Source organism: Lycorma delicatula, chromosome 4 (genome assembly GCF_047948215.1).
Source record: "Lycorma delicatula isolate Av1 chromosome 4, ASM4794821v1, whole genome shotgun sequence".
Classification (NCBI taxonomy): domain Eukaryota; kingdom Metazoa; phylum Arthropoda; class Insecta; order Hemiptera; family Fulgoridae; genus Lycorma; species Lycorma delicatula.
The window spans coordinates 214,539,307-214,672,201 of NC_134458.1; the positions used below are offsets into that span (position 1 = coordinate 214,539,307).

The following is a 132,895-nucleotide window of genomic DNA, read 5'->3' on the forward strand; positions in this document are numbered from 1 at the left end:
AGAGATGGATCGACGTCCTGTATAGATCTTGCACTCATAAGCGGTTCGATAGCACCGAGGTACACCTTCCATGTTTTAGACGATTTGCATGGAAGCGATCATTCCCGGTGCAAATTGTAACTGATGTTACAAGAAAAATATACCCCATCTCTAAAAGATGGTTGTTTGATAAGGCAGATTCGACGATACTCCCTGAAACAACTGAAGTTATCGGAGACGATGTCGACGCAATAACAAATGCGATACTTGAGTCGGCATCGAGATTCATTCCCAAAACATCTGGGAAACTTACGAAGAAACCCGTTCCATGGTGGAACGATGAAATAAGTGCAGCTATAAAAAAAAGAAAAGAGCGTATAACGCCTTTAAGAAAAGTCCAACCACAGATAATCTTATTGCCTTTAAAAAATACAGAGCGTATGCAAAACATCTCATGATAGATTCTAAGAAACGATCCTGGCAGCAATACGTGTCATCCATTGACAGAACCACTACTGCATCAGATATTTGGAGGAAAGTGAAGGCGATTTGTGGGCGTAAAAATTTTTCTCCCATAACTAGCCTTCAAGATGAAGATGAAATTAAGGACACTCCAAACGAAATCGCAGTTATTATCCAATCACTTCGAGATTGATTGGATTGTTAGCCGTCAGCAAAACGGCTAACTACGAAGAGGATTTTCGGACAAAAAAAGAAGAACTTGAAGGTCTACTAAATTTCAGAACTGAGTATAATTACTCATATAATGTACCATTTAAAATGGAAGAATTCGTGAAAGCGTTGGAGAAAGCAGGCAACACAGCTGCTGGTCCGGATGAGATCCATTATAATATGATCAGGCAGCTGAATACCACTGCAAAACGCAGATTATTAGAACTGTATAATCAAATATGGCGGGATGGAATGTACCTGCAGCAGTGGAAAAAAGCAAATGTTGTTCCAGTACCGAAGAAAAATAAAAATTTAACAGATCCCAATAGCTACCGTCCTATTTCCTTGACGTGCGCTATGGGAAAAAACTCAAAAAAATGATTAATAATCGACTCGTTTGGGTTTTAGAAAAAGAAAACCTGATATCACCATATGAAGCAGGTTTTTGGCAATACCATTCTACCACCGATCAAATAATCAACTTAGAGAACATTATATATAACAGCTTTATTACAAGGAAACATTGTGTCGGAGTCTTCTTTGATCTTCAGAAGGCTTTCGATATGACCTGGCGACATGGAGTAATGCTCCAGATACATGAATGGGGCATTCGTGGCAATCTGCCAGTATTGCTCAGCAACTATATGAATGACCGTACCTTCCAAGTACGTGTCAACAATGAATATTCATCTGAAAGAATCTTGGAAAATGGCATACCACAGGGTTCGCCACTGAGTGGTACCTTGTTTACCATCACCATTAATAAAGTGATATTAGCCATTCCAGTATAAAAGTAACTGCCTTTACTAGGATTTGAACGCAGGAACTCTTGACTTCCAAATCAGCTGCAGCTGATTTGGGAAGTTGCGTTCACCACTAGACCAACCCAATGGGTTTAAAGATCCTACTTATATGTCTGTAACTGCACCTGATAATTCTCCTGTGCATACTCTTAATTAACAAATCTTTCCATTTTTGGTTAATTTATTGTTTTCTTTTCTTTTTATTGTTCTTTTATTTTAAAGTTTAGGTCCGAATTAATTTTGTTGACATGGCATACAAATTTATCAATTGCACGTAAATTTTTTGCATACCACAAAACTTTATGGACCTAATGAACTAAAGGAAAGTAAAATTTATAAACACACTAAATTTAACAAAAATAGCATATTGAATATAAAACACAAAATTGATTAATTATATTATTATCTTAAAGATGTTTTCTAAACATTCCAATGCTTGGGCCATAGTAATACCAACCACCTACAACTGATTTTTTTTATCAGCATCAGGAGCAATAAAAAATACAGAGCCATGCAAAAAATCAGCCATCCAAAAATCGCTTCTGGAGTACATTCCCACATTTTTAAAAACAAAGTTGTTTTTTAAACCATATTATCTTTCAAAAATTTAATGACATTTTGTTAGCTTAATCCAAGATGACAAGGTATTTTTAGTAATGCACAGGAGCAAGGGGGGCTCAAAAAATCTCCACACTTAAAATACCTCTTACCATGTGTTTATATTAATTAAGAAGTTTAATATTTACAGATTTGTTAAAAAGTATGAGTTTAATATTTATAGATTTGTTATAAAGTATGATTTATTTAATAAAACAAAACAATTTTCTAGATTATGTGATGAATACTAAATTAAAAATCTTAAAAAAATAATAATGTTCTTTTATCATCAGTAGATTTCAAACATTTCTACTAAACTATTCGATTACTTTTTTTTATTCAAAACAAATGTTTGATATTTCTTAATAGTTTCCACATACATATCCATTACACTCTGCATAAACAATAGTTATTTTACTCAATTTGTTCTGTTTTTCTTTCCTTGAAGAAGCTTCACTACAACAGGTATGGCATCGACCTTTCCACAACTCAGTTATTTTCTGTTTGGAAGTTGTTGTTGTTGAATGCATATCCTAAAATGCATTCTATTGCTGTGATTATTGGATTTGTACTCCAAAAATACTCTTTGATCATTCTATCACAGTAGGTTTGATAAGGTATAATTCAAGTTCTGATAAAGATTGTTTTTCTATTTGTCTTACTTTTATTCCATTCTGGATAGTTCTGAATGAACAGTGAAAAAGCATTTATATATACAACATAAATTAGGAACATAAAAACAGAAAATGGCCACCTTGGAGTACTCCTTTTGTTGGGTACCCCTTTGGTATTTGATCGATTGAATACACAGCACCTTTTGTAGAATTGTAAAAGAGGGTTATATTAGATTCCATTTTTCCTTCATTAGACACATTATATTGCGTAGACAAGAAGTTGAAGTACTTTTTAGGCTTTTCTTATAAAAGCCTAAAAAGTACTTCTTGACTATAAAATCAGCCGTAAAACTGATTTGTATGACTATAAATCACAGGAGGTTTATAAGATTCTGGATCTATGAATGTAAACATACTTAAATGCAATGGCTGGTTCCCAGTTTCTTTTAACTCCTTTGGTATGGACTTCCTGTTTGACTGCAAGGTTCCTTCCACTGTTAGATCATGTTCTTTGTAAAGCTACATAAAACAGATTAGTAATTACATTCCTCCCTGACTTTGTAATATAAGTATCCAGACAGTTTATGATTGATATTGTGTCAGCAGGTATACCCAGTCTTTTTCCACAATAGATATCCATTTTCAGTACAATCTGTTAACAGTCTAATTAGAATACCATTCAGTTTTTTTAAAAATTACTTTAAACGGACATCGACCTCTGAACAACATTTCATTGTTAGCTGTATTTTCTGTTGGTGTGTAATGTTTGGAAAGATCGTTACCGAAAATTTCAGAGTTCCCTTACTGGAGTAAATTTGTCATTCTGTTGCCTAATTTTTCTTGTTTGTTAATCATCAAATCACGTAATTGTGAGCTAACCACAGAATCTATTACAACTTATAGGAGTGATATATGCTGCTCTTCTGAATTCATTTGACCACAAGTCATGATATCTAAGTTATTATCATTATATGCTCTTAATAAAATAAGTATTTTTAAAAAGCCAAGCATTTAAATTTCACAAAACTGCCTCTTCATTCGAATGTTTCACAATAAAAGAAAGTTTTCTGGAAAAAATCTCAAAAAAAAAATCATAAATAGTAGTTACTATATCAGTATCCTTCAAATCTGGTTTTTCACAAAATATATTTTCTATGATTCTATGAGTAACCCTCTCTAACTTTATGAGCTAAACATTCTCGAATTTCATTACCTGATTTCACTATATAATTCCCATGGTTATTTTCTGGAACTGAATCTAATTCTTGTTCATCTTCAACACTAGGATCTACTAAACCATCAGCATGAACTTCGTCAATATCATTAGCAAAGTCTTCTGTTTCACTTGAATTGCACAACTCATCCACATCAATATTGTCAATTTCTAAATGTAATATTCTTTCTATATCATGATAGAAATATATTCACTCATTTTCAAGAAAATGAAGCAACCACTACCCAAAACTCAAATAATAAAACTAGCCCTGTACAGAAATATCATCAACTACACACACACTGACCTATCAGCTGATTGGATATAAAAAGGCATGCTAATTCATGATAACAAAATATACTCTCATTTGGAAAAAAACAAAATAAAAATTTTAATGTTTGTAACACCTATCCCTTCATGTTACAAGAAAAATACATTTTATTTTATACAATATTTTCTTTTTAACAATAATGAGATGGGTTCCTTGTCGAACCAAGGGAAGGTTAAGAAGTATCCAATATCTAATTTTTGCTACGAAAACAAAAAACCTTAGAAATCTGAACGTGATTTTTCAAAAAACATAGAAGGTACCTTTAATGACAGAAATTAATCTTTTCTTATTTTTTTACTGTACAGCATTTATTAGCACAACATTTTTCTAAACTGTGGACATTTTCTGACTCCCCTTGATCAATCTAGGGTTAATGTATGAATTTATTGGTTAGTAATACACTCTTATACTTACAAGAGGATAGGAAAGGGCAGTACCTCCTAAAACTCTTGGCTTAGCAGTATATCTCCAGTGTTGCTTAGCTTCATGTAGTTATTAGTACATGTAAATCTCTCCAGTGTGTACTGGAGAGGTTTTGACAGTAAACAGGCTGTTCTACTATGGGTAGACATTGAGTTATTTAAAAATAATATACAACATTTATCTTGATTTCTGCTTTTTTTGTTTGTTAAGCTTATACCACAATTTAGTTTATAATATTCAGTCACAGGCCAATTATTTCTGGGTACTGAAAATAACTGTTGATTCATCTTAGGTCAAAACTAATATATGTATTCAAATCCATACAGTAGTAATGCATATTTAATTGGTTTTGAACCTGGATTCAACAACATTATGTGAAAGACTGTGGGCTATGACATTGATCACCCTATCACCCAGCAGCAGATCAATAAATATAACAAGCTATTGATGTTATTCTGTAGAAGATTAAGAATCTTGATATTTTTATTTTGTCTTGAAATTATTTTTTACTAATTTTTATAAATGATTATAGAAATCGAGTACTTACTTATGCTGGGCCTTACGATAACGATAGGAAGCCCTTTACCATATTTATTAAAAACACTTTCAGCAACCCTCTTGGTATATATGTATGTATTAGGACAATTCTCTAAAAACTGAAAAAGCAAGAGTAGTTTTTGATTAATACATTTTTAAACAGATTCCATTAGGAGATCTGAATAGTAAAAATTGGAAAGGAAATACCAACCACATAAGAAAGTATATTAATTTACCCTAATTTAAAAACTAAACAGTAAATTTTATCTAAAGCCTACATATGTCAGGTGCATTTAAGCACTTTTGTATTTGATACAGTATTTACTTTATTGAAATTGCTGGTTGTAATTAACAATCATGAAGTATTCATATGAGTACTGCTTCTGTAATACCATGTTTCCTTTTTAAAATGATGATTCTGAGGAAAGTAATGTTCTAGCCTGAACATAATTGAGTGAAATCAGGTTTTTCTCCCATTTTAACTTTTAGAATTCTTAATAACAACATATTTATTACTTAAAACAACCTCATAAAGTAGAAGAGTACTTATAGAGTACTTATATTCAGGTAAGCTACTTTCCTGGTTTTGCTTTAGTCCCCCAACAGAAGGGGTGCAGATTCTACAAAGATCAGATATGCCACTCATTTATGAAGTACATGGAAGAAGAAACAGATTAACTGATTGATTAATTTATTTATTGTTTTCTATAACTAGCAGTTAAAAAAAAATTGCAATGTACATATGAAATGCAGAAAGTAGAATAAGCAATTACAAAACAATAACACAATAAATGAAATAATGAATTAATAAAAACATTAAATAACAAGATTAATAGCACACTGAAAAATGAATAACTTAATAAAATAATTAAATATATAATTTAAATATTACACATAGAATCAGAGTATTGAATTATATATTTTAAGACCACGAAAAGAAGCAAAAAATTTTTTTTTTTAAATAGCAGACATATTAGACTTTTGCTATTGATGACTGTGTACATACTTGTCATAGTTTAACAAAAAGCCTCATAGTTAATAAAGAGACTATTGGAATATAGTTATAACAAGCAGAATATTTCAAATATGTAAAGCAATAACTAAAAATTTAACTATTAAATGATATGAATTACAACAATTTGCTTTACAAAACAAAACTTATAGGCTAACACAGACATGAGAAACTTCCTTTGTTTCTCAAGTTTTAACTGTATTAAGTATTTAATGTTGTACATAACATTTGATGTCAAATACTGAATATCTGAAAGCCATCAGCAGCATCCTCCAGCCCTAGAGTTAGATTAGATTATAAAGCAATAATCAAAGTTAAGAACAACAAATTTCATGTTACGAGTTACATAAAGATAGACTGAAATAAATCATTTTCATCATTTAAATTAGCACATGGCTGCATAAAACACTATCACATGTGTATGTAACCTCAACAGACCACCTCAAGAACTCGTCAAAACAAATTCCAAGAATAATATTGTCTGTTCTTCAATCTACAACCATTCATGGAAACATACAGCAGAAGATATGAAATGTTGGTGTTACCAAGGAGCTGAGAGTAGCCTATCAATACATGTTTTGTTTTATCCATGTTTAATGATAAATGATTGAATTCAGCCCTAGCAGCTAAAGAAGCAGTTTCTTATTAATAAGAGATATTATTTAAGCAAAAATTTTCAGATAACAAAAATGTGATAAGCCGCATGGAGAAGAACAAAGGCCATATTAACTATAATTATATTATACTACATAAATACTGCCACAGAAAAATTATGTTTTTTTATTTCATTTAAATTCTGAGTATTACGAAGAATATAGTAAATGCTTTAAAATAATATTAGGAGAAAGTCATATGTCACTCATCCATTAGTTACACAGTTATCATTTTAAAAAAAATTGTATTTGTACTAAGGTGTAGCTGCATTCCATATTGATACTTATAAAAGAATTTAAACATACATCTATACCTTTAACAATATAACTAAACATATTTAATATGCTTGTATGTGAATGAGTCACCTTCATTCAGTTATAGAATAAAATGTTTATTTGATTAGCAGCGATGTTAAATAAAATTAAACATAATTAATACCAAGTATTATGGATTAGTTTAAGTACGTAGATATGACACGCACCGATGTTAAAACTATTGTGTAAAAGTTTCTTACTAAAAGTAAAAATTTGTTTTAAAAAATTATTTCATTGTTATAAGATTTACTTGGGTGTAAGTTGATCCAGCTGCTGATCATCAAGGTATTCAGTTTAAGTGATTAATTTGTCATCAATGATTGTTTCATAAACTTTTTCTTCAATTTTATTTAAATGGCAGTTTGAGAAAGCTGTAGATATATGTACAAATGCCTGGAACAGAAAAATTAATTATGTTTATAAATCTCTATTTATTTGCAGTTATTGTGTTAAATTTGAAATAAAATTAGATTAAAATAAAAAAATAACTATCCTTGAACAATTAACAACCTCATGCACACCAATGTCAAGTGCAGATTTTAGGCTATTTGGCAGTTCTGTCTAGTGTTATAATTATGACTAGAAGTCGTGTTTGACTACATGCCTGGCATTATAGGATTTTTGGTGTGATCGTAAATTTAATAGCAATCGGTGATGTTGCACAATACTTTTATCATAAAAATTTCTAGTTCAAAAGTACTGACTGGTTAATTTATAAATACTACTAAATAGTTAATGTATCATTGACAAGATCTAACATGTCTGAGGTCATATGACATCACAAGCAACAATATGTTGGGTGCTGTTGACGGGTATTGTGAGTTGCATCAGGAATGAATAAAATGGTGCTATAGGAGCAATATCGGATTCAATGTGTTGCATGATTGTTTCGATGGGCCTAGGCCTGTCAGAGGATACCTACCTTTCTCTAAACTGTTTATGGATACAGCTTCTGAATGAAGTGATGGCGAATGCTGTGTACACATTAGCTTACAACTTCATCAACAACAACCTTTAAGAGGATAAACTTACTGAGCGGTGTAGAAACAACAGTATTGAAAAAAGCTATAAGCCTACTATTTCAATACAGTTCAATCTCTTGACAAAATTTACACCAAAATTTAATGTTGAAATATAGAAATACAAAAGCCTTACTCATGATAAAACAGATGATCTCATTTCTGATCGTTATAGGTGAAGACATCAAAATTTTGCCTGTTGATTCGATTAAAAAGACATGCCACATTATATTTTGACTGTACTAAATGTAAAACAGGTTTTGTACCGAAAATGAATGTTATGTTAGAGAAGGTAGACAAAGTACTTTGTAGCATCCTCATTCCATTGGAGAAGACTCATTCCATGGTGTTACGGTTGCCAGTTTACCCCTTCCATACCTAGCTTTGAGGGTTTTACCGGAGGTCATCTTCATTACCTCAGCAACAGACATCTTCTACCAGTCTCGATTGCCTCAGTCAGAATGCCACGAATGACATTCCCATCGGTGTGCTACACTAGCCTAGTTAGTCATACAAATACTTTCATAGTATTAAGTAAGACCGTCCCAATTGAGCTGGTAACTAACACTACACCTACCCAAAAATGGGAAAAAGCAATTACCACATGCAACACCAAGCAAGACACTAAAGCAACGAACTATAAAATAACTTTTGATTTGTTATTTTAAAACATAACTTGAAATTCATAAAAATATGCAATAAAATAATAATTATTAAATTAACACCAAAAAAATTTATATAAATAAATCATAAATATGTAAATAAACTTAAACACAAAAACATAAAATGAAATCAACAACTATCTAAACACTATAAAACTAACAAAAACATAAACACAAACCCAAACATAACCATTACATATAAAACAGGAATACAAAATAATAACAGTACTAAATTAATAAGGGAAACTAACAAATACCAGAACATTAAAAAATCAACTATCTAAATATGAACTATCTATTTATCTATTTGACTGCTAAGAAAGTCCCACGCACATTTGTACGCAGGACATTCTTCTGACCTACAGTTGTGTCTAGCCGGCTTCTTTACACGAGAACAATTTATACACACAGGTGGACCCCCTTCTTTTTTGACCAAACAATCTATATTACGATGCTCTTCCTTACTGTAGTAGGAGCAGAGCTCCTTTTCTTTGCATGATTTGGCTACAAGCCCTACCTTAAACACTGAAACCTTTATGTAATTAACATTGGGTCATAACCATTACCATTATGTAATGGTTACATAACCATTATTTTGTAATTTAACCAATGGGTCACCTTTATGTAATCTTTTACCCTACATGGTCAAAAGTCTATGAACAAATATCCATTTTCTACAAAAGCTTTCTGCAACTCCTTTTTGCATTCAATAATTTAGTGCACTTCACTGCTATCTTTTCTTCCAGTCCGAAATACTATTTTACAAAGCTTATTAAATTTCTCTAATGCATATTTAATGTTTTGAACTAAAATGGCATCAATAAAACCCTCCTCAAAAATTCCGGGGAACATCATAAAGTATCATGTGTGGTCGCAAAAGCTTGTTAACAATAGTCTTGATGGGATACTGACGTATCTCCTCATTTTACCGAATGCTATTTTCTGTCTTACTATCATTTGTGACTATTCGTTCACCTTTAAGATTATCTGTAAAACTTATCTTTAATTCCTGCTTGCTGGCATCCAACTTCTTTATAACTTCATCCTTGAAGGCCTCTGGAGTAATACCAACAGGCTTTTCTATCGAGACCTTTTGTTTTGACACAACAGTGGTATGAACGTCTAAATAAACTTCTTGGTCATAGTCGGCAAATCAGATTTTGCTCTCTCAGCCATCAGAGGGGTATGTAGAGGCCCTAAAGCCTTCTAAATACCTCTGGAGTCTATCATTTCACTTAACAGTTAAATAAAAGTCAAAACCTTAATTGTAACTTTTTGCAGACTTTGCAGTGAAAAGTGCAACGTATTGTATGACGTATATGAAGGTGTGTGTTTTTTTAAAATCAGACGGGTAGTTTTTATTATATAAACCTTCAAACTTTATAATGCTTTAAAACTTATATAACAAACTGCTTTAAAACTTTATAATGTATGTTATTTCTGCGTTGATAGTAGATTCCTATTTTTGGTAGATTAATGTAAAGGCATCGTAATCAAGGTAACGATTTATTTGAAATAAAATGAGAAGTTAGTAATTTTTTGATCAACCTCGATAGTTGCCGGCATCCGTGGCACAAGTGGTAGCGGTTCGGCCTTTCATTTGGAGATCCCGGTCAGGTATGGCATTTTCACACACGCTACAAATCATGCATCTCATCCTCTGAAGCAATGCCTAATGGTAGACGGGGTTAACAAAAAACCTCGATAGTTAATCTTATGTTTTTCTTAGATTAAATGAGATTTTTAAAAATATTTTAAATGTTCTTTACGCGATAAAAAGTATTTATTTTTTAGCTTCTTATTACACTGCCTGTAAGATAACTTAAGTAGTTATAAATGTATAAGTAGTTGTTTATAAATGTGATAATATAATTTTAAAAATGCAGACATACTGCATGTTTAAAAACATTTAACTAGGAAATTATATTTAAAATTTTTGAATATTTTATTTATATGAAAAAATAATCTTCAAGTTTTCTCTTCCAATTTTTTTTTTTCGAGTAGGTCCCCTACATTTTTTTTCATTGTCTCCTCACACCCACAATTCTCTTCCATTATATTTTTCTTCCGATTCCTTTCTCAACCACTCATGTATTTTGAATTTTTTGTCCTTCCTTTTTCGTTAAATGTAGAACTTTCTTGTAATATATTTTCTCTCATTCTATCAACGTAGTTCTTTCTATATCTCAATTCTTTCCATCAGAAATTACATTTCCGGTTGTTTTCCTCGTTCTAATGAATAAATAACATAAATGTAAACGTGGCATATATTTACACGGCATTTTTTATGTTTATTATTATTTATTTAGCGTATGGCACTAAAACATAACACCAATTACAGTCAAAATTAAAAACAAGATTTAACAAACTAATAATACGCTATCGATTCTGCCCAAGTCGCCATCAAGAAATCTTCAGGATTCCCTTCATAAGCTGTCCTAGGGCAAACTTCTGTGATGTCTCTGATAGCTTGATTTTCACCACACTCACAAAGGGCGTCGGTGTTTTACCCCATTTATGCAGGAAATAGGCGCACCTACCGTGCTGAGTCCGTATTCTGTTTAGCGTTGACCATGTCTTACGTGGCAAGTTAAAATCCGGCGGCCTTTGAGTAATACATGGGATTTGGTTATTCTGCTTTGCGGTCCATTCTCGACACCAGGCGTCAGTTAGGTCAAATCCGTCCTCTTTGGCAGCAATTGCTGTTTTGATAGGTGGCTTTCTAGACCGAAGGCGACTACGAATGGCATCCTCAATGTCTTCACGTATTGGCAGGTGTCGATTGTCCATAATCTTCTTGTATTCTCTTACAAGAGCGTTCATACGGCGCAGGTTCGGGGGTGGTGTGTGGTTCAATACCGGGAGCCATTCCACGGGAGTAGACCTGATAACCCCGGCAATCATTCTCATAGTGTCACTAAGTTGAGTATCAATTCTATGAACATAAGGGCTGTTAAGACACACTGGCGCACAATATTCAGCAGTCGAGAAGACCAGGCTCAGAGCCGATGTGCGCAAAGTGGAAGCCGATGCTCCCCACGTCGTTCCACAAAGTATGATGTTTCTCGCTCTCAATTTCCCTGTAGTTTTCATTAGGTGCTCCTTAAATGAAAGCGTTCTATCAAGTGTCACGCCTTGGTATTTCGGTGTCTTATTTTTTCTTTTTTTTTTGGAGGGCGAAAAACGTCCGTACGTTATCATCGCCCGGATTTTTTTTAATTAAAAAAATAAATAAATAAAAGTAATTAAAAGTAGTACGTAAAACTAAAACTTAAAATAATAAAAATAAAAGCAAAACAATTAAAGTCCGAGATGGGTGTAAAAGGCCCATTCTCGGATAAGAAAAGCACAAAAATGATACATAAAAGCTAAAAAAAATAAAACACAAACATAAAACCTTAAACTAGGTTAAAACTAAAATAAAGAAATTAAATAAAACTTAAAACTAAGTTAAAAAAAGAAAACTAATATCACAGACCGAGTCATTAAAACATAGAAGCTAAAATAATAAATAAAAAAACTATATAAAAAATAAAATTTAACAGATTCGGATAGGAAGTGCAAAAGGCTCCCTACCCGGATAACAAAATCAAACCTATTAAAAACTTTTCTAGAATAAGAAATATACCCGACAATATTACATTTTTTGGGTTAACCCTTTTCTACGCAGAAAAAGAAACATCCGGGTTAATACTTCAAATAATACATCTGATGTCAATTACACAAACTACTTCTAATTATTAAGTCAGTGTTATTTTAGACCATTTTTAATTCTTCATTGAATCTTTTAACTTACAAACTTTCTAAGGTTGAGTAATTTTATTGTTAAGGACCTTTTATTAATGCACGAATGAATTTTAACTTTTTTAATTATTTATCCTAATTTTATTGACTTCAAAAGTGTTTTTTCTTCTGAACTTTGTTTATTGTTATTTAATATATCTATCTATTAATTTTTAAAGTAGGATAATGTCTGAAGATCCATAAATCACAGTTCTAAAATCTAAAGAGCGTAGTCATTGGTTTCCCTTATTTTTACTGCGTAAAACAAAAAAGTACTGGATAAAAATTGTATTACTATAACTTCAGCTGAAACTCCAGTGAATAACAACAATATGCTGTCACTGATAAAATCTAAACGTGCCTAACGGTTTAAAAGTTTATTTATTTGAATTAAAATCTTCTGTTACATTTTAATTCAATTCAGTTCACTAAAATAAAAATTTAGACAATATATTTACATTATAATTTTTTTTTCGTTTTCACGCGTAGTTTATAAATTTAATAATACATCATTTTATTATACTTGTTATTTTATTTTATACGTAGATAAGCACTTATTGCTTATATAAAAAAATCATTGAATCTTTTTGGTTGTAAGCCTTTAATTGGGAAAAAAATTTAAAACGGTAATTGTATAGTATTTGGTAACCATGTTCAATTTTTTTCATACTTTTATATATATATATATTTATAACGTATATAACATTTAAAGGCGGGGGTATACATATAACGTTTAAAGGCGAGGTCTCAATATCTATTGGAATTGCTCGAGAAAGAAAAATGAAGAGTTGCGTATGCCATTTAGAATTTGGGAACTTTCTCGAAAATCCAACAATTCCTCAAACAAAATCTGTGGCGTGGAACGTGAAAACATCATCACAATTAGACAAACCGCGATACGTTACTGGGGGTTTTCAAACCGATAGGATAAATAAAGCTACAAGGGACGCGCCAGAATTTGATTCATTGAACTTAATAATTATTTAATATATCGAAAATCCTTGAAAAAATACGTCCGCATACGGCATCACTTTAACCTTTAATCCCTTGACAAAATTTATTGTTCTTTGTTGTAATTTTTGGGGTCATTTCAAACCCGTGTTTTACTATGTATTTTACAGTGAATGCACTTTTTCAGCGTAAAAATTTAACGAAAAACAGGAAGTAATTGTGGAAGGGTGGTCTCCCTTTAATTTTCCAGCTTTCTGATGAAGGAGTCAAGGTCGAATTGATGGCGTATGTGGACATATTATACTACTGCTACAATCTTCGCTGATGCAGCTTTGAAACCCCGGGTCAAAGAAATATTTTCATCTTCTGATAAGAATTTAATCCTTCACCCTTTTTTTTATTTACATCAGGCAGAAAACCGATTACATAAATATTTAAATAATTTTGTTGAAAAAATTAAGTTTTTTATACGTAGCGCTGATAGACCTATGCTCTACATAATTTTTGTGATTACGCATATTCATTAACTCAGCCATTTTACAACGCGCAGCACTTGATTCTACTTTTCAGGTTGATCTGAGGTAGCATTAAGATTTCTGTAGTAATTATTAGAAGAAAAAAGAAGCTTTTTATTCACTTCATTTAAGTATTTACAGATACTAAAAAATATTTATGTATATTTTACAGAAAATACTCTTCAGGCCGATAAATACTCCGAACGTTGTAAACGCAAAAAAAATTTAATTTTTTTTCACAAGAAGCGAATTTTTTTACTAAAAAACGGACGAGAAAAAGTAAATATTTTTTTTTTTATTCACTTCACCCATTAAGCGTAATAAATTCCAACATACACACTTATGTAAGGGATTTTCCCGGAATCGATATTCTGTTGAATCAGAAAAATAAATGTTTCTAAACGGGTCAGGTTTAGAACGATAGTAATTCTTTTCCAGTATTATTATGCTTTTCATTGCAATTTTCATCTCAACCACTTCTTTTGCAACCAATTTAACTAAAATTCAAGATCACAACTACATAACCCACCAACCAGATATTTTTTTTAAATTTAAATTTGAATTTATATTTAAATTTTTCTCAGAAATTACGTTTTTATCACGAATATTAAAAGCATGGAGCGCCCTTCATTGTATTACATACAAAATTATGAATGAAATGATTATTACTTTCAAATTTCTGTGAAATTTGAATGGAATTCTGCATAATTTGAATGTTTTTATTAAAATGCTTCCTGAGGATGTAAAACAAAACTTTTATAAGACTAGTGTAATTTTTTACCTTTTATTTTGGTGTTTACAAAGTGTGTATCAATGCTCAAGGGGATTACTTTGAAGGAGACAGTGGACATTATAAGTTATGGTAAGCTATTTTATTTTTATGGTAAAATTCCCCGAACTTTTGGGTAGCACCTCGTATAAGATATTCTCGCATAGTAACGTCAACAGAACTAATGAGCGAGATGACATGCTTAACTCTTTTTTTTTCTGTTTAGCCTCTGGTAATTACTGTTCAGATAATACTTCAGACGATGATATGTATGAGTGTAGTCTTCTACAGTCTCAGTTCGATCATTCCTGAGATGTATGGTTAATTGAAATCCAACTACCAAAGAACACCGGTATCCACGATCAAATCCGTGTAAAAATAACTAACTTTACTAGAACTAGAACACTGGAACTCTCGACTTCCAAATCAGCTGATTTGGGAAAACGCGTTCACCACTAGACCAGCCCAGTGGGTAACATGCTTTACTCTACCTGGTCTTTACTGTTCTTTAATTAGTATAATTGAAATTAAAAAAAAAAAATTAATTACATATTGTAAATCAGAAAAAAAACTGTTCACCACAAGTTGGAAGAAGTAACTCCTACTTTCAAATTTCTGTGAAATTTGAATGGAATTCTGCATAATTTGAATGTTTTTATTAAAATGGTTCCTGAGCATCTAAAACAAAACTTTTATAAGACTAGTGTAATTTTTTGACCTTTTATGTTGGTGTTTACAAAGTGTGTTTAGTGCCAAAATTTTATTTTTCATCAAATGACTGGTAAAAATTTTAAATTAAGATATTACTAAAATTTTGATTGTTTAAATTGATGTTCCTAGTTTTATAATAAGTTCATTTATCATGTTTTATTAATTTATGTTATGTTCAAGTGTACTCCTGTAAAAAACAGGAATAGATAAAGAAAATAATAGGATAGGCAATGTAGTACTTGGAAAATTTGAAGAAATGCCTCTAAAGCAAGGCCAGTTTCTGAAAATAAAGTCATACAGTTTCATACAGTTTGGCTGGTAGAATATGTCCCCAGTTTAGAGTTCTTAATGGATTCCAACTAGAAGACAATTGCAGGAGCAACAAGAGGAGAATGATTACCACTTTAGGAAGATAAAGAAATTTTGACTAAGAAACAGTGACAATTATTTCCATTAAAAGTACAAAATTCATTTGTAATACCAGTATTAATTATCTTAAAAGAATATTGGGATTTAAAGCATGAATTAAATAAAAACAAAAATAATATTGTTTTATCAATTCTTCTTCATCCCAAAAGTTTTGATGCATAATAAATAAATTTCAGTATGTGCACATTTTGCTCAGTAAATACCTGGTCATATTCATTTTCTGCCATTCACAATGTAACATATCTATTATGCGTGTAATTGCTTCCTTAATTCTTTTCTTAGTGATTCAGGACTTGGAATATTTACTAGTTAACAATATTATTAATGTAGCCTCACAAGAAAAAATTACAATGGAAGTTCAGGACTTGGAAGCCATGGTATTGGTATTCTCCGCTTATGTATCTACAAATTTTTTATTTAAAACCTGGTTGACTACAAATGTATTAAAATGGTACATTTCCATACATTATTCTGTTGAAAATAAATCTGATGCACATTTTTGAGTTTATCTGGTTGAGAAAAGCAACAGTCATTTGACATATCAAGGGGATTTCCCATTAGCATTTCCACTTGATTTCAATTCTATATTTGAACTAGGCATTAGTGGCTAAGTATGGAGTGCAAGTGGTTCTACATGTTATATTTCTGTGTACAGAATGTTTTAATTCCTGATCTGGAGATTCACGCCACAGATGGATTGTAATTTAGTGTCATTAGGTTTAACTAGTGCTTGACAATACATTTTTGCTATGTCTGAAGCAATGACATAGTTATGAATTCTAAATCTAAGTATAATTGAGAATAGATCCTGTTGGACAACAGGTTTGTCAAAGACAACTTACATTTTAGTCATTAGACTTGTGGTCTTAAAGACTGGTTGGTGAGGTAAGTAATATATGTCTGATTCAATAGTTAATAAATCGTCAGAATTGAGTGATGACATGTGACCTAAATTTAAGCATTCTTGCATAAAGGCAGAATATTTCCTTTTATGATTAGAATTGTTGTATAACCTTCATCCCAGATATAAGAACCTATATTTAGCATTGATGAATGAATCTCCTAGCCACCGTTTATCAGATTTCTGTGGTAAAGATACAATTAATCTGCCTTGATTGTTTCTAGTGGTATTTAGTTGAAAATGTGTTTCACATGTAGAAGTTTCATTAACTAAAACATCAGATTCAATTTCATTGATTTTCCAAAAATTTTCAATTATAGTCGAAAGATTTGTGTTATGTGTAAGAACGGATGTAACAGTTTTCTTATGTTTAATTGGGAGACAATCACTAAGAATATATCCTAGATTAGCCTCTTGAATAATAGGATATCTTGTTTCAAATAAATTTACAAGATAAAATAAGATCGAAATAAAATTGGGCTCCAATTAAAATATCGATATTATTTGATATATTAAATTTACGGTGTGCAAAGAATAAGTTTTGAGGTAAATTAAGATAGAAAATTTCAAATGTATGTAGTGGAAGGTTATCAGTTAAGTCTGACAAAACAGCACAGTGCACCTTATATGAAAAGTTTTTGTATCATGAGTGCAGTGTAAGTACTATGCTATAATCAGAATTAGAGGTATTATTTATACCTGAAATAATACTTAAACTTAATAAGGAAGGAGGATTTGCATAAGTTCTTATTTGCAAGCAAACTTATATGTGCAAAAATTTTATTGACTGCCTGAATCTAACAAGATTCTACATAAATGAGTATGACATGTTATTTACATTACATACATCAGTAGACAGAATTACATTTTTGTTTGATTGTGAACAATCATTATTTCTAAACTTATCATTGTTTAATTTAAAATCTTAAGTTTATCAGTATGAACGAGTATATTGTGTCTTTTTTGACAGAAATTACATAAGTTACTTGAGTAACATTGATTGATATAATGACTTTTATGAAAGCATGTGCGACAAAAATTATTATGTTCTATAAAGGCTCTTCATTCATCACTAGATAAGTTAAAAACTCTTTACAAGATTATAATTGATGATTCAAGTTATAAAATAAACAATGTTTAAAGTTAGATCTCAAATAACAGCTGACATTATGTTGTTTATGAATCTTGTTAGTGTTTGAAATAAAATATTTGCGATAAGATTTGAATGCATTGTTGTAATGTCGTCCCTTAACATTATTTCCAGTATTGAATTGTAAGTCTGTAGTAACTAAGTTGATATTTTCAAGAATATGTCGTCTGATTTCAAGAAATTCTAAGTTTGGACAGCCTTGCTTGATAACTTTTCCTTCCATAATCTGGCAGTATTATAATCCAGCCTTGCTGTTAAAAACTGAATCACCATAAAAAAGTTGATTCTCTGTTTATATAGTTTATCTTTAAAATATGTTCAGCATTAAAATATGCAATCTAATGCAATTTTATAGTTTTCATTGGTTATTGGAAAATCTTTAATAATAGCTAAAGTATCATCCCCGTAGAGACGAGTCTAAGTAATGTAATATTTGAAGATTTGTTAAATCCTTTCAAGTGTGGATTAAGTTGTTAAAGAAATGATGCCATTCAAGAATGTCACCTTTAAACAACTGTAAATTAATATGCTGTAGTTGAAAATTTTTTTTTAATTGTTGTGTCTACAGGAAATTCTTGATTAGTTGCCCTGTGATTACTATTTATTAAATGTTGCAACTTACATTCTCTTTTACATAAATTTTCTTCGACCTGTACTCTATCTAAAGACAAACTATAGTCATCAAAGTCCATTTCTAATTGTGTTTGAATGGAATCATATTTTCTATGCAAATCAAGAAGATTTCTTAACTTAACCTGCAGAGCATAACTGTCACCTTGTGATGTGTCAAATTTATCTGGAAATGTCCCAATTCACGTAATGGAGGCCTTAATTGACTTTGTTTCATCAATTGTTCTTTATCTATAATAATTTAACTTATTAATATGGTCAAAAAACAACAAATTAAATTAACATTACATTAAATTGATAATGGTTTTAATGTAAATTATTACAAACCAAATTACATTGTAGCAAAAGAAAACTCCATAATTCATATCTAACATCATCTAATAATTAAGTATTGTTATTGACAAAACTGCCTCTATGAATCATGAGAACTTGCCGGTGGTGAGGGAGCTTGAGTGCTCAGTGATACAGAGTAGCTGAACTGAAGGTGCAACCATATCGGAGGTGTATCTGTTGAGAGCCAGACTAAGGAATGATTCCTGAAAGAGGGCAGCAGCTCTTTCAGTAGTTGTTAAGGGGGTAGGTCAGGACGACTTAAATGGCCATATCAACATCACTCAGACCTCTGAGTACTGTGCAGCTGAAAGCAATGGAAAACTACAGCTGCTTTTTTCCAAGAAAATGTAGTTCTCTGCATTTTCATATAGCAATGATGGAGGCGCCTTCCTTGGTAAAATATTCCGGAGGTAAACTAGTCCCTTGTTCGGATCTCCGGGTGGGGACTACTAAGGAAGGGGTCACCAGAAAATTAAAAAATAACATTCTATGAGTAGGAGCGTGGAATGTTAGATGTCTAAAAAAGGTTGGTAGGTTAGAAAATTTAAAGAGAGGAATGGATAGGATAAATGTAGATGTAGTAGGAGGATTAGCAAGCTTCGGTGGGAAGAGGAAAGTGACTTTTGGTCAGATGATTTTAGAATAATTAACTCAGCTTCAAATAATGGGGAGGGAGGAGTAGGTTTCGTAATGAACAAGAAGATAGGGAAGAATTACAGTATTTCAAAATGTGTAGCGATAGAATCATTTTAATAAGGATAAAATCGAAACCTAAACCGACAACGATTGTTAACGTCTATATGCCTACAAGTGCCCATGATGATGATGAGGTAGAGTGTGTATACGAAGAAATTGACGGAGCAATTAAACACATAAAAGGAGATGAAAATTTAATAATAGTTGGAGATTGGAATGCAAGCATTGGAAAAGGCAAGGAACAAAATATAGTAGGTGAATATGGGCTGGGCAGAAGGAATGAAAGAGGGGACTGACAGAGTTTTGCACAAAGTATAATTTAGTAGTTGCCAATACCCAGTTTAAAAATCATAATAGAAGAATATACACATGGAAAAAGCCAGGTGATGCTGCAGATAGATTATGTCATGGTTAAGCAAAGATTTAGAAATCAACTCATCAACTCTAAAACTTACCCTGGAGCAGATATTGATAGCGACCATAATTTAGTGATAATGAAATGTAGATTGGAGTTTAGAAACCTGAAGAAAAGGTGTCAGATGAATCGGTGGAATTTAGAGAAGCTTGATGAAGAGAAGGTAAAGAAGATTTTTGAGGAGGGCATCGCAAGAGGTCCGAGTAAAAAAGATAAAGTAGAAAAATACTAAAAAGTAAATTCTTAAATCAGCAGAAGCAAACTTAGGCAGAACAAAGAGAACTGGTAGAAAACCTTGGATTTCAGACAATATGTTGCAGCTGATGGATGAATGTAGAAAATAAATATAAGAATGCTAGTAATAAAGAAAGTAAAAGGAACTATCGACAATTAAGAAATACTATAAACAGGAAGTGCAAACTAGTGAAAGAAGAGTGGATTAAAGAAAAGTGTTCAGAAGTGGAAAGAGAAATGAACATTGGTAAAATAGATGGAGCATACAGGAAAGTTAAGGAAAATTTTGGGGTCACTTTATATTATATCATCTTTTAACCAATTTATTACATTTGAATTTTATTATGTTAAATCTATACAAAGTTTGTTTAAGTGTACAATTATTTTTAGATTAATGCTTATAATTTTGTCGATCTAGAACTTAGTTTTAATGTGTTTTAATTAATAATTTAGCGAAATATACAATTAATGAAATAGAATAATATTTAATATTAGCTGGGGTTCAGTAAATAAGAAGAACATGACAGTAGCTTGTTTAAATTGATTAAGAAGAAAAATAGTAATTGAATCTTAATAGAAACATATAAAATTGTATATGTTAGATTAAAAACATATATTAAAAAAATAAAATATAGAGAGGTATGTTTACTATATCAGTCATAAAAATAGAACAAGTTATCCAGCTGAAATTACAATCTGTACCCAATTACAGAATTATTGTTATTGATGTTATAATTTGAAAATATTTTAAAATTTATCTATGAAAACTTAAATTAAATGCATTACTTCCTTAATCTAATATCCAACTTCAACTAATATCCAAATAATCTATCCAGCTAAAACACTACTTGCTTTTTAATTATATTTTCAATGCTGATTTTTTTTTTATTATATGTATTTTCATGAGGGTAAGGGAATTAATTTTGATTTTAATTTATGATCAGAATAATTAGATTTCTGATTATTTATATTTATGTACTTGTAAATGTTCCTGAAAGTATTTTTTTGAAATTCCAATGTAGAATTTTTTATATGTTTGCTTTAGCAAATCTGTTCTGTAAACTTCTGCTTTGTTATAAATATTATTATTATTCAATTTCTTATTGATTATTTTTTTTATATAGTGTTTTTATTGTTTTAAAGGAGATTATGTAATTACTTGTTTGAATTTTTTAAAATATTAAAGTGTTTATATTATTTAATAGGATATAAAACAATTCTCTCTCTCTCTCTCTCTTTTAAATTGTAAAATATTTATTTTATTACTATAAATTGAATTTTTTTAATTCATTAATGTTCTTTACATTATAACTATTTTCAGTTGTATGGATATTTGTAAAATTCTTAACTATTATGTCTAATGTATTGTAAAAATACTTCTGACACTAAGCTAATTGAAGGTGAGCCCATTACTAAACCTTCTTTATTTTACACTTCATGCAAAATAATTTTTATTTGCAAAGTTTTAATAATAATTCACTTCACTAATTGATCTTTTTTATATTACTTTTGGTTTATACAGCCTTGTACTGGAATTTCTACATATATATTTTTAATATCATAGGAAAAATCAAAACGTTATTATGATCAATTTTTATTTGTTTTAATTTTTTGGCTGATTCAATTCTATTTTTAAAATGCATTTTTAATTTTTAATTTTCTTTTAAAAAATTAAACGGAAGTTAAAAAATTTTATACTAAGGATCATTCGTATAATTTACTAAAGGTCAAATAGGAAAGTTACATTAAAAATTTTTTAAATTTAGGGAATATAACAATTGATGGAGCACTGTTTTTATAATTAACTTTGAGTTAAATTTTATTTTTCTACATAGACCTTTGAAATGTCTGAATCAATTCATTTTGGTAAAGTGTTAAATGAAAGCTGTATTAGATAGATAAAAAAAAATTAATACAGTATGATGATCCCATGAGCACCAAACGAAATTACAGTTAATGAGAGAAACAGGTATAGAATACACACAACAGTTATTTTTTCGTTCTTTATATTCAGTTTGTCTATCAAGCCATTTTTAATGGCTTGATACCATTGTATACCTAATGTTCTTCTGCATTCATTTTTGTATTTTTATCAAGGTGCAATCAATTGAATTTTCCAGTCACATTTCATGGGAACAGGTTATTCTGGGTAAAGTGTTTTGAAGACTTACCCATATTTTAAGTGGAAATATTAAAAGATAACTGGTGTGCTTGTAAATAATGTTGATGGTAATACTAATGCAGAAAGATTATTTTTGGCACTAATTAAACTGTTCACAAACGATTATAACAAAAAATTCTGTTTTGTAATTTATTTTGATGTTATTGATTCAGTTTTGTTCTGTAGCTCAATTTTTTAAATTCAGTACTAATTACTAATATTTTATTCCCTTCTCTGAATTTATAAATGCGTAACAACATTTTCCAATTTATTTCAAATCTATTTTTTTTTTGTAATCACTTTTTATTCATAGTATGATGGTGAGTTAAAGAACTTAAAATGATTTAGTATACATTTAAATATACAAAAACCATTTCTTCTTTCAAAACATGAAATGTAACATACACTAAAATAGTAGGCTAATTAGTTTATTCAAGTACATACCTAAGTAAATTAGTATCCAATGTAGCCATAACTTGACAAATGATTTCCATAACATCAACATCAATAAGATTATTAATAAATTTTAATAGCTTAGATTTATTGTTTGTTGTTTTTAGGTGAAGGATATGTTTAATAATACCTTGTAAGGCATAAATCTGGAATAAAAGTAATTAATTAAAATTAGAATGAAAAAATGATGTATTATTTTTCTTATATGAAATAATAAAAATAAATAAAAAGCTAAGCAAATTTCATTCTTGCAGCAGAATATAATTCTGCTGAGAAATTAATTATTAATAAAATTAATTTCTCTATTAACTGCCTTGTTTTTTCTTCTGCATTTAGTGCTTTAACTGAGATATCAGCTTCATTAACATAACAGTCACCAACATTAAATTATCAATTGAACTAGATCATTGATTAAGCATGTTAACAGATTAATTTATAACATGTTATAATTCTTTAAAAAAGTACATAGTTTTCATAAAAATATTAAATATACATTAGAAATAGAAGTAAATAACATGTTTCAGTTTTTAGTTATCGGTATAAAGAAGGACAAAAATAATTTAAGATGGTGTGTATATTTGACAACCAATATTACCAGTGACAACAATTAATAATAAATCAATTCACCCATGTACCACCAAAAGTATGGTTAATATATTCATAAATTATGTAGAAGTTATTACTGAATTAAATAAATAGCAACTGAAAATGGTTTAAATGTAAAGGATGTTAATAAATTTAAAAATAATAACATAAATAAATTTACAATTTAAAAGAAAGAGAAAATGTTTTATGTCCTAAATTATACACATACAAGTATTTAAAAAAAAACAAAAAAACATGTAAGTAATTATAAAACATATAATAACCTTAAAACAAACAATAAAAAATAAAATAATTAGGAGGAGCAGGAATTTATAAAAGATAATAAAGAGCAAACAAAGTAAAAAATTCTATGCTGGAATGACTAACAGATTAAAAAAAAAAGTTGTCAAATATTGCATGAATTTCCCATATATACCAATCAAGTCATATCTTATACAGATTTTTTATTATAAAACTAGAAAACAGTTTCTGAATTCTTAAAAATTTTGGACCCCTGTGTCAGCTGTTGTTATTATTGTATTGTCAACTCTGCAGTAATAATTTTTGAAATAATTTACTGTATTTCTGTCATTAATAAAAAAATTATCTAAGTCATTTTTATTTTACATTTGTTGTGTAATTTCCATTTTTTTTAACAGTAAATTTTGTTTTTACAAATTTTTCACATCACAAAAAAAAATAATTTGGTTTTTGTTTACATTAAATAAGTACTTTTCTGACAAATGTAGTAATGCACTGTTTATAAATAAAATTCTAATTTTTCTAACTTTTCTTTAATTCTGCCCTTTAATTAACGTCCTAAAATTTCAGTACGACCTCATTTCACAGGGGTAGCTGAATTCTGAGCACAATCTTTCAGTAACCATAACTTGCAAATGAATTATTTTAAGACATGTTTTATGAACTTTTTCCCCTATTTTCATGAGTAAATAGGTTATGAGAGTCCTGGAAGAACTTTATAATACACTCTGTATATGCAATACAGGTAACAAATTTTCCAAAATTCATTTTATCACGATATCCCCCACCCCAGGAAGAATTCTGAAAATAAGTAAATAAACATGATCAATGACCATATATAGAAATATTTGGGCTAAATTTGAAGAAAATTGGTTCAGACAATCCTGAGGTATAAGGCCAAAATCAGTGTGACATGCATATGTACGTATATTTTTTTGGTCTAAATGAACTAGTTGGATCGTAAAACTTAAAGATTTTATAACAGTGCTACATCTCTTCTTCAGTCAGTACAAAAAGAAATAAATAAAAAAGAAATTGATTTTAGTAACTGGTGGTGGTTTTTTTAAAGCCAGTTTTCTGTCTTTACAGTAATAAATAACAATCTCAAACAGGTAGTACATTGTATGAAATCATCAAATTCATTAAATTGAAGGCGAGAATATTATTTTACTTATACACTGAAATTAATCTAATTCAGCAGAGATTTTGGGGCCTATGGATCTAGTAATCTTGAATAGATTATTGAATTTATAACCCAAACTGATAAATTTCATACACTGAAATAAAAAATAAAGTATGAAATATTTAATAAAATATTAAAGAATGTTGAAATTACATGTTTGAAACTACTTAATAAATAAGTTACATGGATATCAGAATTTAAAGATTTTTTAAACTAAATATCATCTACATTATTAAGGGTCCATAAAATATATGTTATACAACAGTGCCTATGCTAAATGTTTCGATTATAAAAACCCAGGTATGATATTTGTACTACTAATAAGAAATAAATAATAAAAATAATTACCTTATATTTTGCATTACTTCTTAGTAACCCTTCTTTAAGTACTTTCAGTGATTTATCTTGATATGTTTTAATGGAATGATGTAAAAATTTTTTATTCTTTAACATTTTGTCAAGATTAAACTGTTGTTTAACTGACAATTTAGATAATGTTACAGACATTTTTTTGAATCTGTAAATTAGGCTTCAAATTAGAATAGAAATGTTTCAGTGAATGAAATAAAGTAATATTAATTCATTTATTAGAGGCAAAAATTTGTATAAAAAGTTGTTTTAAGGTATAAAAGTTTGTAATCCTGTTTGAACTGGACACAAAGACTTAATAAATAAAATGTTAAGTTCCATTGAAAATTTATACATTACACAGAATTCCATGAAACACAATATCATTGCTATTCTGAGAGCATAGTTTATTATACAAATGTAATATAGTAATGTTCAGAAACATTTACTCATCTTGATGGCAGATGCAGACAAATAAATAAACAAAACTGCAAACCAAAATAGACCCCAATAAAATTAATAGTATTAGTATCTGTAAAAAAGGAATATTGATTTATGGCAATTACAAAACAATAAAATGTATTTCAACAATTTCACCTGCTATTACTGCACAACTTGATATTATTATAAATTTTTGCGACTTAATAAACTCGTAGTAAATTATTTCAATCGAAAAATTAATTTCCAGTTTATAATCTGAATGTATCTTTGTTAGATATGCACTTTTACAGTAAGATAAACTTATATCTTGAATTATTCTGGTCGTTAAAAGTTTATGAAAATTTATTTGAAAGACATTCACCGTCACAATATCTTAACTACAGTCACTTGAAAACAATTATTTTACTATTCAAAATTGGAAAAAAAAGTTCTAAAACATTTATACAATCATATGCGAAAAACCAGTATCATATTTTTGTAGTTAATCAGTACTTTTTCTGTAGTTGATTGAATAAAATTAAAAAGAAAAAAATCATAGAATACAAACACTATGGATAAGTATTTTAAATAATTTGAATACTTAAAGATATAGTACATCAATCTTTAAACTCCTTTCACTGTTGGTTTACCTTTAAAAATCGTACTGAATACTTATTCGGGTATTAATAACGAAACCTATCTCTTCCGCGTTCTGACAATCATTAGACGGCTAGAAATCTATACATAGCGCTTTCTTCTGGAAAATTAAGCAAACAAAAATTAACTCGCAATTTCCATTTCAATCAGTTTGGTAGAGTTAGTTTTCTTCCTGGAAATTTGAAACGATAATTTATTTTGCATGATTGATGCGATGCCATTTACAGATAATAAAACACAAATATTAACTGATCGGTAAACAATCTTCTTGAAAAAATAAAGTAGAAAATAAAGTTTTTAAGTGATCTTTTAAATAAGGTTGAAAAGAGTTTCTGGAATTTTTAATCAAATTAGCTAATATGTATTAGTCAACTAGGGAAGTTATTGTCAAGTAACGATAATTAACAGAGTTAAGCGAATTTAAAACTGTAGTAATAATGTTAAGGAAATTAGTGACGATAAGTAGCATATTCTTAAGTTAACAATTTTTCATTTTAGGTGTATGGAAAAGAGAAAATTTGTTTCGTTTTAGCATAAATCTGTTTCGTTTTAAATTATATTTAAGCTAGGAAATTATAATGCATATAAAAGTAAATAAAGTGAAGATCAGCATGATTAAAATATCGTCATTATTTAATGATGTTTTTACGTTTATAAAATGAAAAAAAAAAATCACCACTTATTATTTAAATTACTAGAGTTATGTCGAGTTCAATTTTTTCTGTGTACTTCTGATTTTCATTATTTTATAAAAGTTAAATCGATATTTAACATCTAAATAGTCAAGAAACATTTTTTGCTGTTGCATCACTGTTAACGGCAGTTCGTGTTTAAACTTTTGTTTAGTTTTACTGTAGGTTATTTAACTTGAATTTTTATAAAAATGGAAACACCGTTACGTTGTAAGAACAATCCAAACGTGGGTAAAAATGAAAGTTATGCACCATTTGATGCTCCAGAAACTCCTTTTCTGAGGAGATTAGGTTATGGAACCGGTAAGTGTAGCTTAACCCAACAATACGTTGTTTTTACCAACTAATCGTATCCATTCATCAAAAAAAATTAGTTCTTTGAAGTGATATTTTAGTTTTAAAATATTCAATTTAAGATTTCTATGCCATTTTTCATTTGCTGTTTATGAATATTTCTAATGCTGTTTTTAAATTAAATGTTTCTAAAGTTGTACCTCTTATATGTTTCAATGAGTTAGGAATTTGCTTTCAACAATTCTATTGAGATTTATGGGTCAATTCATTTGAAGTAAACCAAGGGTGATTGCTTGATCCATTAAAAAAAAACTGAAACTTACCCACTTGTTTCCTACATGTCTCAGGACCATAAAACTGTTTTATTTTCTATTTAAGTAGTTTACCTGTGGTGGCCATTTTTGTGCGCACACCTATTTTTGTGATCATAAGGGTTTATGGAAAAAAATCATAACTAAAAAACTATTGGTCCTGTACAAATTAAAAAAAACAATTTTTTCATATTTTCTCAAGGTAAACGATTAGTCTAGTGGTTTATTTACCTGTCTATCTTCTATGAGAAAATTACCAATAAAGTTGAACATGAAAAAAGGTGAAATTTCACTTTTGGTAATTTTTTCTCAAGAGGCAGGGATTGCATACAGTTTGAATTATATTTTTATATGTTAGTAGTTTTACCATAAAAAATATTAATGGTGATATACTTACCCCTAAATTTATATGAATTTTTGAAAACTAATTTTTTTAAATTTATTTTGGCTTCAAGTAATTCTGATAGGGGTTGGTGATAAAAATCTCAAATTTGCACATCTTACAATGTTTTTGTAGATGTTTATGGCAAATAAAAAAGTTTCTTGTGTATTATACTAATAAAAAAGTTATAACCTCTCAAAAATCATGAAAAAGCTGTTAAAAGTAATGCCATTTTGACTAGCTAAATAAGTGCTCCAAGGGGGTTAATTTAAAAATATCTCTGTTGCATTTATCTTACTATTGTTGCCTTTACTATTGTTGTTTTATGTTTTATTAAATACTTAATTTTCTTCAATTTAAATAGACTGAAGGTTCTATTCTTGGAATACTTCAGTATTTATTTTGTTTTATTTTTATTTATTCTTTATTGCCTATCTACTTATTATTATTACTTTTTATTAATGAATACTGATCATTTAATGATTCTGTTATGTATGTATGAAATAAAAAAATATTTATTTATTTTTAATCATTATCTTTTGTGACTGTGAAAAAACATAAACTTAGAAAGGTTATTAAAAATTTTAATTATTTAAGTGTAAATTTTAGTATGTAATTTATTATGAGGTAAGGCAGTACTATTAGAATTTTAAAATAGTATATAATGTACTCAATATTATCCTAATGTATTTTTATATATATTCATAAAAATCACCAAAACATAAAAAAAGGGAAAGAATAATTTATTAAAATATAAAATCCTATGATGTTATTCAGTTTTAGGTATGAAAATATAGTAAATCCAGATTAATCATATAAAAAAATTATGTTTTAGCCTTGTATTAAGACAATTGTAATAGAAATGATAGATATTGTTGGCTGGTATTAATACTGATGGTGTATGATCTTGCATCATTTAAAAACCCAAACAGCCATGCATGCTTTTTTTAATAATATTTTGTTATCTTTGTAAATTTTGACACAGCTGTGTAAAATTTCTGATTTTTATCTATGACATGATAAAATTGTTACCTGTATACAGATTATTTTCATTTAAACTCAGCTAATGCTGGTATTGATTACATGATTTAATGGGTGATACAGCTGTAGCAGCTTATGGTAGTATTTCTAAATTCCTTTAGTTAAGTGAACATAAATGTCAACTAAGACTTGCTACTTTTTTTTTTATGAAAAGGAAAGATGCGTGTATTTTAGATTGTGTATTTTACATTTAGTAATATTAGTTCAATTTAACAAAAAATACAATTAATATATGACTATTACAGTTTCCTCGTCCTTTGTATTTTCTTTTTACAAATTAATTAAACTACATTTGATTTATACATTTGTTTTATATATGAGTATACAGTTGGAGAAAAAGGGATTGAACAAAAGTTATTTAGGGATTGAACAATGATTCGTACATTCATCATTTCAAGTATTTAAAATATTAATTAATAGTCCCAGGATCTTTTTTATTGCAACAATATCTATAAATTAGTACTTCTGTATTGTTTATACTAAACATAAATAATTTAATAACCTAACCTGACTCAAATAATAATGTATAATAAATAAAATAATGAATAAAATAGATAATGTGTAATTTAGATGAGTATTTCATGTTTAATGACTGTAATAAGAATAAAAATATTCCTCTGAATTACAACCTCTTTTTCACGAAATACTGAGGGTCGGAATTTAATTTCTGAATAGCCCTTGTATTTATCTAATATGCCTGGAAATGACATGAATGTACTTAGGTTATTTTGACTTTAAGAAGCATTCCTTAGAATGAAAGTTAGCACAGACTCTTATCTAGTAATGTTTTGTAACTTCCTTTGTAAGTAAATTTTTTTAAAAACTTAAAAAAAATTTAATCTTATCTCATTATTATTAAGTGTTAAATCAATTTCAAATGGAAGGCTATAGCATTATAAAATTACAAAACTATTTTACATAATACACCTAATTTTATTCTACGTTTATGTACGGTTATTCATTCAAGTATTTTAATGACATTATTGGACATAAAATCATAATTTTGCTAATTTCATTCCTGAAAATATTTTTTTCTGTTGGTTCATTTAGATAGCTTCTAAGTTTAATAATGATTTAAAAAAAAATTAAATGTAACTTGTTTAAAATTTAATTTACATCATTATTCTGTCTTTGATTTGCTTTACGAATGAATTTCCATTATTAGTAAAAATCTTACAGATACAATGACAATTAAAAATATGAAAAGTAGACAAAATAAATCGCAGAACCAAGTTGTATTTAAAAACATAAATAATAAAAATGGTTTGGTGTTATTATTTAGCATATACCATTTTGATAATTTAGAGTCTTTACAAATGATATCAAACATTATGTTCAAAATTTGTGTTTACCTTTATGACTACTGTAATTTCTACAAAATTAAGTAATTGTTTTTTAACCATTAGTGCTTCATTATTTATGTGTGAATGATGACAATAATTTCTCTGGTTGTTCATTCACATTAAAAAAAGTATATCTCGGTTGTTAAATAAAAAATAATTTTTTATTGTAGGAATGTAAGATTGTAAAATTACTGTACGTAAAAGGAATTTATGTAAAGTAGTTATTTTTTTAAGGGGGGAAAAAGGATTTTTTTTTAATGGTAACAATGCTATGTAATTCTGCATTTGAAGTTTTTAATCATTTAATTCTGAAAATAAAGTAATACTTCAAAAGTTTTATATATTGATTGGTGACCTTATATTTTTGAATTTTAGTTATCTAATATAAACCTTTAATATTGATATTAAGCAGATATCCCCCATTATATCTGAAAATTCAAGATTATGCAAGTTATGCAAGAATGGTTTTGATTTAATTTACTAAGGTGGGATTTAATAAATTGTTGGTAAGTGGAAATTTAATTTATACAAGAATGATTTTTCTTATCTAAATTAATAATTTTAACATTTTGTACTATATTTTGTATATATATATGTATAAAACATTTATTTATCTATTATTAATCTTATTTAGTCGTATTATAAATAACTTTTATAATGTTTATTTTATTAGAAATTAACAAATAATATTTTGCCTTATTTAAATAATTATTAAAATAAAATATAGATGTAAATTAGTGTAATGTAATTGTCTATTGTTTGTTTGTATATAAATACTATTATTAATAAAATATATGTAGCTGATATTTTAGATTATGCATTATTGTAGGGTACAGTGGTTTATAATATATATGTATAACATTATTATTACAGCACCTTCTGTAAACATTGTAAATAGTGGAATATTTAAAAAAATATATAAAATCTGTCAATTATTACAAATTATATTTGAAGTATAAAGTTTATTATTTATGGATTATTGAAAAACCTGTAACACTATATTTTTTCAAAATCTGGAAAGCCAAGGCGGCCTACTGTTCTTTTGTGGGATGAAGACTGCAGGTATAAACTAAAGGACCGGCACAGGGCTTTATGTCATTTCAATTGAAGACCTACGACTGGAATTTCTCTGTGCCTTCCACAATGCCAGGACTGTTTGCCGTTGAGTGTTTTGGTGTGCTATACAAAAATATTGGCTGAATTATCTCGATTACATTTCTCAAACACCATCAACTGTTGTATGGGGAAAAATTGAGATTGTATGTAGATCACGACAATCTCTACAGCTGATTGGATTGGAAAACAACGGCATCCTCATAACAACAACAATGGATGTGATGAGCAGATTTGGAAACATGTTTATGCTTCACTTAAATCATAATATTGTCATGAGTTATCAGGTATGTTGCAGGTAGAATATGTGCCATTTGTTATCGGAAAATTGCAAATGGAATTAAAGATCCAATTTTCTTTTGATGAGCTAAGGTATGCCTTGAACAATTCCTGTGACACTTCCCCTGGAAATGATAATATCACTTAGTATGTTATCTCACCTCCCGGATACTGCATTACAACATCTTTTGTACGTCTATGATAGAATATTTTACCGTCTAAAATTAGGGCATTTCTCTCAAGGAACCAGAGAAATGCCCTAATTGCCCCCAAGCAATGGGGTTTCCGCCGAGGTAGTCTATTGATCACGTAGTTTCTCGTCAATCTGTCATTCCAAACATCTTTCTTTTCTGCCAACACCTCGTTGCTGTATTTTTCGATTTGCAAAAGGTATATTACACGGTTTGAAGGAGAGAAATCCTAAATAAACTTGATGAATGCGGTATACATGGGAATCTCCTTGCATTTAATGGACCAACTACTTCCTAAATAGTTGGTCCATTCAAGTTGGAACGATGCTATCTGAAAAGTTTACACTAGAAAACTGAATACCACAGGAAAGTGTCCTAAGTATTATTTTGTTTGCCAAAGCAATAAATAGTATAACAAACTGCATGCGAAAACCTGTTGTGTGTACTTTGTATATGATTTTTTTCTATTTACGTAACATCTAGAACTTTAGCTACTCGTGAGAGACTGCTTCAAAACACAGTAACTCGCTTAGAATCGTGGTGTAAATCGACTAGACACACATTTTTCCCGGAAAAATTGAAATGCATTTGCTTTTCCTGGTTGAGGGAATACGTTGACAGTCAACTGTTTTTATATAGTGAACCAGTTGAACCATGCACGCAGGTTTGATTTCTTGGATTATGGTTTGTCAAACGACTGACATGGGCAACAGATTTAAAGAAGCTAGACATGCTGAGAGTTCTATTCAATACTCATTGGGGAGCTGATCGTGTGTGGATGTTGCACTTCTACTGACCACTTAGACTTCGGCTGTCTGGTGTATTTGTCGGCATGGGCCACTGCTCTGGTTGCTAGGAAACATTGTTGATTTATATTCTTTTCTTTTTGGTTCAAAAATTAATTACATAATTTTGACAGTATTCACTTGTTTGTATATATTGTAAAAATTCTTGTTAGTATTTTTAAATTAGTAAATATGGAAACTGATGGGGATAATTTGGAACCTCCAGTTCCATTTACTGGGCGCACAAGAGCACAAGCAAAAATAAAAGCATCAGAATTAGTATTTGCCGTAATTTGTAATTTAAAAGAGACCAAAGGATCAACACGTAAAGAAATTATTGATTATATAGTACAAGAGTACAATTGCAATAGTGATCAGTTGAAAAGATCAATTAATACTGCACTGAAAAGAGGTGTGGAGTGTTAAGACTTGAAAATGGCCGTTTTTTACTGCAACCAAATGACCATGAGAATCTAAGTATGGTTGCAAGAGCAAGAGGTTGTGGTAGAAAAAGGAGACGAATAGGCTGTTCAAGAAAATGTAGATCTAGGTCACGCCGTAGAAGGTCAAGATCACGATGTAGATCAAGGTGCAGAAGACGATCTTGCAAACGAAGATGATGTAGGTGTAAACGCAGGCGTAGCTGTAAAAGACGTTATAGATGTAGGAGAGGTCGTCGTCGTCAGATTGATGACAGTAAATAAATTGGTATTGGTTTCAATTTTGTGTTTGTGGGTAATATTCCAAAAAAATTGTTATATTTGTGATTATTGTTGTATATTTATATATACAAATATAATATTTGTATATTATTTATTAGTATACATTTTTGTATTATGTTTATTGTATACTACAATAAACATTTCTCTAAATTCATATTTTGTTTTTAATTTTGTTTAGGAAAATTTTATGATTATATAACTTTAATTAAGGTAAGCAAAAAATCGATCCAATTAGTATTAAAAAAAAAATCAAATTGAGAACAATTACTTGGGTCATTTTTCTTGAAGCAAGAGATTATTCTAACTTTCTTGAATATTTCATGACTGCCTCTGTTCAGGTTGAAAGAATTTTGTTGGAAGCTTCTATAAAGAAATAATGAATTAACTGCTAATTAGAATTGTTTCATAGAATACAAGGTCTTGTGGTTAATTGTATTTTTACGATTTGACTGCTGCATACATTTTAACATCAGCATGTAATAAATAGACTATTCAGTCTGAGACATAGGAAGTTAAGCAAAAAATCCTACCTTCCTGTTTATCTACCTGTTTTATAATTAAAATAACTTATTTTTTTAATTTTGTATACACTACCTCACCATTTATTCATGTAACTTTGTTGAACAAAGCTGTTCTTTACTTTTGTTGCATTTCTAATGTGATAATCAAATTAGTCATTCAAACAGAACATTCTTTTAAAAAAAGTTGCCATATGACAGTGGATCTTAAAGGCAATTTTGCATCAGCAAATCAAGGGAAATCATATATTTCCTGAACTGCTATCCTCTGTGTTGAAATAATAACTGTAACACCATCCTGTTGGAAGCAGATAAAAGTACTTGTCTCCATTCACAAGGTGCTACCCAAAAGTTTGGGGAATTTGAATTTCACGTGCGAACCATTGCTGGTACGACCTGCTGCCGCTAGATGTGGCTAACAGTACTCTTTGTGAATCAGTGTTCCAACAGCTGTAACGGTGAGAGACTGGATTGTTGACTTTCGTGCGATTGTGTAATGTCGTGTTTTACTGCCTCACCGGAGTTCTAAATGGCAGATTTTAAACAGCAAAGAACCTGCATCAAATTTTGCTTCATGCTTAAAAATACTGGTGCAGAAACCCATCGCATGCTTGTGGAAGCATTTGGTGACAATGCTATGAGTAAAAGTAAAACTTTTTTGTGGTACAAACGATTCGAAGGTGGACGAACGACTGTCGATGACGATGGGCGTTCAGGAAGACCATCAACAAGTGCAACTCCGGAAAACATCAGGAAAGTGCGAGAGGCTATTGTTGCAGATCGTAGACTAACAATCCATGATGTTTGTGCAATCGTACAAATGTCATATGGGTCCATGCGTTACATGGACATCTTGTCGCACAATTTGAACATTAGATGCATTTTTGCAAAATTCGTACCGAGACTGTAGAACAGCGACCAGAAACAAAATCGCGTAGCTGTCTGTAGTGAATTGAAAAATTCAGCAAGAGATGACCCTAACTTCATCTCCAACATCATAACTGGTGATGAGACATGTGTGTACAGTTATGACCCTGAAACTAAGCAGCAGTCATCGCCGTTGAAGTCGCCAAGTTCACCGCGGCCATAAAAGCACGCCAACTTCGCAGCAACATGAAGTCCATGATGATTGTTTTTTTGACATCAAAGGCATTATCCATAAGCAATTTTTTCCTCTTGGTAAAACTGTCATGGGATGTTCTATTGTGAAGTTTTGAAGCGTTTACATGAAAGCATTAGGTGCAAACATTCAGATCTGTTGGGTAACTACAGCTGTGTTCTGCACCATGACAACGCGCCCTACGTCGCTAGCCGTTCGGAATTTCTTGGCTTCTAAAAAGACGGTAGTGATTCCCCACCAACCCTATTCGCCTGACCTAGCCCTGTACGACTTTTTTCTCTTTACGAAAATAAAATTTCAATTGAAAGGCCATTATTTTAACACAAATGAGGAGATTCTAGAAGAAACTCAGAACGTGCTTCGAACACTTACACCTGCAAAACTTCCAGGGATGCATGGAATCATGGGAAAAACGCTGGGATACTGTATCAATGCTCAAGGGGATTACTTTGAAGGAGACAGTGGACATTATAATTTATGGTAAGCTATTTTATTTTTATGGTAAAATTCCCTGAACTTTTGGGTAGCACCTCGTATAAGATGTTCTCGCATAGTAACGTCAACAGAATTAATGAGCGAGATAACATGCTTAACTCTTTTTTTTTTTCTGTTTAGCCTCTGGTAATTACTTTTCAGATAATACTTCAGACGATGATATGTATGAGTGTAGTCTTCTACCGTCTCAGTTCGATCATTCCTGAGATGTATGGTTAATTGAAATCCAATTACCAAAGAACACCGGTATCCACGATCAAATCCGTGTAAAAATAACTAACTTTACTAGAACTAGAACACTGGAACTCTCGACTTCCAAATCAGCTGATTTGGGAAAACGCGTTCACCACTAGACCAGCCCAGTGGGTAACATGCTTTACTCTACCTGGTCTTTACTGTTCTTTAATTAGTATAATTGAAATTAAAAAAAAAAAATTAATTACATATTGTAAATCAGAAAAAAAACTGTTCACCACAAGTTGGAAGAAGTAACTCCTACTTTCAAATTTCTGTGAAATTTGAATGGAATTCTGCATAATTTGAATGTTTTTATTAAAATGGTTCCTGAGCATCTAAAACAAAACTTTTATAAGACTAGTGTAATTTTTTGACCTTTTATGTTGGTGTTTACAAAGTGTGTTTAGTGCCAAAATTTTATTTTTCATCAAATGACTGGTAAAAATTTTAAATTAAGATATTACTAAAATTTTGATTGTTTAAATTGATGTTCCTAGTTTTATAATAAGTTCATTTATCATGTTTTATTAATTTATGTTATGTTCAAGTGTACTCCTGTAAAAAACAGGAATAGATAAAGAAAATAATAGGATAGGCAATGTAGTACTTGGAAAATTTGAAGAAATGCCTCTAAAGCAAGGCCAGTTTCTGAAAATAAAGTCATACAGTTTCATACAGTTTGGCTGGTAGAATATGTCCCCAGTTTAGAGTTCTTAATGGATTCCAACTAGAAGACAATTGCAGGAGCAACAAGAGGAGAATGATTACCACTTTAGGAAGATAAAGAAATTTTGACTAAGAAACAGTGACAATTATTTCCATTAAAAGTACAAAATTCATTTGTAATACCAGTATTAATTATCTTAAAAGAATATTGGGATTTAAAGCATGAATTAAATAAAAACAAAAATAATATTGTTTTATCAATTCTTCTTCATCCCAAAAGTTTTGATGCATAATAAATAAATTTCAGTATGTGCACATTTTGCTCAGTAAATACCTGGTCATATTCATTTTCTGCCATTCACAATGTAACATATCTATTATGCGTGTAATTGCTTCCTTAATTCTTTTCTTAGTGATTCAGGACTTGGAATATTTACTAGTTAACAATATTATTAATGTAGCCTCACAAGAAAAAATTACAATGGAAGTTCAGGACTTGGAAGCCATGGTATTGGTATTCTCCGCTTATGTATCTACAAATTTTTTATTTAAAACCTGGTTGACTACAAATGTATTAAAATGGTACATCTCCATACATTCTTTATATTACAAGTTTTATCATTTTTGGTTATTCTTTTTTTTATTTTTTAAATTATACTGGAGATATTTTTGTTAATCAAATTATATTACAGTAATTAAAACCATTGCAGAAATGAAAAACAAATTAACTTAAAACAATTAATTAGTGAAGTGGAAAGGCACGCTCCCTAGTTTTATAACCATTAGTTTGTGAAAGTAGGTGTTGAAATTTGAGTAAATTTTTTATATCAGAGAACTTAGTATAAAAATGCCCTTTTTCTGGTCTGTCTCTACAACTGAGTGAACCTACATTCATTGTAGTTTTGTCCTTATTTTCTAATGATAATACAATAATTATAAGTATTTTTGCTCCTGTATTGTTGCATATTTTATATTTTTCCCAAACTTTAATAAACCTCCTTCCCTTATATTATCAGACTGACATTTTAACCTGATGCTTAAACGTAATTATAAATTAATGTCACTGCTATTAAAGAATGACTTGATATACACTTTAAACAAAATATCTGTGTGTGCATTATAGCCCTTAAGCACACATCAAGAGGCTAATCAACTTTGAGGTTGTATAGCTCCATTATGTACAAAATACTTCTGGTGTGCATGCAAAGCCTTATCCCCTTTGTAATACTCAAGAAAATTTCAAGGCAATTGGCTGAAGTAATTTTTATTTATTTATAAACTAAAAATCTATTTATTAATAGGTACTTGCATTTTGTGATTAACATGACTTAAATTGCATCCGACATTAAAATAATTGCCAGCTGTTAACTGACAGAAATGAGAAAGTAATAGCCAATTGCTAGTTAATGGGGAAACACCAAACATCACTCTAAATATACACTGGTGAATTATTGTCTTGCATGATGTAATACATCTACCTATCTATCTTAAGTACAATATTTGGATAATGGAGTTCAAATATTCGCATTTTTATGCACATGCACAACATGTTCATGAATTGCTTATTAATACATCTATTAAGGTGAGAAGTAATTTTATCAATAAAAATTGTGTGCTTTAAAAATAACTTGCTTTAACCTTTTGGCTGTCAACCATTTTGGAGTGGGTTGTGTGTACTAAAGCTGTCAAGCATTGTTATCCTGGCATGAAGAGGTATTATTGAAACCATTGGGTATCAATTTTTAACTTTTTTATTTGCCATAAACATTTACAAAAACATTAAGATGTGCAAATTTGAGATTTTTATCACCAACCCCTATCAGAGTTACTTGATGCCAAAATTTGGATTTTTAAAAAAAAATTAGTTTTCAAAAATTCATGAAAATTTAGGGGTAGTATATCACCATTAATATTATTTATGGTAAAACAACTAACATATACCTACATATAAAAAAATAATTCAAACTGTGCATGCTATCCCTGCCTCTTGAAAAAAATTACCGAAAGTGAAATTTCACCTTTTTTCACGTTCAACTTTATTGGTAATTTGGTAATTGGTGCACTGTAACAAAAATGGCTGCTGCAGGTAAACTGTTTAAATAAAAGATTTAAAACAAATAATTTTAAGGTCCTGAAACATGTAAGAAACAAGTGGGTAGTTTCAATTTTTTTTAATCGGTCAAGCAACCAGTATATGTTTTTTTTGGAACACTTCAAATGGATTGACGTGAATGTAAACATATAAGGATGTAGTAGAAATTGAAATATTGACAAAAATAAGTTTTTGTATTCATTTCTGTTTTTATAGCTGTATGAACAGCTTTTAGTGCTAACTATGTTTGCAAAGAAAGCCAGAATAAAACTGATTGTCTGTCTTACTGCAATGTCTGTATATTCATACGCATGTACATATATAAATATGAAACAAAAAAAGTATTAATAAATAAATAATTATATCATTTGTTTATTATTTTTTTATTACAGGTGTTGGTGTTTATCATTTAGATAGGACATCTTTAGCTGGGAAATCACCGAAATCACCATGGGCAATTAAAAAAGTTCTTAGACAGCATAAAAATAGCAGGTTTGGAGAATTACTTAGTAATGAAGCAACACTTTTAAGAAAATTAAATCATCCAAATATTGTTGGTTTTCGTGGCTTTACTAAAACAGATGATGGTAGAGAAGTATTAGCTATGGAAGAATGTACAGTATCATTAGGTGATTTAATTGAAGAACATTACGATATGCAGTTAAAGCCATTTACCACCGATAAAATTTTTAAAGTTTTATATAATATTTCTAAAGCTTTAGATTATCTTCATAATGATGTTTTTATTATGCATGGTGATCTGAAATCTTTTAATATTCTTATTAAAGGTATGTATTTTTCATCATTTCATTTTATATTTAAATGGTTATTGTTATTTTATAAAGGCTATGGAATATTGCAAAAGCGATTTAAATAATACATTTGTAAAGAAATGTTTTGTCTTGATTTTTGTTTTTAGAGTTTATTCTGTTTTACAAATGGTTATAAATAAAATCAATTTAGTTCATTTTATTCAGTTTCAGTTCAATTGTACCTTAGACATTACTGTACTTGAAACAGTAAAATTGTTTAGGTATTTATATTCAGTTATTAATACATTCAGTTGTATTTAAACCTGAGTTATGAAGTTATGTACATTTTTTTATACTACAATAGAATGTTGATTATTTGAATTGACCTTTGCAAGGATGAATCCAATAATTTATAAATTACAAAAGGTTTACCATACATACTGGACATAGCATTTTGATGTTAAATGTATATCACACATAATAAAAAGTCAAATACAAGGGCAGTTTGGAAAGTAACCTCTGTTTGCTCACTACGTGGGAACGAGTGGAGGTAGCACTACTGTTTTTGTATAGATATGCACAGGAGGCCAGTCGGCATCCGGCATCCAGCCGTGGCAGTAGCAAGGTCATGTGATTGTTATGTGGCTTGTTAAAATGTGTGCTGCAATAGAAAATCCCACAAAGTTAGAAGTGTGCGCTGTTATAAGATTTCTCACGGCAAAACAATATTCACCGGGAACTTTGCGCTGTGTATGGACCACAGATTATGAGTGAAGGAGTTATACACGATTGTGTTCATTCATTCAAAAGTGGACAAAGAAAGGAGTGGCTGTCCATCTGTGGTCAGTCATGAATTGGTTCAAAAGATTGATGTCAAAGTGCATGAAAATCAATGTTTTATCATCTCGGAGCTTTCCAATGAATTCTCGCAAATTTTCAGGACTGTTTTGTTCAAGGTAGTGATGGAAAAGTTAGGCTACTGTAAGTAAGGAACAAACAAGAGATTTTTTTTGCAGCCGGAATTTCTAAGTTAGTGAAAAGGTACAATAAGTGCCTAAATTTAAATGGTAATTGTGTTGAAAAGTAGAGGAAAGATGTATATAATAAAATGTAGTTACTTACAACTGTGCTTTGTTTATAACCCAACGAAGGTTACTTTCCGAACGGCCCTCGTATAAAAATTAAATGTATTTAAGTAAAATTAAAAAGATACTTGGAACATACTACAATTGAATTAAAAAAACAGATGCATTAGTATATTATAAAAAAATCCATTGAAGAGGAATTTGTTAATAAAAGAATCAGAATTTATAAAAAATACCTGAAAGAAGATATTAAAGATTGAGGCTCTGTATTAGAAATTCATTCACAGAAAAAATGCTATTTACTCAGGTAATTTAGATTGCTCGGCATCCTGTGCATTTAAAATGAAGCTGGAGCCACCTGAAGTTAAAGAAAGGACAAATATTGGTCCAAGCGAGTATACATGAACTTTCATGCAATCTGAAGTTAGCAGAAGTGACAAAATTGGTGTCAGCTCTGAGTAGATGCCATATGTTAGAATGATTTGAATCTAATCGTTTTCCACTTTTATAAGTTACATTGCTAAATGAAAATATAAAATATATACAAGAATTCTAGACATATTATAATACAAAATTTTACCTCTCCAGTAGTCCAATTATTTCCAAATATAAATATAACTTACTCTGAAATCTCTTTTAGTGGACCGGTCAGGTATGGTCAAAGTCCTGTGTGTTTTCAATTGAAAATAAATCTAGTAACAATGTGGGTTACTTGGTTGATTCCATTTTTTCTATAAGGATCCCATTTAAATATGAGAATATTGTTTTTATCCTGTAACGAATTCTACAGGTTGAATTTAGTAAGATACAAAACACAATTAAGATTACTATTTAAAAACAAGTTGTGATATGTTTTGTCACTTTTATGTTATATTTTACATACTTTTATTGTTATATTTTATCACATCTTTTTTTTTGAGATCTAGAATATAAATGGTTTGCAAAAAAACATTAGCTCAGCATAAATATGTAGTAGTAACATGATCGAATGAAAGTTTAAGCTTGTCAGAATGTATTTTGATTTAATTTTTTTGCATAAGAGTGAATATTTACAAGCAAGTCATACTTGCTTGTAAATAATCTTTTTTGTAAAAAAAAAAGGAATGATAATTAATTTTGAAAATAAATTCTAAGACAAATCTTTGTTGTATTTACAAGAAATTCTTAGGTTTGTTAGTCTCTTAATATCCTTGTCGAACTGCGAACACGTGACAGTATTTATGTTTTTTAAATTGCCTATTGCAGATGTATGCATCCAGATAGTTGGACATCCAACTATGATCCCTAAGCATCTCAAGGATGAGACGCATGAGGTTGGTAATGTAAGCATGTGGAGATGTGAAACCCCATTGAGAAAAGTAATTAATGAAGAAGGATTACACAGGATCAGAATTAATTTATTGGAACATATTGGTCATATGGATAAAATATCATCTGGCTTTCTTACAAGAGTTTTAACAGAGACATGTGTGGAAGCACTGAATGCTAAGGTACCCTCAAGAAGCAGGTGTATTGGTGGTCAGAGTGTGTGGTGGAAGCAAGGGCAGGATGCATGAGAGCCCGCAAATATTTGCAAAGGGTGAACAGAAGGGGAGTGATAGAGGAGATTTGTCAAGCAAGTTTCGTAAAGGAGAAGAGAAAAATCTATAAACACAATAATTGACAGTAAACGGTTGAGATGGCAGGAACTATGTGATCAAATAGACAAGGACATCTGGGGTAACATCTTCAAAATAGTTAGTGATAAGGTTGGTAGGGCATTACCCGCACTGTCAAAAGAAATGTTGGGGAAGTGCATAGCTGTGCTCTTCTCCAGGCAAAGACTTAGAAATAATGTAGAACTGGCAGCGGTCAACATACCGTGGTTCTCCCATGAAGAATTGTTGTGTGCAGCAACCAGGCTAAGGAAAAAGAAGGGTCTGTGGTTAGATGGAGTCCTGGATTAGGTGTGGCAATACAAACTGTTCCTAGACAAATTGTACTGGAGGGAGTTATCCCCGAAGAGTGGAAAAGAGCAAAGCTGGTTTTACATAAAAAAAAAAAGGGTGATAAAAAAGAGGATGACCATCTAGTGGATGTTAAAATTTCAAAGGTTAAGCCTAATCTTATGCCTACAAGTACCTAACGTACTTATATATGCTAAGGGGGAAAGGAATTCTTCAGTGGACTAAAAAAATTTTTAATTAAAATTTTCTTTACTCTTTTTATAAAAAAAACTTCTATCATCACAGGTATGAATGTTATGTGGTGCTTTCTGTTTGAACTATCCTCTCACAAGATTGCTTACTAGGCAGAACAGCTGTGCTAAATTTATATAGATTTTGCACAAATGTAATTACTTGTTACATTTATTTGTTGTTATAATTAGGAGTGCTTCTGCCTGCCTACAATTATAGTTTAAAAAATAAACAATGAAGGAACAAAAATTCAATTATAGGTGGATTCCAGTGTGGAATTTAGAAAATGGAATTTAAAAAAAATACAATACTATATTAAAGTTTTAACATTTTTGTTATTACTAACATAATAATAATAATACTGATATGTAATAAAGCAAAACCAGTCGTGGGGAAAGGAATTTATCAGTAGAATAAACATTATCATTAAATTAAATAATAAACATTATCATTTAATCAGTTTGTTTTTAATTATCTTGTAATTGTTTTTGCTTTAATTCCCCCATATGTGATGGGTTTTTAAAGATAATTATATGCTATTAGTAATCATAGTTCTTATTTTATATGAACATTTAATTTTTTTTTAGGTTTACTGACTTGCTTGATTCATGTTTTACAGAGATGTAATGTTACTTTTTTTTGTCTTCAGTCACTTGACAGGTTTGATGCAGCTCTCCAAGATACCCTATCTAGTGTCAGTAGTTTCATTTTATATACCCCTTAATTCTATATCTCTAACAATTTGTTTTACATATTCCAAACATTGCCTACCTGCACAATTTTTTCAATCTACATGTCCCTCCAATATTAAAGTGACTATTCCAGGATGCCTTAATATATGGCCTATAAGTCTGTCTCTTCTTTTAACTACATTTTTCCAAATGCTGCTCTCTTCTTCAATTTGCCACAACACCTCTTCATTTGTCACTTTATCCACCCATCTGATTTTTAACGTTCTATAGCATCACATTTCAAAAGTTTCTAATCTTTTCTTCTCAGGTACTCCAATCGTCCAAGTTTCACTTCCATATAAAGCTACACTCTAAAACATATACTTTCAAAAATGTTTTCCTGATATTTAAATTAATTTTTGATGTAAGCAAATTATATTTCTGACTGAAAGCTTGTCTCGCCTGTGTTATGCGGCATTTTATATCAGTCCTGCTTCGTCCATCTTTAGTAATTCTATTTTCCAAATAACAAAAATCTTCTACCTCCGTAATCTTTTCTCCTAATTTTTATATTCAGTGGTCCAACTACGTTATTTCTACTACATTTCATTACTTTTGTTTTGTTCTTGTTTATTTTCATGCGATAGTTCTTGCGTAGGATTTCATCTATGCCGTTCATTGTTTCTTCTAAATCCTTTTTACTTTGGGCTAGAATTACTATATCATCAGCAAATCGTAGCATCTTTATCTTTTCACCTTGTACTGTTACTCCGAATCTAAATTGTTCTTTAACATCATTAACTGCTAGTTCCATGTAAAGATTAAAAAGAGTGTTACTTTATTGAACTTTAAAAAGTACCTGCCTGCTTAAGCTGGGCCTCCTACTTTTGAAATTTTAACTACAAGTGGTTATCTCTAAAGTAAAGACTGTTTCATTGCAAAAAGATTTATTCTGAAAACTCTATAAATAGTTTTTATTTCTCTTGAACTACTTACCTTATACCACTTCTCTGTATAATCACCACATGAATTAAGTCATTTATCATAGTGATACATCAGCTTCAATATACCCTCATTGTATTTTTCTACCACCAGTCCATTTAGCCACTGATTAACAGCAGTTTTAATTTCATCGTCACCTGCGAATTGCTTACTGCTCAAACATTTTTTGAGAGCTAAGTCTAGCTAAGCTAAGTCTGGACTATATGGTGGGTGATTGTAAATTTCCCATCCAAATGTTCTCAGTAAATTTCCCATCCAAATGTTCTCAGTAAATCACATGTTGGACCCGCAGTATGGGGATGTGCATTACCATGCAGCAGAATGACACCATCAGTCAGCCGCCCATGTCGCCAATTTTGAATGGTACACTGTAACTTACATAGTTTAGCAGTAGGCTTCTGCACTTATAGTTGTTCCACATGGCATGAAATCAATCAGCAGTATGCCAAACTGTTTCCAAAATACCGTGGCCATCAGTTTGTGTCTAAATGGCTGTGGCTTGACCTTTGTTGGTGATTGAGGATGAACGCCACTCGCTTGACTGCCGTTTTCTCTCTGGCGTGTAATATGAAATCCATGATTCATTGCCGGTAACCATTGAATTAAGGAACTCATCATCTTTTTCTGTGTAGTGCATCAAAAATTTCAGAGCAGATCCCATTCAGATTTTTTTGTGATGGTTCCATAAGATGTGCGGCACCCAACGTATACAAACCTTTCTGAAGCCTATATGGTTATGAACAATGTGACCAATAATAGCTCTTGAAACATCAGGAAAAAGAAGGACCAGGTCGAAAATCATTGAGTGACGATCTATTCTGATTTCATCATCAAAGCGTTTCAACAAGTCCTCAATGATTATCAAGTGCCTCCTCGAACGTTCTTCATCATGCACATTAATTCTGTTATTTCTAAACTTTTCACACCATTTTCAGATGTCTCTTTCATTCATTACATTATTACTGTACACAGCAACCAGTTGCCTGTGAATTTCAGCCGGCTTAATGTTTTGATGGTTTAAAAAACGCATGACTTCACATATTTTGCAGTCGGCGGCAACATCGATTTTCTTAGTCATTTTATAATGTAATAACTCATATGTAATCAAAGGTACTAGAGGGTGACAACTTACAGACAATGCAGTGTGTACATTACTAGCGTGGCCATGAATGACACAGATTCGTCAACCTTAAGGAGAGAAATTTCCCAGCGGTCTTTACTTTAGATATATTCCTTATATATAATTAAGTAATGGTATTTTAGGATATTAATAAGCATGACAATGAAATAATTAAATGTAATTTTTTTTTAGGTGATTTTAATGATGTTAAATTATGTGATTTTGGTGTAAGTATTAAAGTTGATAAAGATGGTAAAGCACTCTGTAAATATATCGGTACTGAATGTTGGTCTGCCCCTGAAGTATTATCAGATGGTATAGTCACTGTAAAAGCTGATGTATTCTCTTTTGGCCTGGTCATTTATGAAATGTTAGCATTACATCCACCTCATATTGACATGTTTTTAGAAGGAGAGGAAAATAATGGCTACGAAGATGAATCGTTAATGTTTTGTGGGGAAAATTATGGTAAGACATTTTCTGGTTTATAATACTGAAAAATTAAATTTGATTTTTATTATATTATTTTAATGTGATACAAAATCTAATTTATTTTTATAGATTTATATAAATAGGAAATGAGGAAACTGGTTCGGCAATGAAAAAGAAATCTCCAGGCCGTGAGCGAACCGTCCGTACACCACAGAATGATCAAGCTTTACAAGATGCTGTCACACGAAGTCCACATCGGTCAATCCGTCGTCTCTCAGCATCTTTACGATCGCATAGTTCAAGTGTTCGAAGAATGTTAGTAAAGGACTTGCAATACCATCCATACAAGTTGCAGATCGTCCAGGAACTGAAACCGAATGATGCAGTTGTGCGAGCACAATTCTGTAATGTAATGCTTCAGAAGATAAATGATAACGAAGAGTTTGTTCACGAACTGTGGATGTCAGACGAAGCGCATTTCCACCTCAGTGGATTTGTTAACAAGCAAAATTTCAGATACTGGGCGCAAGAAAATCCTACGCAGCTACACCAGCGTCCGTTGCACAGCCAGAAAGTGACCGTGTGGTGTGCTATGTCATCTTACGGTGTAATAGGCCCTTATTTTTTTGAGGATGACAACGGTCTTGCGATTACAGTAATGTCGGCTCGTTACATAGCCGTGCTTGAAACCTTTGTTTGGAACAACAAAAGAGATTTCCACAGATTTTTAACACAGCCTGGTTTCAACAAGACGGAGCAACGTCACATACTGCACGAATATAGATGGCAGCTGTACGCTGATTGTTTGGACAACGTGTCATTTCACGAAATGGAGACATTAGATGGCCTCCCAGATCGTCTGATCTCTCTCAACTTGCGATTACTTTTTGTGGAGTCACCTTAAAAAAAAGCACAGTGTTCCACAGTAGACCTGCTACAACGGAAGAACTGAAGGCAAAGATCTGAGAAGCAATTGCGGAAATTCCAGTTCAGATGTTACGTCAAACCATGAGCAATTTAACGAAGAGACTTAGTGATTTATTTCATGTAATTGTACAAATGTTGCTATTTTAGGATACATACATTTTAGTTTATTTTTTACAGATGACATCTTCCAGGTGACCTCCTCTTCCATGTAAACACTCACGAAGAAGAGGAGGTCACCTGGAAGATGTCATCTGTAAAAAATAAACTAAAATGTATGTATCCTAAAATGGCAACATTTGTACAATTACATGAAATAAAATTCGTTTTCTAAAAAAATTTTTCATTAACGTTATTTAATTTTTTTAATTTCCCGTTTCTTTGAATCACCTGTATATAAAACCATTTTTAATTTTATTCCAAAATTTTGCTCCAAAGAATTTCAATAATTTGAGTTTACTGTTGAAGCAGAAATAAAAGGAAAATTTTTTGCTCAGATTATTCTCTGAAATCATTCCATTTCTTTGTGGACATCCAATATTAACAAGATTATTTATAACTACACCAATAAAGCAAATTTAATATAAACTTAACAATTTTAATAAAATAAGGCTTTTCAAATTCACTGATTCATAATAAGTTAACTGGTAAGATAACTGATTTACATTACCATTGTTATATATAAAAAGCTGGTAAGTAGTTATGACCAAATAAATATTGGTTATAGATAAGTAATGTATTTAGATGTGTTACGTTTAAGTAATTACAGAAACGCTACTGATTATTTTTGCAACTGATCTTGGACTCTCTCATCAGATTTTGAGGTTTATCATTTGATTTTTTCCCTTTCTCTTAACAAAAACATATAAATATTAGTATTTATTTATTTAAGCATTTTCCCATTACTTATATTTTACATAAAATATTTAGCATTATAAAATTTTGATTAAATTACATTTAAGAGTTATCTACAAAATAAAATGCATTGAACATGAAAGAAAAAATAGGGAAAACTAATACATCAGAGTTTTATATTTCATAGAATAGAAAAACAACTATTGTGGCTCAATATCTTATAACAAACAATAAAAAACTGCAATATAACCAGTATTAAAAAGAATTTTGAAATAATATAAACAATAAAAATTCTTTTTAAGGGTTTGGTTTATAAGAATATTTATTTTAGTTTAAAACTGATCGTTCAAAAAGCCTCTCACCATGAATATTATATGTAATTTTTTATTTACTGATTTATAAAATTGTATTATGGTAATAACTTGATTAGTAATTATGTTATATTATTGAATTTACATCACTTAATTAGCTATTATTATGTAAATATTTTTTAAAGTTTGAAATTAGGGATAAATTATTTTTTTATAAACCAAATTTGCAAATAGTGTAGGTTCATTATAGAAAAAGAAAAATTGAAATAAAATGATGTTAAGGATCAAAAAATACCTTTCAATTAAAAAATAACAATGGGAGTTATTACAATTAACTTCTGTTCCAAAAAGTCTGTCTTATCACTGCAACACAAAGAAAGTTGAATTGTTAAGTTTTATATTCGTTTATGAAAGAGATTAATAGACAGAATTAAAAATTCTTTGGTAAGATTAACAAACTGTTTATTTCTAACATTTACTAACAGTAAGTTAAATTATAACAAATATTTTGATTTTTTATAATTTTTTTTACAGGAAAAAGACCAAAACTTAATTATACATCATTTGGAAAGGAATATGATTTAGTGTTAGAAATTTATAATGCATGCACCGAACAAGATCCTGATAAACGACCTTCAGCTAAAAATTTAATTAATAAATTAGAAAGTAAAAAAATGAAAAATGAAATGTAGAATTTTATATGTACACTTTTTCTTAATAATATTACCCTTTTCTTAACTGGTCTACATTTTCACAGTGCCATGAGGGTATGAAGCACCTGTGGCAAGTGTCTAATGTGCGCCTCCCCATAACCCAATAAAAATTAAAAATTTTAATGTAACAAGTTAAATTTTACTAAATGCAATATATTAAATACGATTAACCTCATCAAAATGAGTTGCCTGTATATACAATATCAAGTATTTGTATGAATAAATAATCTATAACCTAAATAACAAATTTTTATTCATATTCAGTGACTTTAAAATAAAATAAATACAAAACATTAGGTATATGTTAAAATAATATAATAAAAACATAAAACAGTTCAGCATATTTTATAAAGTAATTTTCTTGCTTTTTCATTTGCAAACACATCTATTATATCGTTATACTTTAATGTTTTGGCAATATCTTTTTCAATTGATATTACAGACATATTTGTTAATTGCTCTTGTCCAATAGAAGAACAAAGGAACAATTTTACAATTTTTAATTTGCTTAATGAGTGTTCGCAGGAATCTGTTTTTACAGACATTGTTATGAAAATCCTTAATGCTATGTCTAGATTTGGATATGTGTCTTGTAATGAGAATTTGTAATTTTTTTGCAAGATTTGAAAAGCATCCATATTCCCTAAATTTTCAAAAACTTCCATGCCTTTATATATGAAACTCTCAATTTCACATACAAATTCTGGGGCAACTAAGTCGCTGTTATATTTCAATGCTAGGTCTGTTGGACATCGTTTAATATCATCTAGCAGCATGATTTTTAAAACATGTCCATTTAAAAAACGGAAGTCATTTGCGATCTGCACAAATTTTCCAAAGTCAGTGTTCCTGGTTTATAAATGAATGATTTAAAAATATTATGGTAGTTTACTAACATATATTCAGTTTCAACATAATCAAAGAATCAACTGGATTATATTTAATTTATGTGTAATGATTTTGAAAATAACAAGTATTAAAATGAATAACAGATTGTGGATAAAATAAATAGAAGATTTATTTAAAATTTAATACTTTAACAATTGAACACATCAGAAAACAAGCTGAATCTCTAAATTTGAATAGAATTCTATGAGTGAGTAACTAGGGTCCTCATGCTGTTCCTAACATCCATAAGACTAACAATGCAATTTTTTTCTATGGTAGATACTTTAACTGGTGATGATGAGAACATACATATGATAACTGAATTGTTTCTTGATAAAAAACCATACACTTATGGTTTCCTATCAAGATACATCTTTATAATCTTTTTCCTCTTTTGAAGGAACAACCTTCTATATACGAGATGACAGTTTTACCATCTCCCTATAAATACTTTAAATGAATTCTTAGAATTTTAAAACTGTCTTTCCATCTGTTTTTTGATTGAGATATCTATGTAAAAATATTTAAGAGTATAATATCCTATCACAAAAGGATGCACTGGATTAAATAGCAAAACATTTGAGAAAATTATTTACTATAGTTTAAAATTTTGCTTGAAATGTTACAAAAATAATATAAAAAAAAGAGAAGAAAATATGAACAGCAGTTATGTTGAAATTCAGGTAAAAGAATTTAACCCACCGGGATTCCAAGAGTTGCTTTTTATAGGATCCCGCCCCTTCAGTTATTTAATTCTATAATTACATTAAAATAAATTGTTTTTAAAATTTGTGAATTTTTAACTTATCTATATACTGTGTTTTGATAGTCATTTATTATATATTTTTTGCCAAGATATTGTGTTTTAGAACATTTCAGAATTTTTTAAACATAAATAAAAAATAGAAAAAATCTGAAAAAAGTTTTTTAGTGTTATATACGAAAAATAATGTTTTATAGTGTTAATATATATATATATATATATATATATAGAGCATAAACAATTCTTTTGTTATTTTATTTGTCCATATTCCTCTCTGTAGTAATATCTCAAAGACAAAATTATAAAAACCATTTACCACCAAGAGTACAGAATTCAATAATGCTTCTTACCTTATGCTTATTATTTTTTCTAATAGCACTTTCGAGGTTTATCCTCATCAGTTAAATTTTTTATTCCACATCACAAATTAAATTCAAATCATTATAATTATAACATATAAAAATATGTAGTCATAAATATTAAAAAATATAAAATTAAAAATTTTTTTATTATGTGATTAGCCACACATACAATACATGTTACCTACACTACAGTAAACTGACTACAATTGACTGTGTACTAACTGTACTGTACTGTATGTGTGGCTAGCCACATAATAAAACATTTTTTAATTTTATAATCACATATTCTTATATGATATAATTTTAATGGCTTGAATTTAATGTGCAATTTGGAAGAAAAATTTTAACTGGTGATGAGGAAAAACCTTGAAAGTACTATTAGAAAAATATAATAAGCATAAAGTAAGAAGCATTATTGAATTCTGTACTTTTGATGATAAATGGTCTTTATACTTTGGCCTTTCATATATATATAATTTTATCTTTAAAATATTTTTTTATGTTGGACAATGAATTTCAAAAAAACTAGAACTTCTGTTAAATTAATGATAATTTTGTTCAGTGTAAAAATACAGTTGATTCACAGAGCTCTGGCAACAAATACAATGCCTGGACTGTTTCACATACTAAAGGCAAGTGACTACTCTAGTATCTATTGAAACAGGAATTTCAACCATAGGGTTGAAATTCTGATACTCTTCGTAATAATAGTTTTTATATCTCTAATGGATTTATGGAAGGTTTAAAATTATCCTACCAGGAAAACAGGTGGTGACTTGTTTTGTTTGTAAAAAAATACTAGAAAATGTTTTATTTGGGTTAAAAAATCCTATAAGTTCTTTTAGTGAACAAATGGTTGATAAGATATAATTCTTCAAATACTTCCTTTTTTGACACATTTGGCAGCTACTTTAAAGATAATTGAGGCATCTTGTTTTAAAGTAAATGGTTTAAAATAAACAACCAATTATATATAAAATAATTTTTATTTATGTTAAATATCTAAAAATACATTTCTATATTCTTTAAATTATTTAATAAATATTATATGGTAAGCAAAGTAATAACAATTATGCAGAAATTAATGATTAATTCTGTTATACCAACAAGGCAACATATAGTTAAGTAATCATATCTAATTAATTCACTATTTTAAATTTCACATAATTTCTTAAAGAAAAAAAATGATTGGCTAATAATACAATTTTAGAAATACAGTGAATCTCAGTTATAAAATTAAAATTTAAATTACAATTTTATGTATAATGTGATCAGGTAATATATCACATTTACATTAGGCAACATAACACAATAAGAGTAGAAGAATTTGTTCTAGAACTATACTGCAAATGACAAAAGAATGCCAAATATCTCATCAATATAATGAGAGTTATGCACTATTTTATTTATTTTTTACTATACAAAACATGCATTATAAAATTAGTTTATCTAAGATTTGGTTAATCATGAAACTAGAACCAATTTTTATCCATCTTTTATAAAATTGTCTTTGAGGTCATCCAATTCACAGCAGAGACAATAGTCCCTGCTTTTATTTTTTTTCAGTACCATTCCTTTTGGTAAAATGTGTTCACTAATTCAGAATTATACATTTATTTATTATTTATTTCATGAGTTATCTTTTTATTATTAATAAGGGAATAAAGAAAATTTCAAATTAATTTTAAACTGAAAATTTAAAAAACATTTCATACTTTTCATTAAATGTTTCAGTTATAATTTTTCCCTTCTTGTTGAAAAAAAAATATAAATGGATAATTTATATTAGCTTTTTTATAATGTCAAATTACATAAAATCAAAGTGTTGTATTAAAAGGAAACAAAGTAATGCATAAACACATTGAAGCCTACCAGCTTTGCTCTTCTAGCTCAGAATCTTTGGAAAATTTACAGTATATGAAGATGTTTGTAGAAAATTATCTATTAATCCTAATGTTACCATATTATAGTACCAGTCTTTCCATTTAATTTGCTATTAAAACAATTGTTTGAATCAGACTTTATTTACACACGCAGTCTCATTAATTTTAAACATACAAGAAAAATATAACATGTTATGCACTAATAATTTCAGAATTAGCTTTTAAACCTGGAAGAGTAATAAGAAATGCCCTAATACTTTAAAGTACAATGATTAGCAATGACGTTTGTAGGATTCTGATAGCAGATGGCAGTAGACATGTTACAAGGTCATATGTATGTGTTAACTGATAAGTTCTATCCTACATTGTAATCAATATAATTTGCATAATATGACTACATTCTGAATTGCTGAGCCATATACCTTGATATAAAATGACTAACACATTTTTACAGATACATATTTCATAAATTTTAATTGAACTATTATAAAATTGAAGTTTAGAAATTTCCTAAGAGGAAATTAAGTGGAATAACAGAACCTATACCTTAAATATAAAGGTAAATAGCTGAAAATTTATTTATTTTTATGTTTAATAACTGCACTTACCCGCCACAATTTTCTTTTTAATTTAAAAGCACAGTGGATCACAGAAAAATGATGTAAAGGTTTCATTTATCAGAAATGTTGGCATTCATAGATTATTAATAATGCTTTGTGTACTTCAAATTTTAGCAACTGAAAAATACCTTTAAATTATAAGTTCAAGAGATTTCCTGAAGTTGATACATATTTCTGTATCTCAAATGCACATTGTATGTCCTGTTACAACATAAGTTATCATAAAAAATGAATTTGTTTTTATTGGTTAAATTATTCAATGTATCAGACTATGGCAGATTAGTTTCATAATTTATCTTCTTGAAAAGATAAGGATGATTATTAGTAAAATATATATATATATATTTTTAAATTCTGAAGAATATCTTAAAAAATTGTTTCATAACCAATAACCTTAATCTTATGTTAATAAAATTAATTATTTTAATTATACATCTCTTAATTCAATGTTAACAAATATTTAAAATTATGCAAATTATTCCTTTAATGTATGTAAAAAATATCATACTATCTGTTTAATTATAAAAAGACATGAATAACATTAATTTAAACAAATTAAAAATTTTTATCGGTCATGCTGAATGACATGAGGATGAAAATTTGGTTTAAAATAATGAACAAAATTTTCATTCTTATGTGACCTTCTAACATCTGATAGATGTGACAAACATTTTAAACAAACAAATAATTTAAAATGATGCTTAATGAAAACACTTATTTCTGGTGTTTAATTGTTGTCTATTGCTCAAAGAACAGTAAAACAAGAGGATAATCATTTGCGCATGCAAGTACATGGAAACACATCAGGAGTACAAAATAATCTATTTCTTTTATTTTCACAACAAAATTCAATATTGAGACCTAGAGCAGAATTTTTTAAATTATGATAAGTGTATCAATGTTTTACCTGAAATTTTTACGATAGAGATACATTCATTAAAGTGAGTAAAATGGCTCTTTTTAAACTTTGAGAGATGGATGGATGGAGAAGAGGGTGGCCCTCCCTTTACAAAATTATGAGTTTTTCTGATAGTCAACTTCTTAAGCCTCTTGGGGGCAGATGCGGTATCTGTTTAGTTGGGAATATCCTATAGACTGTAATGTAGTCTTTAGTAGTGTGAATTTGGTATACATCCTACATCCCTAACAATTTGTTTTACATATTCCAAATGATGCCTGCCTGCACAATTTTTCCCATCTACCTGTCCCTCATCGCGTCAATAATCATATTGTTTACTACAAAAAATAAAGAAACTATATTATTCATAAATAAATATAATGATAAATTTATTATAAATTAAAATAGCAGTTAATAATCATAAATCATAAAATTTCATTAGTATAAGTAAAAAAAAAAAATCTATCTTAAATGTTAAATTATCAGTTTTAACAAGTCTAGAATAAAAGAGCCCAAATATTATGCATCATTGCTAAAATACATTAATTTTACAATACAATCTTTTAAATAAATAACTATAAAAAATGAATAGTATGTCTTAATAATGTACTTATGGAAATGAATTGCAATAAGCCAGTAAGATTATACTGTGAGAAAAACATTCATGATGGATGTTCAAGAAGTAATACCTGTTCAAATATGCTGTTATGAATATTTTAGAAGGGATACAAAGCCAAAATATAAATCTTGTATTAATTAATACCAACATAATGTTATTTTTCAATGCAGAAAGACAACACCTTAAACTGAGTATGCCTGTGTCAATTTACATCCAAGAGATAAATGAGGGACTCAGAAGCCAAAGTGATTAACTCCAATTTCAAAATAGTCACCAAATATGGATGCTTATTAATGTAGAAAATCTTTCTATTCAGTGGCTATACTGTTTAACTCCTTAATTGACTTGTTTGTTCACCTCCTTAATTGACTTGTTTGTTCACAGAGTGCAGCACACTTTTTTTGTCAGCTGAACATATTACAGAAATTTTCATATGTCAATCCGATTAACTCCAAACTAACCAGTCAAAGTGACTGATACAATATTGTGTTAATTACTTTTTAAGTCTGTTTCTTTTTAAGTTTCATGAAGGGAATGGTTTTAGTAAGATAATAAGTAATAATTTAGTAAGTTATTTTTGTTATTAATTTAAAACCGACAGCATTTTCACAGCTGAATTAATTCAGACAGTAGTGCTTTCTGTGGTGATATTGATGAATATCCAGACTTTGCAGTATCACCTGCTGTTTTGTTTGACCTACATGGTGTAGTTAATAATAGTGATAATAATGACTGTTCAGGCAATAATACTGAACATCAAAATAATGTTGGTGATATTAATGTGTTTAATGAAGATAACATTGGCCAGTCTATGGTTAATGAACAAAAGCAATCCAGTAGGGGGCCAGAAATCCTGAAAACTGGAAAGTAACAACAGAGTGAGTGGTGCACCTTATAAAAGTTGTTCTGCAAGAATTCATAGAGGTAAATTTTTCAAAGATATTCCATGCAACTGTAAAAAAAGATGCAATTTAAAAATTTCATCTGAACAGTTAAAAATGGCCTTTAGTTCATTTTATAAGTTTTTAGATCTTACTAAACAGAATATATTTTTGCGAGGTTCGTGTCAAAGTAAAAACTGCCAGGCGACGGCCATCATCAGGAAACATGCCTCCTAGAGAGAAATCATTTAAATTTTTTCTTCTCAGGAATGGTATGACACTATAGTTGGAGGTAAAAAACAGAAAAAGGAAAAACGTTTTATGCTGACTGAAATGCATTGTGAAACTTTTCTTTCCTCTAAGAATCTGGAAAGTTCTATTGTAAACTGAGACAGCTACAGACAGCAGTCATGTAAACTAGCTCAAAATCAGATTGATAAGACTGTTGAAAAAGAACCTATGACAATATCAATTAAGGAATGTTTTACAGAGTCTGTGCCATTTAAAAAAGTTAATATAATGAAATCTACTACAGAATGGCCATGAGAATCACTTGCTTCAATAGAGCAAAATTTACTATATCCTGAATTTGGACCAATTACAATACAAAAGAAAAAAGATATAATGTCGCTGTTGTGGTACCTACCATCTGAAAACCACCGATATTACAAAAATTTGGTTACAGCTTGCACAACTAGCAAACTTGATACTGATGATGATTCTACAGATAATGGTGATACGGTATAAAAACATTTGCTAATGAAGAAATTTGTTAGGAGCAAAAATAAGTTCTTATACACATTCATATCAAAAATGTTAATATTAATACTGTACAGTAAAAATAATAAAGTTGGGAAGTGAAACATTTTATAGTCACTTTGGCTTTTCACTGAATCATAACATTCTTCATTTGAGAAAGAGGTTAACTCCAACAAATGGGCAGAATTTTACTGTAGTTATGGTAAAATGCTAATGAAATTGTTTAAATTTAATATAAATAGCTTTTAATTTTTATATTATATATATTAATTAACTTATTACAGTAATAAAAGCAGTCTGTAATAATGAACATTTGGTTAACTTTAGTTCATGTTTCCTCAGTTCTGGATAATCTGGAGTTAATCACTGGCTTCTGACTGCCTCAAATTGCTTACATGAATTGTGGAACACCACACAATTCATTTTGTATGCGAAATGATTAAATGAAATCTCCAAAAATAGAATGAAATTAGAGCTAATAAACAGACATCAGGAAAGTGTCAGTAATGAGCTGATCATCCACATTTGAATAGATGATCAGTTCATTGCTACTGGACTGGACCAATGTCTTCTGAGATTGGCTCAATACACTGCTCATCAACAGTGAGTAATGATGTTTCTGAGAGGTATTATTAAATTTTTTTGAGCATGGGTCAACTACTAATGCTAATCATTAAAAAAATATTCAGATATCTTCATCAGGCACTCAAGAAAAAGCATCCAAACAAAATTCATCATGAACAGTTTACATGAAAATGTAAATTTCCATGTCACAGAAACTACTAATTCTCTTTTGAAATCATACAGGAAAACTGTGACCATCCACTCAATGTGCAGCTTTGAATTGCCTGAAAGAAATAAAAAATCTCAGAAAGTTCCTCAATTAAGTAATAAATGAGGAAATCTCAAAGGAGACTCAAGTTTGGAGTTCGATGATGCTTGATGACATATCTATAGGTCATTCTGAGCAGAATAAAAAAAAAATCAGCCTGATCCACCCGGCATAATTTTCAGATGGACTGGTAGTAGGTTTTCAGCTAAATTTTTTTTTAATATATAATTATCAAATATATGTTGCAAATCAAAAATGTGCACTTTCTGAGAGTCTCTCATAAATCATTGCTCATAGTTATTATGAATTTCACATAGGAGGTTATGTAAAATACTTGAATAAAATCAAATATGATCTTTACAGTAATAATACAGATATTCAACAAAACTATTCTATTAACATCTATCTTAGAACTAAGCTTCTTCATCTTCATTACTTCCACCTTTTTTTAATCATTACAAACATATTTTAAAGAAAGTAAACAAAAACAAATGAATGTTATTTAAAAGCGTTTGTTCTTAAATGCTAAAACACTGAGCAGTACATTTTTTTTTTATTAATGTTTATAACAGAAAGTGAACTGTAACTTCCAAAAGTTGAAAAAGCTATTTGCATAGGTTGAAAAATTATTTAAAAAAAAAATTATTGCCATCTCAAAATTTAAATGATTATATGATATACAATGAGCACCCATAAAACTAATAAGTTACCTATTTACACATATGTTCTATTTCACAAATAGCTTATTGATTAAATAAACAATTTTAGTAAGTTAAAAATAAAAAATTAGTACAGACAATTTTTGACTGTTTCTATATATAAAGTGGATGGGCTACAGAGTAATCTACTGCAATGCAGATAGGCTTTCTTTACCCCTTCCCTCTTTCTCAAGTTGTGTGAATCGACAGAACTCAAGCCCCTTAACAAACATATTTACCCCCTACAAACATATTTAACATTATTTACAAATATATTTAACTTTAACCCCTGCTGAAGGATCCCCTGATGTATCGATCAAAATTTTCTGAAAGACATCCCCTCTAATTTCTGATTGAGAATCCAAATTGGATTTCAAAGCCCAGAGGATGAATAGTCTGGATTTACCCGAACAAAATTGGTAGATTACTCAGCATATATACAATATAACACTATATTATGCAATAGTTATGGGCCCTATTAAATTACCAAGTAATATTAAATATTGATTACTTTTTTTTTACGTATAAAAATAAAAAATAAATTAAAGTACTATGACGCTGATTTAAAACTAAGATAAAGATCTGCTATTATTATTAAAATAAATATACTTAATGTTGTGACAAGGCAAATTAAGAGGTAGAGTTTTTTCTGAAACAAAGCAGAATAAAAAAAACTTATAAAAATAAGATGTTGAATAAATGATAAAATAAAATTACTTTTTAGTTTAGAAAAAGAAAGTAACAAAATATATTTGATACAAAATTCAATAAATTAAAATCAGTTACAGTATTCAGTAAAGCTGGATTTAAAATTCAAATGTCTCAATTTTTATTTCTAGTAAGTGTACAGCATTTTTCTACTGACAAAAAATTGAAAGGGTTTTAATTTATCAGTTTACGATCTGAGAACTGCAGAATAAGATACAGTCTTTTGTTGCTTGCAGAGGATTATTTAGAGATTGAAGGTTTAACTACCTGTTTTGCCCGAGTGATAAGAAAGAATTTCAAGGCAATAACAATGATTTTTTGAAACTCAGTATCTAATATGAGTTAACAAAATATAAAACAAACATGGTTTTATCTAATTTTATAAATATGTGATTAATTCATCAAATAAAACCTTAGTTTTGCATTCAAATTTTGCAGTGCCTGATTGTGATTTTTACCTTAAAATTTGGATAGAAGTAATGTTACCATTCCAAGCAAGATCCAAGCACTGGCTTTAAATATCTAAAGCATTCTCTAATTTTAAAGAAATCTTCAGTTTTAAGGAGTTGATATCAGGATGTAGATCTCCATTGTCCTTAAAGGCAGCCATCTCCTTGGTTTTAAATTTATTTTTCAGTAAAACAAAACCAAACCAAATCTTCTAGAGACATTTTTACACTCATCTGTTGTTGTTGGCAATTACATAAGTGAAGATTATTCTGTGCAACTAATTAAAAGTATTTAAATAGTTGTATCTGAGAGATGTAAAGAGTTAGGGTTTTCCTTCTTGTGTGAGTTAAGACTGTTAAAGGTATGATGATGGGTCCTTGATATTGCCTCCTGTGTTGTTTGATTCTAATCAAAAACAAGTCATGACCTAGTAATTTAAAAATGAACAACCAACTTTTACAATCACAATAAATCACTGTTACAATCACTACCTACAGGCTGTGATTCCAAAGTCACATCAATATCCACAGACATACAAAGTGCAGTTGTTTATTGAATATATTTATGTTCATGTATTTTAAATTATTCTATTAAATAAATAAGCAAGTTATATAAAAATAGAATACTTCTGGAATAAATATGATAAACATTACAGACAAATAAAAAAGTTTAGTTATAATGATTAACAATGATCAATAAGTAAGTTTATTTATGCGTTAATGCCTAGCTAACAACTGTATCACAAGGTTCTTAGTTATGAGATTATCACGAATGTAGTTGGAATCTGTAACTTTCACATGGGGATGAGAATTCAGAGCATAGCTTTTTTTTTTACAGCATAGCAATTCTTTTAGTTCTACAAGAAAATATTTGCACAGCTAGATATATGTTCTGATATATATGCTACATATGATATTATATCCTCTAAGAATTCACAGCATAGTTTTTTGCAAGATAGCAATTTTTTAGTTCTGTAAGGAAAATACTTATATATAGCTGGTTGTGGAACGGCTCGAGGAAAGCATTGATATGAGTTGTTTTCTAAATCGAGGCCAATATGGCTTCATGAAAGGGGTTGGCACCGAGGATTGCATGTTAAATGCTCTTACCGAGGTGGAAAGCGCCGACTGCAAATATGTTTTGGCTATTTTTATTGATATAGAGGCAGCATTTCCTTCCTTGTGTTGGAGTTCTGTCCTCTATGCTTTGGAACGCCGCAATGTTCCCAGAGCCCTGCAGGCCGTGGTAAGAGACTATTTGTCTAACCGTACGGCACTGTTTAAAGATGCGCACCTAGTTGTGGAAATATCCGTCACCAGGGGAAGCCCGCAGGGTTCCGTTCTCGGTCCCCTACTGTGGAACCTGGTGTTTGATGGATTTCTGGGGTTGACATTCCCAGAAGGGGTCATGGCCCAGGCTTTCGCCGATGACTGTCTCCTTTTAGTTCGTGGTAATTCACGACCGCAGCTAGAAAGTAGAGCGCAGGCGGCTTTGTCAACCGCCGAGGGCTGGATGGACATGCAAAATTTAAAGATTTCTGTGCCCAAGACGAAGTTTATGCTTCTGAAGGGTGCAGACAAATTATCAACCAGTCGAAACCCCCACATTAAATATAAAGGCTGTGTAATCAGCCGAGTAAGGGTTCATAAGTACCTAGGTGTTTTGTTTGATGATAAGTTGCTTTTTAGCAACCACATTAAGCAAGTTGCGGCAGACGCTGTCTCTGTGATGCACAAACTTAGAAGGATTGCTCGGAAAGACTACGGGCTGTCGGGTCGTCAAATGTACTTGGTGTACCGAGGTGTCTTCGAGAGTATGATCGCATACGCGGCACCAGTCAGGGCGCATAGGTTGGATAGAAATAGAGCACTGCTTCAAAATTTAAGGAGTGCCCAGCGCAGAGCCTTAATAGTATGCACTGGTGTTTTTAAAACAACCTCCTACCACCGTATTGGCTACCACCGTATTGGGAAAGGCTCTCCCAATCGATTTAGTGGTGAAAGTTCGAGCAGCCATGTGGAAGTTGCAAAGAGGTCGGGAAACCGAGGTATTTGGGATGCGGTTTCAAGCTGGGCTAGAACCGGAGCGGAACGACTATCACAATGCACCGGGTCCAAATTTCATTCAGTTGCCCATTTCCCGCCTGTGGAAGAGGCTATGGAGCCTCGCGATGGATGCATGGCACACCACGAATAAGGGAAGATCCCTGTATAGATTTATATAGGATCTGGGGGGATGGTATGCCTCGAATTCATTTTTAAGGGCGTCGGGTGCCCAAGTGCTCACCAACCATGTGAATTTGATGCAATATCTGTTTAGGTTTCGCCTAGCTCTGCGGGGAGGTCCAGTCGAACGAACATCTTATGTTCGACTGCCCTGCTCTTGGGGGGGCCAGAGACCGGGCCACCCTGGAACTTAGAGGTCAGGGGGAAAACTGGCCGCTCATAAACGGCGAGTCGATGTGGCGAGAGCCGAATTGTCAGACTGTATGGGGGTTCCTCGATGAGGTTGCGATGTTCAACCATCATCTTTAGATTTTAAATTTAAATGGGATTTATTGATTCCTTTAGCGGAGCTGTGGGAAGTCCTTATCCGAAATAATGGCTGGCCACCAGCCAGTAAAAGCTCCAAGCGCTTTAAATGGTGGACAGGCACTAGCTGGCTGACAGCGACCGAGGCGTGGCGGCTTAAATTGCCGTCTTTTTAACTTGTAAATTTTTTAGTTTTAATTTGTAACAAGGGGTGCGCCTCCCCGATCTAGTTTTAATTTGACAAGTGAGCGGTAGGGACACGTAAGCGGGTGCTATACGGCACCCAGCTTAACCACTCACGCAAGATAGGAGCTCACTAGGAGCATTAGGAATAACGAGGTCGCAAATCTGTTCTGAGGCACAGTAGCCGTTTTTTGGCACGGAACATTTGGTCTATGCTCTAGGGCGACCGAATGGGGTGGTGGCGGGAGAAATGCCAGCTAACCAATATATAGCTGGATATTATAAAAGCAGTAATAAATGCCAGTCTTTGTGATATTAGGTGCTGTAACTGAATGGTTGTTATGCAATCTAACACGATACACAAATCACTATCAAAACACGGTAATAATTTCCAAGCACAATAAGGCTTTAAAAAATAGTCTACGTAATTTTAAATAATATAAAACAATCATGGGTCCGGAAGTTTTTATTTCAGCTACTTTTGAAAGTTGAGAACCAATGAGAGGTTATGAAACATGCCAAACATAACATAGGATAATCATAGTTATATTTACTTACTTTCCTAGCTCTATTTTTATTTTCTTTAGCTTTACCAATCTCTGATGTTCCATTTTCGACTAGATCTGCACCTCTGCTAACATAATTTTCTATTCTGTCAATTACTTCTCCCTGAAAATAATCAAACAATTTTTTTTTTTGATTAGTAAATAAACTGAACCTAATACCTTTTGATATAAATGAAAATAATCTGAATTTTAATTGAAATACTTAAGTTATAAATAATCAATATAATATAAAAGTCAAGTTCCATTCATTTGATTATATTTCTCTGAAAATGGTTTCGGTCAAGTTTCTTAAAACTATTTGAGTGCAAGGATAATTCTTATATAAGATTTAACAGAATTTATTACTCATTAATATTTTGGAAAAAATAAATTAATTTTTCCTGGTCTGGATAATTAATGAATAATTTAAATAAAAATGAATGTTAATTCAGCCAATGAACTAAAAAATTATAAGAGGTTACACATCAACAAATTGAAATTCTAATATTTACCTGATTTTCAACAAGTGTGGCCATTTCTATAAACATATCATGTAGTTCAGTAATTGCCATTTCTATCTGTAATAACTCTTTATGCCTTTGTCTAGCATCTTGTAATTTTTGCCGAGCTTCCATTGTTTCTTGTAAGTACTTAAAAAAAATAAGTAAAATCATTAGGTAGACAACCATATAAGGTCTGTTTAGAAAATAACCAAACATATTTAATTACACAACAACAGAGATATTCAGTGGCAGCATTGTGTTCTGCATAACCTCCTCTGTAACCATATGTTCTTGGATTGTTGATATCTTGTTTACTTTTCGTGTTATTGTTGTTTGAGTGGAAGGTGTTTAAGTGTTGGTAGCGATTTTTGGGAGCAACAATGCAATATAAAATTTTGTGTGGAACTGGGGTAAACTTTCGCAGAAATGTTTCAACTTTTGAAACAAGCTTACAGAGATAATGCTGTGGGTCGTAAACAATGTTATAAATAGTTATCACGACTTAAAAGTGGTCTTCAGTCGATTGAAGATGACCATCAAACAGAAAGGCATTGAGACAAAAGTTCAATCGTCGCAAAGGATCTCCACGCTCCAAGAAAGCACATCAGTCTCGATCTCATGTCAAAGTGATGTTCTTTGTGTTTTTTAGATTTTAATGGAATTGTGCATTTTGAATTCTTGCCTCAAAGTGAAACCGTGAACCGTGCATACTACCAAGGTGTTTTAAAATGGTTACATGAAAAAATCTGCAAAAACAGACCAGAGTTGTGGTGAGACAACTCATGGTTCCTTCACCATGACAACGCGCTCGCACACTCAGCTTTGTCAGTTTTGTGCCAAAAATCAGATGACTGTCCTCCCTCAGCCTCCCTACTCACCAAATCTGGCTCCTTTCAATTTTTTTTATTTCCGAAATTAATATCACTAATGAAAGGATGCTGTTTTGAGACTATTGACCTTAAAGGCCATTTCAAGTGAAGCTATCCAGACTGCTTCACAAAGTGGAAACACCACTGGGAAAAGTTGTGAATAGGGGAGGGGGAGTACTTTGAAGGGGACAAGGACCAATATTCTGTAAAATTAATACTAAAGATTAAAAGAATACATTTTTGTTATTTTCTGAACAGACCTCAAATTGTATAACTAAAATTCCTATTTACCATATTTTAATAAGAAAATACAACTATTTTTATAACGTATCTTAAAATTACTGAAATGTATGTATGTATCAAATTTAAGAATCAAACTGACAAGAAAAATGATTCTGACATGGGTTTCAAGTGGAAACAAGAATGAATCAGTGTATATTCAAGTCTGTCTGTATGGTCACGTGTAAAAGTGTTACATGACTTACTTAAAAACGTTTATTAATATTGTATTTGTGAAATCACTGTAAAGAAAATTTTGGATGAAATGTCTAAATATAGTTGCCACAAAATTGAACACCGGTCAGAAAAGCGCCTGTTACATTAACAAAATTAACTGCCTTAATGTGGTTTGAAACGTATTTGTATTAAATAATTAAGGTAAAGTACGAAACTTTATATTAAAAAATGAATTAGTGCAATGAACTATAAGTGTAAAATAGATGAAGGATTTTTCAGTACTTATTTAACATTGTGTATTGAAAATAAACTGGTTGCCACAGCAACACAGAGCTCAGGCAGTAGCAATCATACCAAAATCTACAATGATGTTATAAATCCATCTGCTATCAATTTTATAAAATGTTGGTATAAAATAATAATTAATTAAACATGGAAACTTTATTACAGCTCCTGCCAAGTGTGAGATGTGTGGTATCAATAGTTTACTGTTATATTATTAGTTGCACAACTGAGATATCGGTTCAGAAAGTAGTGAACAAATATATATATATATATATATATTTATATAGAAAGAGGTAAGAAAAGACAACACTCAATCATGACTGATGAAAAAATTGTATGAATTATACTTACTGAAGCTAGCAAGTTCCACAAATGGTGAGTATTAAAACAACTAACTAATGAGCAAAAAGCTAAAAAAAACTACCAGTAGCTTTGATATTTCCTAAGCAATAAAGTAAAAAGAGATAAAGTTTGAGTAGAATTATATCAAATTTGTGAAAGTAGAGACAAAGAGACAATGCTTGCAAACTTTTACAAATTCAAGGAGGCAGTATTCAAACCCAAAATGTTGGCTACAACTCAAGGAAATTATTCTGACAGAATTCATGAGCCTAGGACTACTATATCAGAAATTTATTGAAAAAATTGAGGAAACTTAAGAGGTTTAGTCAAAACAAGTGGTCCAGTATGTTTTCTGCATGACAGTACATAGTCCCATTCACTCTCTCTTTATTTTTGTAGCATATGAAAAATGTCATGCTTGACCGTACAAAACCCAAGACTTCTAGATGAAAGGTCTAGATGCTATCACTCCACCGTGAAAATCACCACAGAAAAACTTTCAAGATACTGAGTTGCACAAAGACTATGAATACTTCAAGAGAGAAAGATTATTCCAAAGTGAAAAGTTAATTTTCGGCTAGCCAGCAGTCAATGAGGACTTTACATTGGGGTTTAATAGTCCATCGCCAGGGTAACCTGGCAATGGGATCTTTAACAAGCATTTTCAAGAACTGGCGCAATGTAATTATGTACACAGTACTTGAATATGAGTGGCAACTGGAAAAGCATTAATATTAGTGTATAAGTACATGAAAAATAAAATTTCTTTGCACTGTTTTTTTTTTTTTAACAAGCCAACTGGAAGTCAGTCTGTGAGCACACCTCATAGTTAACTTTTTTTACCATATTCTCCGTAAAAAATTTATTATTGCAACATGTTAGATATTCCCCAGGACCACTTTTAACTAGTTCTTTTAATATCGTACATGAAGATACATTTTTATAAAAATAAATACATAAAGTTTACAGTGCCTACAAATTCATATTTTATAGAATTTTGAGCAAGGTATGATTACTCTACCTGTGAAACATTTATTTACTAACACTGTATTGTTAGGCTATATTTTAACAAAATGTAATAGATTTGGTCTAAAAATTTGACAAATTTTGCCCTTTTAAAAAAAAGAGAAGTCTAAGAACCAAAATGAAATTTTACTGATAATTCAACATCTACTGTATTTAAGATTTCTGTATTACAATTTCAAAAATGACTCCATCTGTGAGTAAAAAATTTATTTATTTAACATCAGTAATAATGGACTGTGGTGATGTTATTATCATGTTTCAGGGAGTAGTGTTATGGAAATCAAATGGGTGAAATAATGATATAATGAAAAAGCCAGACACCTGCATTTTAATCAGTTCTTATAATCACTTCTTAATAAGAATGTATCATGACGTTCTCCTGGGACTTTCACAATCTGTTCTACTCATGAAAATAATGGAAAAAGTTCAATAAATACATGGGCTAAAATGCTTCATTTGTGAGTTACGGCTAGTGAAAGATTTTGCTCGGATTTTAGCTACCTCAGTGAAATGAGGTTGTACTGAGATTTTTAGGATTTTAATTATGGGGCAGAATTAGTGATTTCTTATGCTTTGACTTGAAAAATTGAATAAGATAAGTCCCAAAACCGTATCTGTAGTATTTTTAAGGAATCTGGGGTGAAAACAAATAAATTGGAGTACAAAACTCTGTTTTTTATATTTGACGTAAAATATCTTTGTTAAATAAGTAATAAATACATAAAACTTTTATAAACAAAACTTGTAAAAAATTTAATTCTAAACAAAATGGTACAATAGCAGTTGAATAAAACAAAGAAGTTAGAAAATTTCAAATTTTACTTAAAAATAGTACACTTTTCCATTATTTTCATGAGTAGAATAGGTTATGAAAGTCTCTGGAGATCTTCATAATACTTGTGTACATTAAACAGTTTAATTTGCAGTTTAAATGAATGCTTTTAGCATTCATTAATGGCTAAAGACTGTAGCAGTCGATGGTTATTAAAAATCAATTAAAAGAAAAAATCATACATTATACATTGTGAATGAATAATAATAAAAAGTATACTTACATTTCCAACAAATATGGATGTATTTTGTTTATCAAGCATTGCTTCAAGCTCCTCATTCGTAATATCTCTGTCCACTGGAACACATGCGAGAGTTCGCCGTGTAATACTTGATATTACTAGAAAGAGAGACAAGACGAGACGACACGAATGTTACGTGTTATCATCGAATGAAAACTAATGATATATTTTAAAAGAAAAATAGTTATTATTATTTATTTTTCGAAGTTAGGTTGTAAAAAAATCAGTTAAGTATTTAATTTTATTTGTTATGCAGAGATAAATAATTAATTTTATTAATTAAAAAGTACACTAATTTTAAAAATAGTTCATTAGAAAATATTTAAATAGTAAATTACTTAAAAAAAAGTATTTTAAATGTTTAGATGTAGCTGTAGTTAAAACACTATTATTGATGAAAAAGATTATATTTGATTTTTTTAAATTTATGGTTATAAACTTCAAAAGTAATTACATTTTTTTAAAATAAAAAACAATTTGTTAATAAAAAATTGTTTTTTTGGTAGAATGTTAAGTATAAATTACAAGAAGAAAGTTAAAACAATTGTACTAAGAAGAAATTTTCATATGTTAATATTATGTAAAAAATGAAATGATGGGTAAAAAAGATTTAATTTAATGATTAAGATGAAGTGAAAGAGTAAAACACAGAATAGAAAAAATCACAAATAAACATAAACATATTAAAATTACTCATTACATAATGAACTTAATATATAAATTAAATTAACAAAATTTATTTGCTGGAGAATATACGGATCAGTGAGAAGGTTTATAAATATCAATGAAGGATAGATTAAAAGAATTATATATGTTAATAATATAATATATTATATTAACAATGTAAGCTTTTTAAGTACAGTAAAGTAATAATATAAATTTAAATGAATCAACTTGTTACTAAAACAATCATTACGTACCAACCAAATGAAAACAAACTAAATGAAGTCACATTATTGTAAATTCTTACTAACAAGAGGGTAAGTCAAGTAAGCCTCATTCTTGTGTCATCTGTTCACAGCATCATATTACGCTGACAGCTCAATAACAATAATTTTCAATCTGTTTGCACTTAGTCATCACATGCATTCATATGGCTCACCCATTTAGGTAAATGAGTTGATAAACATAAACAGGGTTTATTTGATTATTCTTAATATGTATATTCCCAATTATATATGGTCAAACATCACACCATATTAATAGTAATTCAGAAGCATTAACGAAGCAAGAATAACTCAATTCTAGTATGAATTACAATGAAAAATTACATACACAGTGCAAAATCTTTGCAAGATTGTTCGTACATTGATAGGAGCACCAATGAAAATTTTTTACTTATATAGAGGAAATGTAAAAGAAAAAGTCATAAGTAAAGGAAAATTCTCATTTCCCTTTTTTTTTTTTAAGGAATCACGTCTTACAACGCTGACTGTTCTACTATAAATCATAATCTCATATATCTGCTCATTGGAAGTATTACCTTATTGTCAGCTGTTTGTGGTTGTGTTTAAAAGTCATTAAAAATCTTCTTGGTCTGATCGCACCAAGGGAGAAATACAACAAATTATATTTTCTCGATTCAGATGGAATGAAACCAGCTGATATTATAAGTAAAATCCAGCAGCAATATGAAGAGAGTTGAATGAGTGGAAGCAAGATCTGTGAATGAAGTGATCACTATAAAAAAAGGTAGCATTTTTCTCAGTGAACTAACACATCTACAGGAAAATTTATAATGATTATATTCTGGAATTTAAAAGTCAAGAATTTTTATTTTGTTCACACCTAAATGTGAATAGTGAAAAATTCTACGTGCTATTATGATCAATTACGAAAAAAATCAAGTCCAAAAGATGCAGTAAACTTTTAAAAGATGTGATTTTGTTTTAAGACAAATTCCAACCTCATAGGCCGATCCTTCACCTTCAAAATCTTGGTGTTAAGCTGCTGGACCACCATGTAGTCCTGACCTGGCTTATGGCAATTTTGATTGTTGTTTGAATTGTTATTCTTCTGAAAAAGATGTAATGGAAATGGTGAAAAATTGACTATGCTTCAGACTGAAAAGTTTTATCCAGTAAAGCTTTCAAAAGCTTATTAAAAGATGGACTAAATGCTAAAAGTAGAAGATTATGTTGAAAAATATACTATGAGACAACATAATGTGTATCATTATTTCATCCATTTAAGTGCAAATACAAATAATGTTTTTTTAAATTTTATTTTTGACTTAACATCATGTGATATTATATTCTTAACAATAACTAAATAATGAAAAAAAAAATCAAATGACTGTCCTGGTTCTTTCCCAAATATTAGAAAAATGATTAATAAAAGTATAATGCACTTATCACTAACAATACAGAATAAATACGTTTTTATATGAAAGATGACAAAATTTAGTGACAATTTAAGGATGACAATTTAGTTACTGATCATGACTGACAAGCATAGTTCCAAGAAATACAGATTATTTTGTTCAGATATGGACATGCCTCTATAACTGTTAGGTGTTTGTTATTATAAGTTCATATAGTGTCCAAAAACATTTTTAAAGGTTCCATGTACTGTATACTACCTCTAACCTTATGTAGTTAGTTACCTCAGTTATTTATTATTTATGATTTAAACTGGAACTTACTTGTAAAAACATTTAGTTACGAGGTAGCTAAATTTACTGTATTGTAGAAAACTTGTTATCTTGGAATAAAGCAGCCATCCATTTCACATTACTATGGCTTTATACAATGAAATATACTGAGGGGCTCATCCTCACTCCAGAATCTTATATGGGTATTTAAATTACAAAAAGAAATCTGTTTGTTACTTGAACAATGAACAGCCATTTAAATCGTTTTCATCATATACTTACTATCCCATCCATTTATATCACTTTTTGCAAGCAATAACAACTTAACTAATCATCAACAATGATATTTTTGATAAATACATTATGTACTCCAATTGAGTAAATACATTATTTTCTCCAGAAAGAGGTATATTAAATTGTTGCTCTAAATTATCTGTCCCATTCTCTCTTATGGTTTTCATTCATATAAAAAGTATATAAGTAACAAGAGGCACAAAACATAGTTGCTTTCTCAAGAGCACAATCTTTACTTAACAGCCAGTCTCTGTGACAAACAGAATGAAGAATATCGCTTATATGGTTGGACATATTCTGTATTTTAGTGGGTTAGGCTGATAACAGTAATATTTTTGGCTTAGTGAAAAAGCCACAGGAGATCACTTCATTCCTTAATTTTCCTTAAATCTGGTTTGTAAATTCTTGAGAATTGTACTGCTATTTCCTGAAATGAATTATGTGTCTTACATCAAATGACAAATGGTAATTCAAACCATTTGGTTATGGCTTCTATCAGGTATACAACATATTACAATCAAAATATCTTTTTTTTGTGTTCTATAAGCTGTAAAGAACAATATTTACCTGGATGAGGACACTGCAATAATTCTTCATACAATATGTTGGTGGACAGTTATATAAAGAGGATTACAATCACTTTTATGGTAATTATATGTTACTAGATTTCATTTACCTTGTAATTTTATATCACAAACTATCAAAATTGTTATACTAAATAAAATTATATTAAAATTGTTATGAAAAATTACAACAACAATACATAAGTAAAGAAAAAAAAGTTAGTAATGACACAGAACAACTGAAATGTGAATGGAAATCTGTAAGTACACGAAAAAATGCAAGAAAGTTTTTTATTTTTTAGGTATATACGATAAGAAATATTTTAAGACAAGAAAATTAATCAGGAAATTAGTAGCAAAGAACAGGTACTGGTTGGATTTTATTAAAGTGTTAGAACTTCAACATATTAAAAGGAAGAACGAATGGAATACAAAAGACAATATTTAAAAAATTTAATTTCCTGATTACTGATTCTGACATGGTTCATAGATGGTCATACATGGTTGATTCTGACCTGTGATGCAGAGCACAAGAGAGAATTAAAAATGCCAGCCTGAAATGGTTTGAGAATTTCTAAAGAATAATAAGTGAAAGAGAAAAAAGTTTTATTTAGCTATAGCAGGATGAAGGCCCAGAGGAAAACCAAGAAGAAAATGGATAAATTATTTAAAGGAATAAAAAAAAAACTAAGTGAAAAAAGTCTTCAAGAAAGAACTGTGGAGAGGCAGAGTTAAAAAACAAAAATAATATTTGGATAAAGCTAAAGAATGACGATTTCTTATCTATTTTTATTTAACTGAATTAATGATTACATGTAAATTTTACTTTCTATAATTTCACTACAGAGTACATTTTATATAGACTAGAACAATTATTAACCCAAAAAAGGGGGGAATAAAGTTCCAAAATTAACAAAAATATATACTGTATAATAAATAAGCTAGAAGTAACATTGAAAGATATGTTGACTAGTGTCATCAAATTTAAATAAAAAGCTTTAGTTTACTGAACCAATGGTTTGGAATGTAGCTTTTAAAATTGGGTAATGATAACAACTTAATTATATTTTAAATGTGCTTTGGGAGTAATAAGTTGTAAAATCAATAACAACATTAAACAAAAGTTGTTACAAACATTAAAGTTGTTTCCATATAACATTAAATAAAATTATGCATATTATAATTATTTTTTTAATATCAGTGTTCATACAATTACTTTTGTGACTAATTGTAACTTGACTGAAAGTGCTTGTAAGTAAAAAAAAGTAGCTATTATATGATGTTTTATCAATAAAAGTGTAAATAGTATTGTATAATATCTTAAATGTAATTAACACCTTTAAATTTTAAAAGTAAACGATTATAAAATTCTGGGAATCAACAAAAAAAACATGCAGTTAAAAAATAAATAAATAAATAATAGAGTTAATATAATAATAGGTTAATAAACAATAAAGAGTAAATGATTAAAGAAAAAAAATCAAAATTTACTAACCAATCTGAAGTTGATCCCTAATAAGTTGTTCAGTCTTTTCTTTATGTGTGACTAGAGCATTCTGATATTGAGTCATGGCATTAACATACTGCTTCTGTAATACTGACTGTTGCGTAGATATAACTCTGAATATTAATCGATGATTTGGTCCATTTTTGTTAGCCGCATCTGACTTTATATTATCTAACTCTATGAACAAAGAAAGGAACATGGAAATAAAGAAAATACCATTCACTTCACATTACACATCTGGGGAGTGTTACCTCTGCTAAAAAATGTTAATTTTGCAAGGTGGTTTCTTATTCAATGAGAGAGAGAGAGATAGAGAGAGAGGGGGAGAGAGATAAACAATACATTGATTAAGTCATCGATTTACCTCTTCAACAAGCTTTGAGGCGAACCGAAAGTCGTGCAGTATAGCTACATGTAGTTAATTGGGTTATGACGGTCAGCAATGAGTAAAATGATTGATGATACCAAGTTGTATGGTTAACTTCAATTAAGCAGTTTGCATTGATCAGTTTTACATTAACATTCCTAATATTCCATTACTTGAATCTTAAGACTCCATGTACCAGTTCTACCAGAGTTCAAATCCAGTTAAAAATAACTATTGTTAACTGAAAGTTAATCTGGCATTATCATGGACAGCTGTCATAAAAACTCATTGGTGATGATACAATTTACTCTACCAACTTACTTATTACATTATATAAAATGTTTTATATTTATTAAAATAAATATAAAACTTCTAAATTCAATAATAAAAAAAAATACTAAAAATATAATTTACAACTTTTAAACAGGATTAAAAAGAAAAAAATCAAAACTAATAGATTACGGATAAAATAAATTCAATTCAACATTAAATTATGGATATATTTTTAAATACAATAACTGAAATGATAAAAAAATTAATGATCTAAAAAGTAACTCCCGGTTTCATTAATTTTTTAATTATTCTACTCCTTTTTAATTTTAAATCTACATCTCTTATCATGATGGATGAGATCTCACGTATAAAGTTCCAGGATTGAGCATACAAAATCAGTTAGAATAAAAATCTGATCTTCAATATTTATTCCTTTATAAAAATCTGATCTTTTAACATTTATTCCTTTCAATGTTCACTCCATATTGATCAATAGATCACATATTTGCATCCTCCACTATTCAAATAGTATAGCAGCTCTGTTGAAATGCTTCTTGTTTTTATATTTGTTTTCCAGGTATATTCTCCATTTGGCGAACTTTTATTTTTAGAAAAATAGAACTGACAGGATACTAGTTTGGAAAATTAGATGGATTTTGAAAAACTATATGTTTTCTAGTCAAAAATATTGTTCAACAGAAACGACAGTATGAATAGGTTTATACTATTTATCTTGATGGAAAATCCAGTCATTCATAGAAAATATTGATTTTTTCTCCCTTGCAGAAATAAACTTGAACATGAATCATGCCAAATAAAGCTGATTAACTATTTGACCTTGAGGTACCCAGTCAGCTATATCTTTCATGTAAAAGAAAAGAATGAGTGTGGCTTTGAATACAGTTGAGTTCATTTGTAATTTTTTATTAGCAGCAATTCTTATATTTTCTTATCTTTAGTTTCTTGAGTCATAATGAAAAATCAAAGTCTCATTATATGTGATTATATTTTCAAGTATGTCTACCTGCTATACTCATTTGTTTCAATATCAGTATAAATTATGTTTGAAAGTCAGAGAAATTACATTTTCAATAGCAGAAGCGAACATTTATTCACGTCTATTTTAGAATGTCTATTTAATTAAAAATATTTTAATTATTAAATGAAATTTGTTTCATTATCTCCTTGTTTATAGTTACGATTCTAACAAAAAACATCAAACACATGCACAAAACATATGTTACAACATGGTAAGAAAGCTTTTTTATTTTGTCTATATTTAATTTTATAAGACATCAAAAAGGTAAACCAAATTAGGCAGATTTATATGCGGCATCTTGCCGCATATAAATTTTTCAAAGTAGAATTATTTACCAGGTCTCCAAACGGCCTGCAGCATTACTGGGCTTCACTATTCATATGTACCTTTTGCAAAGCCTGTTACTATTTTTATTATCTAATAATAAATAAATAAATAAAAATAAAACAAAACAAATAATTCTGTATACCTCTAAGACCACCTCTAGCTTTTAATGATGTACTTTTGATTAAGCTCATTGATTCTTCCAATTTGGAATGACTATCTGAAAAATAAAAATACCAAATAACTTACAATAAAACAGATTAAAAATTCAATGATATAGATATTTTGCTTTTAAACATGGATACAAAAGGAAACGGTTGTGCAGCAGTCCTCTCTTATTTGAAGTGATATGTTATAAGACCTACTAGCTAAAATCACAGATAATAGCGATCTCTAATCTTTAAAAAATTTAAGCTAATGTTTAGAAATATATTCTAAATGTAGGATACATAAAAATATTACATTTATAAATAAAAAACAAAAACACACTTATGAATGAAAGATAAATTTTTGAACTATTTAAATTAACATACCTATTACAATAGCTAGCTTAATTTTAAACATTATATAAATCAATTGGTCATGACAAATTTTAAATTTCACATTGACAGTAGGTCTGAAAAGTTCCTGAACTAAATTTCTGTAGTTGATACAACCAAGAAACTATTTAGTTATGTCTGACGAGTGTGTGTACAAAATTTCATCACGTTTCATCACTCCAGTTTCGAGTTATATTCGGCCGTGTATGTTGTGTTCATATGACCTTGTGCGAACTCGTGACATGGAACACAGAAGCGTGATAAAATTTTGTGCTCGACTTAAAAAAATCTTTCGCTAAAACTTATTCTATGATACAGCAAGAATTCTTTGATGAATCTGCATCTCGTACCACAACATACATGTGGTGAAAGCAGTTTAAAGACAGTAGAAGTCGTTAGATGATAACAAACAAAGCAGGAAGCTGTCAAGAGTTGTTCATGACGAAAACGTAGCGAAAGTGCCCTCCTGCTCGAATAACCTCATCTTATCCTTCAGGCCATAGCAGAAGAGCTAAACATCGGTACATATAATTCTAACAGAAAAAATGAACTGCCGAAAGGTGTGCTCTTGTCTCATTTCACACTTCTTGACCAAAGGACAAAAACAGGTGAGTCTTTCTTGTGCTCAAGACATCGTTGAAACTGCCAATAGCGACCCAAATGTTTTGCCAACAGTTGTAATTGAGGATGAAAGCTGGTGCTTCATGTATGATCCTCAAACGAAGTGTCAATCCACTGCCTCGTTGAGTCCTGGAGCACAAAGACCAGCGAAAGTCAGGCAGCAAAAATCAAGAATGAAAACGATGTTAATTGCATTCTTCAACTCAAAGGGCCTGATTCATCATGAATTTGTTAGTTGTGAATTTGTCACAACTAGTCAAACTGTGAATTCTAAATTCTACTTGGAGGTAATGAAACTCCTCATGCATCGCATTCATCAAATCCAGCCCAAGTACCGGGATCCGAGCAGTTGGACTTTCTTGCACAACAATGCCCTGGCACACATGGCAACAGTAATAACACGTTATTACGCCACAAATCAAATCACCGTTTTATTCCATCTGACTTGATTCTAGCAAACTATTTTCTGTTCCCAAAACTCAAGTTAAAGATGAAAGGCCACTTTTTTGAAAATTTCCAGCCATCCAAAAGGCTTGCACCAAGCAGTTGAAGGTGTTTCCACACAGTGAATTCTCCAGTGTTTGATGGGCTCTACCGGCGCTACAATGAGTGTATAACTAGAGAAGGGTTCTATGTACAAGTCTGATGTGAATAAATTTGTTTATCTTTAAATCTGTATTTTTATTCAATTTAGTTCGGGAACTTTTCAGACATACTGTGTATGTCTGAAGTCAGTTACACAGACAGAGTGTATGTCTGTGTCTGTCAGTAACACTGTAACTGATGAATCTATTGATTTTCAAATGCTTAACAAAAAGATTGGTTTTATACTGAACTTGTTATCTTATTACAATCATACAAAATTTTTATTAATTACTAATTATAGCACACCAGATAACGTGTTCAATAAATATTCAGTGAAACCTCTGCAAAATGGAACCTCCTCAAAATATTCTTTTTCCCAAGTCCCGATTTCTTTTAAAAGAAATTAATTTCTTCAAGACAGAAAACTCCATAATTTGGAGACAGAAAAGAAACATGTATTTTAATCTTACATGTTGAATTTATCCCTTAAGATGGAAAAGAAATAAAAAAAAAAAACTGAATGGTAGGCTGTAATAAAATAAAGTGATAAAAAAACAGATTGTATACAAATCATGATTTGTAAAATAACAAATCCAGAACATGACTAATTGTTGTTAGCATAAGATGCGCAGTCACATTTATGCCTCCAACTTATCAACAGAAAAAGTACAGTAGCGGGTGAAACCTTATGAAAACAATCCATGTGCTATATTTTGTCAACAAGTTAATAGTTTCTTAGAATTTATATACGTATCAATTGAGAATAATTTTATTCAGTGCCATGAACATCGTAATTGGGAGCTGTAATAGTTGTAGTTTTGTTGTGAGCATTTATTATTATTCTCATTTTACATTTTGAATTTCAATATCCATTTAGGGTAAATAGAGGTGGTGCAGAGAGATTAGAAATTATGAATTTGATGGGCGATAAAAAATTATGAATTTGTAGGTGTACCATAAGTGGGAGAAAGACACACAGTAGAGCAGTAATGACATTTAGTTGTGATGGTGCAGTGGAATGGTGTAGGGTGTGGTTGCCAAAAGGGTGTTTTACTGACATGGTGACATTATGACAGCTGCACAATGAGTGTTATGGCGACACTATGAGATCCTGCCCAACGGTCAAGTTTCTTCTTTACATGCAATCAAAAGCTGGATTCATATCTTTGAAGAGACTGGTTTGGCTTTGAAAAGACCTACTGGGCATGTATTGTTTGTACATATACAGAAAACAATGATGCCATGAAAGCTGTAGTGGTAAGGAGTCCTTGTAATTCGGTGCAGAAAATTTTCTAATCATTGGAGCTTGGACATCGGAGTGTGCTAAGAATACTGCATAACCTGAAATTTCATTCTTATAAGATTCAAATTGTCCAAGAAGTGACACCTAACAACTGTGTACTGCATCTGCAGTTTTGTGAAAAAGTGCTGTCTAAAATCAATGAGAATGCTAACTTTGTTGAAAATCTTTGGATGTCAGATGAAGCCCATTTTCACTTAATTGGATATATGAATAAGGAGAACTTTTGTTACTGAGCACAAACAAACCCTGCTCAGCTTCACCAGCATCCATTACACAGTGCTAAACTTACTGTGTGGTGTGCAATTTCGTTTTGTGGCGGTGTTAGGCCCTTACTTCTTTGAAGATGAAGGGGGCTCTGCTGTCACTGTGATGTCTCAATGTTATGTTGACATGTTACAAACATTTTTTGCTCCTAGGCTCCATTCCTTCCAAATCCTGACTTTCAGCAAACCTGGTTTCAACAGGACAGAGCAACCTCACACAGTGCCCAACAGTGAGATGTTTGTTTAGGGATTGCATAATTTCAAGGACTGCTAACATCGCTCGGCTGTCCCAGTCTCCAGATCTTTCAGTCTGCAACTTCTTTTTATGGGGACATCTGAAGAGTATTGTGTACCAGACTAGACTAAGAAACCTTGTGCAGCTCAAAAAAAAGATTAAAGAGAAACTCGCCAACATCCTGGAGAACATGTTGAGACAAGCTATGTAAAAATTTTGGAATCGACTTACTGAATGTGTGCGCTAAAATGGACAGCACTTAAGCAAAGTAATATATATTGAAATTTCCACTCCTATAGAACATACTTTCAACATCAAATAAAGGTTAGTAACTTTACTTCATTTTTTCTAATTATTTAAAATTTTCCCGTTTCTTTGTGCCGCTCTGTGCAGTACTTGATTATTTTAAAAAGTTTTAGAAAATTATTTTATTTTAGAATCAGTTCTAGTTCATGTTGTGTTTTAGGCTGTGTATTTCTTATTTTTAAGTGTAACTTTCAAGTGAAATATCTGTGAATGAAAACAGTTCTCACTACTACTCTGCTAAGTCAAAATTTATACAATAAATAGTGTAATACATATTCTCTAAAAAAAACCTATTTTAGTTTATAAAAACTATCGAATAATGTAGTTTATAAACATTACATAAGTTTCCAGAATATTCCTTATATATATCGTCATCTAACTTCACTCTATATTCGTATAATTCATTTCACAGGACCTCATTATAAATTAGATTTTTAATTAAATTCTGCAAAATGGACTCTTCAAAACGGATTTCTTACTTGGTCCTGATAAATTCTATGTTAGGGAGGTTTTACTGTAGGTATATATAATAAAATATAATTTTTTTTTTGTCTTCAGTCATTTGACTGGTTTGATGCAGCTCTCCAAAATTCCCTATCTAGTGCTAGTTGTTTCATTTCGGTATACCCCCTACATCCCTAACAATTTGTTTTACATATTCCAAGCATTGCCTGCCGACACAATTTTTTCCTTCTACATGTCCCTCCAATATTAAAGCGACTATTCCAGGATGCCTTAGTATGTGGCCTATAAGTCTGCCTCTTCTTTTAGCTATATTTTTCCAAATGCTTCTTTCTTCATCTATTTGCGGCAATACCTCTTCATTTGTCACTTTATCCACCAATTTGATTTTTAACATTCTCCTATAGCACCACATTTCAAAAGCTTCTAATCTTTTATCAGATTCTCTGATCGTCCAAGTTTCACTTACATATAAAACGACACTCTAAATGTATACTTTCAAAAATCTTTTCCTGACATGTAAATTAATTTTTGATGTAAACAAATTATATTTCTGACTGAAGGCTCATTTTGCCTGTGCTATTCGGCATTTTATGTCGCTCCTGCTTCATCCATCTATAGTAATTCTACTTCCCAAATAACACAATTCTTCTCCCTCCATAATCTTTTCTCCTCCTACTTTCACATTCAGTGGTCCATCTTAATTATTTCTACTACATTTCATTACTTTAGTTTTGTTCTTGTTTATTTTCATGCGATAGTTCTTCCATAGGACTTCATCCATGCCATTCATCATTTCTTCTAAATCCTTTTTACTGTCAGTTAGAATTACTATATCATTAGCAAATTGTAGCATCTTTATCTTTTATTGTATGTTGTAAGGTCAAATGTAAAATTTACAAGGTTTATTCTCCACAGAGGATATGAGCACGGACATGATGGAAAGAACGAGGGAGTGTCAACATTTATATGCTGCAGCAGACGTCGTGTACATACATCCACAGGCGCAGTACAGCGTGGACGGTCCTCATACTTCCTTAAATTAGGATTCCTAAGAACTGAGTCAAAAGCCGGGTGATTTGGTTGTCCTTTGAAACGGGCAAAATAAGATAACAAAAGCTGGTGTCATCTATCCCAAAGTGATGGCTCGCCACAGTCTACAAGTAAGCTTGCGATAGGGCTTGATCTAAACGCACCTGTGGCAAGCCGAAGAAAAGCATGATGTATTCCGTCCAGCATTTTAAGCACAGTTTGATGAGCTGAAGAGTAGGCGACACAACCATTATCTAAACGGGAACAAACAAGGGAATAGTAAAAACGTAACATACATGACCGATCGGCTCCCCAATTGGTGTTACTAAGGACCCGCATCATATCTAAAAGTTTGGAACATTTTGTCCTTAATTCCTTTATATGTCTGACCCAAGTAAGACGGCTATCAAAAAGCAAATCTAGAAACTTGACGTAAAGAGAAATAGCAATCTGAACAGGAGAGAAGTTCTCTGTTCAGAAAAACCTGTGGAATAGAAGGGTTTTGTAGCCGAGAAATGACTACACATTTCGTTTTATTGGACGAAAATGTGAAACCAGTAGTTCTGGACCAAGCCTCAAAGCGAAATATAGTGTTCTGTAGCAGTTGCTCTGCAGTGGGCGTTGAACGGCTTGGAATGTAAATAACAAAATCGCCAACGAATAGAAAACATGAGACAGGAGCCTGTACACAATTGGTAATGTTGTTTATGGCTACAGAAAACAAGGTGGCACTTAATACACTACCTTGCTTGAGGTACTCAATTTTTTGAGACGACACTGTCTGAAAATGAATCGTCCTCACGAACACGAAACATTCAATGATTTAAGAATCCCCGGATAAAAGCACGCATATTGCCCTTGATTCCCCGCCTTGAATATTGCCCTTGATTCGTACGCCTTTTTTATATCGAAGAAGATAGCAAAGAGGTGTTGGCGATTCAGGAAGGTGTTTTGTATGGCTGTTTCCACTGACACTAAATGGTCAATGGAAGATCGTCCTTGTCGACAACCACACTGTCCCGAAGAAAGAAAGCCATGTTTCTCCAAGTACCATGTAAGCCTGTGGTTTACCATTCTCCATTATTTTACACAACACGCTTGTTAAAGAAATAGGGCAGTAGCTTGAGGGATTGGTTTTGTCTTTATCAGGATTTAGTACTGGTATAATAAATGCTTCTGACCAGCCGGGCGGAAAGACTTGTTCGGAGAATAAACCATTGTAAATATCCAAAAAAATATGTTGTAGTGCTGAGTTAGGAAGGTGTGAAAGCATACAAAGGCGAACATTGTCTGGTCCAGGGGAAGTTTCACATGAGTTCTTAAGTGCGTGCAACAATTCTTTAAATACGAATGGAGTGTTCAATTCATCAACCGAATCACCAATGTTTAACGCCAATATTTCTATCTGTGCTTTGTACCTCTGAAAGTTGTTATTATATGATGAAGTGAGAGACACCGAGCGGAAAAACTTTGCTACAGCCGAAGATGATGAAAGGAGTTCTCCTTCATCAATGGGGCCGAGAACAGATTGCCTTGGTGATCTGAAAATTGCATGGATTTTTTACACACAATAGACATGGGAGTAGTACGCGAGATGGTGTTCACGTATTTCATCCATGAATTCCTCTTAGCGTTCAAGAAGACCCGACGGCATACCGCTCTAGCCCTGCGGTACAAATTTAGATGTTCAGTTGTAGGTTTATTATTAAATTTGCGTAGTGTTCGCCGTCGATTCTTAACAGCACATTTGCAATCATCATTCCATCATGAAACAGAAGGACGTTTAGGAATACCCGATGTTTGTGGGATACATCTGCTGGCAGTTTCAAGTATCATGGAAGTAAAAGAGGAACATTGCTCAAGGATGTTTGCACCGTCATCATATTGTGATTGGAAGGCTTTATGATATCCATCCCAATCTGCCCTTTCCACAATCCATCTCCGTGGCCTTCTCTCTTAATCTCATGGTCCACACCGAAACCAATAATAATTGGTTTGTGGTCACTGCTGTGAAAGTCATCACAAACAGACCAATCAAGATGAGGGAGTAAATTTGGTGAGCATATGGAGAGATCGATGTTAGACATAGTACCAAATGATAAAAACATGAATGTGTGAGATCCATTATTCAGCAAACAAAGGTCTAAGTCTTGTCTCACACTGTGTACTGTATTTCCACGAGTAGAGCAGAATGTCAAGCCCCAGGAAACATGGTGGGCATTGAAGTCTCCTACTATTAACGATGAAGATGGTATTTGTGTGAGGAGATTTGAGATATCCAGAGCACTGAACTCAGTGTTCGGTGAGAGATACAGATTGCAGATATGTAACTTGAAGGGGATAGAGATCTTTACTGCAACAGCAGGAACGAGAGTGGTCAGTTGAATCCTTGTAGCCGATACCTCATCCTTCATGAAAATAGCCACTCCACCACCCTCTCTACCATCTACTATACAGTCGTATCTCTCACAGAAGTATCCTCCGAGTGCTATTGGGTCATGTTGTAGAAGATGAGTTTCTTGGAAACACATGATTACCGTATCATGTACGTGTGCCAGCACTCCAATATCTTTAATGCGGGACCGAAGACCTCTAACATTCCACTGAATAATGTTCAAAAGGAAAAATAAAAACAAATAAATACATAAAAAAAAAATTAAATATACTTAGGAAACCATATAAAATTTAGTTGTATGTGATTCGGTTTTTCTTTTTCGTGTTCTTTAATTTAGATAACTCCGACGGCTTTGGGTCGGGAGGTTCTTCAACCATTCCCCCAGTATATGGGGTGATGGTGGAGGAGACTTATTAGAATGGGATGTCACTATTGACATCCCAGAGGGGGTGGCTATGTGGGTTCCCTTTGTGGGGAGCTTGTTGTTAGTTGGCTTACTGCCAGCTGTGGTAGTCTCTGCCCGTACCAGTAGTACTTTGGGAGCAGGAACTTTCGTATGGACCACACTGTTGGATTCATTTACTGCGACGTAGGACTTTTTATTCATCCTTGTCAGCTCTGAAATAGTGGCTGTAAGCGAAGTAACTTGATCAGAAAGCATCTGAACAAGTTTCTTAAGTTCATTGCAGGATCCGCACTGCGGATTATGAACATTTGAAGGAGTTTGCTTTGACGTAGCGGTGGTGAAAGACACATCCAGTTTTACGAGGTTCCATGAGTTAACTATCTTCCTATATTCCCTGCGTGCAGCCGAGAAAGATAGTTTCTGCTCAGTACAGATCATGAGAATTGCCTTTTCTTCCTTAAAGGTTGGGCAATCTCGGGAGCAGGCCGTATGTGAACCACTGCAGTTCGCACATTTTTCACTTTCCTCGTAGTTAGTGTCATTGTGACCTTCGTTAGCACATTGAGCACAGATCTCCGTTCTCAAGCAAGATGCTGTAGTGTGACCATACCTTTGGCATCTGAAACACCACCATGAGTGCTGTTTCAGAATCATTCCTTAGTCTGGCTCTCAACAGATACCTCTCCGATATGGTTGCACCTTCGGTCCAACTACTCTGTATCACTGAGCACTCAAGCCCCTTCACCAACGGCAAGGTCTCATGATTAAATATAATATATATTATTATTATATACTTATTATAAATAATATTTTATATATATTTATATTATTTGTTATATATATTTTAAATTCTATTAATATAAACCACCTAAAAATAATAAATTATGTTTATCTAATATGGCAGACCATGCAACAAGCAATAAACATTTTATTTTTCATATTAACACAAATTTAGAATTATCTGAAATTAATAAAGATGACAAAAAAATTAAATATATTAGAAAAATATTACATATATAAATACAAACAAAATTTCAATTTGATAAATCATCAAACAATGTTTGAGGGAGACAATTATCAATAGACAAAAACCTAAAGAAAATTATCTTAACTATTAATTAAATCAGCAAATATTTACAAAAATTCTTAAACTATCTATCTTAAACTACGTTACTCAGTCCTCAGGTATTACAAAAGTAATTTAAACTAATCTTAATAAATAAAGAAAAATTACAACATATTTACATTCATGTAAAATTTTATAATCAAGATTTTAATACTTTCGGAAAGGGGACTTTAAGTCAAATAAATGAAGAAACTAGAAGGGAGGTAATTTTTGACCAACAATATTCTTCCTAAATTAAAAATTATAAGTACCAGGAATACAAATAAATAATCATGAAATACAATCATCGTCTAGTATTTTGTGCTTCAAATTTGATGAATTACAAAAAATTTTTGAATTATCCTAACAGTTAAAGTAGTCCATAAGATTAAAGCAAATCACACTGATAAAAAAGGATACTTTTAATTAAAAAGGATCAAAAACAAAGCTCATGAAAATATTTTTTTTAAAGAAAAATTTCTACTGAGTAAAATAAAATCAATATTTTATACAGTATTAAGAAAAGACAATTAAGTATTGCAGAATATTTCAGTAAATATATCAGAGAACAATTCATTATTTTTTTCTCTTTAACCGACAGTAAATTATTCATTGAATACACAATGACTATAAACAGCATTTAATCATAACTTTCAATGAATAACAAAACAAATTTATGGCATTACCAGCTTAGCTGTAAGTAAATTTTGCTGTATCATTGCACTTAAATCTCACAGCAATAATTTTTTCTCAAAAACAATCCTTAAAATGAATTAAAATGTGAATTATCTGCTTCCACATTACTGAAAAATGACAGTTCACTGAAACTTATGAATTTATTTAAGCAATTTTTAGGCTGTGATAAACTATTGATATTTGAAATGATAGAAACAAGGGTCTAAACAAGGTGTGTGTGTGTGCGTGCATATATAAACAAGCTTGTAACAGTTTTAATAGGACAACTGCGTATAAAGTGATAACATAAACTGATAAATTAAAAATTTAAACAATAGAAATAAAATAAATAAATGCATACTTGAATTAAAAACAGACTGTAACACAGTGCCCTGTATTTTTCTAAGTGATATAGTTTCATCTTCTATTTGCTCAAGCCATTCTTTTATCTCCTTAACCTAGAAAAAATAAAAAAGACGATTTTTACATGTAAATTAAATGTTTACAATTCATTTCCTGATTATTCTTACAAAAGTATATTAACAGTTTCTTGACTTTCACCTACAATTCTCTGTGAACTCATTAATTAGAGATATTATCCTTCTTTCTTAGCACAGAGGATCCAGATGCTTTAGTTTGGGGTAATGATACAATATCATTCAGTTGTTTTGGAAAACAACAGAATGGTTGGTACATTTACACAACTCTCATAGTGCATTGCTTGGTGGTTAGAAAACCACCAAGTACACAAAAGATGAATGCCCGAGTCTGCTTTTAGGATGCTTTTATTACTTTGATGTATTTCTTTATAATACAACTTTTATTATTTTTGGTTATTCTTTTTTTTATTTTTTAAATTATACTGGAGATATTTTTGTTAATCTAATTGCCACCAAGCAATGGGGTTTCTGCCGAGGAAGTCTATTGATCACGTAGTTTCTTTTCAATCTGTCATTCAAAACATCTTTGTTTTCTGCCAACGCCTCGCTGTATTTTTCTATTTGCAAAAGGTATATTTCACGGTTTGAAGGAGAGAAATCCTAAATAAACTTGACGAATGCGGTATACATGGGAATCTCCTTGCATTTAATGGATCAACTACTTCCTAAATAGTTGGTCCATTCGAGTTGGAACGATGCTATCTGAAAAGTTTACACTAGAAAACTGAATACCACAGGAAAGTGTCCTAAGTATTATTTTGTTTGCCAAAGCTATAAATAGTATAGCAAACTGCACGCGAAAACCTATTGTGTGTTCTTTGTAGATGATTTTTTCTATTTACGTAACATCTAGAACTTTAGCTACTCGTGAGAGACTGCTTCAAAACACAGTAACTCGCTTAGAATCATGGTGTAAATCGACTAGACACACATTTTTCCCGGAAAAATTGAAATGCATTTGCTTTTCCTGGTTGAGGGAACATGTTGACAGTCAAATGTTTTTATATAGTGAACCAGTTGAACCATGCACGCAGGTTTGATTTCTTGGATTATGGTTTGTCAAACGACTGACATGGGCAACAGATTTAAAGAAGCTAGACATGCTGAGAGTTCTATTCAATACTCATTGGGGAGCTGATCGTGTGTGCATGGTGCACTTCTACTGACCACTTAGACTTCAGCTGTCTGGTGTATTCGTCGGCATGGGCCACTGCTCTAAAGATGCTTGATGTAGTCCATCATTCATTTATCCAACTGGCTACAGGTGCGTTTCATTGAAGCCCTGTGGTAAGTCTACTAGTGCATAGCTACAAAATTACTTGCAGGGTATATATAGTAGGCACTGCAAGTGCATTTGAATTTTAGATGTTTCTTTTTAAAATTTTATTTGGATCATGAGTGGTGGTTGTTTACATCCCAATTTACAGACAATGTTTTTTTCATTAGGTACTCTTTACAAGCTTTTTTTAGGAGTAAACCTTTATAAAGTTTTGTAAATCTTTTAAGTAAGTTTGTTTCATTGTTTCACCTGGTAACATCATTAAAATAAATATATATATTTTTGAATCGGTTGTTAGGAAATATTGTTATGATTTATATTCTTTTCTTTTTAGTTAAAAAATTAATTACATAATTAATTACATTTTGACAGTATTCATTTGTTTGTATATATTGTAAAAATTCTTGTTAGTATTTTTAAATTACTAAATATGGAAAACGATGGGAAACCTCCAGTTCCATTTACTGGGCGCACAAGAGCACAAGCGGACATAAAAGCATGAGTTAGTATTTGCCATAATTTGTAATTTAAAAGAGACCAAAGGATCAACACGTAAAGAAATTATTAATTATATAGTACAAGAGTACACTTGTAACAGTGATCAGTTAAAAAGATCTATTAATACTGCACTGAAAAGAGGTGTGGAGTGCGGAGCGTTAAGACTTGAAAATGGCCGTTTTTTACTGCAACCAAATGACCATGAGGATCTAAGTATGGTTGCAAGAGCAAGAGGTTGTGGTAGAAAAAGGAGACGAAGAGGCTGTTCAAGAAAATGTAGATCTAGGTCACGCCGTAGAAGGTCAAGATCACGATGTAGATCAAGGTGCAGAAGACGATCTTGCAAACAAAGAGGATGTAGGTGTAAACGCAGGCGTACCTCTAAAAGACATAGACGTAGGAGAGATCGTCATTATTAAATTAATGACAGTGAATAAATTGGTATTGGTTTCAATTTTGTGTTTGTGAGTAACATTCCAAAAAAATTGTTATATTTGTGATTATTGTATATTTATATATACAAATATAATATTTGTATATTATTTATTAGTTACATTTTTGTATTATGTTTATTGTATACGACAATAAACATTTTTCTGAATTCATATTTTGTTTTTAATTTTGTTTAGGTATGTTTTTGAAAATTTTATTATTATATAACTTTAATAAGGTAAGCAAAAAATCGATCTAATTAGTATTAAAAAAAAATCAAATTGAGAACAATTACTTGGGTCATTTTTTCTTGAAGCAAGAGATTATTCTAATATTCTTGAATATTTCATGACTGTCTCTGTTCAGGTTGAAAGAATTTTATTGGAAGCTTCTATAAAGAAATAATGAACTAAGTGTTAATTAGAATTGTTTTCATAGAATATAAGGTCTTGTAGTTAATTGTATTTTTACGATTTGGCTGCTGCATACTTTTTAACATCAGCATGTAATAAATAGACTATTCAGCCTGAGACATAGGAAGGTAAGCAGAAAATCCTACCTTCCTGTTTAACTACCCGTTTTATAATTAAAATAACTTATTTTTTTAATTTTATATACACTACCTCACCATTTATTCATGTAACTTTGTTTAACAAAGCTGTTCTTTACTTTTGTTCCATTTCTAATGTGATAATCAAATTAGTCATTCAAACAGAACATTCTTTTAAAAAACGTTGCCATATGACAGTGGATCTTAAAGGCAATTTTGCATCATCAAATCAAGGGAAATCACAAATATTTCCTGAACTGCTATCCTCTGTCTTGAAATAATAACTGCAATACCATCCTGTTGGAAGCAGATAAAAGTACCTGTCTCCACTTACAAGGTGCTAACCAAAAGTTTGGGAAATTTGAATTTCGTGTGCGAACCATTGCTGGTACGACCTGCTGCCGCTAGATGTGGCTAACAGTACTCTTTGTGAATCAGTGTTCCAACAGCTGTGACGATGAGAGACTGCATTGTTGGCTTTCGTGCGGTTGTGTAACGTTGTGTTTTACTGCTTCGCCGGAGTTCTAAATGGCAGATTTTAAAGAGTAAACAACCTGCATCAAATTTTGCTTCATGCTTAAAAATACTGGTGCAGAAACCCATCGTATGCTTGTGGAAGCATTTGGTGACAATGCCATGAGTAAAAGTAAAACTTATTTGTGGTACAAACGACTCAAAGGTGGACAAACGACTGTCGATGACGATGAGCGTTCAGGAAGACCATCAACAAGCGCAACATTAGAAAACATAGTGAAAGTGCGAGGGCTATTGTTGCAGATCGTAGACTAACAATCCATGATGTTTCAAAGGCATTATCCATAAGGAATTTGTTCCTCTTGGTCAAACTGTCAATGGGATGTTCTAATGTGAAGTTTTGAAGCATTTACGTGAAAGCATTAGGCGCAAACGTTCAGATCTGTGGGGTAACAACAGCTGGGTTCTGCACCATGACAACGCGCCCGCGCACACGTCTCTAGCCGTTCGGAATTTCTTGGCTTCCAAAAAGACGGTAGTGATTCCCCACCCACCCTATTCGCCTGACCTTGCCCTGTGCGAGGGCAAGGTTTTTTCTCTTTCTGAAAATAAAATTTCAATTGAAAAGCCATTGTTTTAACACAATTGAGGAGATTCAGGAAGAAATGCAGAATGTGCTTCAAACACTTACACCTGCACACTTCCAGGCTTGCATAGAATCATGGGAAAAATGGTGGGATCACTGTATCAATGCCCAAGGGGACTACTTTGAAGGAGGCTGCGGAAATTATAAATTATGGTAAGCTATTTTATTTTTATGGTAAAATTCCCCGAACTTTTGGGTAGCACCTTGTATAAGATGTTCTCGCATAGTAACGTCAACAGAATTAATGAGCGAGATAACATGCTTAACTCTTTTTTTTTCTTTTTTCTTGTTTAGCCTCTGGTAATTACTGTTCAGATAATACTTCAGACGATGATATGTATGAGTGTCGTCTTGTACAGGTTCAGTTCGATCATTCCTGAGATGTATGGTTAATTGAAATCCAACTATCAAAGTACACCGGTATCCACGATCAAATCCGTGTAAAAATAACTAACTCTACTAGAACTAGAACACTGGAACTCTTGACTTCCAAATCAGCTGATTTGGGAAAACATGTTCACCATTAGATCAACCCAGTGGGTAACATGCTTTACTCTACCTGATCTTTACTGTTCTTTAATTAGTATAATTGAAATTAAAAAAAAATTAATTACATATTGTAAATCAGAAAAAAACTGTTCACCACAAGTTGGAAGAAGTAACTCCTTCTTTCAAATTTCTGTGAAATTTGAATGGAATTCTGCATAATTTGAATGTTTTTATTAAAATGCTTCCTGAGCATGTAAAACAAAACTTTTATAAGACTAGTGTAATTTTTTGACCTTTTATGTTGGTGTTTACAAAGTGTGTTTAGTGCCAAAATTTTATTTTTCATCAAATGAAGGTGGTCCACTGGTAAAAATTTTAAATTAAGATATTACTAAAATCTTGATTGTTTAAATTGATGTTCCTAGTTATAATAAGTTCATTTGTCATGTTTTATTAATTTATGTTATGTTCAAGTGTACTCCTGTAAAAAACAGGAATAGATAAAGAAAATAATAGGATAGGCAATGTAGTACTTGGAAAATTTGAAGAAATGCCTCTAAAGCAAGGCCAGTTTCTGAAAATAAAGTCATACAGTTTCATACAGTTTGGCTGGTAGAATATGTCCCCAGTTTAGAGTTCTTAATGGATTCCAACAAGAAGACAATTGCAGGAGCAACAAGAGGAGAATGATTACCACTTTAGGAAGATAAAGAAATTTTGACTAAGAAACAGTGACAATTATTTCCATTAAAAGTACAAAATTCATTTGAAACACCAGTATTAATTATCTTAAAAGAATATTGGGATTTAAGGCATGAATTAAATAAAAACAAAAATAATATTGTTTTATCAAATTCTTCTTCATCCCAAAAGTTTTGATGCATAATAAATAAATTTCAGTATGTGTACATTTTGCTCAGTAAATATCTGGTCATATTCATTTTCTGCCATTCACAATGTAACATATCTAGTATGCGTGTAATTGCTTCCTTAATTCTTTTCTTAGTGATTCAGGACATGTAATATTTACAAGTAAACAATATTAATATAGCCTCACAAGAAAAAATTACAATGGAAGTTCAGGACTTGGAAGCCATGGTATTGGTATTCTCCGCTTATGTATCTACAAATTTTTTATCTAAAACCTGGTTGACTACAAATGTATTACAATGGTGCATTTCCATACATTCTTTATATTACAACTTTTATCATTTTTGGTTATTCTTTTTTTTATTTTTTAAATTATACTGGAGATATTTTGATAATCTAATTATATTAGAGTAATTAAAACCATTGCAGAAATGAAAAACAAATTAACTTAAAACAATTAATTAGTGAAGTGGAAAGGCACGCTCCCAGTTTTATAACCATTATTTTGTGAAAGTAGGTGTTGAAATTTGAGTAAATTTATAAAATTCTTCTGCATCTTTATTTATATCAGAGAACTTAGTATAAAAATGCCCTTTTCCTGGTCTGTCTCTACAACTGTTTGAACCCACATTCATTGTAGTTTTGTCCTTATTTTCCAATGATAATACAATAATTATAAGTATTTTTGCTCCTTTATTGTTGCATATTTTATATTTTTCCCAAACTTTAATAAACTTCCTTCCCTTATATTATCAGACTGACATTTAAACCTGATGCTTAAACGTAATTATAAATTAATGTCACTGCTATTAAAGAATGACTTGATATACACTTTAAACAAAATATCTGTGTGTGCATTATAGCCCTTAAGCACACATCGAGAGGCTAATCAACTTTGAGGTTGTATAGCTCCATTATGTACAAAATACTTCTGGTGTGCATGCAAAGCCTTATCCCCTTTGTATTACTCAAGAAATTTTCAAGGCAATTGGCTGAAGTAATTTTTATTTATTTATAAACTAAAAATCTATTTATTAATAGGTACTTGCATTTTGTGATTAACATGACTTTAAATTACATCCGACATTAAAATAATTGCCAGCTGTTAACTGACAGAAATGAGAAAGTAATAGCCAATTGCTAGTTAATGGGGAAATACCAAACATCACTCTAAATATACACTGGTGAATTATTGTCTTGCATGATGTAATATATCTACCTATCTATCTTAAGTACAGTATCTGGATAATGGAGTTCAAATATTTCTATTTTTATGCACATGCACATACACACATACATGGATATATATATTGTTACAAAAATATGCAATATGAAAATAATTTTATTACACATTATAACTAGATTATTTTACGGTCTTACTTTATTATAAACAATATCCAATTCTTTATTTTCTGGCCCATTATTTTTAATCTCTTTTGGTTTCTTTGAAACCTTATACCTACTAATATTTGAGGCAATTTCAATCTGAAACAAAACAATGCACATTAAACTTTTAGATATAATTTATTTATAGTTTATGAATAAATACATAATTTTATTTAAAACTGTAAAATCTTATTAATTACACTAAGCAAAAATTACAACAAACATTTAAAATTAAGCATAAACTGTGGATTTTCAACATACACAACTAATTTACTGATACATAAGTTATATCATATAGCAGAATGTTTTCTACGTGTTGAAGACAGTTAACAGTTGTTTTAAACATTTATTCACAGTAAGTAGTGAAATGACAACATTTCTAGTTAAACTTCCTTTTAATAAAATAAATCTTTTAAATTCTTTTACTAAGACAAGAGATTTGTCTGAAGAATAATAAATTTATTTGTTTATAATTAAATAATGATTAATTTAAATATTCCTTCATGACAAATGAGTAATTTAATTTTGTTTAACTTTCTCAGTTATTTTTCTACAGATGAGGTCAGAATATGACCTTCTAAATAATAATAAATAAATTAATTAAAAAAATAAAATAATTACGAACATTTTTGTAACAATGTTCCAGATATTAAAGTAGGGTTCCCATATTTAATTTTCTTAAATTTAAGAACAACTTTCTTTTAATTAAAAATCTTTTGTTATATTTAAAACCATAGTTATCAGTCATTTTGATAATAAGAATATTCTAAATAAATTAACATTAAAAAAGATGATAAATACCTACTTTAAAGTTAATGGAACTTGTACTTAAAAAGGACCTTTTGAAGCTAAATATTACCAATTCTTCAGTAGAATTTCCAATAACTATGTTTCAAGCATGACAATCATACCATAAATACGGCACAGCAACACTTCCACCAAAAACTCCAGTGAAGAAAGTACTGATAACTATCTCCAAAACATTAAAAATAAAGTCCCATTGATTTGAAAGTGAACTGTTTATTAGCTCTACCAATTCCACAACATTATCACATTTCATCAAGGTTTTTAATATGAATAAATCTTTCCTAATATCAACATTTTTAAAATCAGACCTCAATAAATATTGGTGGTGCATAATACAAATATTGTTCATTAAGTAAATATCAACTATAAATCTCTGTAGATTTTGTTACTCACATCATTATTCTTTACATATACTGCATAAAACTAGGCCAGATTATTTTGCTAATGACCTGCCAACAGATACACAGAGTTCAGTCTCACAAGATATCAAACTGTTATTCCTTGGGAACATTTAGTATCAACAAAATTTGCAGAATATACTGTTTTTCATGTGACTTCATGTAAAATGAAAAAATTATATGCTAGATCTGAAATCTTTGATAACAATTACATCTTTATTTAAGTCATTATTAAAACTATACATATCTGTCACTCAATAAATAACTACTAATCATTAAATCTGTGTGCTCAAAACACTTAAGTAATACATTTTTCAAAGTAAAAATGAATTAAAATTGTTGGAAAAGTAAAAGGCCTAACATTATTTTATAGGCACCACATCCAATGGTTATGTTTTTTGTGTAATACTTGTTAGGAAACAGGATTGGTCTAAATACTCATACACAACCACCAACCATTGAGACCAGGTGTCATGATAAGATATAAAATCATGCCACAGATTTTTTTCTTACACATTTCCTACGATACCAAACCCAGAAAGACAGCTTGAAATATAAAGAGATGTGAGAAGAGATGTGAATTTAAGGAAGCAATTAATTGATTATCAGCTGAAATACAGATCTGTTTTGCACAGCTAAAAGCAATTAATTAATTTAAAATCAATTAGCTATTAATTTTAAAAAATCTACACATAATAACATTTTAAGTCAAAATATAATCTTCATGGATAGTGAGTCAGTAGTTTTACCACATAGTTCTGTGCATAACTCATTGTATTCATTTTTACTCTTTTCAGGTCTTCTGTAAGTTTCTTACTTTCAACACCATCATATTTTTCAAATTTTTATTTTTATCATAAATTATGAACTTTTGTCTACAATTAACACAATTTCCCCATCTTACTAACATGTAATACTATTTCTGTAAATTAACTAACATTTGTTGCGAGTTTGGCAATTTTTAATAAAATCAAATTATGATTCATTAATCAGTTCCCTAAAAATATAAATGTGATGACTTATTAAACAGGCATTGGTATAAAGCACATTTTCAAATAAAAAAGGAAAGAAGCTTGGATGAGCATTGAGGTATGTGATGACAGTACTTGGAAAAGTATGAATATCGAAATATGAAAAAATCAGAACAGTGGTTGTATTAAGTATACAAATTTATTTTGATAGTTTTAACTAAATGAATGGAAAACTAAAGAAACCCTTTTTGTAAGTACAAAGTCAGGGACATCAGATTGCAACATAACACAAGTTGTTATATTAGTTATTGTTTACAGATTAGACTTAGGGAAATTTAAAAAAATAAAATACGATACCAAAACCTTTTGACAATAAAATTAAGAAGAAATGATTAAAAATAAAACATAAAAAAGTAAAACCATGTATTGCATATAAAGAAATAAAGACGGATATAGTACAAATTAATGAAACTATTTATAAACATTACTCAACTGGTATGTAGGTACACGCATCAATATGGTAAACAGATTACAGGCCTTCACATAAACCTTGACTTGAATTATACTTATATATATAGTATTATATAAAATATAGCTACAAATTAAAAGAAACAACTTAAATGTTTTATAAATATTTTTAATATTCCTAATGAATAAATTAAACTTATAATTCTATTGTTAAATTTAGTTCTTTTCATGTTAAAAAACTTGAATTAGAATTAAAAAAACAATAAAACAACCATCTAACAAAATTAAAAAAAATCTTAAAACTCTAAAAATGAAAAACAATATTTTTCGATTCTTTTTAATAATTTGACTTTTAGAAGTTAACCTCACATTAAAATTACTTCAAAACCTAATTAATTGTTAATTTCACATTAACTTCAAAAAAATGAAATTTAATAAAACTGAAAATATTTTTGGCATTTTAATAGGTTTTCAGAATTTATTTCAATTATTTTAGTTCAAACATGAAATACCTGCATCTACATATGCTAGTTGTATAAAAAAAACCCACTTACAAGAAACATAAAGTGGAAAATCTTGATAAAAAAAAAGAAAAAAGGAATTAAAGAAACAGTTAAGTAACTACTAGAATTTATCAGCTAAGGATGGTTGGGAATACATATTATTGTTTACTTAAAAAACCTTCAAATTTTCTTGAAGTTTCATATAATAATACTTTGAACATCAGACCTTAGTATTATATCATTATGGTATAACAACTCAAAGCTAATTATGACAGCAAACAAATAATATATCCTCAAATGATCTAAACAATCATGTAATTTTTTGTTAAAAACCTTACTGACATTATCCAAAAAGTATTAACTTACAGTAGGACCAGCTGTAGAACTTCCTCTATATGATAAAAAAAAATATCATTAACTTTTTGCACTTGGATACAAGGCTTGAACAATAAAAAAAGTCAACTAGAAGAGCGACCTTTTGTATAATTTTTTGTGCAAGAAATGTACAAAATAAAAATTTCATGAAAACACTAAGAGGTGTAATTTATTTTATTTAATATTAAAATACATTTTCTGTTTATAAGAAAATTAAATAATTATAACTGCAGTTTGATGAAATAATTAAAAATAACAAGTAGACCCTACACACAAGCATCAATTTAAACTCACTCACCACTGTGACTCACTGCATGGTGCATATGAAAAATACATCAATACAAAGTAAACATAACCTCAGACTGAGGTTATCTAAATCTCAATGGAATTGATCCAGTAGTTTTGGAAATTTTCAAGCCACAAAATTTTCCAATTTTTTGGAACAATTGAGTGTAACTAAAGATTGATTCAACCAACAATCTTCAACAAATTCTCACATGAATTTCAGATTTACTACTACAGCATAACTAAAATTCAATGAAATTGCTCTAGTAGTTTTTGAAATTTTTGAGCCATAAAATTTTATACATGACTGTTATTTTTGAGATTTTCAAGCCAAAACATTTTATACACAGGCCTAAACAAATAAGGGAATTACATTTTAGGTGAATATTTTTATATTTCTCACATCTCAAAATGTAATGAAAATTCAACTTTAGCCTCAAATCCCACCATGTGACCGAACGTATACTAGGCTCAGCCAGTGTACGAGCCTGTGATGTCACGAGCAGCTGCGTGTTACTACTTTGCTTGAAAACATCAACTTCGCGCATCAAATCGAAGTATTACTTATTATCATATTGCACAGGGTAATAACTACCATATTTACATTTACTAATTATAGACAATATGTAATTAATTCTTTTTAACCTTTATTTGTACTAAATTATTAATTTTTAATAATAAACAAAAACTTACTTGAATTTTCTTCATGTATTAAACTTCAAACAAGTTCACCACCCTCGCTAAACAAATCACTACCACTGTCATTTTCACTTTGAATATCAGAGTCTACATGTATAATATAACATTCTGTTATTTTATCTATCAGTGGTTCCAGTTTTTCATCTTCTTTTTCAATATTTTTTCTTTTTTTTTAGGATAGGGTTTCCAGTCATCTTCATTCATGGAATTAATTTTCTCTGTATTTAATTTTTCAACAGTTGTGAAAGAAAATGTTGTGTTATGACTCGCCAAATGTCTTTTTACGGCTGACCATACCATCTTGATCAGATTCAAATCAGGATGGTACGGTAGGAGTCTAAGAACAAGATGCCCATGTTTTTTCAGAAGTTCATCCAGGAGATATTTTTGTATTTTAGTTTTATGTAACTACTAATTCATATATAACTATGGTTTCAGCATTTTTGAACTATATGGAATATGGGTTTTCTCCAGCTAATCGGTCACATCTTTTCTTCTGGAGTTAGAATTTGGTACTTTATCAATACCTGTATTGTGATAAGGGGCATTATCAACAACTACTACTGACACTGATGGAAGATTTGTAATCAATTTTTCACACGCCCATGAAATTGTCTGTTGTTTTTCACATGAAATTGTCTGTATTCATGTTGTCATGGTAGTCACCACTTTTTGGACTGGTTTTCCAAGTTAGTAATGTGTTTGGAATAAAACTGATTTCTCCTCCAGCATGAATTACTATTAAATGGTCACCTTTATTAATCTGCACATGAAATACCTCAACAACAAGATCAACGCTTTGTTGAACAATGTAAACTTAAAATGTATGTTCCATCCAAATGAATAATTGTAGTATTGCTTTGTCTGTACTTATCCATTGCCTGCAAATATTCAATTCTCTTCCACCTGATATTGGATTTCTCAATTAAAAGTTTTCTGTTATTTTCAGTTTTATGCCATTTGAAACTTAACTCTTTCAAAATAACAGCTAAAGTTGATTCACTGCCTTTAAAATCAGTAGATGACTGAAGTTCTTGCCTTATTTTTTTAAAGTAGGTAATTCATTCTTTTTTGAATGAAATTCATTAACTATTCTTCTAACTACATCTAAATCGAAACTGTACAGTCCACCGACAGGTTTCAAACTTCATTTATACTTTTTCGGCATGCTGAAAGAACACGATTGAGATGTTGATTGAAGAATCATGTCTTATTTTCTCTTATGAGTTTTTGAACCTGTGTTCTTAATATCTCACAAGCAGCAGCAGTTCTTTCTTTGCATTTTTGAATGCCAATTATATGTTTGTTGTCAGTTAATTTACCTACTTTAAAGCTTCTTTTTTCATAAAATCATATACATTATGATAATTTCACATGCTTGACCCCTCTAAGTTTTTTTTCTTAACTACAGATTTAAATTATTGTTTGAAGTCAAAAAATGAAATAAAAATAATAATTATGTGCAAAAATAATGTTTTGGAAAACAGTAATTGAGATGTCAGCACATAATGTCAAGCTCGTAGATTCACTGGGGCAACTATAATACTGTACTTTCTTAAAATAGTCAGTAAAAAATTCAGGTCTTTTTTAAAAAGAAATAGGTACAAAAGTAATACATTCAAAATGCCAGTAATGTATTGGCATTATAACTATAACATTTATTAGTAATAAAATTTGTTTCACAGAATAGCCTTCAAAAAATTTTTTAAAAATCCCCAAAAAACACATCATAGCATAATGACTGAAAAATATTATAAATCTGATCATAAGAAATACTCTTTAAATTTAATTTTAAATAAAACATAACATTAAACAATAATTTTGAAGGAAAAAAAACATGTGCCAAAACCAAAAAAAAGAAAAGAAAATGTTTAAATAGCATTTATATAACTATCCCAAAAAGCATTAATGTGAAGAAAATACTGCTATTCCTAATCAAATAAATTCTCTACAAACGATTATGATGATGAAGCTGAATGTAAAATAAAAGATTCCAAGAAATGACCTAATGATGAGTCATTAGTACATCAAATCTAAATCACCAGAACAAATGATGATCAAATAATAACTACCTTGAATATTCACAAACAGTTTATTGTTTCTTTAGAATATACATAACATTTATTAAATTTGCATCAAAATTTTCTGCTGACATTTTCAAACTATAACAAAATGGTTAAAAGAATAAGCAAAATTTATTAGTAACCAAATTAATGATTTATTTCTTACAAAACTAAAATTAATCTTACATTAAAAAAATTTCACAATTTAATTATAGCTATTTAACAACTAATCTAAAAAAAAAAGATTATTTATTTCTAATGTTTACGTTGCAGTCTGTTCAACTAGTGCAATAAGCAACTTCCTTCCCACCCAATGAGATATGTATGACATGTAAATGAAATGTAGTGTTGTACAGACTCAGGTTGACCATTCCTGGGATGTGTGGTTAATTGAACCCCACAACCACCAAAGTACACCAGTATCCACCATCTAGTATTCAAATCCACATAAAAGCAACCAACTAATACCACAAACTTTTACTAATATTTGAACCAAATATTAGAAAAACAAGATGAGTTTAAAAAAATTTATTTTTACCTTCAGGTGTCCATCATTGCCATTATTTTCCAACAAAGTAGAACTTTCATCATTTTGGGCCTGAAAATAAAAAATAATTATTTTACAAAAATGTGATATAAAGCTGGTATAAAAATAAATATTAATAGGATATAAATATAAATCTAGAAACAATATTACTGAATGTATATTTTTTCTTATACATAAATTTTAAGTAAAGAACATATTTCAACTGTTTTCTGTTAGATTTATTTTTTCTTATTTTTTAATATAATACAATATAATTTGAATAATTAAAACTGATATTTGTACTGCATTTAAAATATACAATCTTACTTTTTGTATCGTGTGTTAATAAATTACTATTTTCCTGACTTTTTCCTGCTGTTAAACAGTTACAATTATTATTATCCCAATGACCTTATATATGATACATAATCACATACATACTCACATATATATATGTGTGTGTATATATATATATATATATATATATATATATATATATACACACACACACACACAGTTTTTTTTTATTTGTTTACAAACAAAAAGAGAAAAATACTATGATAGTCTGTCAATTGCAAGTACTTAAAAGAAAAGGACAAACTCTAATCTGTGCTATGGTACCTATGCTACCTCCATTTTAAGTATTTTTGATAAGGCATCATAAAACATAGTTTAAGATCAACAATATTTTGGGTTGTGCATATGTTAAGTGCCATTAATTGTAACAATTGTCGGTAACCTAGTATAATAATTCATCAATGGGATTGACTGTACAATTCAAATTATAAGAGAAATTAAATGTGAATGAACTATTTGAACAAAAAGTTAATTAACATCCTATTTTTGATAAAACTTTTTAATTATTTCTATCCTAACAACACTACATTTAGAAAAAATAAAAAACATTTTGCGATAATTAGAATAAAAGGTTAACAACTCCTTTTTTTATTAATGTTGGAGTATTTCATCTTCTGTGATAAAGACAGAAAATCTTTTCTACCTTGATGTCTTGTTTAGGGAAAAACAATTTTATAAATTTCAAACCAATTTACTGAAACAAAAATTAGAAAGAAATTATGTTCTTAGATGTAGGATTACACCATAACATGTACAAGTTAATTTTTTCAAAGGTTTAATAGACAGCAAATAGACTAATTTCATAATTGTGTGTTGGGTTGTGCTTGTACACACAAATGCATGCGTAAACGTATAAACATACTTTAGTTACTTTTATCATATAACAGCACAAGAAAATATTCATTACAAGGAAAGGTAATTGGTTGTTCTCATATCAATTACAAATATTAAGAGAGCATGTTTAAAATTTTTAAAGACTTATTACCTGCCAAATATATCTTGTATTTGTAATTTTATTAAAAAAAAGTCATGTATCTAGATTTGTACCAAAGTTAAACAACCAACAAAACTGTATGTATGCAACTAAAATTAAAACATTACAAAAATGTCGATATAACAACATCTAGTACAAAATAAAACATAAAATAAAAAAGAATTACAATTTTCATGGATTATTCTGATTGAAATTATAAAAAATCAAAAAATTCTGTATCGGAAATTCTGATCGCACACTAATATAAAAGCAAACTCTAATGTTTAAATTATAAAACTAAAAAAAGTTCTAAAAAACACTAATATAAAAGCAAACTCTAATGTTTAAATTCTAAAACTAAAAAAAGTTCTAAAAAATCTCTAAAATCTAAACTAAACACAATTCTAATCCCATACTCACAGAAGAAGATGTCTGTTCCTTAATTGATTAACAAAACCTACACTCACTATCCTTTCTTTATTTTACAATTAGCCTACAAATAAATACATGTAACTCCCTACAAAATTGTGTCGGGAAAAAGATACAAGTATCTTGCTAATCTCCCAAAGGATAACCCAAGTAAGAACATTTTAGAACCTGATCTATAAGGACAGGAATGCGATCTCAACTCCATCAATCTTAAAATTTAAGCAACATAACCGCCACTAAAAAAATTAAATATCTTCCTGATATTATTAGGAAGACCCAGTAATAAAGGACTGATGTTCAAGCGATGTGATTAATAGGGGGCTAAAGAAAGATATCTCCTGATACCACTGTGTTCCATTCCTGTTCCTTACGCCTTACCCTTTATGTTTGGGGTAAGGCAATCTTGTATTAAACAAATGGTTTTTAAATTTGTCAGGATAATTTTTTTTCATTTTTACAGAAAGAATAATCTTAAATATATAAAAGCTAGACTATGTTAACACACTCAATATTTTAAAACCATTCTACTGAAAATCTACAAAATTATAAAGAATTTTGGTATTCTAGAAAAATTTTTTTAGTATTAATTGATTTGTTTGAATCATCATTTATTGGACCGGTTTGGCCTACTCTCCACTCCTTACTGGATTAATATTCAATTATAAATTATTATTAATATTCAATCATAAGGTAATTACTATGTTTTCAATCATTTGTCTTGTATGTTTCAATTTTTGTCTTCCTGTAAACATTTTACAAGGTAAATACTGAGGGTATGTCTAAACACACACATTCCTCCAAAACAAAATCAACTCAACTTTTTTTGTTTATATCTGAAAACAAATTTTGTCACAATTAGCTTCTTTATAAGATGCTGTCAAAAATTTCTTCCCTTTCCAATTTATCTTAAAACCACTTCATTTTGTTTTATCATAAGTTTTTTCAGATCTACAAGTGCCATATGGTTTCATTATTTTGAAGACTGCTTTCTAAAATTAGTTTGAGGAATAGAATGACCTCTCTAATATTAGCCCTAACGAAACCACACTGTTCTTCAAGCAGTACACTTCTATTCATTTGTTAAATAACCTAGTGAGCATTTTCAATCCATGAAATGTTACAATCACATTTATCTGTTCCTGCTTTTTTTTTATGGTAACATACTTTTTATAAAAATCTGTGAATATTTCTCTTCTCATAAACTGTATATAGTGTTCTATATTTTTTATTTAGATGTACACAAGAATATATTTTGAAAAATATATCATGCTGAGCAACTCCTTTCATCAATCCTTTTCTAATTTTTTTAAAGAATGTTGTTCTTCACTATCTTTTTCAAGGATGCTACTCAAAATTTGGGATCGGAGTTTATAAGTGATGAATGTGTAAATAAATCATTAAAAAAAAACCAGTTTATGTGTATCTTGTTAATACCACTAAATAAGAGTATTTATCCAGGATTATAGCAAATATAATCTATTTGTGGTTTTGAAAATGGATTAGGAAGAAACTGAAAACGTATTGGTTATAAGAATCCATAAAAGAAATAAATGAGAGAAAATTGGAATAAAAGTAAAAAATTGGAATACCTGAAATGGGCATAACTATCCTAACTCTTAACTATGTAAACACTGAATGGTAGCTTGATTACTTTTATTTTAAATGAACAATGATCATTAACCACTCGGCAAGAATGTTTTTCTAGGTTTATTTAGACGGCTTTCTAGAATAATTAACAGCAGCATTGATCAGAATAAAACTATCTTTCAGCCAAGTAATTATAAACAAATTATAGGAATAATGAACTTCAAAGGATTGTTATGGCTTTTATTTCTAATGATGTACATTCTTTGTTGACCTACTTTCTTTTAATTAAATAATACACTAGCAAATAAAAAAAAATCATTTATTAATGAATTTCTATATACACTTAAGTTAATAAATATTATATACTATAGGTAAAATCATCTGTTTAATCTACAATATTATTTAGCGATGCTAAAAAGGTAACACTCACAAAAGTTTTTTTTTATAAAAAAAAATTATAAGAATCAAAGAGGAGTTAATTATTCATAAAAATCAATAAAATACAATTATTAAAATACAATATCAATGATATGGAGATTATTAATATGAAATAACCAACCATGTCATATTTATTTAACCACAAAAATGCAAAATAATTAAACATATTTTGTAATTAGGCAGTAATGTCAAACTCCTATTCTATTTACACTGTTTCTTTACAAATGCTTAAATGTATGTATGTATGTATGTGTGTGTGTGTTTAATATTAATCATCATTATAAAAAGATTTTGACAGTTGAAAAATCAATGGCTCTTGTATTATATTTTGTTTTTTTTTGCTGGTACAAAAGATCAGTTGATCTGGTTGAACTGTTATAGTTCAAATACTTCTGCAAACTGAACAATTTTAGGGATACACGAGTGACTTAGATAATTCTGAACCTGTTTACAGGTGGCCCTTTAACATCCAGAAGAAAAAATAAATTTATTTATTTTAATATATAATTGAAATGGATAATATAAAATTTTTTATTAGTAATCTGCTAGTTCCAGCCCTTTACAAAGATCACGATATCTTTCCATGATCTCTGTCAGATTGTAGGAGGGATGGGCATGCCTTACTGAACTAAAGGCATTAAAGATAAAAAGGCAAAGATACTACCACTTTGTCATGGAAATTATAAATGTAAATAATGATAGTAATAAGAAACCAGTGATGATAGTAAACCCATGCAAAAGGTTCATTTTTATTTAATTATGCCAGGATGATAATATGTTAGGATGACGTTTCTTTATTTTTATGGTACTGTAATTCCAGAACAGATGCACAGACTTTCAGGAAATTTTGAACTGAATGGTCTATTTCAATCATGTGAATAACAACAATTTACTCACAGATTGTAGAAAATAAAAACTTTTTGATTACAAAAAGAAATTATTTGAAAATCCATAAAAAAATTTAACACATTAATAATAATTATGTATTATTTTGTTTAGATTTTAACTAACTTAAATTATATAATAAAATATTTAACTGAAAAGATTTATAAAATAAATAGAGGGTAATTAATTAAATAAAAAGTAAGAATAAAAATGATATATAACAAATGATGAACAATTCCTCATTATAAAATTATTCAACTTTATAATAGGAGGGTCATATCCTTTATGATAGTAAATTATTAAGAATATAAGTATTTATAACAAATAAAAAAACAGTTTTAATAATACACAAGATAACATTTATTTTTAATGACTCATTACAACAGGAATTACATGTCAAATGAATTTTTATACTTGTATATCTCTTACTACAAAAATGAGTTAATCACAATTTATTACACAAAACAGTATTGTTTAGGGTATATCAAAAAATAGTCTATATAATTAGTATATTAAAAATCTGTATTAAATAATGAATCATAACTAAAAGTTACATCAGAAGAATTTATAATTTAAATTGAAAAATTTATTTGTCTTTAATTTCAATATAGTATATTAATTATCGCACTTCAAATATTACAGTAACCATAAGTAAATTAAACAAACAATTAAAATTATATAATTTTATTAGGTTGTTTCTGCGTGTTTTATTGGTCTTAATATAGTTTATAAATCATTTACATCATTAGTAATCTAAGAGTATTAAGAGAAAATCACAGATGTTCTAAATTCTATAACAAGGGTCATTCCTTTTTAAATTAAGTAAAGAAAAACAAAAATCTGTTGAAAAAATTCCTGATTATAAGAAAAACAGATGTTATTGAAATCTTATCTGCTGAAATTATTGCATTTATGTATTCTTATTTACTTAAAATTTTCTAATCAATTAGTAACTTTAATGCTTGTAATATACCTAAGGGATAAGCTGCACTAATAAGAATAATTTTTTTTTTGTTGAAGAAGACAGAATTTCTTCTGATAGGCCCTAGGCCAAAACACGGTTTTAAAAGTTCTGTTGGTAATGACCAAGAAATCATGTTTATCTGTCAATGAAGTATATTTGTTAAACTAGGCGATACAATAATAGGAGACTCAGAATCAATAACTAAATCAAATGGAAATGTTTAATCATATATGCCTTTTATAGTATAACAAGACCAATATAATGGACCTGAATAATGGATTCCTTCCAATTAAGAAGAAAGAATAAGAAAATAATCCAGAAGGAACTAAAAGGATCCTTTCTCAAGGTAACATGTCAGTTTAACAATTTTTTCTTTGTAGTGCAGACAATGGCACCTCCAACAGCTGTAGTTTGACGAGAAGGGTTACTGGACCAGAACAGGAATTTATGAGAAAATGTAAAAGCATGGATGATGAAATTATTACGCTTCAATAGTTAAGGAATGAGGCGTGTATTGGTTCTGCAGGTCAAGGGAGATAAATACTGCCAGAACCAGTGGGAACAGCGAGTAGTTAAGGTAGTAGTTAAACAAGTACTGCGAGTTGTTCTGTGAGGTCATGTTCAGCATAGTCGCGATAACAGTGAGTAATTCTGTGAGGCTGTGTTCAACATGATTGTGTGACAATGTTATCAGTAAGCGTTTGCTAACAATGAGTGAAGAGTACAACACTAGCATTTCAGTGCAGGCAGTGGTTGAATGCAGGAAGTTGTTCGGTGAGTTAGGGTAGTTCTATTGTAAACAGCAAAAGCAATAATATTTGCAATGAATTGAATTGTATGAACTTTAAACTTGTCTAATCTTATCTTACTGTTAATTTAATATTAGCTATTAATATTAAGTACTAATGTTAGCAGACATTATAACATTTTTTACAATTTAACTGTCTTTAAACGCATCTTGTCCTTATTTGAATTACTATTTTGTATTTCATATTCACTATTATAATTATTGTTGTTGTTATTATTATTATTATTATTACACTATTATTATTTATTACCCATGTTTTTAGAGTAATAAACTGAATTTATAAGGAATTTTTAGTTGTTAGTTTTTCAATATCCTGGTTGAGCCACCAACAGGTGACAATAGCTAATGCCAATAAAACATTTTAAGGGTTGTACAATAAAACATTTTTTTCCAAAATTGACATATTAGATCCAGTCACTCCATGAACATTTCATGATCATGACTGGTATAGCTTTTTTTGGGGCATTGTTCTGGATCTGGAGATCATCAACTTCCATGGTAGAGTGATAACACCTCAACCTTTCATCCAGAAAAAAATGATTCTGAATCCCAGTCAAGTATGGCTTTTTCGTATGCTAATAAATTATCTTATCATATTCCTACCACAAGTTTCAAACTTACAAGGTGAATTAATAATCATAAAACCAAAAAAAAATCTATGCTAATATATTTTAATATGTGTTTTTACTTGTGGTTTATACAGCTGATAAAATCTCTTCACATTCATATTTCTGTAACAATACAGTTTTCACTGCCTTATGATTTTATATGATTACGTTAAAACAAAATTTCTTATGCAAATTATAATATCTATAGGAATTAACTACATAAAAGATAATTGTTCTTTCTAATACTAACTCTGCAGTCACTTAACATGTGACTTGATGTATGAGAACAACCACAGACATTTACTTCATTATTAATTATAAACACAAAACAATATATAATCATGTTTTAGATAAACAGTATAACAGGCTATTTTATTTTCTGTGGATTTTCAATAATCTGATCTAGTTTCTAGTAGTTTATAACACCTACTTAGTAGATGCAGCTACTGAATTAAAAGTAAGAAATTTTATAAAACATTTTGTGCACATTTGTACATTACTGTACTAAAATATTCAGAATCTATCATAAGGGTACTGGTTTCACTAGCCAATGATTGCTCATCATGATAACCTAATTTTCATAGATACCAATAAACATATATTACTTAAAAAGTCAAAATTTTTTTTTTTTACCTAAATATCACTTTTTTAAAAATTATCTCAACCCATATATATATATGGTTTTACACACACATCATATATTTCAACCCGTATACAACTGCCTATGGTTAATCTTTATTTTGAAATTTTTTTTAAAACACTAGTAAATGCATGTATTATGTAATGATAAAAATGAGTACGTCTGTTGACACAGATACTCTAACTAGAAAATAGGATGGATTAACTCTATTTAAAAACTTTAAGATTAATTGAAGTCCTCCTTGATTGAACTCCGAAATTTTTTTTTGGAAAAGATTCATATGGTAGATTAATTTACTATATATGGTAATATCAGTTAATGGCTTTTGTAGAATTTTACAACTGTGCATGAGAAATTTCATGGATGTAAGGTGATTTTAATAGTAATCATATACCTCTGATGAGAGAAATAAAAATAGTTAAAAGAGCAAATAAAATAAATAAATTGAAACTGGGGAAAAAGTTTAGAAAAAATGCATTATGAGAAAAAATGCATAAATCATACTGATTTACTGAAGGGATGAAATGCACAATGAAGCAGTATAAATCATTTTGGGTGAATATTGAAGATGCCAAAAAAACCCAGCAGAGCTCCATTAATGAAAGAAAATTAACAAAACCAGGAGTACAAGAAATTACTGAAAACAGAAAATGAAAATGAATAGGGTAAATAGTTCTACAGAAAATTGAAGGAATTAAAAAGAGAAACACGAAAAGGAAATGACATGCAAATGAATGCCCAAACAGAAATTTAGAAACAAAAGGTATGAACTAATGTATAAAACATGAAAACAATTACATGGAATAAGTGGAGAATGAATACTAAATAGGTAGTAAATAAATTGCCATTACACATGGCCAAGTGTTATACATGAGGAAAGGATATATAAAAGGTGGAAGGGATACTTAGGGAAAACAAAACAATCACTCTGTAGATCAGGGTAAAATAGGGGGAAAAATCCCAACATTGCAAATTACATATGTAACAAAAGTTATAAAGAATAAATAGCTATACAGACAGATGAGCATAATATGAACATGGAATAGTTGTTTTAAAGTAGACGGATTACATGAAATGGTGAAATGTGATATTATCTATGAGACCAGATTTTTTTAAAACAAGCATGATTCCAATCCCAAAAATAAAAAATCAATATCAGAGGAAAACTGATTTCACACTAGTAACAATTATTTTTAAAAAGAATCCTAAGAAATCCTCTATCTTAGAAAAATAATGTTCCTTTGAACATGTGTAAACAACAATGACCACAATAAAAATGTTATATATGTTACATGTCATAATCAAAACGTTTACAAGGTTATTTACATGTTACTCTTAAAATTGGTACAACCAACAAATTACAGATTTTAAATAATTTTTTTTTTCAGATACATTTCTTTTACCACAAAAAATAGTTCAAGATTAAAAATATTGCTTATTTGTAATTGCAGTTTTATAAATAAAATTACTTTCCATATTGTCCAAATTACTTAGAATATTAAAGCTCTTATAGATAAATAAGTAGTCACAAATTTAATCGATTAAATAATAATTTTTGTTGTTTAAATCAATAATTTTTTATAAAAGATGAACCATCTCTCTCTCTCTCTCTCTTTGTGTACAAAGTGGGTGGATGGGTGTATTAAATAATAAATGATGTTTGTTATAATACACTGCAAAGTTTATATAAGTAGTTATGACATGAAGTTTATTAATAATAAAAAAAAATACCAAAGTTTTTACAATTTATCATTAGATAATCATTTACTAAACATAAATAAACCTCTGTGAGTTGAATAGAAATGAATCACCACAAATTTGTGTCAACAACATTAATTAATTAAAATTTAAACTAAAGAATTCATTGGAGAAATATACATTTACAAAAAATAAACTTTTTATTAACAGTACAATAAAGTAATAAATATTAAATTTATCTAAGTGGTACTTAGTGATAAGATATGGAGTAATATTATATTTAATTTGTTTACTTTAGTCAGTTGCATACCTTTTGATTTCAGTTGAGAAAAATGTTACGCATGTGTATCAATCATTTAAAATAAAATGTTATTTAATTACAGATATTTAAAAATAAAATTTTTAAATATCCCATTTTTGAAAATGGGAAGTATGCGGTTGTAAAAAAAATACCTTAAATATTTTTTTATTAAACAGTAAGAAATACCTTCTACATTTTACACTTTGGTGCCTGGACTATAATTTATTCATAATGTGAAGTGTTGATTAGTAAAAATTTCAACTCGGTTAAATGTATATCAGAAACCAAACATTTTTTCCATACTATTAATCTTCATTAAAAACAATTTTAAAATCATTTTTAAAAAATCTTAAGATACAATCTTAAATTCCCAATAATTTCTTAATTTTAATTTGTTATAACCAACTCCAGAGAAATAATAATACGAATGCAATATTTAAATTAAGACACCTGTTGTCAAACACGCCTACGAATGAACTGTATAAAATTAGAATAAATACAACCTAAGGTATGCGTAAAACGTAATCGGTTGAAGTCATAACAGAGGATAAAAAGAAATTGCTCCCGTTAAATATAATTCTATTTATCAAATATTTTTAAAATCATAATGAACTAACACCGCATATATATTTGGTACCTAATAACAAGACTAAATGAAATAAATTAAAGACCTTAACCGTTCACTTTGAAAGAAATTCTAATGTAGTAAAAGTTAAAATACAACGCAACGCTAAGCGAGTGTGGTAATGTGATGAAATAAAATAATTAAAGCTAAATAAATACACTCTAGAGAATTTACTCACTGTCTGTAATTCATTCAACCTATCCTTCGTCATGTGTTTTCAGTAAAAATATTCTTCTTATCAGTTCACAATTCTATTAACGATACACAGTACGTACACCGGCTCAGCTGGCGGCTTGGCAAGACGACAGCATTGCACTCGTACGCCGTTCGCATACACATTTAGTTCTTAGCCTGCCCACTTGCGCTGCCTACTCGAATACTAAGATGCAGAGTGCAAAGAATAACACTTCAGATAGTGTACTAACACATGCCATTTTATAGACATGGAGAGTAGTCGTTAATGTACGACACGAAACTTACAGTGCCTTATACGTTCAAACTAGCGCTATCTTTTGTCTTCCCTAGCACGTCAAAAAACAAAACTCTAGTTAAATTATAGTTTATTCACCGAGGTCAACTGTACATTTTATCGTAATAGCCTTCCTACTTTGTTGCCACTACCTTAAACTAAATACTTGTACAAAACTTTGGTACCTTTTATTTAATTGTGTAGGCCATAACTAGTTTTTTAATTTTCGCATTCTTCGTTCCTAATAAACAAAAACGCGATTTTTAAAAAAAGAATTATAAACAAGTATTTATTAGAATAAAAAGCTTTGGTAATTTTAAATTTCTGCTATAGTTTTTGTCAATTAGTTTTTTAAAACTAAAATTATCTAATTAACTGATAACCTATCGTAAATATTTATTTCACATTCTTTCAAATGAACAACCCGTTTTATTTTCAAGGAAGAATCAAATTTAATGAAAACATTCAAGAAAGTCACATAACATTTAAAATAACAGTGTAATGCCTAATTTTGGGTTATCTTAAAATCAAGCTCAGCAGTTGAGTTATTTACTCAGAAAATTAAAAACTTTTACCAAAATATGCCCAAAACAATAAATACAGCAAAACATTTTGTTTTTATAGAATATATTCTTTCATTTGCTATATAGGAATAACAAAAATTAAATATTTTTTTGTTTCATTAAAACAAATAACAAGTTGTAAGTAATAATCTAATGTTAACAAAAACTATAAATGACTAATTTTTAATTTTTTCCTATACTTGAAAGTTATTCTAATTATATAACTACCTAACTATATAGCACCTTCAACTAAAATACTGGTAGTATGATCAGCAATTAAATTGTTTTAAATAAGTTTAAAATGATTATATTCAATTTTCTTATAATTACAACCATAATTAACTCTTAATGCTAATTAATAAACTGTATAATTCTCAAAAAAGATAAATGTTATAAATAAGTAAGTATTTACTTTCCATTTTTTGAAAAAATACAATACTCCAATAGATTATGTTAATTTCTAAATTTAATTGGTTTCATAAATTTATTAATTCTGGCAAATGGCCATTATAAAATAAATAACCATTTTTTTTTTTTTTTTTTTTTTGTCTTCAGTCATTTGACTGGTTTGATGCAGCTCTCCAAGATTCCCTATCTAGTGCTAGTCGTTTCATTTCAGTATACCCTCTACATCCTACATCCCCAACAATTTGTTTTACATACTCCAAACGTGGCCTGCCTACACAATTTTTCCCTTCTACCTGTCCTTCCAATATTAAAGCGACTATTCCAGGATGCCTTAGTATGTGGCCTATAAGTCTGTCTCTTCTTTTAACTATATTTTTCCAAATGCTTCTTTCTTCATCTATTTGCCGCAATACCTCTTCATTTGTCACTTTATCCACCCATCTGATTTTTAACATTCTCCTATAGCACCACATTTCAAAAGCTTCTAATCTTTTCTTCTCAGATACTCCGATTGTCCAAGTTTCACTTCCATATAAAGCGACACTCCAAATATACACTTTCAAAAATCTTTTCCTGAGATTTAAATTAATTTTTGATGTAAACAAATTATATTTCTTACTGAAGGCTCGTTTAGCTTGTGCTATTCGGCATTTTATATCGCTCCTGCTTCGTCCATCTTTAGTAATTTTACTTCCCAAATAACAAAATTCTTCTACCTCCATAATCTTTTCTCCTCCTATTTTCACATTCAGTGGTCCATCTTTGTTATTTCTACTACATTTCATTACTTTTGTTTTGTTCTTGTTTATTTTCATGCGATAGTTCTTGCGTAGGACTTCATCTATGCCGTTCATTGTTTCTTCTAAATCCTTTTTACTTTCGGCTAGAATTACTATATCATCAGCAAATCGTAGCATCTTTATCTTTTCACCTTGTACTGTTACTCCGAATCTAAATTGTTCTTTAACATCATTAACTGCTAGTTCCATGTAAAGATTAAAAAGTAACGGAGATAGGGAACATCCTTGTCGGACTCCCTTTCTTATTAGGGCTTCTTTCTTATGTTCTTCAATTGTTATTGTTGCTGTTTGGTTCCTGTACATGTTAGCAATTGTTCTTCTATCTCTGTATTTGAACCCTAATTTTTTTAAAATGCTGAACATTTTATTCCAATCTACGTTATCGAAAGCCTTTTCTAGGTCTATAAACGCCAAGTATGTAAATTTATTAATTTGAAAAAAATACAATACTCCAATAGATTATGTTAATTTCTAAATTTAATTGGTTTCATAAATTTATTAATTCTGGCAAATGGCCATTATAAAATAAATAACCATATATACTAAAAAAATTGGCTGAAAATCTATTTCCAGTTCATGTGGTCATTGTACTGAATGGATTGAGCTGATTTTTTTTTATTCTATTCAGAATGACTGGCCCACAGTATTTCATCAGATCCCAAACTTGAGTCTCCTCTGAGAATTCCTCAAAAAATCCTCATTTATTCCTTAACTGAGGAACTTTTTGAGGTTATTACTCACAGGAAAATCCTTTTGAAGGTTTGTTGATGCTTGATGACATATCTGTGGGCCGTTCTGAGCAGAATAAAAAAAAAACTTGCTTGATCCGTCCAGTAGAACTATAGATGGAGATTTTGGGCATGCATTTTACCGGTGGAAAGAAAAGAGAAAAACAAGGGGGTTGGGGTTGAGATGTGTTGTATAAATGGAATAGGTTTTTAGCTGATCTTTTTTAAATATATATCATTACTTTGTAATAATGACACTACAAGCAGCAAGGGATCATTAGTTTAATTAAATTTTACTTATCATTACGTAATTATTTTTCCTGATCAGGAAAAATATTTCTAGTAAGGAAATTTCAATAAAAAAATGAGAATATATTTCACATTATAAAAAACATCAAAAGTAACAATAAAATTAAAAAAAAAAAACATAACTTTTAGATAACTTCTTTATTTTAATATAATTTTAATTTACCTTCTTTGATGTAGGCTGTGCAAAAACCTTTATTTTAAAGATATTATTGAAATAAAAAATAATTAATTTTCAAATCACTGTTACTACTCTTCGAAAACCCTTTTGAAATTAATTTCAATGCTTTCTTTAGAAAATGTGTGGTAACAATTAATGAAAAATTTTTTAAGATGAAAGACTGGTATTTGTTTACTTTAAAGCATCCTATTTTTTTCATTAGATTCATTCAACAACTTCATGAAATATGATAACATTTTAGCTGTGTTAGATGAAGAAAAAGGAGTCAAGATTTTTGATCATTTAAAAGTGTTATCATATTTTGTCATATTGTTCATCAAAGAACTTTATTTTTCTTTATATAGGATTAGTCAAAACATCTAAGGGATTTATACACAGATTCATACTTAATTTGCAGCACAAAATGAATTTGGCTGCCAGTAAGGTTCATGAAAGTTTAAAATTTCCATTCTATAAATGAAAACAATAAAAACAATGAAAACAATATATTAAACCTTTCATTTGAAATAAATTCAAATTCTTAATAATCATTTGCATACAAAAGTACGTAGGTAAGCTTTAAAAAAATTAAAAAATCACCAATACATGTTACAATTGTATTTTTATAAAAAAAAGAATATTTATTTATTTTCCAATAAATACAGGCGTACATCCAGTTACTATTTTTTTACTATTAGTACATTACCATTACCATTAGTACATCCTACTATTTTTTTTTTTTTTGACAAGAAATGAATTTTAGTAAGTGAAAAGATGCCAAGCCTGACCAGGATTTAACCCAGAACCTTTTAAATAAAAGACAAACATATTTCCACTCTGCTACACAGATTTATGAGTAAGCCAATCATTGATATGTGTTTTTTAACTATTTGTTCTTAACAATATAAAATTAACCCAAATCTATTATTGATTGTTACAGATCAACTACTTGCACAGATTAAGAAAGAAACTGAGGCAATGTTAAAAGCATTCTGTCCAGTAAATGAAAACTAGTGGGTAAGTCTAATTTTTATTTATTTTTTAAATATTTATATATTTAACATTTGTGTTATCTATTACACTAAATAATTAGCCGACCTCTATTATGCTAAACAATTTTGTATTAAATAATAATGCTATTGTACTAAATAATAATTGCCATCCTCCATGGCGTGAGTAGTAGCGTCTCGGCCTTTCATCCAGAGATCCTGGGTTCGAATCCCAGTCAGGCATAACATTTTCACACGCTACAAAAATTGTAATTCATCTCATCTTCCTCAGCAGTACCTAATGGTGGTCCCAGACGTTAAAAAAAAATTATACTAAATAAGTCATTTTTTTCTGAAGAAAGTCATATAAATTTAATTTTGTTTTTAGGGATTTACAAGCCAAGATTTTCAGTATAGGTTTAAATCTATAAAGATGTTTAATAGTATAGAAATAAAATGTTTCATAGTTTGCAGCTGACTATGCCAGAAAAAAACTCATAACAATACTTTTGCAAAAATGGTTTTGAAAGTATTGAATTATTTTTTTATTTTTTTTTTTTTGTCTTCAGTCATTTGACTGGTTTGATGCAGCTCTCCAAGATTCCCTATCTAGAGCTAGTCGTTTCATTTCAGTATACCCTCTACATCCTACATCCCCAACAATTTGTTTTACATACTCCAAACGTGGCCTGCCTACACAATTTCTCCCTTCTACCTGTCCTTCCAATATTAAAGCGACTATTCCAGGATGCCTTAGTATGTGGCCTATAAGTCTGTCTCTTCTTTTAGCTATATTTTTCCAAATGCTACTTTCTTCACCTATTTGCCGCAATACCTCTTCATTTGTCACTTTATCCACCCATCTGATTTTTAACATTCTCCTATAGCACCACATTTCAAAAGCTTCTAATCTTTTTTTCTCAGATACTCCGATTGTCCAAGTTTCACTTCCATATAAAGCGACACTCCAAACATACACTTTCAAAAATCTTTTCCTGACATTTAAATTCATTTTTGATGTAAACAAATTATATTTCTTACTGAAGGCTCGTTTAGCTTGTGCTATTCGGCATTTTATATCGCTCCTGCTTCGTCCATCTTTAGTAATTTTACTTCCCAAATAACAAAATTCTTCTACCTCCATAATCTTTTCTCCTCCTATTTTCACATTCAGTGGTCCATCTTTGTTATTTCTACTACATTTCATTACTTTTGTTTTGTTCTTGTTTATTTTCATGCGATAGTTTTTGCATAGGACTTCATCTATACCGTTCATTGTTTCTTCTAAATCCTTTTTACTCTCGGCTAGAATTACTATATCATCAGCAAATCGTAGCATCTTTATCTTTTCACCTTGTACTGTTACTCCGAATCTAAATTGTTCTTTAACCTCATTAACTGCTAGTTCCATGTAAAGATTAAAAAGTAACGGCGATAGGGAACATCCTTGTCGGACTCCCTTTCTTATTAGGGCTTCTTTCTTATGTTCTTCAATTGTTATTGTTGCTGTTTGGTTCCTGTACATGTTAGCAATTGTTCTTCTATCTCTGTATTTGAACCCTAATTTTTTTAAAATGCTGAACATTTTATTCCCGTCTACGTTATCGAAAGCCTTTTCTAGGTCTATAAACGCCAAGTATGTTGGTTTGTTTTTCTTTAATCTTCCTTCTACTATTAATCTGAGGCCTAAAATTGCTTCCCTTGTCCCTATACTTTTCCTGAAACCAAATTGGTCTTCTCCTAACACTTCTTCCACTCTCCTCTCAATTCTTCTGTATAAAATTCTAGTTAAGATTTTTGATGCATGACTAGTTAAACTAATTGTTCTGTATTCTTCACATTTATCTGCCCCTGCTTTCTTTGGTATCATAACTATAACACTTTTTTTGAAGTCTGATGGAAATTCCCCATTTTCATAAATATTACACACCAGTTTGTATAATCTATCAATCGCTTCCTCACCTGCACTGCGCAGTAGTTCTACAGGTATTCCGTCTATTCCAGGAGCTTTTCTGCCATTTAAATCTTTTAATGCTCTCTTAAATTCAGATCTCAGTATTGTTTCTCCCATTTCATCCTCCTCAACTTCCTCTTCTTCCTCTATAACACCATTTTCTAATTCATTTCCTCCGTATAACTCTTCAATATATTCCACCCATCTATCGACTTTACCTTTCGTATTATATATTGGTGTACCATCTTTGTTTAACACATTATTAGATTTTAATTTATGTCCCCCAAAATTTTCCTTAACTTTCCTGTATGCTCCGTCTATTTTACCAATGTTCATTTCTCTTTCCACTTCTGAACACTTTTCTTTAATCCACTCTTCTTTCGCCAGTTTGCACTTCCTGTTTATAGCATTTCTTAATTGCCGATAGTTCCTTTTACTTTCTTCATCACTAGCATTCTTATATTTTCTACGTTCATCCATCAGCTGCAATATATCGTCTGAAACCCAAGGTTTTCTACCAGTTCTCTTTATTCTGCCTAAGTTTGCTTCTGCTGATTTAAGAATTTCCTTTTTAACATTCTCCCATTCTTCTTCTACATTTTCTACCTTATCTTTTTTACTCAGACCTCTTGCGATGTCCTCCTCAAAAATCTTCTTTACCTCCTCTTCCTCAAGCTTCTCTAAATTCCACCGATTCATCTGACATCTTTTCTTCAGGTTTTTAAACCCCAATCTACATTTCATTATCACCAAATTATGGTCGCTATCAATGTCTGCTCCAGGGTAAGTTTTGCAGTCAACGAGTTGATTTCTAAATCTTTGCTTAACCATGATATAATCTATCTGATACCTTGCAGTATCGCCTGGCTTTTTCCAAGTGTATATTCTTCTATTATGATTTTTAAATTGGGTGTTGGCAATTACTAAATTATACTTCGTGCAAAACTCTATAAGTCGGTCCCCTCTTTCATTCCTTTTGCTCAGCCCGTATTCACCCACTATATTTCCTTCCTTGCCTTCTCCAATGCTTGCATTCCAATCTCCAACTATTATTAAATTTTCATCTCCTTTTACGTGTTTAATTGCTTCATCAATCTCTTCGTATACACACTCTACCTCATCATCATCATGGGCGCTTGTAGGCATATAGACGTTAACAATCGTTGTCGGTTTAGGTTTTGATTTTATCCTTATTACAATGATTCTATCGCTATGCGTTTTGAAATACTCCACTCTCCTCCCTATCTTCTTGTTCATCACGAAACCTACTCCTGCCTGCCCATTATTTGACGCTGAGTTAATTACTCTAAAATCACCTGACCAAAAGTCGCCTTCCTCTTCCCACCGAACCTCACTAATTCCTACTATATCCACATTTGTCCTACCCATTTCCTTTTTTAAATTTTCTAGCCTACCAACCTTTTTTAAGCTTCTAACATTCCACGCTCCGACTCGTAGAATGTTATTTTTTAATTTTCTGGTGACCCCTTCCTTAGTAGTCCCCACCCGGAGATCCGAACGGGGGACTATTTTACCTCCGGAATATTTTACCAAGGAAGGCGCCTCCATTATTGGTATGTGAAAATGCAGAGAGCCACATTTTCTTGGAAAAAAAGCAGCTGTAGTTTTCCATTGCTTTCAGCTGCGCAGTACTCAGAGGACTGAGTGATGTTGATACGGCCGTTTAAGTCGTCCTGACTCACGCCCCTAACAACTACTGAAAGAGCTGCTGCCCTCTTTCAGGAATCATTCCTTAGTCTGGCTCTCAACAGATACCTCTCCGATATGGTTGCACCTTCGGTCCAGCTACTCTGTATCCCTGAGCACTCAAGCCCCCTCACCAACGGCAAGGTCTCATGATTCATAGAGGAGGATATATTGAATTATAATGGCATGAAAAACAAAACATATGTAACTTTATAACAATGCAAATTAATGTAAAAAATATAGTTTTTAGTTCTCACAATTAACAACAATAACTTAATTTATTTACAGTAAAAATATATTACACAATAATAAATATTATACTCTACCAGAACTACCAATGGACTTACCCATTTATGATTTCCTGACTGAAAAATCTTTATTCAGAATGTATATACATATGCATTAAAGAATGCAGAAAAAATGTTACACTGAAATTACCTCAATAATGGCATACAAAAGTAACCACAAGTTAATCTAATACATTCTTCACACTTGACTAATTTTATCCCAATTTATATAATACTGTAATAAAAAATATATATAAACATAACAAAACAAATATATTTAAATACAACAAATTATACAACTTTCTAGATCTCATCATAATCAAATTTCAATATACAAAAGAATATAGAAAACCCACCAAGACTAACACTCACAATATATCACAATACAACTAGTTGCCACAAAGCATAAATGTAGCATTTTTAATAAGGGCGCATCATGTGAACATATTTCTAGATCAACTATCATTACAATAAATAATTCAACTCAGTTAAATTGATGTATTTTTATGGTTACACATTCTCACCAATATACATGACGAATATATATTTTTTAAAATTCAAATAATTCATTAACATATAGACCACTCTGTTAATATAATTTAATATTAAATTAAATATAAACCACCAAAACAATAAAAATATAAGTTAAACCACATTAATTCCAAGAATTGATTTTCAAGGGATCCTACATCTTTAGTTATTATTAAATTCTTCATCTTCAGTTATTATTAAAAATAATAAATTTCAAATTTTTTAAAAAAGAAAACTATTTCAACAAATTTGAAAAAATATATTTTAATGTAATTATAAAATTTAATAACAACTGAAGATGTGGGATCCTGCAAAAATCAATTCTTGGAATTAATATGGCAAGTGTAACTTATCTATTTACTGTGTTTTGGTGGTTTATATTTAATTTAATATTAAAGTATACATATATATATAAAATATATAAAGTATATATATAAAATGAAAACAGTCAAAACCACTCCCCTCATAGAAAATACGAGGTGTATTCAAAAAATAACGAGAATTTTTGTTTTTTGGAAAAAATGTTATTTGTCTACATTAATGTCATCCCCTTGAAAATAGTCCCCATTAGATATTATATACTTAGGCCAGCGCTTTTTCCAATCCCCAAAACACATCTGGAACTCGATCTTTGGAATAGTGTTTAGCTCTTTCAGATATTCGCTTTTAATCTCATATATGCTTGTAAAATAACGGCCCTTTAAGGTTCTCTTTATTTTTGGGAATAGATAAACGTCACACGGGGTCATTTCTGACGAATATGGCGGCTGGGGTATCATTACAGTGTTGTTTTTTGCTAAAAATTGACGACGAACAAGCAATGAAGTGTGAGTAGGCGCATTATCGTTGTGCAAAAGCCATGAATTGTTTCACCACAAACCCGGGCGTTTTTTCGGATTGCTTCACGCAAACGGCGTTGAACTTGTGCCTACAAGTTCAACGTCGTTTCCTTTTTGATCGTTTGACCTTGTGGCAATAACTTATGATGCACTATGCCGTTAAAATCGAAGAACACGGTGAGCATAACCTTCACATTCGACCGTACTTGCCGAGCTTTTTTCGATCTTGGTGATTCAGAATGCTTCCACTGTAACGATTGAGTCTTAGTTTTGACATCATATCCGTAAACCCATGTTTCATCACCTGTTATGACACATTTCAGTAGTTCGACGTTGTTGTTGACTTCATATAGCGACTCCTGATCAACTTCGATTCGCCACTGTTTTTGTTTGAAATTCAACAATTTTGGAACAAATTTCACTGTCACACGTCTCATACCCAAAACATCCGAAAAAATTTCATGGCATGAGCCAATTGATATTTCAATATTATCAGCGACTTCTCTGATTGTGATTCGGCGATCATTCGTAATCATTTCTTTCACTTTTTCACATTTTCATCGGTTGTTGTGCTGGGGCGTCCGGGGCGCTCATCTTCAACGTCTTCACGACCTTCTTGAAAACGCTTATTCCATACGTAAACCCTTGCTTTACTCATAGTAGACTCACCAAAAGCAATATTTAACATTTTTAAAACATTGCTACACTTAATTCCATTCTTATAACAAAATTTAGTAAAAATTCTTTGATGCATTATTTATACAAAATAAACACCGATCGTACCAAAACACGTGTTATCCTTTTGACAACTGACAACAGACAAAACATCCAATATGGCTAAAAATGTACAGTTACTTTTCAGACATGTTTACCGATACAACAACGAATAAACCCCGAGAATCTGACTAATACAACCCGCGAAATTTTTAAATTCTCGTTACTTTTTAAACACACCTTGTATGTATCACTAACATGCATCACATTCACACAAAATTTCCTACATTTTCAACCAAGCAGATTACTATTTTGCTTTCAAACATAAAAAAAACATAATTATGCAATAAATGAATAAAATACAACATCCTGGCAGTATGCAAATTAAATTACAGTAATAATAGCAAATGCAATATTACACTGAGCAGTTGCACAAACAACTGTAGATAAAAAACACAACATTAAACATTACTCAGTACAGAATCAATGTTTTCCTCATAGAAACAGGATACATATAGTGATATTAATTACATTTGTAAGTTTTACATACAGCCACGTAAAAGGACAGTAGTGATTTATAAAACGTAGTATTTTACAAAAACAATATATATTATAAAAAAATAAAAAAAAATACAGAAAAATTATAAAATTTGATTACATGTTGAAGATATTTTTTAAGTAACATTGGTTTACGAAATCACTAGCGAAGCAACTAAATAATACGAGCGTGTTGCTCTGAAAAGCGTTCGTGTAAGCACATTTTCAGACATTTCTAAAGACTTTATGGTATTAATGTAGTAGGCTATCTACCTCTGTAGTCAGTTAGTTCTAAGACGGCGCCAATGAAACGCTATATTGAAATAAGAAAATAAATACAAAAAAAATTGAATATATGAACAATTTAAGAAAAAATGGAATTTTTTTAAAAATTAATACGGAAATTATAAATATAATCTAACCAAACTTAACCTACGCTTGCTTCGCTCGCTAACCTTGACTAGCAAGCGAAGCGAGCGTAGGTTAAGTTTGGTTAGATAATAATTTAAATTATAACATGTGCAAGGTTATCTTATTCGTAAATTAGTCCATTTATTCACTCTTTTTACTTCCTTATACGAAGTAAAGCAAGCATTGTGATCGGGGAAAATTTCTGTTTTCAGATTTCAACGGAAATTATCATTTTGACCATCCCTAAATCCATTTTGGAAAGTTTCGGCGTGACGTCTATACGTACGTACGTGCGTATGTAACTCGTATAACTCAAAAATGATTAGCCGTAGGATGTTGAAATTTTTTTCTTTAGGACTATTGTAACATCTAGTTGTGTACCTCCCCTTTTGAGTGCAATCGACTGGACCAAAAGTGTCCAAGAAAGCCCAAAATCCAAAAAAATTGGATTTTGTACTTTTTCTTAACTGCAATAATAAGCCCCCATTAAGAGCTTTTCAACGATATATCATAAGTGATACTTATTTTCATTGGTTCCAGAGTTATAGCCAAATAAAATTTTAATTAATGAAATATGTGGATCTTACAAGGAGAAGGCACATCCGTTCGAATCAGACTTCATCTCCTCTTTTTTTTAAAGATTTAAATACATTGATTTATTAATAATTATTAGCCTCTGATACACACCACCTACGTTCCACGTCCGGGGCGGCAACAGCTGTACATACGTAAAATACATATATTTAGCTAACGGGGCTCCGAGTATTTTCCTCGGATATGTGATCTTTTATTTGACCTGCCTTTCATCTTCAGGTCACTATATTGGATTGGATTTTTTCGGCCATCTGAAAATGATTTGAAAATGGACTTATACCACATTCAGAGGTGACAATGTGTCGGCCAGGGTCGATATTATTGCAGGTTTAACGAAGACCCTTCCGTTACCCACGTGACCCATGCGATGGCAAGCATGTAATGAAGGTGCCCATGTATGTTGGTGCATGAGAGCCCTGAAAGCTTTGGTGAGTAGGGGCCTGGAGTCAGTGCAGAGAATGCACATCCACTCTCTGTCAAGACATACTTGTAAGACAGTTTCACCGAAGTACCAGATCGGACCCCCAAGGTTAGTAGCCCTGGAGTGGGAGTGTACCGTGGCAGCTAGCCTTGCTACAGAAGGGATCATATATAATGCAGAATCTTGAACAACAAAATGTGGCAGAGGGTGCACAAAAACACCCTTGTTTAGAAACAGCCGATTTGCCAAAAGGGAAGAGGAATTGTAGCAAGAGACAGAAAGAATTAGAAAAGATATGGAAAAAATTGAGAAGATTTGAGGAAAGAAGCTTTGTTTGACAACAATGCGTCCAAACCTAGACATTTGGTTATCATGAGGAAGAATGGAAACTTCCAGAAAGTCAGCCCATTCTTAATTGCTCGAGAGATTACGAATTGTGCTGGTGGTCCTGTTAAAGATATTCGCAAGACTTTTAATGATTTATACATTGAAACCGTAAATGATAGTCAAAGCATGACAGTCAAAGATTGGTGAGTTCCCTGTGTCTGTTCAACCACACAGTATGTTTGACTCGTTGAAAGGATTTGTTGTTTGCCATGATCTTCTTAATTGCACAGAAGAAGTAGTGGAGGAAATGTCGAGTCAAGGAGTGATTCAATGCCTCAGGTTAACCATCAGGAGAAATGGTGAGGTTATTCCTTCAGTGTGTTGACCTTCAATAGACCTAATCTGCCTGAGAAAGTACGTGCTGGCATACATTGTCTAGATGTATGCGCTTTCATCCTGCAACCTATGCAATCAAGTGCCAACGTTTCAGACATACTGTGGTTAGATGTGAAAGGCAAGAAATCTGCATGTGCGGAATGGAAACTCATGAAGGCGATCCGTGTAAAGATCATCTGGTTTACATTAACTGCAAAGGGCACCACAACTGCTGATCAAGAAACTGCCTGGTGTATAAATTGGAAATGGCCATTCAGGAGGTTAAAATGCTGGATAAGGTAAACTATCCTGAAACAAAGATAATTGTTAGCAATAGAATACCTCGACTGACAACAACTTGCGCAGAAGCAACTTCTACCCCTTCATCATCTAAAGTTAACATGGAGCAGTTCTTTGTACACTTGCATCAAGTCTTGCGACTATGATAGAGAAAATCATGACACCAAGATTGAATCTAGTCAAAAGGAAACAATTAAACCCGTGAAGACTCATCCACAGGTAGAATCTAGGCTTGAATCTTCTCAGCGGTAAAAAACAGCAAAACCCCGACGATGACACCACCAATTGATGTATGTAAGGATAAGGAGACATCTGATAAAGCCAAAACATTAACTCCTTTGACCAGTCATAAGAAGGAGGGTACGGCAAGGGTACAGAAAAAGTTGGAGATTACTGCAGCAGAGGTGCAAGTAACAACAGAGAAAGCACTGCATATAGACGCTATAGAACCCGCACCTATGGCACCTCCAAAAGCCCAGAGGAACTTAAGGAGAGGGTGAGTACTTCAGCCGCCCCAAGCATGCCTTTGGCGATTGAACCAAGCACTTCAGCCACTGAAAGTGTACCACTGGAGATTGAATCAAGTTTAGATTCAATAACAACAATGTTAACTGCTCCGTCTAAGATGTCGTCACCTGATGTCAGCCATAGAACATCACTGGTATCTAAAAGGGAGGAAGATGCCATGACCGAGGCCTCAGACACTTTGTCATCAGAAGTTGAGGCCGTAAAAGGAATGGAGAAATGAAGCAAGAAACGATGGATGAAAGGAATTGATCCCCCTAAAGACCTCAAAAAAAAAAAAAAAATAGTAATGATAATGATAATAACAGTAATAATCATATGTACTACTTCATGAGGTGATATGAAATTGGGATTCAGCTTTTCAACCTTAAAGACAGAAGTTCTATACATTTTCGTAAATTCTTATTATTGACAAGAATTTTTTTTTTAGTTTTTTTTTCAATGAAACATTGTAATGGTAGGAATATTTAAACATTATCTTAGAGGTAATGGGTAAATTAATATTCTTTATTCCAAGTAATATTTTGTTTAATTACTGTAAAATATTCTCATTTTAGGTGTTTTTAACTATGCTTTAATGTGAATTAGGACAAAGCATTGGCTTGAAATTGTGCACCTTTAATAATAAGTTTCTTCATTTATTAAATGATTTTTAGTAAGATTATAAAATATAGAATACACTTGACAACTATTCACTTTAACATTTTATTTTTTTATGAAGGTTTTTCAGTATTTTCTTTCATGGTTTTATTTCAGAAACTATCTAGTAAAATACATTCATTATAAACCATTCCTGAAAGTTTTTTTTCTTATTTTTGGTAGTAAGTAATTATTTTATTCTGATCCTTACATAATAATAATAATAATAATAATAATTTATTTATTTGTTTGTTTTGTTCATGCAACAGAACAGCTATATAAAATCTTTCTATGTAGCACAATATTACACAAAAACATATACAATAATTACAATATCATTACTATAGTTATAATTCAACAATATACAATATCATTACAATGTTATAAGACAACAGTTCGCATATAAATTAAAAACACAATATTTTAAATACAATAATAATAATTTTTTTTTTTTTTTTGAGGAGTGAGTTGGAAATGCATTTACGCACGGAGTGTCGGGCTCCCGCTGATGGTATTATCCAATCACTATCAGCAGACTACCGACTAAAACCACCCCCCTTTCTACCAGGACTCGACCCGGAAACGTTTAACACATTACTTCCGGTCGAGTCCTGCTATATTAGCCTGATTAGGTGCTACCTAATTTTCAGGACTATCCGGTCAACCTTTTTGGCCCTGAGAATGTTGCCGACGAATCGGGCTACACATTCTCAGCTGCTCAGGTCAGGAAGTATCATCGCAACCACGTTGTGGGGGTTCAGTGCTGCGAGATCCGCCTCTAGTGTCCCTCGATGTGCCACCAACCGAGCACATTTGAAAAAGGTGTGCTCAGCGTCGTTCGAACACCGGGGCAATAGACGCAGTCGGGGGACGGCGCTTTCCCAATGACATGGAGGTAAGTGCGGAAGTAAACGTGACCCGTTAAAAATTGGGTCATGTAGTACTCCACCTCTCCATGGAACGAGTGCTCCAGGGCCCGAATCATATCGCTCCACCGTGCGGAGTTCAAAGCGTTTTTAACGTCCAACGTAACGAGAAGGACCACATGTCACGAAAAATGATTGTGGTCCTCTGCTCGTCCGCACTGCCTCAGTAACCTTTTGAATTGCGTCTAGGGTCGACCGACCCTGCCGGAAACCGTACCGGTTGGGGACAGGCCACCTGCCTGATTCATCGCTGCAATTGGTCTTTTCTTTAACAGCTTCTCCAATACTTTCCAAGCTGTGTCAAGCATACACAATGGGCGGTAGGAGGACGGCGCAAGACACTTGCGGAATCAGCGCAAGTCACGCGGTCTTCCATCTGGCGGTAAAAGATCCAGCCTTCAGACATGCATTATACAGGTCTAGAAGAAGACGGGGCCTGCAGCGCCCCACAAGTTTATCACCTCGTCCGGTATACTGTCGGGACCAGGGCCCTTTTGCCTTTCAGCAACCGTTGGACCCTCTAGTTCCTACATCGAGAAGAGTGGGAAGTCACCCACGTCGCGGAAGTCCCGCTCGGTACGGACCGAGTAGGCCGGGTACAACATCTTAACGACGTGCTCCGCTTTAGCCTCGTCTAGTAGAGCTGGTGACCGCGAATCTCTTATCGCCGAGTTACTGTCTTGCAATCCAGCCACGGGGTTACAAGGGTCTGCATCCACGGTCTCCGTCAGTTCTTTCCAGCAGCGTGCCTTACTCACATTTATGGCTCGACGGAGCCGCTTCTTTGCCGTCTTATACTCGGCTGACCTGGCGTTTGCGTCTTTGCGATTCGCTGCACGTTGCGCCACTCGTCTTAGTCGAAGACACTCTCGGCGCAAATCGACAATCTCCGGTGCGCACTAGTACACAGTTCGCTTCCGGTCCCTCGGCCCCCCCGCGGAGCATGGAAGCGTCGCATGCAGAAGCGATCAGCCGCATGGTCGAAGAAACTACGGCTTCAGCGCCAGCGTCATCCCCGTTGGTGATATTTTTAGAGGCTACCACCCCTGAGGAGATTTTTCTTTTGAATTTCTTCTCGTCGATTTTATTGATGTTGTATCTTCACCAGCCGTGGGGCCCTGGGCGCTCTCGTGCACCATCTAGGACTCTAAATGAGATATATTGGTAGTCGCTACCGGTATAATCCTCGAGAACTCGTCAGTCCTGGACGAGCGTGACCAGGTATTCGGAGGCGAGGGAAATATCGGGAATGGTTTCCAAATATCCTTGACAACGGAACGTCGTCGTGTTCCCTGTATTGAGGATTACGAGTCCAGTACGTGCCGCCATGCCAAGAATGTATTTCCCTCTGGAGTTGGTATGCGCCATACTCCACTCTACCGCCTTGGAGCTGAAGTTCCCAGCTACCACCAATTCACCAGCGGCAGCGAGGATAACATCCACCAGCGCGTCAAGCTTCCGGCGAAAGTCCGCTATAGAGACATTTGGGGTGAGGTAACAGCTAAAAATCGTCACTTCATCGCAGCAGATCCAAAGGAACCCTTCGCCTGCGCTGTGCCTCCGAACGTGGGCTCTGCTGCAATACGGAATCCATATCGCGGCAGTCCAGAGCGAGTCCCGGAACCAGTGGGAGTCGTCACGGTCCCGGTACTGCTCGCTGATCAGCACCAAGTCGGCGTGCCTGTCTCTGGCTAGCTGTAGCAGCAAGTCATCAGTTAGCCGACTCTTGTTAAGGTTGGCCTGTAGTACGTTCAACATTCTAACGGATCCTTCTCTTCGCCTGCTTCAGGGCTTCCCGGAAGACCTGACACTCTCTTGTTCCAGGTGCGTGAGCCAGCTGCGAAGCGTTCACACTTTTTTCTCGGCAGAGCATGCTCCGAGGGGGACGGAACACTCCTTAGCCTTGTGCTCCCTTATCCCGCACTTATAAAAAGCCTAAGAGAAACCGGCTTTCTCTCAGGCTTCTTACATCCATGAGCTAGATGCCCATACCCATGGCACCTGAAACACCGTGGGACCTGTGCCCTAGGTCTAATCTGGCAGTACACCCAGCCAATCCTTATCTTGGATCGACTGAGTTGTCTGGAAGCAGCCTTCTCTCTAATCTCTACTATTACTGCTTTCTGCCCCTTGGCATTAGCACTGGTAACGCTAACTCGGCAGTCTCCTATATCTCCGAGATCTCTTCCCAGTGCTGCTTCCACTTTCTCCTTCCCTGTGACGTAGTCTAGATCTCGGATCTCCAGAATAATAATAATAATCCCCCGAGGTAAATCCATCTCCACGTCCGGATCAGTAACATCTACGAACCACGTCCGGGGGGGGACAACGGTTTTGTACTTGTCTAAGACTTGTAGAAAACTCCAAGCCGCCTAACGGAGCTATGGTCAAAGTCCATTCGGGATGATGTGGTCATGGGATTATAGAACACTGTCGTTTTTCATCTCGAGACTTAACTTCCCTGCGTTTTTGCCGTGTGCAATGACCTGTGTTTCTAGAAAAGGTGATCCTGGCACTTGAGTGAAACCTCGCCGTTGGTGTGGAAAATCACGGTTGGATGTAGCAACACAGCGCTTTGGCTCCTGCTTTGGCTAAACAGGAGGCCGGTTTGCTAACCACTGACGGTCAATCGGCACGTTAACGACTGTACCTTTCGCTTGTGTAGGGGACGGGTAAACAGGTGAGAGCCCGAGATACCTTGACAGGACTGTTTTCCTGTTTGGGGTGGATTGGGATCTATATCTCTCTGGTAGCCCTGGCGTCCGGATGGGCGTCTTAAATGTGTGGCTCCATGGTAGGTGGGAAGCTAGAGAGGCGAAAATTTCTATAATACTCTTATGGTGTCTAAAACTTTAAACCCACGTTCGGTAACCCCGGACAACCTTGAGGGCAAACGCCTTTGTTCTGAAGTCTCTCCTCCTTCGACGTCATCGTCGAAGACGAAGAAATTGTAGATGTACGACATGCGCCGATAGTTCAATCAAAAGGAACTCCTCGATCGAAATATCTTGTTATTAAAAGAAACGATGGAAAGGAAACCGGGTTTTCAAACATTAGTCCCTTCGTCATAGCTAAGGAACTCGCGACGAAAGCTGGTAGATCAGTTAAGGAAGCTAAAAAGACAAAAGCTGGCTTATTCATTGAAGCGCTGAACGACGTAATCAGCGAAATTATTAGAAATAAAACACTTGGCAAACATTGGTATTACTGTCGAAGCTCACAGCACACTCAACTATTCCAAAGGAGTAGTAGTCTGTCGTGACTTACTTAATTGTAGTGAAGAGGAGATTGTTAGTGAAATGGCATCGCAAGGCGTCATTGCATGCAAGCGATTGAACATGAGGAGGGGAGGTAAAGTGTTACCTTCTTCTTCTCCTCATGTCTTTACTTTTAATAAGCCATCATTGTTGTCTGAAAAAAATCAGAGCCGGAATCCAGCAGTTGGATGTGCGCGCTTATATCCCACCGCCGATGAGATGTTTCAAATGCCAACGTTTTGGTCATATCTCCGACAGATGCAATCATGAGATTTGTGCATGTGGCCGAGCAATCCATGAAGGTGAACCCTGTAAGGAAATCCCTTTATGTATGAATTGCGGAGGACAGCATTCAGCAAGATCTAGAAATTGCCCTGCTTTCAAGAAAGAAATCGCGATACAAGAGACTACAGTTCTCAGAAAACTTAGTTATCTTGAAGCGAAGAAAATAGTTAACGCACAAACGCCGGGAAAAAAATCATTTGCGCAAACAGCTGCGCCTAGCACAAATACCTCTTTGCCACAAGTAATTTAAAGCTTAATAAAACAGTTAACACCTTTTCTAACTACAGTTTTAGACAAATATATAGAAAGGAAATTTGCTACACTTAAACCAGTGCCGTCGACTAATAGTCAGCAGTCAAACGTCATCGCCAAATCAAATAAACCATCGACGTTGCAAATACAAGGGGTTACTGGGGAGATTGAACGTAACGATAAGAAGCAGTCCAAAGCTGATAATACAGGAACATCGAGTTTATAAAAAATCAAACGTTCTCTGGAACCTCTAGATTTCCCACAAGGGGATCAAACACCGAAAGAACAGAGGGCGCAGAAGAGCAATACCTCTGTTGTAGTCAATTTAGAGAGAATGGAAACGACACAAGGCGGGACGGTGCCAATGATAGTTCATGCATCTTCGACCGGATTGCCGAAACCAGCAAATCCCGGTCTTAAACAGGGCGCAACTCTGCCAAACCCTGATACTACGTTAGTCTCAGGTGAGGAAAGTGACTGCGGTTCTGTGGGGTCACAAACTGAACCAAGTTTTACTACAACTACAAAAAAAAGAAAGGATGGCCAAAAGGTAAGCCACGCTTATAAAAGAAATGGAGAATATAATACAATGGAATATTAACGGTTGTGCCTCACACCTGTCTGAGCTTCATCTACTTATAAATGAGCACAACCCTACATGCGTGTGTCTTCAAGAAACACACTTTAAGCCAGAACATGATTTTCATCTACGTGGATATGATGTAATACGTACAGATGTTGTATTTTATCGGCGGTCAAGTGGTGGTGTTGCCACTCTTGTACGTTCGCATCTGCTTTTTCGACGAATACAATTAAATACTGTGTTACAAGCTGTCGCTATACGTTTATTATCTCCGGTTGAAGTCTCCGTCTGTAACTATATCTGTCAGACGGCAACTGGAACATTGATGATCTGTAAAACTTATATGATCAGCTCCCTGGACCGATAATTCTGGTAGGGGTTTTCAATGCGCATAACCCACTTTGGGGTTCACAACGATTAGAAAACAGAGAGCGCAACGTCGAAGAATTTATTTCAAACACCGAGCTAATCCTGTTAAACGAAGGTACAGGAACATTTTTCAACATACGAAACGGTGAAACTTCGGCTATAGATTTGTCATTCTGGAGTCCAGTATTGTCGCTTTCCTTGGATTGGAACGTTGACGAACACCTTCATGGAAGCGACCACTTTCCAATTATAATTAAAACAAATGTATAGCAAAAAGCACCAAAGTTTATTCGGCGATGGTGTCTTAAACGTGCCTATAGGACTGGCTACACAACGTCGTTATGCCAAGTTTTACTAGAAACATCAATGAAGACATAAAAGTAGCAACGCGGGCAATTTTAAATACAGCTGGGGAAAACATTTCTAAAACCACCGCAACATCGACGAAACCCAGTGTACCGTGGTGGAGCGTCGAAATAAATATAGCAATTAGTAAGAAAAAGAAAGCATTCAATCTATTCAAGAAACGTCCTACCACGGAGAATTTAATATCTTTTAAAAAACATCGTGCCTACGCCAGACGCACCATATTATCTGCGAAAAAAAGCATCTTGGGAGGCATATGTATCCTCCATTGATAGCAAAACATCTGCTACGCAAGTATGGAAGAAGGTTAAAGCTATAGCTAACCGGTCCGATAGCCATTCATTAAACGCGCTGAAGCAAGCCGGTGTCGTCATAATAAATCAACAAGCTATAGTTGAATTGTTGGTCGATCAGTTCGAAACTGTGAGTAGCAATGAAAATCATCACATCGATTTCATTCGCATCTCAAGAGAGCAAGCAGCACTAAACTTTGTAACGGAAAGCGACGTTTTTTATAAGGTACCGTTTTCATTCGTCGAATTAAATCATGTTTTACGAAACTCCAGTGACACTTCATCGGGATATGATGATATTCCATATGCATTTGTCAAAAATCTTAACGACGATAATAAAGCGTGGATATTACACTTACTTAATAGAATATGGACCTCGGCCTCATATCTACAAATGTGGAAAGAAGCAGTGATTGTACCGCTTCTGAAACAAGGAAAAGATCCTTTAGACATTAAGAGTTACAGACCAATATCTCTAACATCGTGTATCGGCAAACTCTTAGACAAAAATATAAATGCTCGTTTAGTGTGGTTATTAGAAAGGAAGCGACTTCTTTCACCGTGTCAAACCGGATATAGAAAGCGTCATTCTACAATTGATAATATGATAATTCTTGAGAACGCTATACAGAATACTTTTATTAACAAGAAGCACTTCGTAGGCGTATTTTTCGACCTTGAAAAAGCATTTGATATGACATTTGTTAAAACAAATGCATGAATGGGGACTACGTGGAAATCTTCCCATGATTATCACCAGCTATTTATCTCAGCGAACTATAAAAGTACGTGTTGGCAACACCTATTCGACAAGTAGGCGATTACAAAATGGAATTCCGCAGGGATCACCCCTTAGCGGCACCCTGTTTACAATTGCTGTCAATAGGGCTCTACAAGCAATGACACTGGAAATTGGTAAATGCATGTATGTCGACGATTTGGCGATTTTCTATGCATTGCATTCTAACTGCAATGGTCCGGTACAAGTTACAACGAACAATCGATGATATTGTTGATACGGCTGAAAGGTCTGGCTTCAACTTCTCAACTGAAAAGTCATGCGCCATACATTTCAGTCGCTTTAGAGGAACACACCCTAGTCCACGACTTACAATAAAGGGCGTTGAAGTTCCATATAAAGAAGAAGTCAAGCTTTTAGGATTAATATTCGATAAAGGTCTTACATGGCGTCCTCATGTACGACAATTAGCAGCTAAATGCAAACGAACGTTAAACATAATCAAATGTATGTCGAATATCAATTGAGGATCGGATCGAGAAGTTCTTCTACATCTGTATACTTCATTGATACAATCAAGAATCGACTACGGCTGTGTTGTTTATTCCTCGGCTCAAAAGAGCTGTCTAAAAACCTTGGACGTCGTACAAAACGCCGGAATTCGATATGCGACTGGAGCGTTTCGCAGCAGTCTCATCGACAGCCTTATATGTGAATCAGGATTGTCTCCATTACGTTTTCGAAGACATCCTGTTACTGCGCTACGCTGTCAATGTCACATCATCACAGCATCATGTAAATAAACCAGCGTTCATTAGACATTCCTTCCAAGAAGCTTACAAGCGGGGTCAGACCTATACCAGGCCGGCCGGATTCAGAGCTTGAGAATTGATGAACAAGTACAAAATTGTGCTTCCAAGAGTTTTGAATCGACGGTGTGTGAATCACCATCGTGGCTGCTTCCATCGACCTTTTTTCAAATGGATCTAGCACCTTTTAAGCAATGCAATTTTCAGGAAATAATTCATCGTTTTTGAGAGTTTGTGAGCGAACACGACCAGGAGCTAGTTTTATACACGGATGGCTCTAAGACGGCAAACGGCGTTGGCAGTGCCTTCCATTGTGCGGGCGTTAGTCATTCGTGGTCCTTGCCGGCTGTTGTATCTGTTTATATAGCCGAGTTGTATGCCATTTGGCAAGCTCTGAGGTGTTGTGAGCACTATCATGTACCATACTTTTTGATCTACAGCGACTCAGTGAGTAGTTCAAGCACTGCAGGATGCGTGCTCAACGGTCCCCTTGGTGAAAGTGATTCTTGCATTGCTCCCGGTGCTAAGCAAGAAGGGGCAACAGAGCACATTGATGTGGATCCCGGGAGACTTCGGTATTACTGGAAACGAGACTGTGGATGAAGCAGCTCGAGTGGCTGCTGACGCGCCTGAGCCCGACGAAATTCCCATCAGACCTGGCGATGTTAAGTGTCACGTGTCTGCCTGTGTCAGAGGTGAATGGCACAGAGTTGGGAAAGGGTTAACAACGAAACTCAACGTCGTGAAAGACTCTCCTTGCAAGTGGACCACTCCATCTACGATCAAAAGGAGAGATCAGGTTGTTACAACAAGATTGCGAATAGGACATACCAACCTAACGTCGAATTATATGTTGACTGGCAGCAATCAACAGGTTTGTGAGGAGTATCAGCAACTGTTGACACTTCAACACTTATTGGTCAAGCACTTATTGGAAGATTGCATCGTACATGGGGATCTGCGTCGTCAATTTAAAATAGGAGGAATAAAGAAAATTTCGAGAAATGAAGAATGTGCTATTAGAGACTTGCTGCTTTTTCTTTATGCAGCCGGTCTCTTCTACTGTATTTAAATTTAATTTTTAGAGGCATGTCTTCGAAATATATTCTATGTACAGAGAGGATATTTAGATATTCCCTTTTGTTTTGTTTTATTTCTTGTTTTGTACTGAATGGGACCTTTTACATCCCATTCGGTTGTGTGAGCTTTTATCAACGACTAAGTGATTACATGTGTGTTTAATTTTTGTTACTTTATATTTTAATGATATGTTAGCGTTTATTCGTAGTTTTTGTTTTAGAATTGACAAGGGCTAATGACCTTGGTAGTCGATGCCGAATATCTAAAAAAAATAATAATAACGCCCTGGATAAATCCAACCCCACGTCCGTGCAGCAACATCTATGCACAGGTCCGGGGCGGGTAACGACATAGTACTTCGGTACTTTCACTTAAGTCGGCCAACGGGGAAATAATCTTGCTCAGGAACTCCGTCTGGAGTACGGGGTTGGCGGTCCCGAGCTAGTTGCGGTTGTGCTTCTCGGTTTCGCTGCTTGCAGCGGTGGTGGAAAGCATGACAGTGATCTGTTTGCCGAAGCCTGGGCGGATTGCGAACGGGGAGTGTTCATCCCTCTTCTCGGTTGTGGGGCCGAGTTGAGGGTGGCTGCTGTGGGCTTGCTCTGCCGATGTCTTGCGCCGTCCAGCGTGAGTCAGTCACTTCGGCCTTTGGCAGGGATTATCCCATGGGTAAGGGTATCGGAGCCCTTACTGCTACGTGCGAGCCCTGGGATGTCGGAATCCTGGGTCATTGTACCTGGTTCCCCGTCCGGGTTAAATTTGTGGGAGGCTGCTGACTGGGGGAACCCAGGCAGGATCAATGATCCGGGGCATGCCCAACCGTCTCTCCACCCGCACCTTGTGACATCATGACTGGCGTAGTTTAGGTTTATGGAAAAGTTATCATCCACACCTAACGTGGCAGAGGGTCCACGTAAAAACCCTCATTCAGGAGAGCGTTTAGCTTCGCAACCGAAGCGAAGGAAAAGTGTCGAATTCAGCGATAAGAAAGAGATCATAGAATTAGAACAGAAGACGGAAACGTATACGTTTAGACCCAAGAAAAATGGTTCAATACCGAAATATTTGGTCATTAAGAGGAAAG

The 132,895-nt window shown here is 31.5% G+C and overlaps 2 protein-coding genes across 7 annotated transcripts; one reads left to right on the forward strand and one right to left on the reverse strand.

Annotated features, from left to right (window-relative positions):
- The first annotated feature begins 27,239 nt into the window (after positions 1-27,239).
- On the forward strand, positions 27,240-48,957 carry LOC142323020 (lymphokine-activated killer T-cell-originated protein kinase homolog). The gene is made up of 4 exons (XM_075362118.1): positions 27,240-27,410; positions 39,089-39,484; positions 45,696-45,971; positions 48,560-48,957. The coding sequence occupies exons 1-4, from the start codon at positions 27,299-27,301 to the stop codon at positions 48,715-48,717; spliced, it is 942 nt and encodes a 313-aa protein (XP_075218233.1). The 5' UTR covers positions 27,240-27,298; the 3' UTR covers positions 48,718-48,957.
- Positions 48,958-51,747: 2,790 nt separating this feature from the next.
- LOC142324277 (syntaxin-1A-like) lies at positions 51,748-108,636 on the reverse strand. 6 transcript variants are annotated; one of them, XM_075365174.1, is made up of 10 exons: positions 108,450-108,633; positions 97,971-98,030; positions 90,858-90,962; positions 84,161-84,257; positions 74,018-74,092; positions 71,858-72,046; positions 66,895-67,010; positions 62,871-63,008; positions 62,372-62,482; positions 51,748-58,590 (listed from the first exon to the last, which is right to left on the reverse strand). In XM_075365174.1, exons 1-10 carry the CDS (start codon positions 108,480-108,482, stop codon positions 58,492-58,494), a joined length of 1,023 nt encoding a protein of 340 aa, XP_075221289.1. In that variant the 5' UTR covers positions 108,483-108,633; the 3' UTR covers positions 51,748-58,491. The 6 variants fall into 6 exon arrangements, with proteins under 6 accessions (XP_075221289.1, XP_075221293.1, XP_075221294.1 ...); XM_075365176.1 differs by having other exon boundaries at positions 51,749-58,590; positions 66,895-66,968; positions 108,450-108,632; XM_075365175.1 differs by having other exon boundaries at positions 51,751-57,259; positions 108,450-108,635.
- Between the last annotated feature and the right edge of the window lie 24,259 nt (positions 108,637-132,895).

What these genes read in the sequence shown, in the direction of transcription:
- LOC142323020 (XM_075362118.1), top strand. Translation starts at nt 27,299, where the DNA reads ATGGAAACACCGTTACGTTGTAAGAACAATCCAAACGTGGGTAAAAAT. An exon ending in GAGATTAGGTTATGGAACCG is followed by an intron (nt 27,411 to 39,088) that starts GTAAGTGTAGCT and finishes TTTTTATTACAG; the next exon opens with GTGTTGGTGTTTATCATTTA. An exon ending in GTTTTGTGGGGAAAATTATG is followed by an intron (nt 45,972 to 48,559) that starts GTAAGACATTTT and finishes TTTTTTTTACAG; the next exon opens with GAAAAAGACCAAAACTTAAT.
- LOC142324277 (XM_075365174.1), bottom strand. Translation starts at nt 108,482, where the DNA reads ATGACGAAGGATAGGTTGAATGAATTACAGACA. An exon ending in TGGATATTGTTTATAATAAA is followed by an intron (nt 84,258 to 90,857) that starts GTAAGACCGTAA and finishes TATTTTTTCTAG; the next exon opens with GTTAAGGAGATAAAAGAATG. An exon ending in TAGGGATCAACTTCAGATTG is followed by an intron (nt 67,011 to 71,857) that starts GTTAGTAAATTT and finishes CTCTCTTTCTAG; the next exon opens with TAATATCAAGTATTACACGG.